Source organism: Lutra lutra, chromosome 6 (genome assembly GCF_902655055.1).
Source record: "Lutra lutra chromosome 6, mLutLut1.2, whole genome shotgun sequence".
In the NCBI taxonomy this organism is placed as follows: Eukaryota; Metazoa; Chordata; class Mammalia; order Carnivora; family Mustelidae; genus Lutra; species Lutra lutra.
The window spans coordinates 129,609,425-129,748,453 of NC_062283.1; the positions used below are offsets into that span (position 1 = coordinate 129,609,425).

Sequence of the window (139,029 nt, forward strand, 5' to 3'; positions counted from 1 at the left end):
TACCGGAACCAGGTTGGAAACTACAGGGAAATAGTCTGAAGCTGCTCTTTAGGGAAACTGCTCCCATTTCTATTATCTATTGTTACCATTTTCCAGATTTTAAAGTGTAAACCTCAGGTGTTCAGAAAGATAAAGGAACACAGCTCCCTTTGCACATGCAGCCTGACAGGTTAATGCTGAAACACCTGGTGCAGAAGAGAGTGGACAGTCCTTCCCATACTCACCTTTAATTTGTGGCAGCCAGATCACAGGGACCTCTAACAGCTGTCGCCTCTGCTGGACGTCCCAGCAAGCAGTCCCTAGCACTTCAACCTCTACCTGCCCCACTTCCACTCCATGAACATCTGCTTAGAACTCCTCCCTCATTTCTTAACCCCATCATGAAACCTACTCAGTTCCATCTTAGTGTCACTTTGCTCCCAGGGACTACAGTTGGGCTAGACAGAGTGAATGCCAGCTCCCAGCAGAGTAACATCACATTGTGAATTCAAGTAGTGAGTGCCAAAGGTGCAAACCTTCATTTTAGCTTAAGTGCCACCCTATTTATACCTAAAAGCAATGTATCCAAATGTTTCGACCATGCACTGAAATCGGAAAAAAAATTATAATGCACCAATAAATGTATTTATTTACGAATTATAGAAGTGTACAATTGTACATTATGTACATTATAAAACACACAAAAATAGAAATTTAAAAGGATGAGAGTAAATACAAATAACCATTTTCCCATTTTCCCCCACGCACTGATTATCTGCGTACCCCAGGGATAGAACACACTCCCACCTGAAACCAGTCCTAAAGCACGCCAATGATCGCTGTATTTGGATTTTTAGCTCCGTTTACAGAAAAATGTACAAGATCACAGCTCTTTAAAGTTTTGCAAAATAGCCCCAGTATCTAGTTTAAATGTGTGAACATGTTTGATGCTAACTTAAGACCTATTTGGACTAATCACAACACAGCTAGTGAAATATTACTTTATGGTTCACTGATAGCAGTTCCATTTTAAGGCAAACTAAATAGGGGATTTCATGGAGTTGAGTAGGAATAGTTGGAGAGAAAAATGCTTTAAAGAAATACTTAAACATAAAGGAGGAGGGTTGCTTATTAAAAAAAAATAAAGAGCCAATAGCTAGCTTCTAAAATAAAAAAAAAAAAAAATCCTCACCTACAGTGGAAAAGACTTAAAAGAAAAAAAAAGAAAAAAGCATTCCAAACAATGGCGTTTAGCTAATGCAGATGGATTAGAATGGCTTGCCACACTTCTGCCTGTCCTAATACCAGTGAGTCCTTAAGAACATGGATTCTCTTATGTTTATAGCCCCAGTATCCAATCACAGACCCAGGCACATAGAAACTCAGTGAATATTTGACGAATGTTGAACAACTGGTCAAAAAATATGTAGAGTGCTGAATCACATTTTGAAATAATTGTTGCTAAAGAACACTCCAGCATCTGGTTTTGATTTGTTGAAACAAATAACTAGATAAACGTCATGGTCAGTGATGCACTCAGAGAGCTTCATTACATTCCTCAACATCGTTCCGCCCCCCTCCCCGTCCCCATCAGTCCTCCGGCAACCCCCTATCCCGGATGCTTGCACTGAGGTCTGAGCTTCCTGCCAGGCAGTGGAGGGCCGTGGGCAGTCTCCTCCTCTACCCCTCAGTGCAAGCTGGGAGAACTAGAAGAGTATTGTCTTCTACAGAGAACCTTGCTCGAAGTGTTTAGTTTTTAAAAATATTCATGAAAACCTAACAACTTTTAGATAGGACACGAACATCTGACTTTTGATACTGAGATACACACATAACCAACAACTGCTAGAACTTCCACCGTGGCCTCCTCAGGGAAGAGTTATCTTTTAATAGGTTCTTCTCCAATTTAAAGAGATTAGAATATTATACAATTTAAGTAACTTGATTTCATTAATAACCAGTTTCACTTTGGGTACACACTGAATGTTTTCGCCTACGTATTCATTTATTCTGTTGACAAAAATGTCGGTTTCTTGATGAAAACAAAACTAAAGCTACACTGAATTTCCATTAGATTAAAGCAAACCAGGGTTGGTTATCAAGTCTTGGTCAAAAGAAGGGATATGGAGTTCAGAGATGTGCTGGAGGCGCGCGAGCCGTAACTGAAGGCTCAGTGCTTTCACTATCGCAGTGTGGAAAGAGTTTTTTTAACCTAAAGTACTAATTAGAGGATAACGTACTTACGTGGTTGGGAAGTACGTCTGTACCACCCAAAGGGAAAGGAAAACAGACTGGTGGGATCCTCTAAGGTCAAGGTGATGCTGGTCTTTTCTAAGTACTGTGCTGAGTGACTAGGTTGTGAAATCACCCTCTGGAGTCTTGAACACAGAACGCCAGCTGCTTGGAAGAATAAAACCTCAGACAGAATAGCCACTAGAATGGAAACACTTTTCTTGAGTATTATCTTTCAGGAAAACCAGAACATGGGCATTACACATGGTTCGCTCCCAATTCCCAGCACCCCCTTTTGCTTGTTGCTACAGGCTGGCCTCCCGTCTCTCGCGCTTCAGTGACCAGCCCATCTCGCCTGACGCTGCAGCCCCCCAGAAATACCGGCCTCAACAAGTGAACCCACCCCCTACCTGTAAAATGAAACAAACACTCAGGGGCACTACGGCCCCAAAAGGAAGGGTCTCGCTAACACCTTTAAAAACAAAACAAAACAGGGGCGCCTGGGTGGCTCAGTGGGTTAAGCCGCTGCCTTCGGCTCAGGTCATGATCCCAGGTCCTGGGTTCGAGCCCCACATCGGGCTTTCTGCTCAGCAGGGAGCCTGCTTCCTCCTCTCTCTCTGCCTGCCTCTCTGCTTACTTGTGATTTCTCTCTGTCAAATAAATAAATAAAATCTTTAAAAAAAAAAAAAAAAAAAAAAAAAAAAAAAAAAAAAACAAAACAAAACAAAAAAACTAGTGATGGAATTTCCAGTGAAGAAACTGCTTTGAGAATGCAGTAGAAATTGTATCCTAAAACCATTCATGTTTTTGGTAGTTTTCAAATTTTATTTCCAACTACTGCAGTAACAAAATACCAGTGATAATTCTGCATGGAATGTGGCAACCTTTTAAATCAATAAGGTCACAAATTAGTATTCCAACAGCACTTTGGCCTACGGAGATTTTGATAGGGGAGGATTATTACAATCAGTCCTGTAATATTACAGACATATGCTTCTTCAGTATCTAGTGATAAAAATATTCATCTTACCTCAATGTTTCATCATGTATACATTTCTACTCTTTATAAGCACTTATCCTTCTGGGCTGCAATGGGTAAGGGGGAAATTCCTTCCACACGTGGGTTTCTCTATACCATACAGAAATAGCGATCACTTCTGCAGTAATGTACATTATTAAATTTTTTGTTGAAAATGAAAGAGTGATTTATCCTATTATATCCTTTCCCTGGAAGTAAAAAGACACACACCATTACAAACGTAAAATGAGTCAAACTTCTATTTTATTGACAGGAGTCCAAAATGAATACAAAAAGATGCCTCCTTTGCATGTTATGTTTTTTTTTTTTCCTTAAAAGTCTTCTGAGTCAGGTAGATTAAAAGCTAAGAATGTATTTCAGCTTTTATAGTGAACCTCTTAAAAAAGGTTTAATAAATGAGTCACCAACATCAGAGAACATATGGTCCCACAATCGTTTTTAGACCTATAGCTTATAAAAAGAATTAGATCCTGCACTGATCTGCTAAAATAGAGGCTTAAAAATGTTTTAAGCCATTAAAAGCCATGTTTATAATCTGATAACTTTGGGCAATTAAGAAAAGGAAAATCCCCAATGTAGCCCTCTATATTATGTGGAATGTGACAGAATGCCAACTTATGACCAAGACAGGGTAAAAATAAAAAGTTTAAAGCTATGAATGGAGCTGTTATAAATAGTCTTGTATCACTGTAAAATGTCAATAAATGAATGACAGAGCTGATTTATCAAAAGATTAAAACTTGAGCAGATGTTACTTAAAATATTTGTGTGGTGTTTATCACACTTTAATGTTTGCTGAAAACTAAAGCTAAACAAAGAAAAACTGCTCACTTATAGACTGGTTTTCATGTACCTTTACTTTTACTGGGACCATAAATTGATCAGATAATACACAGCCCACACTCTGGACAGTTATAACAAAGGGTTTATTATCGTTTGCCGATGAAATAAATGCACCATCCCATACCTGAAAGGCTTTAACAAGCCTGAAGCGTTTTTCAGACTGTACCAAGGCTTCCCCACGGCCTAGTTATATTATGCACCCATTTCTAGTAAAGAACTAACACCTCCCTCAACATCAGTTCTGCACTGTTTCTGGTTTTTTATACACTTCTGAAACAGCAAAGAGTTGCAAATACTGTGGTCCATTCAGAGCACGGCTTAGTCATCATCTTCCTCCTCCTCTTCCTCCTCCTCAAAGCTATCTTCAAAGCCCTCGCTGTCCTCCTGGTCTTCATCCCCCTCTATTGCTGTATCCCACTGCGGGTGATTTTCTGGTACAGGTTTAGCCTCATGAACTTCCAACTACAAAGAAGAATTAAATGCAGACATCAGAAATTTGGGGAAATATCTGATAAAGGTTTTCTTTGACCACAGCAATTATAAAGAAATAGACCATAAATGGTTGTTAACTCCAAATTTAACATATTTATTTAAAATAGATATTCGTCCCAGAAATAAAAAGGTAATCTACTAACATATGAATATAGTCAAATTTCTAATACGGTTTGACATTTTAATTCTATAGAAGCTATACTATTAATTCTGTACAATGAAAGATTAATTGTGATTCTTGAGCAAGAACACTGAGTTATGTCTTAGTGTGTCTGGTGTCTTAAGTCTGCTGAGAGAAGAAAAACTCAAGTATGACTTTCAAAAAGGTATTTTGCAGCCTCCATACTCATAAAGTAAAATTCTATAAGCAATGGAAAGAAATACGGTACCCTTGTGGGAAAACACAAGCCTGCCTCTTCCCAGCTCCCTTTACTCTGGGACTCCAGTGTACCATACAGTAATACTCCAACACAGTGTTTACACAACAGAAGGCCTTTTATGGTTTCAAGTGAAACTGGTAAACACTGACAGGAACATGCTTCAGATAATACTTAAACAAAGTATAAGATGATTATAAACAAACTAATCTCAGAAATTAATAAACACTCCAACAGAATCTGTGGGAAAAGATGTGTACTTTTCTAAAAAACAAACATACAAAAAAAACCAAAAACAAAAACCCAAAACCCAGTTGATGGAAGCCCTGTAAAGTCACAGCATACTAGAGGATATTAGGAGTATCAATTAAGTAATCTATATTTAATATTCTAAATCAGTCTAATAATTTATACTCAAGGTTCTAAAGCATTATGCTCCTTTAACTCAACAAGTTTAGTTTATTTAAAGAGTAGACCACTGAGTGTATCATATACAAAGTATGAGAGGACATCTTTTTCCCTCTATTATTCTACATTTCAGATCCAGAAATGCTTTCTTAGTATATTAAGCATGCATTCAAACAGGCAACCATTTTTATTGAAGAGTCACTATTCTTACCTTCAAGGGTTTAATCTGATCCAAACCCATATAGGAGTCTGATCTCAGAAACACTGTATACTGATAATTTCCAGGCTTGCCTGGTGCAGGAAACTTCAGTTCTACCTAGAAGAAAAAAAAAATAGCACTTAAAATCCATATTTTGAGAAATGGAAGAAAGAACATCATCTAGGTCTTTTATTATATTCTTTAATAATAAACTAGTAAATGTGTTTCCCTGAGTTCTATGAGCCATTCTAGCAAATTATCAGACTCAAAGAGGGGGTCACGGAAACCCCAATTCGTAGCCAGCTGGTCAGAAGTACAGACAACTTGAGACTTGCAACTGGCATTCTGAAGCACGTGGTGAGGGGTTGGGGGGTGGAGTCTTAAGGAACTGAGCCCTTACCCTGTGGGGTCTGATGCTAACTCCAGATATATAGTGCCAGCATTGAGCTAAGATGCAGGATACTCAGCTAGTATGAGAGACAACTGCTTGGTGTGGGGAAAAACCCACACACCTGGTGTCAAAAGCGTTGTGTGACAGTAGTGTGAGTAAATGAGAAACACACAGTAATGAGTTTTTCCTTTACAAATGCCCAGTGCTGGAAATAACCACATGATTTCACTCATATGTGGAATCTAAAAACAAAACAAATGAATAAACAAACAAGAACCAGAATCTGATATATAAATACAGAGAAGAAACTGATGGTTGAGAGAGGGAATGTTGGGGGGATGAGGGGATGAGCAAAATGGGTGAAGGGGAATGGGAAATACAGGCTTCCTGTTATGGAATTAATAAGTCATGTAACCAAAAGGTACAGAATAGAAAACAGAGTCAATAATATTGTAATAGCACTGTATGGTGACAGACAGTAGCTATAGCTATACTCATTGTGAACATAGTATAATAGAGAAGCTGAATCACTGTTATATACCTGAAATTAATGTAACATTGTATGTCAACTATACTCAAATGAAAGAAATTTTTAAAAATGTGCCTAGTGCCTTAAAATGCCAAGAAGATACTTATTTCCTTTTAAATCATAAGCTTCATACACAAAGAGTTACAACTCTTAAAAATTTCAATTCCAGGGAAAGAAGATGGTAAGGAAGTAGGAGAACCCTAGGCTCACAACATCCCATGAACACAACTAGATACCATCTAATCATTCTAAATACCGCGGCAATCAAAGAGCTAAGGGCTGTGAGAGAGAGAAGAGGCCATGTCGAAGATTAGGTAGGAAGTATAGAGACACGGTTTGGAATAGAAATGGATCATGGCCACTGTAGTAGGGAGGGAGCGGCAGTTGGAGAGAAGGGCATGAGACTACCTAGCACACAGGGGAGTGCATGGTGAAAAGGAATTCCCATAGCAATGGGCTTAGAGAGCAAGAGAGCAAATTTCGTGAATTCTTGAATTTCGTGAATTCAGCAGGGCTTAAAGCCTGGAGCTTTATTTATTCCTTTTATAAAGATTTTTATTTATTTATTTGATAGAGAGAGAGAGAGTACAAGCAGGGGGAGCAACAGGGAGAGGGGAAGCAGGCTCCTGCTGAGCAGAAAGCAGGACGTGGGGTTCAATCCCAGGACTCTGGGATCATGACCTGAGCTGAAGGCAGACAATTAACCGACTGAGCCATCCAGGCGCCCCAAGCCTGGAGTTTTAAAGGTCAGCATGCTTGGCTCTGGGAGAGCTCAGAGGGCACTGGGGCTGCTCTCAGAGAAAAGGCAGGGCAAACAGTCCATGGACATACAGCATGGAAACAGCGACCTGAAAAGCGCATGGGGCACACAGTGGGGAGGTATTCACTCATTTCAGAGGGCACCACAGAGACCCCCCCTCTGGGGCCATTACCCCTACCCTCACCCCTCAGCACAAGAGAGGGCCACCTGCAGGAAACAGCGATGGGCCGATACTCACTACCTAACTTGCTTACACCAAGCCCCCCAACACCTGTACTCCAGGGAACCACCCCTCCCAGTCACACTTGCCTCAGTCCCAGCACAGTGGGCCCCAAGTTTGGCAGGGCCTCAGTTCCTACGGTGATGGCAACAGGACTTTCACAAGCAGACCAGAACACACCTAGTTAAAACTTGCCACATTCAGGCCAGGGACCAAACATTGCCCACCAAGAGGCAAAGGGACCCTCTGCAGACAACTGGCCTGAAAAATAAAGCAGCCAGAACACAAAAGCAAAGCCCACACAGCACACATTGGAGACACCAGGCCCTAGGGAACAAGGGACACTACGCTATAGAGCACTACAGGACTTCCTCTAAGTAAAGCCATTACTCTCAAGAACAGGAGACATAGCTGACTTTCCTACACAGAGAAACAAGCACAGAGACACAGACAAAATGAGAAGACAGAGGAATCTCTCCTAAAAGAAAGAAAAGGACGAGGCCATGGCAGAAGATCTAAGCAAAAGAGATGTAGGAACATGCCTGGTAGAGAACCTAAAGCAATGATCATAAGGATACTCACTGGGCTTGAGTGAAGGGTGGAAGACTTCAGAGAGACCATTAACACAGAGATAAGGAATAACATAGCAGAGATAAGGAGCTCAATAAAAAAATTAGACACACTTGATGGAATGAATGGCAGGGTGGAAGCAGCAAAGGAACAAATTAATGACCCAGAAGACTAAAGAAAACAATAAACAGATCAATGAAACGAAGAGTTGGTCCTTAAAAAACAAACAAACAATAAAACTGATAAATCTCTACCCAGTTATCAAGAAAGAGAAAAGACCCAAATACATAAAATTGCAAATGAAGAAGGAGAAATTAACAACCACCACCACAGAAATACAATTATAAGAGATTATTATGAAAAACTATGTACCAACAAACTGGACAACCTAGAAAAAATGGATGAATTCCTAGAGCCATATAGCCCACCAAAACTAAAACAGGAAGAAATAGGAAAAGTTGAACAGAATGACAACCAGCAAAGAAATTGAATCAGTAATCAAAAAACAAGTCCAGGACCAGATTTCTACTAAACATAAAGAAGAGTTATTACCTATTCTCAAACAATTCCAAAAACAGAAAAGGATGGGAAACTTCCAAATTCATTCTAGGACAGCATTACCCTCATACCAAAACCAAATGAAAATAACACAAAAAAAGAGAACTACAGGCCAATACTTCTAATGAAAACAAGCAAAAATCCTCAATAAAATACTAGCAAAATGAATCCAACAATACACTAAAAAATCATTCACCCATGAAGAAGTGGGATTTTTTCCTTGGGTTGCAAGGTTGGTTCAATATTCTCAAGCCAATGTGATACAGCACATTAATAAGATAAAGGATAAAAGCTATATGATCATTCCAATAGACACAGAAATAGCATCTGACAAAGTAAAACATCCATTCATGATAAAAACCCTCAACAAGGGGCACCAGAGTGGCTCAGTCAGTTAAATGTTTGACTCCTGATCTCAGTTCAGGGTCATGAGTTCAAGCCCTGCATTGGGCTCTGTGCTGGGTGGGGAGCCTACTTAAAAACAAAACAACACAAAACCAAAAAAACCCTCAATAAAGTAGGTGTAGAGGGAACATACCTCAACATAATAAAGGCCAGCCATATATGCAAAACCCCAAATCTAGCACCATCCTCAATGGAGTAAAACTGAGAGCCTTGCTCCTAACATGAAGAAGACAAGGATGTCTACTCTCATCACTTTTATTCAACATAGTACCGGAAGTCCTAGCTACAGCAATCAGACAACAGAAAGAAATAAAAGGCATCCAAATTGGTAAGAAAGAAAGAAATCTTTCAGTATATGCCAATGACATCATACTATACATAGAAAACCCAAAAGACTCCATCAAAAAACTGCTAGAACTGATAAAGTTGCAGACTGCAAAATCAATGTACAGAAATCTGCTGCATTTCTATACACCAAAAATGAAGCAGCAGAAAGAGAAATTAAGGAATCAATCCCATTTACAACTGTATCAAAAGCAGTAAAATACCCAGTAATAAATCTAACCAAGGATGTTTATTCCTATATTCTGAAAACTATAAAACACTGACGAAAGAAACTGAAGACACAAAGAAATGGAAAGACATTCTAGGCTCCTGGATTGGAAGAACAAATATTGTTACAATGTCTATACTAAAGCAATCTACACATTCAATGCAATCCCTACCAAAATACCAACAGCATTTTTCCAGAACCAGAACAAATAATCCTAAAATTTATATGGAACCACAAAGACCCTGAATAGCCAAAGTAATATTGAAAAAGAAAAGCAAAGCTGGAGGCATCACAATTCCAGAGTCCAAGTTATATTACAAAGCTGAAGTGATCAAAACAGTATGGTACTGGCACAAAAACAGACACAAAGATCAATGGAACAGAACAGAAAATCTCTAAATTAAACCCACAATTATATGGTCAATTCATCTTGAACAAAGCAGGAAAGAGTATCTGGTGGGAAAAAGTCTCTTCAACAAATGGTTTTGGACAGCAATGTGCCCAAAGAACCTGGACCACTTTCTTACCCTACATATAAAAATAAATTCAAATGGATTAAAGACCTAAATGTGACACTTGAAACCACAAGAATCCTGGAAGAGAAGACAGGCAGTATCTTCTTTGACATTGGCCATAGCAACTCTTTTCTAGATAGGTCTCCTGAGGCAAGGAAAACAAAAGCAAAAATAAACTACTGGGACATCATCACAATAAAAAAGCTTCTGTATAGCAAACAATCAACAAAAACCTACGGAATGGGAGAAAATATTTGCAAATGGTTTATCTGATAAAGGGCTAGTAACCAGTGGGGCACCTGGATGGTTCAGCTGATTAAGTGTCCAACTCTTGATTTGGGCTCAGGTCATGATCTCAGGATCATGGGACTGAGCTCTGTGTCAGGCTCCTCACTCAGTCAGCAGTCTGCTTCTCTCCCTGCTCCTCCTCCTGCTCTCTCTCCCTCTTCTCTCAAATAAGTAAATCTTAAAAAAAGGGGGGGGGAGGACTAATATCCAAATATATAAAGAACTTATAAAACTCAATATACAAAAAACAAGTATTCCAATTAAAATGGACAAAAGAGAAGGTTCCATGTGCACTTGAGAGGAATGAGTATTCTGTTGTTTTAGGGTGGAATGTTCTGTATATATCTATGAGGTCCATCTGGTCCAATGTGTCATTCAATGCTCTTGTTTCTTTATTGATTTTCTGCTTGGATGATCTATTACTGAGAGAAGCGTGTTAAGATCTCCTACTATTAATGTATTCATATCAATATGACTCTTTATCTTGATTAATAGTTTTCTTATGTAATTGGCTGCTCCCATATTGGGGGCATAGATATTTACAATTGTTAGATCTTCTTGGTGGATGGTCCCTTTAAGAATTATGTAGTGTCCTTCTGTATCTCTGACTACAGTCTTTAGTTTAAAATCTAATTTATCTGATATGAGAATCGCTACCCTGGCCTTCTTTTGAGGCCCACTGGCATTTAAGATGCTTCTCCATCCCTTCACTTTCAGTCTGGGTGTATCTTTAGGTTCGAAATGGGTCTCTTGTAGACAACATATGGATGAGTCCTGTCGTTTTATCCAATCTGCAATCCTGTGTCGTTTTATGGGCGCATTTAGGCCATTCACATTCAGAGTGATTATTGATAGATACGTTTTTATTGACATCGTGTTACCTTTGAAGTCTTTCTTTCTGTATATTGTCTCCATATTTCTGTTCAATGATATTCTTAGGATTTTTCCTCTTTTATAGAACCCCCCTTAATATTTCCTGCAGTGTCAGCTTGGTGGTCACATACTCTTTTAAGCCTTGCCGATCTTGGAAACTCTTTATCTCTCCATCCATTTTGAATGTCAGTCTTGCTGGATAAAGTATTCTTGGCTGCATGTTCTTCTCATTTAGTGCCCTGAATATATCTTGCCAGCTCTTTCTGGCTTGCCAGGTTTCTGTGGACAGGTCTGACGTTATTCTGATGGGCTTTCCTTTATATGTAAGGAGCTTCTTTGTCCTCGCTGCCTTCAAGAGAGCCTGTCTACAATTATGATTCCTCATTTTTACTATCAGGTGTCTCGAGGACTTTCAAGATTCTATAATCTCGGAGGGAGACCGTTCTGCCTCTAGTACATGAATGCTGGTTCCATTTGCGAGATTGGGAAAATTTTCATGGAGGATTTGTTCCACTATATCTTCTAGACTTCTTTCTTTCTCCTCCCCTTCAGGGATTCCAATAATTATGACGTTGGAACATTTCATGGCATCATTTATTTCCCTAATTCTGTTTTCGTGGCTTCTAAGCTGTTTGTTCCAGGCTTCCTCCTGATCCTTTCTGTTTGTCCTCCAGATCACTAATTCTATCTTCTGTCTCAGTTACCCTAGCTTTTAGAGAATTTAGATTAGATTGGAACTCATTGAAAACACTGTGAACATCATCCCTGGTGGCTTTCAGTTCTGCAGTAATCAATTCCATTTTGTCATCCATGGCTTTCTCCAACCTAGCTATTGCCTGGGTAATTGTTAGCCTGAATTCCCTTCCTGACATATTGTCTATGTCGACAGCCATTAGCTCTGTTGCAAAAGGCCCAGCCTCTGAATTTTTCTTCTGTTGGGCATTCCTCCTCCTAGTCATTTTGGTGAGAGATGGCTCAGCGGATATAGCTGGATGTATCGACTGTGGTGCAGTCATGAACATTGCTTCAAAAAAGCCATACAGATGGCCAACAGACCTATGAACAGATGCTCAACATGAATTATCAGGGACACACTGGTCAAAACTACAATGAGATATCACCTCACACCTGTGAGAATGACTAAAATCAAAAACATATGAAACAATTGGTATTGCCAAGGATATGAAGAAAACAGAACCCTCTTGCATTGTTGGTGGGCTACAAACGGGTGCAGCCACTGTGAAAAACACCACTGAGGTTCTTCAAAAAGTTAAAAACAGAAGCACCCTACAATCTAGCAATCATATTACTGGGTATTTACCCCAAAAGTACAAAAACACTAATTCAGGGGCACCTGGGTGGCTAGTCAGCTGAGCATCTGACTTGGTTTCGGCTCAGGTCATGGTCTCAGGGTCATGGAACAAGCCCCATGTTGGGCTCTGTGCTCAGCAGAGAGTCTGCCTGGGATTCTCTCTCCCTCTCCCTATGCCCCTCCCCTTGCTCTTGCTCTCTCTCTCTCTCTCTAAAATAAATAAATCTTAAAAAAAAAAACCACTAACTCAAGGAGATACATGCACCCCTGTATTTACAGCAGCATTTACAACAGCCAAATTATGGAAGCAGACCAAATATCTATCAACTGATGAATGGATAAAGATGGGGTATACACATACATACAATGCACTATTACTCAGCCACAAAAAAAGAATGAAATCTTGCCATTTGCAATGACATGGATAGAGCTAGAGCGTATAATGCTAAGTGAAATAAGTCAGTCAGAGAGAGAGAACACCATAAGACTTCACTCATATGTGAAATTTAAGGAGCAAAATAAATGAGCAAAGGGAGTAAAAAAGAGAGAAAGACAAACCAGGAAACAGACTCTCCACTACAGAGAACCAATGGTTATCAGAGAAGAGGTGGGCAGGGAATGGGTGAAAAGGTGATGGGGATTAAGAAGTGCACTTGTGACGAGCACCAGGTGATTAAAATAAAAACTTAAGGAAAAAATTTCGTTTCCACTCATACAAAGGAAGAATAAGTTATTAAGATGGCATTTGGATGTTCTGGTGATCTGTCTCCAATCTCCAAAATCCAAATTTTGTAGGCAAGGTTATATATTAAAAAAACCAACTAGGAAAAATGAACTAAAAAATTCATGGGAATATTATTTTTTAACATTAATCTCACAATTTTTTTTTTTTTTTTAAAGATTCCATCCATCTATTTGACAGAGAGAGACCACAAGTAGACGGAGAGGCAGGCAGAGAGAGAGAGAGAGAGAGGGAAGCAGGCTCCCTGCTGAGCAGAGAGCCCGATGCGGGACTCGATCCCAGGACCCCGAGATCATGACCTGAGCCGAAGGCAGCGGCTTAACTCACTGAGCCACCCAGGCGCCCTAATCTCACAATTTGACTTTCTAAATATACCACAAAACCCAGAAATTGTAAAAGAAAAAATTACTAAATCACACTACCAAAAACACCCAAATAAATAATGTTTGTACTTTTGCTTGGTAAAAACAACTGCAATAGTAAAACAAACCAGGGAGAAGTATTTGCAACAAATATCACAAAGGGATGTAACATTTAAAACAATTCCCCAAACCAATTAAAAGACCAATAATTCAACAAAAATGAACAATGGTCAAAAACAGACATAAAAATAAGTACAACTCAAATACACTGGAAGACGTTCAGTTTCACTCCTGAGATACAAAATTTATACTTACACTGAGTATAAGTAGCATAGTAAATAGTGATTAAGGCAAGAATCATCAATGTATATTAAATTGAGCAAATAAAAGACTAGTAGAGAATATTAACATAGTGCCCAAGTATTACCTGAAAGATTAGAGGAAAAAAATACCTTTTATAGTAGAGAAAAGCCTTAATTAAATGTCTAACCATTGTATCACCAGTGTGGGGCAAAATGATATAATGTGCCCCATAAGAAGGTTATATCGCTTATGTAGTATTTTTGCCAAAAATATTTAAGATGAATATAATCATGAGTAACCAATGAGACAAATTAAACTGATGGATATTCTACAAAATATTTTGCCTGGATTCTTCAAAAATTTTGATGGCATGAAAAATTTAAAAAAACAAAACACCAAGAGTTCTAGAATAAAGAAGATTGACAACCAAATGCAATGCATGATCCTTGAACGGATCCTGAATTTTGAAAACAAAACAAAAACTATAACAGACATTAGTGAAATAATTAAGGAAATCTGAATATGGACTGCACATTAGATAAATACCATATCAATGTTAAATTTCCTGAATATAGTAATTTTATTGGGCTTATGTAGGAGATGGCCTTTGTTTTTAGGAGATACATGGTTAAGTATTTAGGGTTACAATGTCATGATGTCTACAGGCACACATGCAGAGGAAGATATTAAACTATCTTAAATATAAGGCAAAATGTTAACTGATGAGTAGAGGTGAAGGATATGGGAGTTCATAATAGTATGCTTGCAACATTTCTATAGGTTTGAAACTTTTTAAAATAAAAGATCAGAGAGAAAAAGGTAAGGTGTATGCTATTTTGTATGCAATACTGGAGAAAATACATATGTGTATTTCCTTGTAATTTATACACAGTATTACATGAGGAATACACAAAAATTCTGTTTACATCATTGGCCTCCAGGAAGGAAAATGGGTGACTGAGAGGGATGTTTCAATGGATGCACTTTTGTGTATCTTATGAAATATTAACTAGGTGAATTTATTATCTGCTCAAAAATAGGTAAAACTTAAATTTAAAAAATAGTAATAAAACTGCTCCATCCAAGAAATATCCTTTAAGTTAACACTAACTCTAAGTGTCAAATAAACAACAACAAACTACTTCATACATTTACTACTTGGTTATAAAAGGGGAAAAATACTTTTGGATTAAAAATCAGTATCACAGAACTATCTTGAAATTCTAAAAAACCTTGCTCTTTCTAGAGAAGTAGCATGAAACAATGAAGAAAAACAAGATAAACAAATAAAACATGCTCATGATACAGTAGTGATGACATTACCAATGAATAACACCACATAATCAAAAATTCCACTCTCAAAATCTAATTACCAGTTCTTAAATTTGTTTTTAAGACCAAAGATATTTATCTTAGCACTAATCCAATGAGGATAAAAATCATAAATTTTTGTAAAATACAACTAAGTTCTGGACAGGAGAACAAAAGGCCTATGTTCTCAGACACTAACAGTGAAAACTCCCAAAAATAAGTTGAAAACAAGTTTTGAACACTAATCAAGTTGCCTACCTCTAACAACACTGTATAAATTTCTAATCGGCTACTCCCAAAAGACACTAGAGAACAGTTATAAAATGTGCCTTAACAAATAAAATACAATAAGCCATATATGATAAGCTGACTTCTAAGAAAGACTTTATGAAGAAGCATGATGGTGAGATGCCAGGTGTTTGTAAAAACTGAAAAATAATGGTGTTGGATAATTACCTCTTCTGTATCTTTTAGTGTACACACATGATATGGCATAGATATTAATGTCTGTTCCTTCCTATCTGCAATATAAAGCCACCACCATTCTTGTTTTTCCTGCAAAGAAAAAAAAAGTTTATATTATCAGAAAGAACTAGAGAAATAACTGTTCTGCCTCGTCTCCTCTTAGACGTATTGTTCTGGTTTTATCACTGCAGTATTTCCAGCATAGATACAGTGCCTGGTACAAAGTAGATATTTAATATTTACTGAATGAATAAATCATTCTTAACCATTTGTAGATCTGCTGTCCAAAAGAATTCTGCATGTAATTTGGGGGTTTCAAATGGCCTCTTAAAAAGCCCTAATGATGGCCCTCTGTATTAAAAACCCCTGTATTAGCCTTAAATGACAAAAGACAGCCTAAAAAATAAAACATTATAAACCACACTACAATATCATCTAGCAAATAATCTTGGTAATCTTACCTAGTAAGAAGCAAGAGCCAGAAAGTAGGAGTGGAAGGGACTTGGGCAACCAAATCAGAAATCATTAAAATATATCACTCATAATAGAGCATCTCAGATTTAAAAGTCTATCTATACTCTTCACTGCACATGATTTTATTAAGTGCAGCATTTTTAGTAGAACCTCATAAAAGATTAGGAATAGAAAAAGAGGTCAGTAAAGAAATTGCCACAGAAGTCCACACAGTCTGGAAGCACCAAGCTTCAATGTGCTCAGTGAGTACTGCTATGCGGGACACGTCGGTAACTGCTTAGTCATCTCTTGGTATCCGCTGCTTAAGAACTGGTCAGGGAAGACAGCTTTCTAAAATGGCTTAAAGAAAATGTTTTGGAGCTAAAGAATAAACAAACTCTATTCTATTGTAAATACTCAACCAAAACAACACTAGACAGTTCTAAATTTTCAACTATCCAAAAGTTAAAAAAAAAAACTTTTTACTGAAAACAGTATCATAGGGAAAATGTCTTTTTAAGCCAAAATCACTCGCACTTTCTATTTTATTTTATCCACAAGACATTAAAATTTGATATCCTTCTAAGAATGCTACACTAAGGTCAACTAAAAACTCCTGTAAACTTTAAAGCACTACAACATTAATAAGCAGAATAAGTAAGTCAGAAGTACATGTTTAATCTAACTTCTGCTTAACCCGAGGGGGACTACCACAATAGATATATGTGTATATATGTGTGTTTGTCTCCATGTGTTGCACACACAAAGTGGGTAAAAACATAATGGACTCAAAGCAGGCCAGAGTCTGAGTCACAAGTACTCAACTCGGCCACAGTAACACGAACACAATGAGTGTGACTGTGCTCCAATAAAACGTCATTCATAAAACAGGCAGGGAGGCTGACTTGTCTGCAGGCTGTTGTTTAGCCAATGCCTGTTTCAAAGCCACACATACCTGGACTATTTCACTTCGCTAAATGTCACTTTTCTTCTCTGTTAAATGATGAGTGCCTAACTCGGGACGTGTTGTGAGGATGAGCTGAGATAATACCAGCAATGTTAGAATGTCTAGAACACTGATCATGACAAATAATAATCATGGGGGCGCCTGGGCAGCTCAGTCCTTAAGCATCTGCCTTTGGCTCAGGTCATGATCCCACGGTCCTGGGATTGAGCACCGCATCATCCTGTCGTGGGCTCCCTGCTCAGCCGGGAGCCTGGTTCTCTGCCCCTCCCGCGGCTTGTGTGCACAAGCCCACTCTGTCAATTAAATAAAAAAATCTTCTAAAAAAAATGATAATCATGATTAGTAATGAAATGAGGTAGACACCTGAATCATTTTAGTTCTGACATTTCATTGTCTGAAATCTCATTACCAGAACGTATATGTAATATAAGAAGCACTCAAGAATGTGCAATTCTTCTTTACCTCTTCACTAAGAGAATGTCTTTCCCTCTGATCTCCCAGGTTACTTGATTAAAATGAGATTCATTCAAGAATAGTTATTAAGAAGCTAGTGAATATCACTCCATGGCATTGTACTTATGCACAGACTCTCTGATGCACATAGTAAAAGTGGAAAATACGTTGTCACATGAGTTATTTGCATCTTCGATGTAACAGTTTTTCTGCTGGGTGAGATTCCTCCCCATTGAATGAGTTTCAGTAACATGTAAGTCAATTATAATCATAAAACTTAAAGCAGTTTAAGTGGGTAGTGAGGCTGTTAGGGCAGTCTGGTAGGTACATGGAAGGTAGACAGGTAGATGTTAGGAAAATCCTAAATAAATATTATCTGATAAATGGTACTTTGAGATGTGTACAGTGCAGTTGTAGCTTAAATTAGAAAAAGGCATTTTCAAGGCTAAATGTTCTAAGGCAGTGAATGAACGTTTTGCTTATTAACTAAGCACAGTCTAAAATGAACGGTCTGTTATAAGGGTACAAATTATGCAGCTTATAACATCCCATGGCACTTTTAAAGCCAATCAATGAGTGGAATTCACTTGCTTGACTTCGGGAGCCTTGGGGTTGGCAGGCTACTACTGCAATGGGCAAAATGCCTTCAACAGATGGGCTAAAGCTCAGGACACGCCAGAAGATCAGCAAGCGCGTTAATGTGGAATCCTGGGCTGACTTCTTTCCAAGTCAAAACAACAGTCTGTGCAGAGCCATTCATTTATTATTAGGAAAGCCAAATTACTTGGGAATTTTGCCTTCGGCACCCCCCAGCAACTCTGGATTGACATTCTAAAGCAGAAAGCAGATTTATACATGAAATCACCTGCCAAACATGAGTGCTGAGCAGAAGGTTCTATGGCAAAGCTGTGAAGCAGTCTGTGGAACAGCTTCCCTGAACTAAGAGACAACCAGTTCTTGACCTCTGGCCATAGACAGAACCGTGGCAAAAGCAAAACCTCATGCAATTCCCAAATTCATTGGAAAGACAAAAAACTCAACATCCACAGTTGAGCAGGACAAAAGCACAAACGAAATAAGGACAAGAGAACAAAGATCACTGATCAATCTGTCCTAAGCTTGGGGCTCAGCCACTCTCAACTCTTACAAACTTAGCTGGTCTCACAGCCATTGGCTATTCCCACGGACTGGGGCAATTACAAGGGCCAGAGCAACTGTAATGGCTCCAGGTGGCCAGTATAGGACCATCAGAGAAAACCCATGAGAAAAATATTTAAGAACTTTTTTCTTCCCACCCAAAACTTGACAGGCGTGAGGGATTCACAAAACCCATGTAGTCCTACGATGAGGACAAAATACACACTTGTCGGAAAGACTGCCTAAACTGCTAAAGAGAAATCATCAGCACAACCTTTAGTCATCCAGGCACAGAAGAGAAGCCCAGGAAACCGCAGAAGTACTTACAGAGTTAACAATCCCATTAAACGACACATTCACTAAATCTGATTCGCACTGAAAGGTATCCTTCAAAATGTGGCCTATAAAGAATGGATCATCTTTAGCACATTTGAGCCAGTATACACCATAGAGGGATAACAAGCAACTGAAAAATACCTGAAGAGAAAGTAAATGAAGTAAGGAAAACATGAATAACTCACCTCAGGAAAGTAAAGACTATAAACAGGATGTGTTATCTTTGATTTGGTCTCCAGGAGAGCTCTCTCCTTTCGCTGTATACTTTGTTGTAATTCTTGCCACTCCTAGTAAAGTAAAAATCAAACACTTGAAATCAAGCATGTTTTCAATTATTCTCACTGAAGAGTTTCCATCCTTCTTCCAGCTATTATTTCTGACAATGCTAACTACCACCGAGTTCAGTCCCACAGACCTGATCATTTCCCTGCTCAAAACTGTTACAACATATCATTTCATAAATCAAATCTAAGCCCTTTAGCATGAACTACACAGTCATGATCTGACCTGGGCCAATCTCTTCAGTCTCCTGTCACTGCCTGTCTCTTTGCACTTTCTATTCTTTTTTTATTATCATCATTATTATTATTTATTTTGCACTTTCTATTCTTGTCACTTCAAACTACCTTGACTTCTCACCAAGCTGTTTCACTCCTCCTAAACCATGTTTGGATTTTTGTTTTCTTTTCTCTAACCTGGCAAATTCCTACTATTATTTCTTCGGGAGCTGCTAAAACCTAAACCAGGAGCTCCTGAATACCAGAAATTTCCCTCAACTGAGTTGATCATTCCCTCCTTTGTGTTATCACTGTACCTTGCACAAACTGTGCATAATCTCTTTTGTACCCTAATGTTTACTTACATGTCTGCCTTCCGCACTAGCCTACTATCATTCAAGGGCAGAAACTGTTTTACATTTGGCTTGCATTCCTCTCTCATCAAACAAAGTGCTTGCCGTGTGACAGATAATGAATAACTGTTTGGATAATTATTTGACAACTGAATGAATGTATTTTTGGTATCTAAAGAAACTAGTTTGTCACCTCTCCTAATCCTAATACTATACTCAGAAAGGAGTATGTCAACTCTTTCTCAAAGCACGCCTGGAGAAATAATTCCCTTAATAGGCTTTAATTTCTTGGCAATCAATTTAATTCCCAAAGTACAAAAACAGTCAAGGGCCAGCAACTGCTAAAAAGTCATCCTTGTTTTCCCCCACCACTCCCAATGGCAAACTCCCCACCACATTACAGCATACCTTCCTTAATTGTACTTTGCACATCTGCGTGCTTTGCAGATATTGTGGTTTTCACAAGGTGAAGGTTTGTGGCAACCCTGTGTTGAGCAAGTCTATTGCTGCCATTTCTCCAACCGCACCCATTTGCTCACTTTGAGTCTCTGTGTTACATTTTGGTAATTCTTGCAATATTTTAAGCCTTTTTATTATATTTGCTATGATAATCGTGATCACTGATCTTTGATGTACTACAGTAACTGTCTGGGACAACACGAACCATGTTTACATAAGATGGCAAACTTAGTCAATAAATGTGTGTGTTCTGACTGCAACAACAATGGGTTGTTCCCCATCTCTCCCCCTTCTCCTTGGGCCTCCCTGAGACACAATATTGAAATTAGGCCCATTAAGAACCCTACAATAGCCTCTGAGTGTTCAACTGAAAGGAAGAGCTGAGAGTCTCTCACTTTAAATCAAAAGCTAGAAATGATTAAGCTTCGTGAAGTGAAGAAGGCAAGTTGAAAGTCGAGATAAACTGAAAGCTAGGCCTCTTGTGCCAAACAGTTAGCCAAGCTGTGAATGCACAGGAAAAATTCTGGAAGGGAATTAAAAGTGCCACTCCAGGGAAGACACGAGAGATAAGAAAGCGAAACAACCTTAGTGCACGTATGGAGAAAGTTTTAGGGGTCTGGACAGAAGATCAAACTAGCCACAATATTTCTTTAAGCCAAATCTTAATCCAAAGCAAGGACCTGTCCCTTCAACTCTATCAAGACTAAGAGAGGTGAGGAAGCTGGAAAAGGAAAAATTTGCAGCTAGCAAAGGTTGGTTCATGAGGCTTAAGGAAAGAAAGCGTCTCCGTAACAGGAAAGGACAAGGCGAGGCAGCAAGCACGGGTGTAGAAGCTGCAGCAAGTTCTGCACAGGATCCTGCTCGGAGAATCCAAGGTGGCTACACTACAGGACAGACTTTCAATACTGAAGAACAGCCTTATACGGGAAGAAGATCCCATCTAGGACTTTCAGAGCTAGAGAGAAGTCAATGCCTGGCTTCAAAAGACAGGCTGACTCTCCTGTTAGGAGCTAATGCAGCTGGTGATGTTCAGTGAAGGCCACTACTCACCAACCTTTCTGAAAATCCTAGGGCCCTTAAGAAATATGCAGAATCTCCTCTGCAAGTGCTCTCTAAATGGAACAACCAAGCCTGAAGGACAGCACATTTGTCTACAACATGGTTTACTATTTTAAGCCCACTGTTGAGACCAACTACTAAAAATTGCAAAGTATTATTGCTCATTGACAATGCACCTGGTCATCCAAGAGCTCTGATGGAGACACAGTAAGATTGATGATGTGTTCACGCCTGCAGACACAACATCCATTCTGCAGTGAATGGACCAAAGAATAACTACCACTTTCAGGTCTTACTAGTTTAGAAATACTTTTTTTTAAGGTGATAGCTGCCACACACAGTGAGTGACTCCTCTGGTGGATCTGGGCAAAGTATAATGAAAATCTTCTCATTCGGCCTTTTACATGCCATCAAGAACATTTATGATTCATTGGAAGAGGTCAAAATATCAGTATTCACAGGAGTTTGGAAGAAGCTGATTCCAACCCTCACGGATGACCTGGGGGGCGGTTTAAGACTCCAGTGGGAGAAGTAACTGCAGATGTGGTAGAAACAGCAAGAGGTCTGCAATTAGAGGTGGTGCCTGCAGGTGGGCCTGCACTGCTGCCATCTCATGAGAAAAGGTTACTCTCATGAGGAGCTGCTTCTGGTGGCTGAGCACAGACAGCGGCTTCCTGAGATGGAATCTACTCCTGGTGCAGACGCTGTCAAGACTGCTGCAATGCCAACAAAAGATTCAGAATATGACAGAAACTTAGCTGATAAAGCAGCATCGGGATTTGAGAGGTCTGACTCCAATTCTGGAAGTTCTACTGTGGATAAAATGCTATCCAACAGCATCTCATGCTACAGAGAAATCATTTGTGAAAGGAACAGTCAATGCAGCAAACTTTATTGTCATCTTATTTAAAAAACTGCCTTCAGAAAGCACCACTGAAGAGTTAGCAGCCATCAACACTTAGGCAAGAGTTTCCACCAGCAAAAAGTTTACAACTCGCTGAAAGCTCAGATGATGGTTAGCATTTTTTAACAATAAAGAATGTTTTAATTAAAGCATGTATGTTGTTAAGGCATGTATGTTAGACTACACTACAAAATAGTATAAACATAACTTTTATATCCAATAGGAAACCAAAAAATTCATTTGATTTTCTTTACTGCAATGTTGGTGTCATTGTGGTGGTCTGGAACTAAGCCTGTAGTATCTCCAAGGCATGCCTGCAATTCCTTATACTTTTATCCTTTGCCCTTTACTTTTTTATCCTCTTTTTCACCTCTACCTGTGCCTCACAGGCTAGTCAGGGAATCCCCTTTTCTCTCCTAATCCACAAGGGTAACTTTTAGCCCAGTCAGAAAAAACAGAACAACACAAACAAAGGAATGGTTGATCAGTTTACAGATAATTTGCAGTAAGTCTCTAAGGACCCATTATTTGTCCACCAAACCCTCTTTTCTACAGCCCATCCAAAAATCAGGTGCAACTTAATGCCACACCATGAGATTTTTTTTTTTTTTCTATTCTCTCTACCCTCACAATCTTAGTAAGTCCCTTAGAGACTCCTCCTTTTCTTAATGTCTTATATACCGCTTGAAATAAGGTGGCATTCTGTAAATGTTAGTCTTCTCCTTAACCAACCTCTTGACATTAGAGTCCACAATAATGTTTCTTTACTTTTAAACACTACCTGGAACTTTTGAAAGACTCTTCTAAGTAATTGCTTAGACCATAACCCACCTTTCCTAATTGATTTGCAGACTCAGCTCCAATGGTGAAAATTACTGTAAGACACAAAACTGACTTCACCTCAGATCTGCATCCTATACTAACAGCAATTTAAGATTTAAGAAAATTAAGAGAGCCAATCCTTATTAGAAACTACTCTTCTTTATAATTCTGGCCACCATCCCACAAACATATTCTTGCAAAATAAGAGAAGATTATAAAATATACTGGTATTGTTTAAGACAAACATACAAACAAGTACACAAATGAAAAACCACAAAAAACCTATCAGAGGTATATCATTCTAATTATTTAAACCTATAAGTCTTACTGCTTCATCATCTTTGTTCTGTTTTTCATCTTGCTCTCTATCAGAGTCTCTGTCACTACCATCATCTTTTTCACTTTGGGATTCTCTATTGGTTTCTTCTTCTTCAGAATCACTGCCTTTGTCAGAAACTTCTTCTTCGTCTTCCTTTACTGCAGCTTCCTGAAAGAAAAAAGCAACCACAGAAGTTCTGAATATCTCAGCGAATTCTGAGTCCCTGAAGCTAACTTAATGTCATTATAATTAGCTCAAGATTATAATTCCACTATTCATACAGAATTTTAAAGAATTATAAACACACGTATTTATAAATATGTGGTAATCAGACTAAAGACTTTAACATTTGGCTTATTTGTCTATTGTTAGTTATTTTATTTATTTTCCATGTTTGTAAATAAAAAATAAAATAAAAATATTTTAAAATAAAATAAAAATTTGTAAAATAAAAAATATTTGTATTTGTTTGTAAAATAAAAAATATTTTATCTTTAAAGCATAAAGTATACTACCCACCACAATGGCAACATGGCTCATCTTTCTTTTTTTTTTTTTTTTTTAAAGATTTTATTTATTTATTTGACAGAGAGAGATCACAAGTAGATGGAGAGGCAGGCAGAGAGAGAGAGGGAAGCAGGATCTCTGCCGAGCAGAGAACCCGATGCGGGACTCGATCCCAGGACGCTGAGATCATGACCTGAGCCGAAGGCAGCGGCTTAACCCACTGAGCCACCCAGGCGCCCCAACATGGTTCATCTTTCAAAACATCAAATATATAATACATATTTTTTTAATTAAAGATTTATTTATTCATTTGAGAGAGTGAGCACGCGCATGTGGCACGAGCAAGGGGGAGGGGAAAAGGTAAAGAGAATCTCAAGCAGACTCCCTGTTGAGTGTGGAGCCTGAGGATACAGAGCTCCATCTCATGACCCTGAGATCACGATCTGAGCAGAAACAAGAGTCAGATACTCAACCAACTGAGCCACCCAGGCACCCCACTTATACAATGTATTTTATTTGAAATGAGGAAATGGAAAGCTCATAGAAAAGTACTGCTTTGAGAATTTAATATTATCTTCTATAGCTGATACAGCATAATGTAGTAAGGAAAGCCAATATCCCAGACAAAATATTTACTAATCCATTTCAAGAAGAAAAAAGAGAGCAAATTAAATACAAAAAAACTCAAAATAAATAAAACAGACCTGAAATCAATTTAAGAGAAGGCAGATATGCAAAGGGAAATCTAAACAAAACCAAAAGTTGGTTCTTTGAAAAGATTAATAAAACTGAGAGAAGACTTATTAGGCAAGACTGATCAAAGGAAAAAGAGAATATAATAATAGGAATAAAAGAGACATTACTATAGATCCAAAAGAAATTACAAAGAGAGGACATTATCAATTACTCTGTCAATAAACTTGATAACTTAGAAGAAATGGACAAATTCCTTGGGAAGTGTAATTTACTAAAATTGATATAAGGAAAAAAGTAGAATTTGTTAAAGAAATGGACTCTAGGGGTGCCTGGGTGGCTCGGTCGTTAAGTGTCTGCCTTTAGCTCAGGTCATGATCCCAGGGTCCTAGGATCAAGCCCCATACTGGGTTCCCTGCTTGGCAGGAAGCCTGCTTCTCCCTCTCCCTCTGCTACTCCTGCTTGTGTTCCCTCTCTCCCTGTGTCTCTCTCTGTCAAGAAGATGAATAAAATCTTAAAAAAAAAAAAAAAAGAAGAAGAAGAAAAAAAAGAAAAAGAAGTGTACTCTAAAACTAAAATCCCTTTTTAAAAACTCTAAGCCCAGATGGCTTCTCTAGATAGTTCTTCCAAATATGAGACAAACCCAATCTTATACAGACTCTTCCAGGAAAAAGAGAAAGAAAGAATACTTCCTAACTTGTTTAATGAGGTAAGTATAAACCTGATACAAAACCTGGCAAGGGTATTTACAAGAAAGGAAAACAATATTCTCTCATAAAAATAGATGTAGGAAAAAAATAAAATAGATGTAGGAATCCTAAACAAATATAATGAAATCTAGATAAATATGAAAAAGGATAATACGTTGTATTTGTTCCAGGAATGCAAAGACAGTTTAAAATTTCTAAATGCTTCAACATAATTCACTATATTACAGAAAGGAGAAAAATCACACCATCACCTCAACAAATGGAGAGATGACATGTAATAAAATTCAGTATTGCTCAAGATAAAAATTCTCAGCAAATCTGATAAAGAATATCTACAAAAACCCTGTAGCCAACATCACGCTTAGTAGTTTGTTCCCTTTCTCCTGGAGATAAACAAGAAGACAAGGGTGAGCACCGTCCTCACGCCTAACCAACATTACACTGAAAGTTTCAGCCAATACAGTAAGAAAGGAAGAAAAAGCAAAAAGATTAAAGAAAAAAGTAAAACTGTCTTTATTCCCAGACGGCATGACTGTGTACACAGAAAATCTAAAAGTATCTACTAATGGTCAGAATCACAGGCACACCCTGGATATATTCCAGGTTCGGTTCCAGACCATTGTGGTAAAGAGATTATCGCAATAAAGTCAAAATGACTTTTTTTGTTTCCTACTACATATAAAAGTTATATTCACATTATACTATAGTCTGTTAAGTATGCAAACAGTATTCTGTCTAAAAAAACACAATTAAAAAATACTTTACTGCTAAAAAATGCTAACCATCATATGAGCTTTCAGCGAGCTGTGATCTCTGATCACAGATCACCATAACAAATACAATAATACAAAGTTTGAAATTATTGAGGGAATTACCAAAATGTGACAGAAACACAAAGTGAGCAAATGTTGCTGGAAAAATGATGCTGACAGATTTGCTCAACACAGGGTTGCCATGAACCTTCAATATGTAAAAAATGCAGTATCTGCCAAGTGCAAGAAACTGACGCACAATAAAACACGGTACACCCATATTGTCAGTTCAAAACTCCCTGATACAAGGTCAATATTTAGAAGACAGCTGTAACTTTATGCACCAGCAATAAACACTGAAGAATGGGTTCCTTTTAATGTTTTTTTGCAACAGCACCAGAAAGTATCAAATATAAAAGGGTAAATCTTATGAAAGATGTGTCATACCTCTGCCACTGGGAATTACAAAACACTGCTGAGAAAAAATTAAGGAAGATCCAAGTTAATAAAGATAAAGCATGATTATGAATAAAAAGATTCAATACTGTGGGGCACCTCGGTGGCTCAGTCAATTAGGCATCTGCCTTGGGTTCAGGTCATGACCTGAGGGTTGTAGGATAGAGCCCTATATTGGGCTCCCTGCTCAGCAGGGAGCTTGCTTTCTTCTCCCTCTCCCACTCCCTCTGCTTGTGCTCACTCGCTCTCTCTCTCTCAAATAAATAAATATTAAAATCGTTGATAGGCAAAAATGTCAACAGGACTCAAAAGCACTAACCATAAAATCAATGAAAGACTTCCTTAAAATTAAGTACCATCAAAAGTTTCCATTAAGAGGGTAAAAAGGGACTCATATCCAGAATATATCAAGGAATCCTATAAATCCATAAGACAACCCAATAGATAAAGAGGATATTCAAATGGCTGGTTAAGTATATGAAAAGATGCTCAATATCATTAGTTATCAGGTAAATAAAAACCACACACAGAGATACCACTACAGATCCCACTGTAGTGGTTATAATAAAAAAGAATGATAAAACCAAGCACTAGTGAGGATACGGAACAACTGAACTCATGTTTTGCTAGTAGGAATATAGAATAGCACAACTTTGGAAAACAAGCTCTTTCAGTGTGCTACCACACACTTACTTTATGACCCAGCTATTCCACCGCTAGGTACATACCCAAGAAAATGAAATGTCCACAAAATGACATGTACATAAAGCACGGCATTTTTATTCAATAACAGGCAATATCTAGAAACAACCCAAATGTCCACCAGCTACAGAACAGATAGAAAAACTAGTGTATTCAGAAGATGGAGTATCACATACACACAAAGAATGGACAGCTGCTACACACAACACACATGAGTGTCATGGACATAATGCTGAATGAAAGCAAGACAAACATATTTCCACTTAAATGAAGTTTAAGAATAAAAAAAAGTAATCTATGGTAATAACAGCCAGAACTGGAAGGTATGGAGGTAGATGGAGGGGTCACTGACTGAGAAGGGACACAGGTGAGCTTTCTAGGGTGCTAAAGTTTTCTGTCTTAATCTGGGTATCACAGGTACACACATATGTAAAATTTGAGAAGCTAAACACATAGGATTTGAACATTTTAGTGTATAACTCAAAGATAATGATGATAACAGTAATAAACTTACACTCCCAACAACTCCATTTGCCTGTTTTTGTTTCTGTTGCTTCGACTGTGGTAAGGACACAGGTGTAGGTTTTTTTTTTAAGGGTTTCTTTTTTTTTGATTTAGCAGTTTTCTTGGGTCCTTTGCTCTTCTGTTGCCATCCTCCTTTTGTCCTGTTCTTATTAGTATCACCCTGCTATAAATCACAACACACATACACACTCAGAAGTTATAGCAATAGTTTCATTTGGGAGTCAGAGTAATTTTTAGATAAAAATGGCTAAACTAAATGCTTTCACAAACTGAATTACTCTCCCACAACAATAAAAATCAATCAGAGAACCTAACAAAACACTTCAAAGCTTCACCAGGAAAGAGAAGTAAGAAAAATCAAGTTTTACCCCATCTTCTGCTGGCTGTTCCTCTGCAGCACAAATAGATTGCTCCTTTTCAAATACTTCCTAGGAGGAAAAATATGAAGTCTATCAACCTATATTTATCTTTCAGATAAAGTAATCTTTCAAAATAGATGACCAATAAGTTTTTTAACTTGTGACAACTGGTAAGGGGAGGGAGAAGATCAGCTTTTTAGCAATTACTAAATGATGCGTGCAAACTCAGCAATTACTAAATGACACTTCAAAAGTTACCTTCAGAAATATCTCACATCGGTCTTGAATACATTTTGAAAAGTACATTCTACTTGAATTTACAAATGCAATGACTTAAGATACATAAACTCACTATAAATTCAAGAATATTTCATTGTTTAAAATAACTATGGAAGTGCACATGGCTGGCTCAGTTGGTAGAGTGTGAGACTCTTGATCTCAGAGTTTTGAGTTCAAGCCCCTTACTAGAGGTAGAGTTTACTTAAGAAAAACAAAATTTTTTAAATTTTTTTAAAATTAATTACATATATAAATAAAATACATAAGGGGTGAAACACTGAGAAAACCCATATAATGGAAAAACATACCCACTATATAATCCACTTAGGATCAGAATAAAAGGCATAAATTTAGGATTTAAATTCCAGTAACATTTCAGTGAGAATCTATACTAGAAGATCATAAGGGATGTTGGTTGTGTTTAATAAACGTCCTGGAATTACTAAAGCTAACAAATAAAAATAATGATAACTTAGGCTTTAAACTGTTAGCCTAATTCAGGGGTCGACAAACTATGGCCCACTGCCCGGTTTTCAAATAAAAGTTTTACTGGAACTCAACCATGCCCATTTGTGAATTCGATAGTTGCCACAGAAACCAAGTGGCCCATAAAACCTAAAAATTTATTAATTGGACCTCTATAGAAAAAGTGTGCCAATCCCTAGTCTAATTCTACCATCTCTGCTTCATTTCTTCATTTATTAGCTGGGCTCTAATACTTAATTACTCTGAGGTTCGGTTCATACAAGAACTTGAAGATAAATATTTGATTCTTTCCCTTCTCCAAGGCAATTTTTTTCTTCCCTACCAATTATCCCAGAAGTGTCAACAGCCTAAGACCAATTTTTACTCATTTTCAGACTGGGAATTCCAAAGCATGTAGGTTATATAAATTTGGATTCTATGCCCAATTCTAGCCACTGGCTTTAAGGTTTCCTCTTCTCCCACTTCTCATCCAGCGCCCATAACACAAATGCTTCCTTACCACTTGTTACCATAAAATCAACATCTTTGATTTGATATATCCTACTAAAGTATGCTTTTCTGACCAGAGATCTTAGAGATGGGGTTTAAAGGCAGAGTATGTTAGATATTCACAGGCTCCAGAGTAGAACAGGCTAAAATCTCCCACTAGTTGAATATGCAGAGTTAAAAATAGTACATTCAATTAAAAGAGTTACAACTATAGTTCTAACTTGGGAGGTAAGAGTTGACTTGGGAGGTAATATAAATATGTAACAGAAACTAAGAAAAACAAGATGTACAGGAAACATATACAATGTGATTGAATTTAATGAAAGGAAATCAGAAAAGTACCAGGGTGTATTTATATATACATAAAGTGTAAAGGCCCAGGCAGTAAATATGAGCTCAGAGAAAGAGATGAAAGGATACACACAAGACTCAATTCTGGTCCTCTCGGACTGACAAGGGGTTTCCTGAGGGAGGTGGGTGAGAGAAAGAATCCATGATAGTGAAAGCATCATTTAACCCCACAGGTACTCATGCATTAGGATATCTTAGGTGATGAGCTTCAAGATCAATCATCTCAGAGTGGCAGGACTTTAGGTGATTTTAATCTCTTCCTATACTTTTCTGCATTACCTGATGTTTTTTCCCCAGCCAGCATGACTTTTTCAGATAAGTAGAAAAAAAATTTTTTCACTATAATTTAAAAAATTAAGAGTAAATTCAGAGTCGACCAAGAAGGAATAGGTAAAGAAATTTCCAACAATAATCAATAATTAATCCTTATACAGTACTTTAAATACTATACTCACATTACCTTATTATTACAATGTTTTATAGGGAATTAACAAATCATCGCATAAAGAATTAATCTATTATCAAGGGTTTTTTGTATGTAAAAACTAATGTGAAAAACTATGAATATTAATTTAAAATATCAAAACTAAGAGGACTTGCAAAATTAGATTTTACTACTGTAATAGTTTTGACTTTGAGAATATGTGACTTAAAATGAGAAAACACATATTAGAACTTTAACACATAACTTTTTTTCCCTTTTTTTTTTATTGAAGTATAGTTGACACACAGTGTTAAACATTAGTTTCAGGAGTACAACATAGTGATTCAAGAACTCCATATGTTACACTATGTAACCATACCACACTATTATAATACCCTTGTGCTATACTCTGAATCCCATGACTTACTTATTCAATAATCAGAAGTCTGTATCTCCTTTCCCCTTCACCTCTCAACACGTAACTCTTTTTTTTTAAAAAGATTTTATTTATTTATTTGACAGAGAGAGATCACAAGTAGACAGAGAGGCAGGCAGAGAGAGAGAGAGAAGGAAGCAGGCTCCCTGCTGGGCAGAGAGCCCGATGCGGGACTCGATCCCAGGACCCTGAGATCATGACCTGAGCCGAAGGCAGCAGCTTAACCCACTGAGCCACCCAGGTGCCCCAACACATAACTTTTTTAAACACATAACTGTTAAAGCATAAAAATAAAAAGAGATTACTTACTGCCATTGTTTGCCTTGTCAATTTAACCAACACTGTAACTAGGGATCCTACTGTGATGTTGTTGCTATCTTCATCATCCAATACTACAAGACGACAGTAAAAAATCACAGTAAACAATAAAATTCCATTTGGCATTTCAGTATTTCAAATATATTTTAAACTTCGTAACAAATATTTTGACTGTCTACACTATATAAAACACTCCACTAGATGCCTTCAACAATGCACTCATTTAATTTTTAAAATAGCTCTCTGAAGATTATTTCTACTTTAAAGAAAGGGAGGTTCAAAACTAAAGTAAAATGCCTGAGGTCACATCATGGCTATAGTGGCACTGCCAAACTTCAAACCCTGGTCTTTTTTTTTTTTTTTTTTTTAAGATTTTATTTATTTATTTGACAGATAGAGATCACAAGTAGGCATAGAGGCAGGCAGAGAAGAGAGAGGAGGAAGCAGGCTCCCTGCCAAGCAGAGAGCCCAATATGGGGATCGATCCCAGAACCCCGGGATCAGGACCTGAGCTGAAGGCAGAGGCTTTAACCCACTGACCCACCCAGGCGCCCCAAATCCTGGTCTTTTAAAACAAAGTATACTGTAAGGACAACTGTACCACAACTTTCTTTCTTAATGATATAAAAATCTGTCACTCTATTAAATTGTGCAAACCTTGTATTCACAAGATTTTACCTATATGATCAATGCTGGTCTGCCTGTCAAAAATAAAATAATAGTATTCCAAGTCACATTAAATTTATTTCTTAAGGCAAGAACTTAAGAGTTTTGTTTACAGTAAAAACAAAAGCTTAAAAAGCTTTTGCAATTTAATTTTTTTGAAACCACATTTGCTACACATACTGCTAAAAGCTATTGAAATAAACTTAACATTAAAATTAATAAACAGGGGCGCCTGGGTGGCTCAGTGGGTTAAGCCGCTGCCTTCGGCTCAGGTCATGATCTCAGGGTCCTGGGATCAAGCCCCGCATCGGGCTCTCTGCTCAGCAGGGAGCCTGCTTCCTCCTCTTTCTCTGCCTGCCTCTCTGCCTGCTTGTGATCTCTCTCTGTCAAATAAATAAATCTTTAAAAAAATAATAATAAAATAAAATTAATAAACATTAAAATAAACATTAATGTTAAGATTAATAAATAAAATAAATTATCCTATCTTATTCAAATTCATTTTTCCTCCAAATTTTATCTGTAAGAGTTTTCTTCACTTTGTATTTCTCCCTACAGATTTTTCTAAGTTGGTTATGTTTATTTTACACAGATTTAGATTAGCATACTCTGTTCTGGCCTACATTAACACACCACCTGTTGGAAAATAACAGCCTCCAAGAAACTGTAACTGCTTTCTCCTCCATTACTGGCTGTGAGGTGCAACAGCTGGGCATCAAGAACAATACAATATCCTGGGGCACCTGGGTGGCTCAATCTATAAAGCATCCGTCTCTTGATCTTGGCTCAGGCCACAATCTCAGGGTATGGAGATCAAGCCCTGAGTCAGTTCCAAGCTGAGTATGGAGCCTGCTTAAGATTCTCTCTCCCTCTCCTCCTCCCCAACTCCCTCTCTGCCATCTCCCCGCAACCCCCCAGCCCCTGCCTCACACTCTAAAAAAGAAAAAATAATAATTATTATTTAAAAAGAAGGATAAAATATCCTTTCTTCAATCTGGAAGTCTCCATTATCTCATATCAAATCTGGGCTACACATTTGTCAACACTGCACAACAACTCAGAGTTGCATGAGCACCACATGCGAAAAACAGCTTTAACAATATTCACCTGCCATTTGAGGCTTTCAAGTGGAGAAAAAGCCTACAGGAGAGTCTATACAGCCTCTAAGCAATGTGGGAAAGTGATCCACCATCTCTAGCACTGGATCTTGAAGATGCCCCTTTCCTGCTTCTAAAATTCTTCTACTCTCCCTCCATTAACTATATTACTCATATTACACATTTGGACAGCATTGTGAAAATATAGTAAATTGTCTATGCAAAATGCTATGGAATGAAATACATCATGAAGTTTCCCAGTGAGATCACAAGGAAATCCAAACTCCCCACAGTCCCAGTTTTCATTACATGTATCCTACACTCCAGCCAAAATGAAACCAGATTGCAGTTTACTTTACCTCTCAAACACCCCAGTCTTTGAAAGCCATTTTTTTCTTTTCAATTCCATTAGAATGATTCAATTCAATTAGAATGCAAACCCAATAAGGCAGAAGCTTTGTCTTACTAGTATTTCCCAAAAACCCAAAAAAATGAGTGGCACTCAACAGTTGTTGAATGAACAGAGAGCACAATGTCTGTGTCATTCACTTAACACTTGCCTTATGTTTCTTTGTTTTTAATCCTACGTCTACGTCCTATTTCCTCAACTACACTATAAACTGTTTAAAGACAGATACCATTCCTAATACATCCCTGTATTCTTGGTCCCACAAGATTGTTCTCACAACAGGAACTTAATAAATGTCAAAATGCAGAATAATGTTACAATGAAGGCATGGAGCAACAATCTCTAATTCTGTCACCACCATAAGATACTATTATTCAGCTATTAAAATGGGCACTCATAGGACAATTGTGTAGGTAGAAAAATCAATTTTTCACCCCAGCAGACGCAGAGACATGTTGAGAAAAACACATGAAATGTGGCACTGAACATGGCAATTTCCAAGGCTTACTAAAGTAAACTGGACTTTTTAAAATTAATTTTAGAACTAAGCAGCTATTTCTTTTACACTAACAATATACACTTCAAGTATTTTTCAGTGCACCTGAAAATCTTTCATTCTTTGAAAAGTTAAGATATTCCTAAAACTTGAACTACAAATGTCCTCAGGCTTAATCCCATTCTGAGGAAGATAAAAGTAAGGTTCTGTGGGATTCTATCAGTGTTCTCAAAACTATTAAGCATATATCATATTCCATTACAGCCAATCTGACAGGTAAACTACAGTTCTGGGAAGTCTAATTACACATTATGGTATCAAATGTTTTGAGAACTTCAACCCACATAAACAAAAGCCAATCTATCAAAAGGGACAAAATGGTCAACAGGGAAACCTCCCACTTACCCTGTGATTTTATATCCATAGTCACATATGGGAAACTACCAAGGACAGCCATAACCTCTTCATATTTTTCATCTTCGAGGAAGTGCAGTAGATTGTGACGATCTGATTCTTTTAAACTCACCAAATCCTGAATAGTCTTAATTTTGTACTGAATTTCAAAAGAGAGAGAGAGAGAAAGAAAATAAATTCCAAAGTCATAGAATTTTTCACAAAAAGAAAATTAGCATGTTTCACTAAAACAAAATCCAGAAACTTTTAGAAAAATGCTAAGATTATACTGGGTCCCAAACTTGCAATGGTTCTGCTTACAATCTTTCAACTTTACAATGCTGAGAAAGCAATGCGCTCAGTAGAAACTGTACTCTGAATTTTGATCTTTTCCAGTTCTAATGATATTGGATACCACACTATCGTTACGCTGGGGAGCAGCAACGAACTGCAGCTTCCAGTCAGCCACGCGATCACAATTGTAAACAATCCATACAATCATTCTGTTTTTCACTTCCAGTACAGTATTCAATAAATGACAAGAGACAGATATTCAACACTTTATTATAAAACAGGCTTTGTGTTAGATGATTTTGCCCAACAGTAGGTTAATGTAAGTGTTCTGCGCATGTTTAAGGTAGGCTAAGCTAAGCTATGATGTTTGGTAGGCTAGGTGTATTAAATGCATTTTCGACTTAGGATATTTTCAACTTACGATCGATGGCTTTATGAGGATGTAACCCCACTGTAAGCTGAGGAAGATCTGCATACACATTTCAAAGCAAAAAATACAACTTTATAGCATTTCATGGCCTTTTATCCAAAGAAATTCAAATTTAGGATTTTTCTTTAATTACAAAGTTAATACAGGGTAATTTTTTTCATTTAGAAAAAATAAAGTTAGGGGGAAAAACAGTAATATTCATAGAATCTTGACCCAACCAAGAACAACTGTCATTTGATATGTTCAGTTTGCTGACCCATATTTTCAATTATAATGATAAAAACCTGTAAGAGTATGAACTTATCTTCAAGTACAACTACACCTTTAACATTTTACTATACAATATTCTCATTTTTGTTATTTTCTAAATACAGCTGTCTGTTACCGCAGTAATACCCATTTAGGCTTAAGGGATACTTAGAAGAGTATTAATTTCCAGGCATTTGGTATTAGTTATTAATATTTTACTTTCACAGACAGGGCTTAGATCATGAGGAATGGAGAATGCCCACTTTTGGATTACACAGTTTTCAATTAAAAATGTGAACAAATTTATAAGGGCAATACAATTACCTGAAAGGACAGAGAACCCATATGTGAATCTCTAATACACATTAGTTCTACCTTAATATGCTACCAAATCCAATGTCTATCTTCCACCCACTTTGTCTAATGTATACAAAGTAATGTTCAAAATCTCCTATCAGAATTATAATTTGCTCTTTCTTGTATTTCCTCAAGTTTTTTCATTTATACATATTTTTGCCATATCTTAAGATCTTTACTATAGATTATATTACCTAAACTAGAAGCATCTTTATTTGATCTACTTATGTTTTGAGAACTTAATTTTTTTTTATTCCTATTCAACCAATAAACCATTGCCCAACCTTAAAGCCAGGCATGAAACGACTGGAAAGCACACAGTGCATTTTTACTTTGTACGTTTATTTCTGATACCATAATATAAAGTCTTAATTGCTAAAATGCACTGACCCCCACCAAAGTAGTAAAATCACTTATAGCAGGTAAATAGTATAAAACACCTAATTAAGAAAATGCTAACAGAACCACTTTAGGGATACCTGTAGAGTGTTTAAGACATTCTAAATCTAAGAAATTCACAGTAAACCCTTCTAGAACGCTTTTCATTCATGTTGCCTTTAAGTAACATGACAAACTGTTTAAAGCAGATCTTAAAGTGGCAAAGAATTACCTTTTTATGATTAGAAACTCTCCTAAGATTGTCCTCTTCAATGTGAGGGAGCTGTAGAAGGGGAGACTTAAACTGCTGAAGGCCCTGCACAGCCATCTGGGAAAGCTTCATGCAGTTTTCTAGGGATGCCAAAGTTGGAGCACGAAACTCCCTTTCTTAGAAAGAATAGGAGTAAAAGAAAAAACAAGGCTGGACTTTTTATATGTTCCAGAGTATACAATTCATCACAAAAACATGACTCATATGAATATCATTAACACCTCAAATTTTAAGATCATAGTGTTGATTTTCCTTTAGAAGTTGTAAGATCCAGTATGGAAGTTCCTCAGAAAGTTAAAACTCAGAAAGTTAAAACTCAGAAAGTTAAAACTACAACTACTCTATGACCCAGCAACTGCACTACTAAGTATTTACCCAAAGGATACAAAATACAGATTCGAAGGGAGAATGTACCCTAATGTTTATAGTGGTATTATCAACAATAGCCAAACTATAGAGAGAGCCCAAATGTCCATCAACCAATGAATGGGTAAAGATGTGGTGTGCATATATATAAAATGGGAGTATTACTCAGTTATCAAAAAGCATGAAATCTTGCCATTTGCAACAATGTGGACAGAGCCAGAGTGTATTATGCTAAGTGAAAAAAGTCAGATAAAGATTAAATACCACATGATCTCATTCATATGTGGAATCTTAGGAAAGAAAAGATGAACATATAGGAAGTGGCGGGGGGGGGGGGGAGGAGAGAGAAGCCCTAAGACACTCTTAATGACAGAGAATAAACTGAGGGTTGATGGAACAAGGTGGGTGAGGGATGGGTTAAATGGTGATGGGTATTAAAGAAGGCACTTGTTGTGATAAGCACTGGGTGTTGTATGTAAGTGATGACCACTGAATTCTACTCCAGAAACCAATGCTGCACTGTATGTTACTTCCTAAAATTTAATTTTAAATAAAAGTTGTAAGATACCAAAAACATATAAACCTGTTCAAATGCAACAATAATTATCCAACAAGCATTGGTTAATGCTAGAATAATTCTCTGCATCACCTCCCAAAACAGTAAATTATCAGCATCAATAATATACTGATACCATGCCAAGAACTGATATCAGCCATAACAAACCACAACCATTATCTCCTTTCTTAAGGGTCTCCCTTTCCATTACTGACCACAAACTTCCTCATTCTTTTTTCTTTCTCCTCAGTCTTTTTTCCCTTCATGCGAAAAATACTACATGTCAGATGAGTCATCATCACTTATTATTTCAAACTCATTGTTAAAATACAGAAAAACCTAACTCTAAAAGTATTCAAAAAAAAGGAAAAGGTATCTTAAATCTTTACAAATAAGTGACAACAAACAATAAGACAATAAGTAAATTCAAAAACATGAGTGTGATAAAGACTTTGCATAATGGAAAATATAGGAAAGAAGTAAGAAAAACCATGAACCAGAAGTTGGAAAGCCGATTCAACTTCTCTACAGGCAGAATTACTGTTGGTGTTCATAAATCCTGAAACTATGAAGTATACTCTGCAGAAGCTTGCAAGAAAAAGGACAACATAATTAATTACATTCCCACCTCACCTTCACGGCTCCGAGCCATTATTATTAGCTGGCAGATAACATTAACCATTTCTTGAAGCAGGGCAGGGCATTTTTTCAACATAAATTGCTGATCTGCAAAGCAATAGAAAACCTGAAACAAATCATTCCACTTTTATAGTTAAAACATCTTTATCATCTATAGTCCTAGACTAATACTAAATTTAAGCTGTCCCACAAATATTTCACATGACCTCAGAATTTTACAGGTTGAACACAACAGTTTACCCTAAGCAGCACTGGCAAAAATCAGTCAGAGAACCCTAGCTCAGATTAGATGTTCTGAAGGCAAATTTTTAGTATTATGGTGGTGTGCTTTGTAAGTTACCTCCCTTTTCTAGAAGAAGAGTTTTAAACTTAATTCTAATCTTACTATATTTAAGAACCTTAAGAATCTTCTTGTGTACCTAGTTTCTACAACTATGAATAAGTCCAAAGGCTAAGACTGAGAATAAAAGTTAACTCAATGCAGAAAGAGAAGGGGGAGGAAGGGGAAAGAGACAGACTCATTTTTACTGCATGTAACAGTTAACTATTAAGATCATCCATTGGGGTTAGTACTCAACCTAAAAAAGTATTTGTTCCCTGTTTCTTAGATAATTGATAAGAAATGGAGATGGATTCACATTTGTACAGAATATTAGGAAAATCAGAATTACTAATTTGCAATTTCCAACAATGCCTAAATAGCAATCCTTCATTCCATCACAAGTATCCTATCTTATCACCAATTACTGAGCATCAACAAGCCTTGTTTTCAGAAGCATTTGATTATATTTTTGGCTTCAAAAAAGGGACAGATGAAGAGGAGCTTTATTCAGAAAGAACATTTATTCCCTAGGAATAATAATTTTCTCTTGAAACTTCAAATGAAGTAATGCCAAGTAAAGAAGAAATGACAAATTCATGACACCCCTGGAAACAGCACTGTCCTATCCACTGCTTTTCTTTTACATAGAGAGGAGGCTTCAAGCAATTTAGGAAGCTTTCAATAAAGATTAAACCCTTATCAGGAATCACTGCTGGAGGTGATGGTAATAGTGGTGGTTGACTAAGATATTTGTTGTGAAATCCATTTTTCTTCCCCAAACAGCTTGAAAAGCTTATAAAATCTTTTTTAAAAAGTCACTAGAAATTACTATATAATCTGCAACTGAATAAACATTTCTCAGAGTATTCTCTCACCTTGAAATACTAAATTTTAACATTTATCAAAATATCTTACTTTAGACCTTCAAAATATTTGTGAATTATGCAGCATAAAGATTTCTTTTTAAAAGGTCCTTGAGCAATTATTTGAGGAAAAAAGAACAGGACCAAAACACTGCACCACGAGGTCTAATTAAATGCACTGCTTTTGTACCATTAAAACCCTGCAGAGGGGCACCTGGGTGGCTCAGTCAGTTAAGCACCCGACTCAGGTCATGATCTCAGGTTCGTGAGATGGAGCCCCACCCCAGGCTCCATCCTCAGCTTCAAGTCGGCTTGAGAGCCTTTCCCCTTCTTTATCCCTTCCCCAGCTCATGTGTGCTCTCTAAAATAAAAAAAATCTTAAAAAAACAAAAAACCCTGCAGATATTAGAATCATACCTTCTTCAAGGGTCTCAGGAATTTTCATTCTAGCAAGATGAGATAGTAAAAGAACTCTGGCTTTCAGGCTATATGGGCAGGTAAGCGGAGGTTCATTCTTCTTTAAATTAATGCTGCCAATTTCTCTGATTAGCTAGAGTAAATAAAATAATTATTAAAAATATACCTAAAAAAGCATTAACCTTAATACCTAAATGCTTATATCAAGGAATCTGGGCAATAGGCCTAACCTGAGGTATTAAAATATTATCTGTTGGTCTGCTTGTGGCATCTTTATTATACTGAGGATCAAATTCAGAGGCTCCAGCCAAAACCATGATAAGACCTAAGAAAACAAAAGTAACATGAAGGTAAATAAATACATTTGCTTACCTAATAATTTCCTCTCCTATGATATTTCATTAATCCTACACTAAGGCAATTTTCCACTTGCTCGTAAAGCTAAAAATCATCTGCACTCCACTAACAAGTATTCATTTTTCCCATAAAAAACATTTCACTTTTTAAAACACGTACAGTATTACCTATCACAAGTAAATAGAAATATACATCAAATTAAGGGCCCCGAAGCACTGGATGCATGGAAATCAGTTCAAACAGCATTTGTTTCTAGACTTAAGCATATATTCCACTGAAACTTTCTATAGAGTGATTATTAAGTAATTATTAACTAATTATAGAGTAATTATTATTAAATTATTAATAATAAGTAATTATTAAGTAATTATTGATAACTATTATGTGAAAAAGAGGGGACTCCATAGTTAAGCAAGGCTGAGAAACAAGGAGTTAAAAAGAGTTTTTAGGTGTCTTTACTTTATGACTTCTCAAAGTCTTAAGTAAACTGAAATACTCTGTAATTTACAGAAATTTTTATTATGGAATTCTGGAGGGTTTGTGGGAAGTGTTCTTTGATGTACACATGATTTGCAGCCACATATACTATTAGCATTACTTGTTAGCCTGTACAAGCTCTTTAAAGACTGGCACTACAGTCATCAATCTTACCTTCTGGCAGAAAATACATACAATGTATTCACAAAAAGCAGGACAGTACAGAGGTTAACAGCATAGACCCTAGAGTTTCACTCCCTAACTAAATGACCTAGGACAATGTTCTTCACCTCTCTATGGGCCTCACTTTCTAAGGACATGCCTGACACACAGCAGGCACAGTGTATGTGTATGCCAATCACTACCCTCATATGTTTCATGAAACAACTCCTAAAACAGCTATACAATAAATGACGCCAACACTGAAGTAATCTAGGATACATAGCCAAGCCCACCAGCAGCTAAACAATGCTTTTCAGGCAGAACTGTGTAAGGAAAAGTGTCACGATCAGAAATAGAAATCATGATCACTGATGCAAAAAACACATTAAAACACATTATAAACATGAAGCACTTTCATAAGGGGGTTTCTGTATTGATACTTCAATTCAACATAAGGAAAAGTGATATATGTGTGCAAAACGGAAAGTAACAGCCACTTATTCCTCAGAAGTAAAAGCCTTGATATTCCAAAAATAAAAGATCTGTTCACATAATCATAGGATTCTGAGAAGTCTCTTTTCTGAGAAGTCTTTTTCTATCAAAAAAAATTAATAAAACTGGCAAATCAAAACTACAGAAAACTCCATTTAGGTTTTGGAACAAAATTTTTTTAAACTTTGTATCTTCCTTTTTTTTTTCCCTAAGGAGGGGAAGGAGGGCTTGTCTATATGTCTATAAGTTCTGCAGAGCAGTGATTCTGAAAGGCAATACTATATGCTCCAAGGATTAAATTTATAATGTTAGCTTTATGGAATCAAAGAAAGTATTTTAGATGGAACTTTTTTTTTTTCCATAAAGAAATTCTGAAATAAGACTCTGGGAATGAAACACTCTGGCAATTTTCTTTCAACATATCCAAAACCTCTACTTATTTTATTGAAACTAATACAGTATAATGCACTGATTTAGGGCCTGGAAACCAGACTGCTTGAGTTCAATCCTAATTCTACCACTTACTGTATGCATCCTTAAGCTCAGTTTCCCCATCTACAAAATGTGCTTAAAAACAGTAACTTACTTATGGGAGCAAAATAAAGATTAAATGAGTTAACACATACATATTCCCTAGCAATGCCTGGTATACAACAAAATACTCAAGAAATATTAGCTAGTATTATTACAAAATTAACCACATGAAGCTTTACCATAAAATTTCTAGGGGAAAAAAAAATATATATATATAGCTGAGTAAATGGTAATAATAGAAATACAGTACATGTGGACAAAGAGTGTTAGCATTCTCTTCCAGCTTTAGTTATATGAACAGAATACAAAACTGAAATGAAATGTCTCCAGTTGAATATGTATCACATAAATGATTCAGAAAATAAAATCATAGCTACTTAAATTTACTTACGTTTCATATCCATATTTCGGGTTTTATAAACAAAATATGTATAAATCTGTGTTGTGCGTATCAGGATCTGGTCTCCACTATAGCGTATTGAGCGATACCACCAAGAGCCCTAAAATGCAAATAAAATTAAACAATAAATAAAGCATCAAAATCACAATAAATATTAGGTTTGATGCAGAGTATGTTTCTGGTCAAATTTCCTAACTGTTCATAACAATACCTGAACTTAAGAACAAATGCTTTGTTACAAATTTCAAATTATTCAGCTAGTATTTATACTGCCCAACACCTAAACATCAACCTACCTCACTACATATGTAGGATTAAAACATTTATGGTTCAGTTAGAAGCTGAAGACAAAACAGAAACAAAACAACCCACTGCATAAAAGGGACAAGCTGGTTCCTGACACAGTTTGTATTTAATAAATATTTGGTAAGTTATAGTACAGGAGCAATTTTATAGTTGATATGCTATTTCATTCACATGATTCCATATAGCTGGATCCTCACACAACAAACCTATGAAGAAGGCAAGACAAGTTAATTATCAAGCTTACTATGGGGACTCAGAGGAACTATAAGCCCAGAAAGAAAACCACCAGTCACAAAAGAAACAGTAAAATCATAAACTTTATGTTATCTCCATATCGAGTATTATGAAATAGTTTTTAAAAATGAAGTTGCTCTGTATGTTATAGCTCCAATATAGGAAGCAAAAAAGTCACAGAACAATACATACAGTAAGATGACATATTTTTTTTAAAGTGTGTATGTATCTACAATCTATAGAAAGCTATCTGAAAGGGGTGTCTGGGTGCCTCAGCTGGTTAAGCATCCAACTCTTAATTTCTGTTCAGGTCATGATCTCAGGGTCCTGGGAACCCGCCCTGCACTGGGCTCCATGCTCAGCAGAGAGTCTGCTTGAGATTCTCTCTCTCCTTCTCCCCTCTGCCCCTCCCCCCTCACAAATAAATAATTTTTTTTTTTTTAAATCTCAAAGGGAGAATACCAATCTTATTGGTGATTCTCCTAACAAAGAAATGAAGCTGAAGTTGATGAAGGTGATAAAGGAAGACATTCTAAACTCTAAATACACCTGTATTATTTCAGTTGTGTGTAACTTTTGTATCAGGAGGAAATATACTTTAACATACTCAAATGGTATCACCTTTAGAAGACCTTTAAAGTTTAGCTGAATATAAGATTCTTAAAATTCAAGGATCCATGTATTAAATTCTAATACAAATTGCAATCTTATAGGGAGACTCCAAAGCATGCCATCAATTCCCTTTCCAAAAATTGTTAATAAAGAGTTAGAACTTACTACAACAACTGGAAGGATAACCATGAATGCTAATCCATATACAAGTAAAACCTAGAATTGAAAAGAAAATAATTATGGTTTTCACACATCAATTGTAACATTTAAGAACACTTATTTTTTAGGCCTACATGGGGGATGCACTCTCAAAAGCACTCCTCACATATTATTTCATTTAATCCTTATTTTCAAACTCAGTGAGAAAGGTACCGTTATTATCTCCCTTTTGCAAATAGAGAACTTGCAGCACACACAGGTTACATGACTTGTCGCAGGTTACATAGCCACTAAGTGGTGGAGCCAGAAGTGGAATCCAGACATTTCGACTCTAAAAATGTATGCTTTCATCCACTATAATAAATTATCTTTTAATCTGCTGAGTAGATAACACCATCAAACCAGCTTTATAAATGATATTGTCCATCCAGTCAGATACTTACAGATGCACACCTTAGCAAGTAGTTAGTGTCTTAGAAATAAATAATAGAAGCCCGGTTCCCATCAAGGAGCAACTTCATAATGTTCTGTTGACAAGTAATTTCTATCTATTGGTCTTAGATTTTTCTACTACTTGATCCCAAATCAGTTCGCTAACTATCTTTCTCTTCTCCAGTATTCCCACAGTAATTCTAAGCATGACAGACTCTTTTATATATAAAACCATTTATCCCTGAAGATGATGAATGCTCGTCAGCCATGAAATAACATTAAACAGCCATTTTTTCTAAACAAATTACAGACTATATGAATTTTGTTTTTTATTGCTTCAAAGACAGCCCCTAATTGTTTTTAAGAAATGTGAAATAGGGAAACATCTATTCTTAGTTCATCTTAGTTTAAGATGTTTTAGAGTTATAGCATTATCACTGATTAAAATCTGATAGCCTGGGGTGCCTGGGTGCCTCAGCTGGTTGAGTCTGCTTCAGATTCTTTCTCCCTCCCCCTCTGCCCCACCTCTCTCTCTCTCCCACGTAAATAAAATCTTAAAAAAAAAAGAAACTCTGACATCCTACTGCCTCCCTAAGTACCATAGGGGATATATACAGCATTAATTTAGTGTATGTTAACATTATAATTTAGCTTGGATAAATGTGAAATGAAGGATAATTTAAATTTTGAGTACTATTTAGGATACCACATAAAACCATAGTTCTCCAAACCAAGGATAAGACCTGACCTGAAACTGCTCCAAAAGAAATCACAACTAAGGTTTTAAAACTACATTTAAAACACACTGCCCGTACAGCAACCGAATGAGAACCAATTCTTTTTTCTATCACGTAAAAAGTTTTCACAGTACAGTTACATTAAAAACAGCACATCAGTATTTTGTTATAGCTCTCTTTATATTACTAAGATATATCTAACACATGATAATGTGTCTTATTTACATGCACTCACCAAAATTGAGTTTTTCTGGTCGACAATCCAAGCTGGTAAGGCAATTCCAAAGCTTGTGGCTAAAATAGAAAGAGTTATTTCAGAAGAATCTCCACTTTCAGTTTTATTATTTAGTTATATCCTGAAATTCTGCCTCCCAACTCCCTCCACCCCAAAAAAAGCTTTGAGAAAGATTATATAATGTGTGTTCCCATTACATAAAAGTTCATGGATTTTTCGGGGAGGGGGAGAGAGAATCAACCAAAGTACATGAATTCCTCCTTAGTAAATCTAAATTCCTGGGTATGCAAACACTATGAATATACAAGAAAATGTTTAAAGTCAATAAAGAAAAACAGATTGTTTTCAGCCAACTTTTATCAACTGCTAGCTGGAAATTCTGAATAATTACAGTGATTACTCGTCTCATCAATCCAATCTAAGTTCTATCTTTCAAACTGGTTGCTAGAAAGAAAAATAAAAATTAGCTAAAGAGAACTCATTTACATATCTATTTAACTCCTTGAGTTATAATTTTCTTTTTCACAAACTAAAAAGATCAAAATATTCCTTTCAATCTATTAATATTTTCATTTTATACATATATATACACATACACACACATAAACACACACACACACGCCATATCACCAGTAATTTTTAATTATTATTTACCACACCTTGAGGGCCATCTGGATTTCCAAACTCTTCCCAATTTTTCCGCGACTCTTCATCAGTTAAACTATCATTAAAAGAATAAAATTGCAAAATTAGAAAGCCATATCTGAAAAGTACTCATATATACAAACTCTATTAGCTAACCAACTCATTTCTTATAGATATTAATTTTAGAAAATCAAGAAAAGCCTCTCTGAAATCAGCAAAAAAAGAGAGGAAAGCAAGGAGTTCTACATTTAAGCAAATAAGAACTACTGAGCCTTCATAGAAATTCCTAGTTGGCCCATGGGTTCTCAAGTTTTGCCAGTTCAAGCTGGAAGATAAAACTTTAAAGGTTACTACATTTTTCTGAGAAGGCAGGGAGGATTATAGGTATATATATTATATACCTATAATATATATTATATTATTATAATATATATTATATATATATAATATATATTATATCCTTATATATTTTCCAAAATTTCTTCAGTGACCATTATTTATACTTTAATAATATGTACCTACTTATAAACTTAATAGAAATTGATAATAATCCCTCCAAAACTGGTACCACATTCTCAAAGGAAAAAATGAACACCTATAAAATTCCATTGCTATAGAAAAGGTCATTTGCATTATACTGAAGTCACAATTTTCTCCTAAAACAAATGCCAGAAGGACTTGGAAAATACCTGCTAAAGCAAGAGTTTCCTAACCCAGCAATATAAAAATGACAGAATGATTTTTCGAACACGTAAAAAGAAATATAACTCTTGATCTGGGCCATGACCAAGGCACAGAATGAAAGTGGTTTTATTCCAGGTCCCAAAATAGATGTTAAAAACACACTAAAAGAAAATTTCAGTTCCTTCAAAAACTTTACAATGTTGTTAAGCAGACAAGGCAGACACACACAAAATGACGAGTAACATCATTAGAAAGGCATTTTTTGAAGACCAAGTGGCAAAAAATTATGTTTATGTCCAAATCAAATTTTAACCTTTCCAGAACATACACACATAGGATAGAATATAGTTTTCTATTCAACAAGAGAGAAAATACAGAAGTACCTTTAAAAAAATAGCAAAAATTTTCAGTGACTTCAATTTTTATTCTCTAAACCATAATTTCTATTTTTTATTTTTTTTTTTTAAGTAAGCTCTATACCCAACATGGGGCTTGCACACTCTACCGTCTCAGCCAGCCAGGTGCCCCTAATTTTTTTTTTTTTTAAGATTTTATTTATTTATTTGACAGACAGAGATCACAAGTAGGCAGAGGAGCAGGCAGAGAGAGACAGGAGGAAGCAGACTCTCTGCTGAGCAGAGAGCCCGATGCGGGCTCTATCCCAGGACCCTGGGATCATGACCTGAGCCAAAGGCAGAGGCTTTAACCCACTGAGCCACCTAGGCGCCCCCTAATTTTTTTTTATTTGAAGTAGAATTAACACACAATACTGCATTAGTTTCAGACGTACAAAATAGAGATTGACAAATTTAACAGATATGCTATGTTTACAAGTATGGCTACCATCTTTCGCTACACAATGCCATTATGATACCACTGACTATGTTCCCTATGACTTATTTTTAAAAATCCCCTTTTATTCCCATGACTTATTTTTTCTGTAAATCTGTATCTCCTACTCCCCTTTACCCAATTTGCCTATCCCCCCATCCCTGCCCCTTCTGGCAACCTCAGTTTGTTCTCTGTATTAATGGGTCTGTTTCTGCTCTTCAGTTATTTGTTTTGTTTTCTAAGTTCCACATATAAGTGAAATCATACAGTATGTCATTCTCTGCCTTATTTCATTTAGCATAATACCCTCTAGGTACATCCATGTTGTTACAAATGGCACAATCACATCCTTTTTTATGGATGAATAATAGTCGTGTGTGTGTGTGTGTGTGTGTGTGTGTGTGTGTGTGTGTGTGTGCGTATACCACATCTTCCTTATCCACTCATCCATCAATGGACACTTGGGTTGTTTCCATATCTTGGCTATTATAATTAATACAGAAATAAACACAGGGATGCATGTATCTTCTTCAATCAATGTCTTTGCTTTCTTTAGGTAAAAACTCAACAGTGGAATTATTGGCTCATACGGTATTTCTATTTTTTTTTTTTGACTTTATAAATTTTATTTCTTAAGATTTTAATTAAAATAATTTAAAGAAATATACCACATAGAAATGTTAGAGAAATACAAAAGAATTATAGGCAAACAATGGATAATGAGAATTCTTTTTAAAAGAGATACACAATGATAAGAAAAAAAGAGAGAGAGATACACAATAGGGAAGAAAAATAAACAGTTTTTATATACTATTCATACATCAATTATAAACCATAGCAGTAAAAGCTTTCCGAACATTGGCAAGAAAAGCCGAGAAATTGTTGGTCTTCCTTACATTCTCTTGGAATTCTGTCAGGCACTCAAGATGAGGAGAACTATCTGACACTTCATACTCCCTGGCTTCATTTAGGTGGAGGGAAAACATAAATGGGTTCTCAGGATGCTTAGGGTCAATGTTAGTGAATATAAACTGTAGTTTATCACCATAAATTTTACGAATTTCTAGTCCAAGTCGATCTTTATATAAATCTGCAGATTTCTGTAGTCTTTTCAACCTCTCTTCATTAGCTTTGTTAGCAGCAGAAATAGTTTCCTTCTTCTTAGCATATTCCTCCTTAAGATCCTGAATATTTGAGGTCAGTACTTCCAGTTCCTGCTTTTTGTCTTTTATTCTAGCAATCAACCTTAACAAGTTATCTTTTTTTTCTTGAATGACGTTATTCTGCCTACAGATTTGATTTTGATACTCCAAAAACATCTCAACCATTCGTTCTTCTTCCTTTAATTTCACAGACAGCTTTTCTGCACATGCTTTGATGGAGTCTTTGTAGGTATCTCTCAGTCCCACCATCTGACAGGAAGTGTCACTGACACTGCTTTTGAATTTATTCCAAAACTCATTTATGCTTTTATCAAACAGTGCGAGTTCGTCCTCTATCATTTTGGGAGAAAATGCCACAAAAGACCTTAACCAATTCGAGAAAAACAGAGTTCCCAGAACCAAGACCTGCAGCCGCCCGGTATTTCTATTTTTAATGTTTTGCGGAACCTCCACACTATTTTCCATGGTGGCTATACCAATTTACATTTCCACCAACAGTGCATAGAAACTGCTACATCCTTCCCAACACTTATTTTTCTTTTTGATTATAGCCATTTTGACAGATGAAAGGTGATAACTCGTTGTGATTTTGATTTGCTTTTCCCTGATTAGTGCTATTGAGCATCTTTTCATGTGTTTATTGACCATCTATATATCTTCTTTAGAAAAATGTCTATTAAGGTCTTTTGCCCTTCTTTTAATTGTATTGTTGGTTTTCTGGTGTTGCATTATGTAAATTCTTTATATATTTTGTACATTAACCCCTTATTGAATATATCTTTGCAAACCTCTCCTATTCAGCAGGTTGCCTTTTTGTTTTACTGGTTTCCTCCACTGTGCAAAAGCTTTTTATTTTGGTGTAGTCACAAAAGTTAATTTTTGCTTTTGTTTCCCTTGCCTTACAATCTTCTTTTAAATCTTTTTAAGTAGGCTCCACGCCCAATGTGGGGCTTTAACTCACAACCCTGAGATCAAGAGCTGCATGCTCTATTGACTGACTGAGCCCACCAGGCACCCCTGCCTTATGATTTTTATCTAGAAAAATGCCGCTATGGCGGATCTCAAAGAAATTACTGCCTATGTTCTTCTAGGTGTTTTATGGTTTCAGGTCTCATAACTAGGTCTTTATAATCTATTTTGAGTTTATTTTTGTGTATGATGTAAGAAAGTGGTCCAGTTCAATTCTTTTGCATGTAACTGTCCCAGCATCATTTTTGAAGAGACTGACTATCCCCATTATATATTTTTGCCTCCTTTGTAATAGATTAATTGACCATATAAATGCAGATTTATTTCTGGGCTCTCTATTCTGTTCCACTGATCTGTGTTCTATTTTTGTTCTATTTTATACAGTTTAGTTACTATAACTTTGTAGTATATCTTAAAACCTGGAACTGTTATACTTCCAGCTTTTTCTTCAAGATTGCTTTGGCTATTTGAGGTCTCTTGTGGTTCCATATAATTTTAGAATTATTCTAGTTCTGTGAAAAATGCTATTGGTATTTTGATAGGGGTTATATGGGATTCGCAGATTGCTCTGGGTAATACAGACATTTTAAGAATATTAATTCTTCAATCCATGAGCACTGAATATCTTTCCATTTATTTGTATCATCTTTAATTTCTTTCATAAGTGTTTTATACAGAGTACAGAGGTCTTTCACCTCCTTAAGTTTATTTCTAGGTATTTTATTCTTTTTAATGCAATTATAAATGAAATTGTTTTTTCTTAAATTCTCCTTCTGCTATTTCATTATTAGTGCATAAAAATGCAACCAATTTCTAGGTATTAATATTGTATTCTACAACTTTAGTGAATCTATTTATTACTTTTAGAAGTTTTTTGGTGGTCTTTAGGGTTTTCTGTGTATAGTATCATGCCATCTGCAAAAGGTCACAGTCTAACTCTTTCCTTACCAGTATGGGTGTCTTTTACTTATTTATTTTTTCTTGTCTGACTGCTTTGGCTAGCACTTCCAGTACTATATTGAATAGACGTGGTCAGAGTGGACATCCTTGTCTTAGCTCAGTTTTTCACCACTGAATATGATGTCAGCTGTGGGTTTTTCATATATGGCCTTTATTATGTTGAGGTATATTCCCTCTAAGAGTTTAGGGAGAGTTTTATCATAAAACAGATGTTGAATTTTACAAAATGTTTTTTCTGAACCTATTGAGATGATCATCTGATTTTTATTCCTCCTTCTATTAATGTGGTGTATCACCCTGACTGATTTTGCAAATATTGAGACATCCTTGCATCTTGAGAATAAATCCTACTTAATTGTGGTGAATGATCCTTTTGATGTATTATTGAATGTGACTTGGTAATATTTTGTTGAGGATTTCTGCACCTATGTTCATCAGGGATTGAAAATATTTTAAACTTACAATTTGGTCATTTATGAAAACAAGTACATTGATATCTTCAGTCCCCTTTTAACTTTTTTTTTTTTTTTTAAAGATTTTATTTATTTATTTGACAGAGAGATCACAAGCAGGCAGAGAGGCAGACAGAGAGAGAGGAGGAAGCAGGCTCCCTGCTGAGCAGAGAGCCCGATGCGGGGCTCGATCCCAGGACTCTGAGATCATGACCCGAGCCGAAGGCAGTGGCTTAACCCACTGAGCCACCCAGGCGCCCCAATCCCCTTTTAACTTTAACTCCACTTATACCATTTGACCTAAGTCCACAGAAAAATACGGAAGCCAACAAAAAGCACTGTAGAGAGGTTGCAAGTTTGTAAGAAGGGGTGCTTATAGTGGTTCTTTTTTGCTAAGGGAGGGATATTTCTCAAAAAATTTTGCTTCGGTTTCCCTGTACAACTGTCCACTTACCCAGGGCTTTTGCTATTATTTTTCTTCTAATCAGATTCTTTTCCGAAAAATAATTATCTGCTCTACCTTTCTGATGATGGCAGCATAATAAACTGCTCTGTTCTTCATACCAGGCCCTCAGATTTTGCAAAATAAAGTATAGCTCACATCATAAAAGCACTTGATTTTTTTCAAACTGCACACACAGCTAATTGCCATTCCAATAATTCACTCATTAAGCTAATTTTGTACAACTGTTGTGTGACAGGCACCATGCTCCATACTCAATCAAATTAAAGGAACTATATCATAAACTTTTTTAAGAAAGCAACATTTTTGGCTACTCATTAGTGCTTCAGTATAACACCATTCCTAAAACCTAAAGTACTTAGAAGTCATGTAATTCTAGGGGCGCCTGGGAGGCTCAGATGGTTAAGCATCTGCCTTTGCTCAGGTCATGATCTCTAGATCCTGGGATCAAGCCCCCTGTAGGGCTCCCTGCTCAGTGGGGAGTCTGCCTCTCCCTCTGCCTCTCTCCTTGTTTGTGCTGGCTCTCTTGCTCCCTATCCCTCAAATGAATAAATAAAAAATCTTTTAAAAAAGTCATGTCATTTCGGGGCGCCTGGGTGGCTCAGTGGTTGAAGCCTCTGCCTTCGGCTCGGGTCATGGTCTCAGGGTCCCGCATCGGGCTCTCTGCTCAGTAGGGAGCCTGCCTCCTCCTCCTGTCTCTCTCTGCCTGCCTCTCTGCCTACTTGTGGTCTGTCTGTCAAATAAATAAAAAGAATCTTTAAAAAAAAAAAAAAGTCATGTCATTTTAGTATAATTCATATATAATAAGCTTAAACAAGACCAATGATGTTAACAAAATTTTTAAAAATTCAATTGAGTATAAAGTTTCCTAAACGTGATTATATCCCTTAACTTTGCAGGTGGGAGGTTGTGTCATAGATTCTATTAGAAATCTGACAAAAATCTCTAACCCTTCTGGCCCTGGAAAATTGCATAGTTACAAATACACATAAATTCTGTATATAGTTTCAGGGACCCCAGATTTTATATCCTGATCTAGAGAATGTTTTCGCTAAATTATAGGTGAATGACCCCGAGCTCACTACATAAACCTAAGTTACGTATTCATGCATAGGAACACATGAAAACATATGTTTAAAAAAACTGAGCTTTAAAGTAACATATACATTTTCCACTTGTTATAAAGTAGCTTAAACATGGGCTTTTTACCCAATACCAAAACCCAACTATATCCAAAAGAAACCAGAAACTATGAACCAGAAAATCCAACAGTTTGTCTAACTCTTCAAAAATAACCAGACCTCCTTTCCTTTAAGTTAGAAACCGGTATGAAGCAATAGGAATGACCCAGCTTGTTATTATAATGGGCAAATAAGGGAAGAGAAAATATCCTGAATAGCCAAAGCAAATTCTAAAAAAACTGTGCAGTTCAAAGCCTGTAAATGCATTCCAAAGGCTGCCTGAGTTATACTTAGGCTGCTAGGGCTATGCATAAAATGGGAACTTCAATCAGCGAGAACTTATATTTATCTAATCCATTTATACCTACACAAGTTACAAGATCTCAAAGTTCTGGGTCCCATAATCATTTTACTCCTTCATGTGTCTGATGGACCATCAACTATTTAATACATTTTACTTAAAAAACATTGATTTGACGGGGAGAGACAGCGAGAGAGGGAACACAAGCAGGGGGAGTGGGAGAGGGAGAAGCAGACTTCCCACTGAGCAAGAAGCCCGACACAGGGCTCCATCCCAGGACCCTCAAATCATGACCTGAGCTGAAGGCAGACGCTTAATGACTGAGCCACCTAGGCGCCCCTACTTAAAAAAACATTCTAAAGCTTGATCATACAATTAAGTTAAAACCAAAGGCCATATATTATTCTTTTGTACTTTTTAGGATAGAGACCATACAAGATAAAGAGTCAGATTTCCAGTAACCCGAGAACAAAATCATGAACTTAAGAACATTACAATACCTGAAAACTGAGAGGGGGGATAAAAAAATCAAAGGCACTAAAATTAAAACTACCAATTAAACAATCTTAGCTATCTTCAGTTTTTCTCAAATTACCTGAAGACAGCAACTAAAGCACTGAAACACTTGTGCAATGAAAGTAAATGCTTGGAGAAGACACAATGAAAAAAGGGGGAGACACCAACTGAAAGACAGCAATCTGGAGAACATCTGCTATGCAGAAAACAAAATGTAGTACATGCTTCAGGAAGTTCCTGAAGACACTGCTTTATCACAGAAAAATATATATATAACAAGCAACTCACAAAAGAGAGGAAAGGAGACACAGTCAATATACTTTCATTAAGCACAAAATGAGCATTTCCCAAACTTCTGTAAGTCATACACCACTTGCACTTGCTATCACATCTAAGTATCCTATTTACTTCTTTTTTTTTCTTTTAAGATTTTATTTATTGATTTGACAGAGAGACAGAGACCATGCAGAAGCAGGGGAAGTGACAGGCAAAGGAAGAGGGTGAAGCAGGCTCCCTCTTGATCCCAGGACCATGCAATCATGATCTGAGCCAAAGACAGATGCTTAACCTACTGAGCCACCCAGGCGCCCTTCCTATTATTTACTTTTATTTTTAAAATCAGCACAAAATTATACATCACTGAGTCCTCTAAAAATAGGCAACATCTTGTCTGTATTTTACTCTTTAATTTAACATAGGAGCTGAATGGGGACATGCCTATGAGTCTTGAAGAATCCAGCTAACGTTTATCTCTTGTAATATTAACACTCAAGGAAAAACTACCTCTAATTTTATATACTCTACCTTGTTTCCCAAAAATTAAACTAGTCTGCAGATAACTTAATAAGACAAGCTACTTTTCCAAAATAAGAGAAATAGAGCTTGTCTAAAAAAAGGCTTGAAATGAAAACAAGGTATAAATATATCCTCTTCTAATCAGAATGCTTTGAAAATTAATTAACATTATCATGTACTACTTAGGTACTCTCATTGTACCTAATACTTAGGTAATAATGTTAATTAATTTTCTAAGCATATACTTAATTTAACCAACTTCACAGGGCAAAAGCACTACTCTAAGATACTTAGAATTCAAGTTTAGTTAAATTAGCAGTTTAGGGTTGTCAGGCAGTTCCATAAATAACAGACTCAACATATAAGGTCAGTATTTAAAAGCATATGACAACTATTTTTTTTTTACCACTCCTAAAAATGTGTAATGGGTCCTATGATACTTACGCTGCATAAGCTTTTGCTATCCTCATGAACATAACTTCATCACCTCCTTTATCTGGATGATATTTAAGTGACAGCAAACGATACTGTTTCTTAATCTCTGCTACTGTTGCCCCCTAAAAAGAAAGCTTTGTTTCAGTAAAAATAAGCATAATGCTGTAAAAACATAATTCATCCCATTCTGAACTTTAAACATAAACTATTCAACATTTTCAGAAAGAGAAAATGTTTTCTTCCTATATGCTGTCCCATGTTTCATACCATGTATTTTTTAAATAAAAATATACTTATTTTGTCTAATGTTTATTTTATTGAGCACCCACTAGGTGTTGTGTGGTATACTAGGCACCAATGACTTAAGAATAAAACCACACAATGTCATATTAAAATAAAATAAAAGGATAGTAGCATTTAAATGATCATAGTAAATTAAGTCTGTCAAGAAATTCTCAAATCAAAGGTTAACTTCTTTTCTAAGAAATAATCAGAAGAAAATCTGGTTTCATTTGTTTACAAATATTTTAATATTAAACACTCAAGAAGTTTACCTTAGCTGTTTCCTAATTAGACTCGATTTCTATTAATAAATTTTTCATATTGATTTTTATGGCATTAAATTGCCCCCCAAATCTTTTAATCTTAAAAAAATCTCTCTTGATGGCCATAATCATCACAAAAAGAAAAATCAGATGATATGATGCAAATTCAGCTTTTACAAAACAGAAAACTAGAAGACATGTTTTGTATTGGTATTACATGAATACCTGGATATCTACTGAGCAAATACTAGAAGTAAAGAAAGTGGTTTGGGGAAAAAATGGAAAGAGCACTAGATTCAGTTTGACTCCAGACAAGACACAAATTTTCCAGCCTCATTTTCTCCACTGGAAAAAAAGGCTAGATGGTCTCCAGCATTCATTTCAGTTCTAACTTTCCACTGATAAAAGACTAATTTTCTATTGGGACCCATCTCAATCAAGTTCAATCAAGAGATTACCTAGGGAGTATATCCAAGGTTAACCTCAATTTCCACTAACAATGAAACCAGTTCTTTGTAAGACATAAAGACTTAACCCACTACTTTAGTGTCAACTAACACAGGATCATGAGATTTTTACCCTCCAACTAACATAAATGAACCTCCTGGTTTTAACTTTGCATTAAACCAATCTTATAAAAGTCGTTTAAAAATACCCTAACTTCTCATCTCATCTTCCAATATTCTTATATTTAGCAATTTAAAACCAAGCCTTATAGGATGGAAATTAACATCTGTAGCTTAAAAAACATATATACATTAGAATAACAATGGATTACATATCCAAAGTCTGATTTCTTTAGGCATAACCCAATTCCTTTTAGGATATGGGCTTACAGTATTTTCACAGGGTCAATAAACTATTGTGCATTATATAAAAATACTACTTACAGGATCCAAATTTAATACTTCATAAGGATTGTATTCTTGATATTCTCTGTCTGTTTTGGAAACTTTGTATGCAAGGAATAAGAACAATGCCCATCCTGCAAGCAGAACTATTTTCCTGTTTGGGAAAAAGATAGGTAAAGTATAAATAAATATACCTATATGGTTTTCCTTTAAGAGTCTATAAAGACATTATGACCAAACAAGGCTATAAAACAATCTAAAGTGTCTTACATCGCTATGATATTGATTCAGTTCCATAATCTCTGAGTTGTAAATTCCTGTCACAACCTGACTTTTTACTCTGAATTCTCTAGAATCTAGCAGTCTGCATCTAGAATCTTGCATGTAATATTCCTTCATTACTATTTGCAGAATTTTATGTATAGAACTTAATTCAATTTATTAACTTATTGGTCTCATATTAGATCAAAATATACTAAGTATTCAGTAAACCATTTATGTAATAAAAAAAAAAACAAAAGCTGTTCTTAACCTAATAATTAGACTTTAAGTAAGATAAACTGCAAAAAATAATGGGTCAATTGTGCAATGAAGAATGAATAGACTTGTTTATAACAGTAAAACTTAAGAAACAAATTAAATATCCATTTATATGGAACTAATTAAATAAACCATTTATAGGAGACTAATAAACCAAGACACAGCCAAATCATTAGCCCATACAGATATAAAAAGATGTAAACAGTAGGATAAAAAGGGATATAACCAAATACAGAAGTTGAAAAAAAAAAAACCTAACTCCTTCTCTCCAGTATGTTCTGTTTAGTAAAAATATTTAAAAGACTGATATTATTAATGTTGGAGAGGCTGAAAAAAAGGAACACTCACCCTTTACACTCTGAAGGACTATCTGGCAATAAGGTATCAAAACCCTAAAGAAGTATACAAACCCTTTTAACTATTTCAAGAAATTTAGAAGGAAATAAACTAGAATTAAGCATATAAAGTATAAAAAGCTGATTACAGATATAGAACAGAAATAATACACTGAATACACAGAAATAATAACAAAACACACCAGAGATGCCCATCAATAGAGTAGTAAACAAATAAATTAATGGTATAGTAATAAAGTGAAATACCACCTAGCCAATAAAATTATATCTGCTGTGGAAGATTATCTACCTTGTTAAATTAAAACAAGAAAATCAGCTTTCAAAGATATATGTATAATATGCTATTTTTAATAAATAAAAGTTTATTAAAAATATTAAAGGAAAATGATCTTAATAGTGGCTGTATTTCAGTGATGAAATTGAGTAATTTTTATTTTTTTATACTCTTATATCACAATTTGTTATGCTAAGGAGGAATTGTTAAACAAACACAGAAAATGAATCCTATGAGCCTAATCAAACAAAACTGGAGAGACCTTTTTTCAAAGACAGAAAATGTTACATGTGTTTAAGCTCATTTGGTCAAAATCTAGTTTAAATATGTTTATTTGGAATGAGCCTTCAGGATCAAGTTCCAATCCACCTACTGACCTTTATCACCCAAATTAAAAAAACAAAAACCAAAAAACCCACTCCCAAAGTTCCCTAAGCTTTTCCTACCAACATGCTGTTGCTCTTCAATCTTTCCACCTAGAATTCCCATTCCCCATTTCTGCTTACCCAAACTATTCATCCTTTAAGACTCACCTCAAAGCAATCCTTACCCTTGTCAAAGTGATCAATGGGGAAACCAGAGTTACTCACAAAGAAGCAAAAACTATGACTTTTCTCCTCCAACTCACTGCAAGCTCCTTGAGCACGTGGACAGGATCTTACTGAATTTTTGACTAACTTACTGAAATTCTGACTAACTGCTTAAACAAAGTTGGCATTCAGATACAAATTTCTTTCCATCTGGCCAAAATAACGTTCTAATCCTTATTAAGTACCTAATACTGCAAACTGCTTTCCATACTACCTATATCCCCAAAGGGAAAAGAATCCCTACCTAGAACACTCTCGCTTTTACCTAGCTATCTAGGGAGAGGTACTTAAGAACATAGTCTCTGGAACAAATCTACCTGAGGTCAAATCCCAGCTTCATCACTTATTAACTTAGAGATCTTCGGAAGTTGCTTTGTCCTTTACAATTCAGTTTCTAATTTTTAGGATGGGTTTAAGAATTAAAAGAGACTAGGTATGTAAAGCTCCTAGAAGGTACCTCACAGATAGTAAACAATCGATTCCTGTTAGCTGTTCTGTAAGCCCCTCATTGGGCCCCTACCTCACTCAGAGAAGCTTCCTGTCCCAAGACAGAAAGCCCTTCCTCTGCTCTGTCATGGCACCCCCACCCCCTCTGCCAGAGCCCTTACTAAACTCTATTATCATTACTTGTTTACTTGCCGGTTTCTCCCTCAACTGTTAAGTTGTTGAACCACATCTATTTATCAGTTCCTGGTATAATAGGCACACAATGACTACTTATTGAATGAATAATGAAAATAATTTACATGGTAATTTTTAACTCAAACCCAAAGTCTGCCATACCCTCGATATGCTACAGAACATGTGAATATCAATAAGTTAATAATTCCACATTTTGTTTTGCCAGTGCCCCAAAGGCTAAAAAAGCTCAGAAAACAAAGATAAAAGTAAAACTGAAAATCACTAAAACAAGACTTAAAAGCAAACAAGGGTAGAAGGGAGAGGAAATCAAAACACCTAGGATGGGGAACCCTCCTACACTGTTGGTGGGAATGCAAGCTGGTGCAACCACTCTGGAAAACAGCATGGAGGTTCCTCAAAATGTTGAAAATAGAACTACCCTATGACCCAGCAATTGCACTACTGGGTATTTACCCTAAAGATACAAACGTAGTGATCCGAAGGGGCAGGTGCACCCGAATGTTTACAGCAGCAATGTCTACAATAGCCAAACTATGGAAAGAACCTAGATGTCCATCAACAGACGAATGGATAAAGAAGACGTGGTATATATACACAATGGAATACTATGCAGCCATCAAAAGAAATGAAATCTTGCCATTTGCGACGACGTGGATGGAACTCGAGGGTATCATGCTTAGCGAAATAAGTCAATCGGAGAAAGACAACTATCATATGATCTCCCTGATATGAGGGAGAGGAGATGCAACATGGGGGGTCGAGGGGGTAGGAGAAGAGTAAATGAAACAAAATGGGATTGGGAAGGAGACAAACCATAAGTGACTCTTAATCTCACAAAACAAACTGAGGGTTGATGGGGGGAAGGGGGGTTGGGGGGGTGGGGTTATGGACATTGGGGAGGGTATGTGCTATGCTATGTGCTGTGAAGTGTGTAAACCTGGCGATTCACAGACCTTGTACCCCTGGAGATAAAAATATATGATATGTTTATAAAAAATAAAAATTAAAAAAAATATATATAAAAACAGAACAAAACAAAACAAAAAAAAACACCTAGGATGAACTATAACCCATGAGAGATGCTCCACATGTTGCACCTGGCTCTCTGAGAAGAAGGAAGGGAGGATTAGAGAAGCTCATACCAGAAGCCCCCAGGCTGATAAAAACTAACCACCAATAAAATCACACTTTAATTTCCTGAAAGCTAAAGCAAAGGTGTAAACAGAATGGATTTCATCATGATCTACACCCAATTTTTTAAAAACATATTTAGGTCCTGTGAAAAGATAAGCATTTTTCTCTACATAAAGTGTCAGTGATCAACTTTGTGAAGTCTTGCGCTTTTTCTTTAAAAGTCAACTTCCAGGGGTGCCTGGGTGGCTCAATGGGCTAAAGCCTCTGCCTTCAGCTCAGGTCATGATCCCAGGGTCCTGGGATCAAGCCCCTCATCGGGCTCTCTGCTCAGCAGGGAGCCTGCTTCCCTTCCTCTCTCTCTGCCTGCCTCTTTGCCTACTTGTGATCTCTATCAAATAAATAAATAAAACCTTTAAAAAAAAAAAAAAGTCAACTTCCAGAAATTAGAGCATTACACCATGACTGCTTAATTGTGAAACAATGCTTTAAGATTAAGTAGCACAAAGGTTTTGATGTTTCCGACCTTATCTAAATTGTTACCCAGTTATCTATTTAATTCTTCCTCACTTACAAACATCCCTTAATCTGTGCTTCCATTTAAGTAAAGCAATTTACTAATCACTGAACAGAACTTCAGAGTTGGGTTTTTTCCATGAAAAACTGGGGTTCAGATACCCACAAAGTATTGATCAAAACCCAAAAAGGAAGAGATTGGGAGGCCAAAAATATTTGCCTTGCTACCTCCTGAAACTATAATTTAAAATGAGAAGCAAAAACTACGAATAAACACTGAACATAAAATACTCTTCTAAAAACTAATTTTGCCTTTTAGTTTCACACCAATGAAGAACTCTTAACACCAAAGCTAAAATTTCCCTCCCTCTGCAGAGGAACTAAACTAAGCAAAGTAAAACCTTACAAAGAAAAACCATTTAAACCCCTTGAAGTTACACAGATAAGTTGACATTATCATCATGTAAGCCCAGATTAAAAAATAAATGGTTCTACTTCTACTAATTTCCTCTGCTAGTTCTTCCCCCTCTACTGGATGGACAGATACAAGTAATTCATAAGATACAATCCTCCAAAAATGGCAACTCTTTCACCTATCAGATTCACCTGTTCCTGCAAAATTGATGACTCAGGGTGAAAACCCAAAGCCTAGGCTCTAAACCAGTATACCCCATAGCCTTATAAAGTCAAACAGGCCTGCTCTAATTAAACATGCTAATGGCCTGTTTAATCAAACTGGCCTGCCAAAATAAAAGGTCCTGCTCTACCAATTCTAGCTCCAGGACCCTGGTCAAGTTACCTCATCTTCCTTTTAATTTCTTCATCTGACAAAACAGCAAAACATCTACTCTGAAGTTAATCATAAAATTATGAGATAACACACAAAGCCCCAGCACAGCATCTAGCACACAGTATGTGCTCAATAAACTTTAAATATCACTACAAAAAATGCAAACTTGATTATGTCACCTCCCTGCTTTTGATAATCTTTTAAAGATTCCCCCATAGTCTTTAAGGCAAAATCCAAATTCTGACAAGATGCACAGGTCTTCCTTCAAGGTTTGACTTCTCCTTCTCCCTTCCTTCCCAAGTCAGTACATTCTCTCTCCTTTGAACTTCTAAATCACTCTGTTTAGAAAGCTCCCAAATTCACACCTTACCCCCACCTAATGCTACAATTTCTTTAAACATGTTTTATTCATCACCATATCCATATTTTATGTGTTACCTAGCAAAGAATAAGCACTGTGTACTTTTTTTTATTGAAACCAATTACTTACTTTACTGTAGGAATAATATTTGGCTGAGGTTTTAATAACCGTAAACGATACCACATACATCTTCCATACACTTTTCTGATATTCTTTAATCGAATTTGCTCTGTCAAAAAAAAAAAAAAGAAATAAGGTGGTAAGTTAAAGCATTTGTCACACTGAAGGCAAAACCACTTAATACCATACTAACCTTTATTACCATGCTAAAATTTTACTGGAGTATAAAATACTACCTACTCAAATAATCTTTAAGAAAAACTGACAATATTGGTTAATTTTTCTGCCACTCAAAACAAATGATCAATCTGGAAAATGTTGTTCAACTACCAGGCAACCATTTTCACGCATGACTTAAATAATTTCTAATTAAAAAATGCAAAAACTGAATTGAACCCAAAATATTTAGTCACATAATCAGCAATTTCTGAGAAATGCTCCCTTCCTTTCCCTTTTACTACAGAAGGCACAAAAAGTATAAAATAGTTGAAACATGCAGCTTATTAAGGAAGCTAAAGAGAAATAGTATTGTTCAATTATGAGAATAATTATGTTAAATGAGAGAAGTCACCCAAAGCCATAAGAAGTTAAATTAGGTTCATATAGGAGTTAAAGAAACAGCATTATTTTAGTAGCCAGGAAAAATCTTCAATTCAATTAAAGAGACATTAAACCAAAGCCAAAATATCATGTATTGTTTTACTAAACTCACTATCATCACTTGAATAACTTTCCCAAGTTTAAAAAAATTAAGTTTTAAAATAAAATGTACCTTTTCATGAAGATGGCATACAGAAAAGCAAAGGAAAAAACCCTCCCCCTCCTAAAGCTGAAGCCAAAATAAAGGCTTGGAAGGCCAAGAAGGCAATGCTGAAAGGCAACCACAGCCACCAAAAAAAAAAAAAAAAAAAAAAAAAAGAAAGAAAGAAAAAAGAAAGAAATCTGTGTGTCACCCACCTTCTGGTAGCCCAAGACACTCCAAAGGCAGCCCAAATATTTTCCTTGGAAGAGCAAGAAGCTTGACCACTATGCCATCAAGTTCCCCCTAAGCAATGAGTCAGCCATGAAGATGATAGAAGACAACAATAATTGTTGTGTTCACTATGGATGTCAAGGCCAACAAGCACCAGATCAAACAGATTATGAAGAACCTCTATGACATTGTCAAGGGCCAAGGTCAACACCCTGATCAGGCCTGATGGGAGAAAAAGACATGTGGTCCACTGGCTCCTGACTATAATGCTTTGGTTGTTGCCAACAAAACTGAGATCGTCTACACTGAATCCAGCTGGCTAATACTAAATGGAAATTTTTCCACAATACTAGAAACTACAAAACTGGAGTCCTTAAATGAGATGATAAGTAAAAGAACTTTGCATATAACAGAATGCTCCAAAGCCACATGCAGGAAGTCCAACTACCCTGTTACCACCATGCTTTGAGGAAAGCATCCACATAGGAGAGGTATGTGGCAGGAGGTATCAGAAGCAGTTGTGAAGTGGGATCCATAAATGGGAAGGGGTGGCAACAGCAAAGGAGACCGGTATTACACAGGGGGACTGATCAAATAAATTAACACATAAAAGATAACTGGAGTCAAGTTTTTCACCATCAGAGAAGGGAGTTACACATATGAAAAAATCAAAAATAAGAATAAATCATGGGGTACTGAATAGGAACTAAAGATATCAGTATGAACTAATATCTTTCAATACAGAAATACAGATGTATTCTATACATATATATTCCCTAACACTATTAAGGGAGCCTAGGAGCAGTGGGTAAGATCAAGAGCAGTGAGCATATTAATATCCAGATCTAGTTTCTAAATACCATTCTCCAATAATAGGAACAAGGGGTCCAAGTGTCTTTCCACAAAATACTATAAAAGGGAAAGGAATAACTTTACAGTGGGAAAATATGGTAGGCTGAACAACTGTCACCCAAAACGTCCACATCCTAATACCTTGAACCAGTGAATACATTATCTTACATAGCAAAAAAGACTTTACAAAGCCAACTAAATTAAGATGACATGGGGAGATGTATCCTACATTAACTGGATGGGCACAATATAATCACAGGGGTCCTTATAAGGAGGAGGCAGGAAGGTTAAAGACAAAGGTGATACGACAATGGGAGCAGATGTTGGAGTGATGTCCTCTGAAGATGGAGGGAGGAGTCATAAGCCAATAACACAGGCTGTCTCTAGAAGCTAGAAAAGGCAAGAAAACAGACTCAACTCTAGAGCCTCCAGGAAGAACCAGTTCTACCAACCCCATGACTAGCACAGTGAAAGCGATTTTGGACTTCCAGCCTCCTGAACTGTAAGAGAATAAATCTGTGTTGCAATAAGTCATTAAGGTAGAAATTTGTTACAGAAGCAATAGGAAACTAATACAGAAAGCCTGGCAGATGTTATCTTAATCAGATGATCAGTGAACATCAACAGCATTGGGACAAAATGCAATCATATACCATCTGAGAGAATGTAGTAAGAGACACACAGAATCAGTTTTGTAAAATTCCTGCCTAAGATATATAATCATGAATTTCTTTTTTTTTTTTTTTAAAGATTTTATTTATTTATTTGTCATAGAGAAGCGAGAGTGAGCACAGGCAGACAGAGTGGCAGGCAGAGGCAGAGGGAGAAGCAGGCTCGCTGCCAAGCAAGGAGCCCAATGTGGGACTCGATCCCAGGACGCTGGGATCACGACCTAAGCTGAAGGCAGCTGCTTAACCAACTGAGCCACCCAGGCGTCCCTAATCATGAATTTCTAATTCATGATTTCTAATCATGAAAAAACACCAGACAACCCAAATTCAGGTTCATTCTACAAAATAATTGGCCTATAATCTTCAAAGTCAAAAAGCTGAAGAACTGTTCCAGACTGAAGGAGATTAAAGAAAGATGTTAATTAAATGTCATGTGTAATTCTGAACTGGATCTTCTGCTATAAAGAACTTCACTGAGACAAAACTTAAATAGGGTCTGAGAATGAAGTGGCAACGTTAATGTTTTTATTTTCATGGTTAAATTATGGACACTTTTGAAAATATCACTGGTGACTTTTTAATCTGTATTTCATTAAATTAAGCCTCCACAGTCTCCCATTTCAACTATAAAACCAAGGAAATGTTTGAAAAGGTTATAAAAACAATGCTGAATTTTCCATCAACCAGATGGCTTGATCGATTCAAAGGGATGATATTCTCCCAATGTCTCTGGCCCAAAAAAAGTACACATGATTTTCAGCCCCATAGTTTTTCACAGCGCGTACATGTACATTCTATGCCTTGCTCTTCCAGTCCAAAATGTAAAAGATCTTAATTTTTTAGGATAACACTGAAATCAATCAATAAGTACTACAAGCTATGGTTTACACAGTAACACAATGACATTTAGATTTCCAGCACAACTGAATATTCAAGGCACACATTCCAAATCTCTACATGAATGACCTCAAGTCAAATATCACAAGTGAAGTCCTTCCAGTACGTTTTTTACAAGATATTTAGAATGTTAAAAAAAAAAAAAAGTTCATTTATAAACTTCTAGTTGTCATGGCTAGTAAAAATTATATTAATAACACCATTAACTTATAGTTTTTAAAGAAATCATCCACATTTATAGAAAAGGGAAACTACAAAGTCATAAAACAACTCTGTGGTTTAAAAAACAATGTAACAACATATGATTGCTCTCAGCAGCTGAACATAAAGTTTTTATGTCTGTGGAAACAGTACAGGTTTGGGGGAAGGTTATTATGGTGGTGCTTCATAAGCTATACAATGTCTTAGCTAAAAGAGTCACAGCCATCTGTCCATGCCAGAATGATCTGACAGGGTGTAGTATATCTCAGTGAACTCTTAGCACCATATTCCTAGATCCCAAAGAGCTGAAAGAATGCTAGCCAGAACTGAAGTTTTCAAACCTGTTTGCCTGGTTATCAAAAAGAATTTTTAAAAATCATATTATCTACTTGTAGATTTCCAATTTGGCATCTCAAATTTTTTATAAGAAGTCTGAAGAGTTGCAAAAGATGGCATTTTTGACATGGAGTTAACATTTTAAAATAGAATAGTTCCATAACTTTTAAACACACCAATGCAATTTAAATACCTCAGCAATTTCATAGCCACCATCATACATTCACAAAATTTCATGAACAAACCAACCCTTTATTCTACTTCCCCCACATAATTCTATCCTAATGTAGCATATTTTTATTCTGATAAGTCATTTCTTATAATACTGACAAATACCTCTTAAAATTAATTTTTTCTTCCCGTGACTATTTTTTCCTAACATTTTATTTTGAAAATCTTCAAACCTTCAGAACAGTTGAAAGAATATTACAATGAACAATACCCTTCACCTAAATTCACCAAATGTTAACATTTTGCAACTCTCGGCCTTACCTCTAGTTTTTCTCCTCCCACTCTTTTTTATCTGAACTATCTTCCTGTAAACTGCAAACATAAATAGGCTTCACCTCTAAATGCTTTAGCACATAGTGCCAAAGAACATAGTTAAGTTTATCATACTCAGGTTTGACATCTATAAACTTTTAGATGTTAATTTGATGCTACTTTTTTGGTGCTATCAAGACAGCACAAATATTATAAGTTGATAAATTATTAAAATTAGATTAAAATATCTGCTATGCTGTCACTTATAAGCTTATAAATATCCCATAAATACCAAAACTTATTTTTAAAAGTGAAAAGTACATTTTGCCAATATTAGACAAAATAGCTTTATCTTCTAATTTAAGTATATTTTGTTAAAACTTGGAAGCTGCAGATTACCTTGAATCATTCAATTTACAGAAAATATCCCCTATATAACTAAATCGGCAAAGGCAGCCCTCACTGTTAAATCAATTAGACAAATCAAACTTGGTAAAAAAAAAAAAAAAAGTATGACTCCATTTTTTTCAGTTCAAATAAATATACAAATACATTGATATTTTGAAAATTTTAAAAATCACTGAGAAATAAATTTTAGAACATACTTTATAATACAGATGACCTAAATTAAAAAAGCTAAATGATATAGAGAGGACATCATTTATTTAAAAGAAAAAAGTACATTTCTCTTTCCAAAATTCAGTGGCTATTAAAACTATTCCTAAATCCCTCAGGGGTCAAAGAAAATAGTACCAAGAGTCAAAAGGTTATATTCAATAATCCAAAAAGTCTAAAAGACATTATACGTCAGTTTTCTAGCTGCCCAAAGTCTTTCTGCAGTTGGTTTAGAATATATTACCTCACCATGATGATACTGGCTCACTCACCATTGGGACAATTTTGTTTTATTAATTTTAAAAAATAGGAAAACACATTTTACTATAATAGTGTGGCTTGGTTCCCAGAATGCTGCAAAGAGGAAGGCATGAAAATGATAATTTGTTAGTGAAAAACTGGTAATCACTGCTCTAGACCACCAAAACCATAGCTTCCCTAAATCATCCTAATCTCAAATTACACTAAGAGAAACTAAAGCTGCTGTTATGATCTTAACTTGATTCTGAACAGGTAGCCAAAATGTGTCATTCTCAAGGCGAGGTCAGAACCAACCATCTGGATTTGGGACAGAGAGAGGGACTGACTAAACACGACTCACCACTGCCAGCACACACAATCACAGGTTACCTAAATTGAAAGGTTTCAGAAACTTGGGTTCATCTGCCACCTACACCAGAGAAAGAAACCTAGATAATTTATCAAATGCTGTACTGAAAGTAGAAAAAAAAAAAAGAATGTGTGTATGGTATGGAATGGTTGCTTACCCTCACGATCACAGAGCCAAGGGGGGCTCTGGTTCACTGCTGCCACATATCATCAGAGTACTGTACCACATATTATCAGCCCAGAAAAAGACCAAATTCAATATTCGAAGCACAGTTTCCACTGTGTGTATCAATTTCACATTTGATAGTCCAAAAATTTTAAGTTGAACCATTATAACCTGGGACAAATGTATGCTATTTTATAGTATGTGACTTTTTAAATATGCAAATAAAAATTTTTAATTAAACATTTTAAGTAGAAAAGACATCGTCTGTAAAAGGATACATAAGCAAAGTGACCAAAAAACTATTTTCATCTCATTAAGAAATAGGAGAATATTGAGTCAAGATCTTGTCACTTCTCTGCTTAAAAACCTTCAATAGCTCCCACTGAACTTTAAATAAACTCCAAGCTTCTCACCCTGGCTTACAGACATGCTTTGCATTCCAGCTCCCTCTCTGACTTTATCCCAGATTATTCTCCTGACGTGGCAAACTCCTACCACTCTGGTCTTCTCTGTTCATGGAATATGCCCAACTTGTTTTTGCCTTAAAGGTTCTTGTACACACACAACTGTTCATCCATAGCAATAGGCCAAAAGAACAATTCAGATTTCTGAATGACTGGCTTCCTTACGTCACTTGGCTTGAAGGAACATTCTCAGGAAGACTTTCTCTGAAAATCCTACTTCTCTACACAGTATATAGCACTATCTAGTATTTTATTGTTTATATGTTGCATGTCAATCATCTCCCCCACACCAGGATGTAAGCTTCAAGAGAATAGAGATCCCATCTACACTGTTTACCCCACATTCCACTACCTAACAACTGGCAAATAGTAGGTGCCTAATAAATATTTGTTAAATACATGAATTTTCTCATTCAGACATTCCAATAGCCCTGGGGATATGTATGTATGTATTATACTTTAAAAAAGAATTGAGGCTCAGAGAGGTTAAGTAACTTGCCTACAGTTACAAAGGGTACAAAGGAATAACAAATAACCATTAAAGAAGACATAGAGGACAAGAAAAACATAGAGGACAAGAAAAACAAAACTGAAAATAAACTATTGGGACTACACCAAAATAAAAAGCTTTTACACAGCAAAGAAAACCAACAAAAAGGAAATGCAACCTACTGAATGGAAGAAGACCTCTGCAGATGATATATCCAACAAGGGGTTATCATCCAAAATATAAAGAATTTACATAACTCAACACTTAAACTGTAATTCCCTTACAAAAAAATATAGGGATAAATTTTCATGACCTTGGATTCACCAATAGATTCTTAGATATGACAAAAAAAGCAATAAAAGATAAAATAACTTGGACTTCATCAAAGTTAAAAACTTTTGTGCATCAAAGGACATAATCAAGAAAATGAAAAGACAGAAGATGTATATATATACAATGGAATACTATGCAGCCATCAAAAGAAATGAAATCTTGCCATTTGCGATGACGTGGATGGAACTAAAGGGTATTATGCTTAGCGAAATAAGTCAATCGGAGAAAGACAACTGTCATATGATCTCCCTGATATGAGGAAGTGGAGATGCAACATGGGGGGTTTGGGGGTGGGAAAAGAATAAATGAAACAAGATGGGATCAGGAGGGAGACAAACCATAAGAGACTCTTAATCTCACAAAACAAACTAAGGGTTGCGGGGGGGGGGGGGGGGGGGGGGGGGGAGGGAGAGGGTGGTGGGGTTATGGACATTGGGAAGGTATGTGCTATGGTGAATGCTGTGAAGTGTGTAAACCTGGTGATTCACAGACCTGTACCCCTGTGGCTAATAATACATTATATGTTAATAAAAAAAAAAATAATAACTAAAGTTAAATTAAAAAAAAAAAGAAAGTGAAAAGACAATCTACAGAATGGAAGAAAATATTTGCAAACCATGTATCTAATAAGGGATCATATCCAGAATATATGAAGAACACCTACAAGTCAACAAAAATAGATTAACAACTCTATTTAAAAATGGGCAAAGGATTTCAATGGACATTTCTCCAAAGAACATACACAAATGGCCAACAGACAAAAGTAATGATTACTCAACATCATTAGCCTCTAGGAAATGCAAATCAAAACCATAGTGAAATACCACTTCATCATATCTATTACAATGGCTATAATTCTTTAAAAATGAAAAATAAGTATTGAAGAGGATATGCAGAAATTGGAACCCATGTATATATGCTGGTAGAAATGTAAATGTTGCAGCTACTGTGGCAAACAGTTCAAAAAGCTAAGGACCATATAACCTGCCAATTCTGCTCCTAGGAATATACCCAAAAGAACTGAAAACAAGGACTTAAACAGATACTATTGCAATGTTCACTACAGCATTATTCACAATAGACAAAGAAGGGAAACAATCCAAGTGTTCATCAACAGGTGAATAAAATGTGGCATAGTCATACAATGGAATATTATTCAGCCATAAAAATGAAGTTCGGATACATACTACAACATGGATGACTCCTGAAAACATTATGCCAAATGCAATAAGCTAGACACAAAAGGACAAGTATTATATGATTCCACTTATATAAAATACCTGGAATAGGCAAATGTATAAAGAATAGGAGTTTTTCAGGGGCTGGAGGAAAGAAAGAATGGGGAGTTACAGGGCGCCTGGGTGGCTCAGTTGTTAAGCATATGCCTTCCACTCAGGTCATGATCCCAGAGTCCTGGAATCGAGCCCGGTGTCAAGCTCCCTGCTCAGCTCCCTCTCACTATCCTCTCTGTCAAATAAACAAAATCTTTAAAAAAAAATTTTTTTAGATTTAAAAAAAAAGGGGGGGGGTTATTGCTCAATAGGTAGAGTTTGTTTGGGGTGATGAAAAACACTGTAAATAGCAGTGATGGTTGCACAACATTGTAAATGTAATTGTTATTGAATTGTTCATCTAAAATGGCTAAAACTGGGGCGCCTGGGTGGCTCAGTGGGTTAAGCCTCTGCCTTCGGCTCAGGTCGTGATCCTGGGGTCCTGGGATCGAGCCCCGCGTGGGGTTCTCTGCTCAGCAGGGAGCCTGCTTTCCTTCCTCTCTCTGCCTGCCTCTGCCTACTTGTGATCTCTCTGTCAAATAAATAAAAATCTTTAAAAAAATAAAAAAATAAAAAATAAAATAAAATGGCTAAAACTATAAACTTTACATTATATATACTTTACCAACATAATTTAAAAAAAAAAGATTCCACATCAGTAATATCTCAAGTATGTCACTTATCTTCCTATTGCCACCATGACTGCTCAAACCCTCATTATCTCCTTTTTTTTTTTTTTAAGATTTTATTTATTTACTTGAGAGAGAGAGTGACCACGAGAGGGGGAAGGTCAGAAGGAGAAGCAGACCCCCTGCTGAGCAGGAAGCCCGACGAGGGACTCCATCCTGGGACCCCAGGATCATGACCTCTGTTCTTTCTCATTCTATGAGATGCTATTACATTAATTCGTATACAACACAACTGTTAAAATATGTTCTAAAACGTCCAAAAATGACATACTGTCAACCAAATCACACACTCTTCAGCTAGGCATATAAGATTCTCCACCACCTGACTTAAATCAACTTTTCTAACCTTTTCTCACTCACTGAATGAATTCTGCTTCAGCAGATCTGTACTTTGAATATATTCCATGCTTTCCAGTCTCTGTACTTTTCTTCATGTGACTTTTTTTAATTAAAGATTTTATTTTTAAGTAATCTCTACACCTAACGTGGGCTTCAAACTCATGACCCCGAGATCAAGAGTCACAGCTCCACCAACTAAGCCAGCCTGGTGCTCCCCTCATGTGATTTCTTCACACTACCCATCCCCACCATTCCACCCATTAAATCTTTCTTATCCTTTAACTATTTAGACAAAATACCTCTAGATCCCCAATATCATTCCCAACTAGACACAAATACTTTATCTAGCTAATGTGAACAGCACTTGTTTTCACTTTTCTTACATTTCCTTTGTTGTGCTCTGGATATAATAATTCATGTATTTGTCTAATCCTAATCCTCCCGCCCTACCTAGATTACAAACTCTATCAAAACAAAAAGTCTTGGGTGCCTGGGTGGCTCAGTGGGTTGAGCCTCTGCCTTCCGCTCAGGTCGTGATCTCAGGGTCCTGGGATCGAGTCCCGCATTGGGCTTTCCGCTCAGCAGAGAACCTGCTTCCTCTCTCTCTTTCTCTGCCTACTTGTGATCTCAGTCAAATAAATAAATAAAATCTTAAAAAAAAAAGGTCTTGTAAACAAGATTTACACTGCATTCATATTCCTATCTTCTGCCCTCCTAGTATAGGCAAACAATGAAGGCTCAATTAATAACTATTAGATTTAACTAAACAAGCAAAAAACCTAAAGCCAAAAAAATCTGGAATCTATGAGAAAATCCCTTCCATCCACACTGACACAAATGCGATTCTCAAAATGTAAGGACCTTTTTAAGAGAATGAATAACCAACAACACTTTTCAAAGAAAACAGTGTGATGATGAGATGGTGCAACATTTCTTACCGATAATCTCATGATAGGAAACATTCTTAAAAGGAAGTCCAAGTACAATATAGATATATTTGTTGTGACCTCCTCTATGTCTAAATAAAAAGTATGAGTAAGAGAACAAACATCTGAGAAAATGAAAATAAGCCTATCTTTGTTTTTTCAGGTTCTTCCAAAGTTAAGCAAGTATGCAAAATGACCTTTAAGGGGTGCCTGCAGTGCTCAGGTCATGATCTCAGGGTCCTGGGATGGAGCCCCTCATCAGGCTCTCTGCTCAGCAGGGAGCCTTCTCCCCCGCCCACCCTCTACTGGTGATCTCTGTCAATAAATAAATAAAATCTTAAAAAAAAAAAGACTTAAATAAAAACAATTTTACACAATGCATTTACTAATCCAGTGTTTGTCACCACACCTACAAAGCCTAAATGTACCATAATTCATACTGCCAAGGTGCCTGCGGGTCCCCTCTACTGTGTAGGACATAAGCGCATATATAGTACATGTCTGATACCCCTTTCTGTCAGGGTAGAACACAGAGGAGAATGACTTTATTTTAAAATGACTCAACTGGGGCACCCGGGTGGCTCAGGTGGTTAAGTGTCTGCCCTCCCCTTAGGTCATGATCCCAGGGTCATGGGATGGAGCCCCTACGTCTCCTTCTCCCACCCCTCCACCCCCACCCCCATTCGTACTCTCTCTTTCTCTCTCTCTCAAATTAAAAAAAAAACCTTAAAAATTTTTTTAAGGGACGCCTGGGTGGCTCAGTTGGTTAAGCGGCTGCCTTTGGCTCAGGTCATGATCCCAGGGTTCTGGGATCGAGTCCCGCGTCCGGCTCCTTGCTTCGCGGGGAGCCTGCTTCTCCCTCTACCACTCTGTCTGCCTGTGCTCACTCTCTCTCTCTCTCTGACAAATAAATAAATAAAATCTTAAAAAAAAAAAAAAAAGAGAAGACAGCTTCATGGCAAATATATATATATGAAAATCTTTAAAAAAAATTTTTTTTTAAATTACTCAAACTTCTCAGATCTCTAGTATCTAGTCTTATGAAGATCTAGTCTTATGATCTAGTCTTATGAAGAATATATGCTCTAAATAAAATATGGACATTCATAAAGTATACTCCTGTGAACACAACGCTGATACTAGCCAGTTCTTTTCTGTTCAAATACACTCAATAAGAGCTTGAGATAATCAACTCTATTGTAATTAGAAACCTAGATAAATCAATAGATAAGGCCAATATTTTATTTTAAATAAAATGATCATCCCCCCCCCATGCTTTTCCATGCACTCAATCCCAAAACTGATAAAAGTAGGTTATTATTGGGCCAATCACCAAACAGCTTTTAAGAGAGACAGAAATAAGCAAAGACAGAAGAAAGTGAAAATTTTAAATCTGTACTCCACTCTCTCATTCCCTCCAAGGTACTTTTATATTCTATACAAATAGTCCAAACTGTCTTAGAATTTTCTAATCTGCCCATTCCCCTACATTTCAACAGACTAATAAGCCTCTGAAAAGGAGTCCTCCTTCTCCATCTAGTTTTTCCCTACCCAGCAACCACCACCTCCCACAAATCACTCTCCACATAATGTTCCACAAAAGCAAAACTAACCAAGTCATTACCATACTTTAAAAACTCCACTGTTTACCCAATATCTTACGAGATAAAATATAAGCTTCCTAAAAGGCAAAGCTGACCATATCAATAACTACTTAGAACCTTCCATTGTTTACCCAATAACTTACAAAACAAAGTATAAATTTCCTAAAATGGCCGATTTACTTTTAAGTGCATATTCAATCTTTACCATTTATTGAACATCTCCATGCTTTTCCATATACTTTCTCCTACATAAGGAATATACTTCCCCACTTACCTTTTATGACCTATCGCAAATCATCTTCTTTGCATGAAACACCAAATCCCCAAACAAAATTATTCATGCCTTGCCATAGCACTTTCCACTTACCATTTTAATACTTACTATAATGTGTTATATTAATTATAGGAGGCAGTATAAGAGTAATAGTTAAGAAGAAAAACTCTAGCATTAAGACCGGTTTGGATCCAACACCCAATCTTCCAATTAAAGGCTATATGGCTTTAGGTAAATTGGTTACCTTCTCTAGGACTTAAGTCTTCTCATTAATAAAATTGGGTAATACCTGGGTCTAGCTCAAAGTGCTATTTTGAGTGCTTTCAGCATACCCACCTTGGGGCTAGCAAATATTCAAACGGACAGCGGTAGAGCTGAGATGAGGAGAATCATAATTATCTGTCTCAAGCTGGAGGTGGGGTGTAGGGCCTTACCCACCAAGAGGAAGGACCATGTCTAAAGTCATCCCCACAGGATGAAAAAAAGAGAGGTGCACACACTAAAATGTTTCATTACCTCTGAGTGATGGGATTACAAGTAGTGTTTGTTCTGTTTTGTGTGTGTGTGTGTGTGTGTGTGCTTTTCTGTACTGTGTATACACAACTTATTAGGAAAAATGTTATATGCACTGAAAAGTCTGATCCATCACGTAGAAGCAGCATCTAGCACAAAATTCATGCTGTATAAACATCTACTAAATGAAGGAATTTCTACAGTGTGTTTGATTTTGCAAGCTTTTTTTTTTTTTAAAGATTTTATTTATTTATTTGACAGACAGAGATCACAAGTAGGCAGAGAAACAGGCAGAGTGGGGGGGAAGCAGGCTCCATGCCGAGCGGAGCCTGATGCGGGGCTCGATCCCAGGACCCTGGGATCATGACCTGAGCTGAAGGCAGAGGCTTTAACCCACTGAGCCACCCAGGCGCCCCTGCAAGCACGTTTAGATAACATTTATTGCTTTGCTTCTCATATCACTTCTTATAAGCCATATCATTATTATTACTATTTGTAGAAAATGAGACTGAATTTAGAAATAACAAAATAGGGACTAGGCTGGAACTTAAAACCAAAACTTCTGACTCCCAAATTCAGAGTTTTCTTACCACACTACTAAGCACTAAAAGTGGACTCCTACTCACATTCCCCAGTCAAGGAGCTGAATCACTGAGAGGGGGACAGCTGAATCAATGTTTGAGAGGGGAACAAGCAAAGAATAAAGAAATGTAACTTTTTTTTTTAAGTTTCATAAATTCTTTCAAACCATGGGGAAAAAAACCTGAGTATAGTATATCTATTTGTTTAATCCTCATTTTAATTCTATTAAACAAATAACCCATTGTCTCTATTTTATAGATGAGTAAACCAAAAACACAGAAGTTAAATAACCCACCTAAGATCACACTGTTAGTAAAGCAGCACATCCAGACAGGTTTCAAAACCAGGCAGTTTTGAAAAAGTAAAATAAGGGGTAAGGTCAAAGAAGTTTAAAAAAAAATAAGGTTAAGGAGTTAAAAAAACAAAAAGTTGGAAAGAGTAATGATATAATTTATCTCAATTCAAAGGATCAATAGACCTTCAGCTATGGAACAAATAAAAGCATGTTCTTGATTATTTGAAATTCTAATAATTACAAGCAGTTTTCTCTTGTCCAATACCAGTGTAAACTTACATTATTAACGTTGTTTTAACAAATATATTTGGCTTTCAACTACAAGAACTTTAGAGAACTGTTCTACAATAAGTGCTTCTTAACTATATAAAACAAAAAGGCTAAGGCATTAGTGATTTTTGTTTTTAGGAAAGAGCACATATAAAAATTCACCATCTCCCAAAATGACAACTCCAGCAAAAGACCACTACCAAGGGAGTTATCTTTGCTAGCTACAATCTAGAATCACATAGGTACCTTTTAAAAAACCAATACATGGGGACACCTGGATGGCTCCGTGGGTTAAGCCCCTGCCTTCGGCTCAGGTCATGATCCCAGGGTCCTGGGATCAAGCCCCACATCAGGCTCTCTGCTCAGCAGGGAGCCTGCTTCTCCCTCTCTATCTGCCTGCCTCTCTGCCTACTTCTGCCTACTTGTGATTTCTCTGTCAAATAAATAAATAAATAATCTTAAAAAAAAAAAAAAATACATGGCACCCACTCCAGACCAAATAAATCAGAATATCTGGGGGGTGGGTAAAAGCGTTTCTAAAAGCTCCCCGAGTGATTCTAATGTGGAGCCAGGGTTGAGAACCAGTTTTAAAGAAATCTAAACCCTCTGTTTTTACTTCATCCAGAGCTTTTGTCCATAATGGTCTGAAAAAGTATTCAGTCAACTTATCCAGCCAATTTGCAAACAACCAGGAGAGTAAGATAAATAGGGCCCCTCAACTACTAAAAGGGGTATTAATTTTAAGTGCACTTGGCCAGGTAGATTAGACAAAAATCTAGGCAAAATGATTCCATTAGTGTTCGGGATAATAGAGTAACTTCAATTAACATATCAAATATGCCAATGACCAAGCTACTTCTCTTTCTCAAACCCTAGATTTTACCACCTGTGAAATGGTGCCATGCTTTCTATCGGACTCAAGAGCCCAATAATTCTAGAAGAGCAACACTGAAATAACTAAACCTTGAAACTAAAAGACCCACATGAGGAGCACCTGCCTGGGTGGCTGAGTCGTTAAGCTTCTGCCTTGGGCTCAGGTCATGATTCCAGGGCCCTGGGACTGAGCACCCTATGGAGCCCTACATAGAGCCCCACATCAAGCCCCGTATTGGGCTTCCTGCTCAGTGAGAAGCCTGCTTCTCTCTCTCATTCCCCCTGCTTGTGTTCCCTCTCTTGCTGTGTCTTTGTCAAATAAATAAATAAAATCTAAAAAGAAGAAAAAAAAACCCCACATGTATCACCATTTTAAAAAACTAAACAAAGATTGCTTACACTGAACTTTAAAAATGTATACTTACTAGCAAAAAACCCTTTTCGTGCTTTCCCTGCAGAGAGTATCTCTAAAAAGTCAAGATTGCCATAAGAACTCTGAAATTCAAACTCCTATGCCTACATTTTTGTATTTGGTTACAGTTTCACAGGAAAATGAAATAAAATAAGCTTCAAATCAAATATTAAAATATCCCATTGTGTTAATCAAAAACACTACTATAGATCCACATCCTTTATTCAATACCCTTGAGGAAATATTTTAGAATTTTTAAGATTTCAGAAAGACATTACAATGTCTCCACCTTTACAAGTCCTTGAGGGTCTAAAACAGCATCAATAATCAAACAAATTAATATTCCAAATTAACAGCCATATTAATAACTATTTTCTAAGTGAGAAGAATCAAGATTATAAGTAGCCTCCTGTTGATACAAGTCACTATATGATTTTGCTGCAAACACCTGAAAAAAATAATTTCTTTTTCAGAGCTTGGGGTGAACGTATTAAGATTTCTCTCTGATATTCAAGACATTGCAAACTGAACTTCAGAAAGAAGTCATTATGACAAAAAAATCCTTTTAATAGCACTGTAATCCTAAAAAAACAACTCATTTATGGTAGATACACAAAAATAGTCCAAGTGGTGTCCACCAATTTTCATGATGATTAGAATAGCATTTAAGTGTCCACCTTAATTTTCACAGCGCAATTGTGAGCAAGACCAAACAAATACAACACGTACACATTTACTAAGGCAAGCCTGAAGCCAGATGTAAAGTAGGGGCAAATCAGCACCTTTCTATCTAGCAACAAGGATACAACACAAGACCTTAAAGCTAAGCAGATCAGGCTCCCCCACAAAGGAGAAAGTTAGAGAATGCTCTCTAAACTCGAGTTTCTTCACATAAGGATAGAGATAATAATAGTACCTACTTCGGTGTGTTTTAAGAGGATTAAATAAAGTGATATTTGAAGGCTATAACTTATAGTCACTATTAATTCCCTACAACTTTTCCAAAAATGGACTATATGCTGAAGGAGCTCAAGTATAACTTGCCGGTAAGTTATCAGGCAAATTTTATAATACAAAACCCACTACAAAAATAGAACTTTCAAAGTTCAAAATCCCAGTGTCGGTTAAAATGACTAATTTCTGAAATGGCTTCTAGAAACACATTCTAACAAAACCTACCTGCTCTCCCAATACCCTTCTGTCTTCCACACAACCAGACGCACACACAAAGGGTTAAGTGCAAATAAACTACTTTACTGAAAAGTACATTTTTAACTCAAAATTACTAGAATGGCCTAGGTTTGGCAGATAAGGGAAACCATTACAATATTAAGACTTAATCATCTATCTACAACCACTGTCCAAAGAAACCAGACAATTTAAATGCACTTAGGAAAAGAAGGCACAAGAGTCCAAAATCCAATTTTCATAAACTATCCACTGAATAAGAAAACTGGCAACTTTGGGCAGATTTCTGCACCTACTGGATATTTAAACTTACAATCGAATGTACTTAAAAAAAAAAAAAAAAGGAATCCTTTGTTACTTTTCCTAAATTCAATTTAATTCCATTATGTAACTCAAGAATTTTACAGCATTTTTGAGCCAGTCTTAAAGCATATGCCTTTCAATGCCTCCCTGTTAACAATCTCCCCAAACAGTATATGACCTGGACAACCTAGACTTCCACCACACCCAACTTCAAAGATGATGTTTAATCAAGTTAGCATACCTCCTGTGAAACAGAAAGCTTTCCCTAAATGTTAACACTCAAAACCTCCTGGTTACTGTTAAATAAGCTATTAGGGCCTGGCAGTTCCCTTAGATTTAAGAATATCACTTGTCATATATACTAGTACAGCGCAACATAAAATGCCTCGAATAGAATCTATGTTATTTGGTGCTCTAATCCCATGTGTTTAATGTGAAAAGATTTAGAACTAAAAGCGAATGGACCAGCTACCTCACAACTACCTACTCGACTTAATCCTTCATACTTGCACTTTTTCCGCCATAAACAGGAAACTCCAAAGAAAAGGAAATAGAGAACAGCCTATTTTTGCTAAGGGGAATAACGGCACTGCTTCCAACCCCACAGTGTTAGTGAACAAATGAAAAAGCAACAGGGGACAGGGACGGGGGAGGGGCGGCTGGTGAGCTCAGCTGGGAGTCCGAAGCATGCCACCCGGCTCAGACGGTGCCCAAACATCTGTAACGACAGCTGCAACAGGGAAACGGGGTTGTGAGGAAAGAGGACCGCGGCTAAGGGGCTCACAGTTGCGCCTGCACGTTCGGCTTTCTCCTTTGCCAACTCTTCTCTCACCTCCCAATCCCCATCCTCCCCATCCCATCCTGCTCCCTCTATATAGAAAAATAACCAATAAAATCAGAGGCAGAGAAGACAAAGAGGCAGGAGGAGGCTGCAAGGAGCGCCCAGAACAATGGGTGAGAGGGAGCGAAGCGAAACTCCTGAAAAGACAATGAAACGGGGATAAAGAGGGGCCCTGAGAGGAACCGAGGGAAACACCGCCGAGCCCGGGCCCCGCCAGCGGCGGACGCCTCGGACGCTAAGCTCGGCCGGGCTGGCTGGATCACCCCTACGCTGGGGGGCTGGGTTGGGCTGGGCGGGGGCGGCGCGGCCCAGAGGGGCTGGCGGGGCCTGCACTGGTCCGCGGGCAGCTGCCGGCAGGACTCACCGGCATTCTGGTCTCGGGGCCAGAGGTAGTATGTGGCCGGGATCACGATGAGCCCCACGAAGGAGGTGAGGAAGTAGAAGAAGGTGTTCCCGCTGTCATCGTACTGGAACTGCTGTCCCGCCATGGCACCCCCCCCTCCGCCTCTCTCCTCTTACCACCGCCGCCACGACCCCGCTCTGCGCTCCAGCACCCAGCACCCCGACCCTGTGTGGCGTAGCTCGGACGCTGCTGCCGCCTCTCCTCCCCGCCCCCACGCTACTCTCACAGACACGCCGCCGCCACCACCGCTGCCGTCGCCAGCTCTCGCGAGAAGAGACAGTTCCCGCCCCGCTCGATTTTTCCCTCCCTCTGCCTCTCCCCAACACTCCGCTAAGGCAGACGTGGCTCGCGCAGCCGTGGAACTCGGCGAGGTCCCGCCCTTGATCCCGCCCCCAAGCTATAGCCCCTCCCCCTCGCACTCCTGTAGATCCTCCCCCTAGAGCCCCGCCCCTAGCCACAGCGTTCTCCGGTTCTCCCCGCCTTTTCTCTTCCCCCTCCTTTCCCAGAGTCCCAATAGGGGTTTCGGGGCTTCATTTTAGGGGGTCCCAGCAAAGACGCGCGGAACAGTGGGTGCGCGTGGTTCACCTGAATGCTCCTGGAGCCGCAGCTTTTCCGAGCAGAGCTGAGGCTGCGTTGTCTTTCCCTTCTCTCATCCTTACCTCACCCTTTCCGCCCTCTCGCTTATAAATTCCCTCGTTGATAATAACATTTCTTTAGGTTCCAGATCCGTTCTTCCAGTTCCCACATTTTGAAAACAAGGGTCATTCAGAATTGGGCGGCACAGGGAGTTGGTGGGGGGGTTGTTGTGGTTTGTTTGCAAAGTAGTGTTTGCTACTAGACTGCGATCTACGCTGCGCCCATTTTGCAGATGCAGATTCAGCAATCGGATAGAGATGGTGATCTACCCCGTCCCAGATCACCAGCGTTTTCTTCGACCCAGGCCGTAGGCGAAGACCTTTATTGCTTTATTATCATTTAATCGTCAGTAAACTCCTTGGAATAAATCAAAGCATGCTCTCTCTCCAGATGAGGAAATTGAGGCTCAGAGAGGTTGGCTAAAGTCATGCACAGTAAAGAAAGGTCTGGGGATTCCAACTCAGATCACTCAGATGCCACAAAGCCAGTGCCCTTAGCCATCACCTCCTCATGGACCTTAACATTTCCCGCAGAGCAGCTGGCTCTCCTTGCAAGGTGTGGGTATGATCGGTGCTCTGAAAAAGATGGCTTGGGAAGCAGGAACCTCTCACTTGGCTGCTTCTGAGGTCCCAAGGGACAGAGTCAGGTGAACTGGGAGAGAGAGAACTGGTGCCCTAATCTGGGAATGACCCTCATGGTCCACTGCAGCCCTGCCTGACGTCTATCCCCGTGTCTCCATCTCCCCCCTCTGGATCAAAAGGAAAGACCCACCCGACCTAACTCACAGAGTGGTTGTGAAGATTAAAGGGAATTATAGTGAAAATGCTTAGAAAAATGTAATAAGCCAATACCACACATTACACTATTTTTTAAAACATGTTTTAAGACTACAGTCTATTTACTAACTTCCTTTCAATATGCCTTCCGTTGTTGGAAGAGAAATCTGGTCACGTGTCATTTATTTTGTGTCCTCAAAACTAGCATTTATCATAATCGGTAAAGCTTTTCTTCATAATGGATTATTTTCACATGTATTGTCTCTTCACTTTCAAGTGTCCTACCGATTTTGAGAGAAAATTTTTAAAAATCGTCTTCTCTGCATTTCCCTCCTTACTTTCTTCTAATGTGAAGTTTTCAAAAGCTGTATTAGAGGTGAAAAAATAAGAGAGAAGTGAGGGGAAGAGGCTTGAACTATGAAGTCAGCATGGCAGTCTGATTACCCAAACGCAGATATGCAGAGAACAATTTGCCTTGTTCCAGAAACAAATTAGCCATAAAATTGGCTCAGCTGAAGTGGGTAGGTTCCTGAAGTTTCTTTTGTTTATGCTGAATTTGTTATTAAGTTGTCCCAGGTTTTAACAATGCTGAACAGGTTATTTTTTATTACTCTGATTATACATTTACTCAGCATTTGTGCAAAGATAATACATCAGTTTTATAACCTTGTGACAATATAAATTATTGATGATAAATATTCTTCTGACTTTTTTCCTGCAGGAATAATCTTTTCACTGCAGCTTTGGGATCATGCATAAGAGGGGCTTATGAACCATGAAATATTTTGAACAAATCATATTTATTTGCTAAATTCTGAAGCAATCTAAAACATTTTTTAAGCAGATTAAAGAATGTGAAAGGAAAAAATTTAAAAAAAAAAGAATGTGAAAGGAGCTGTCGGAAAGATATTAGGGCTTGATTAGGCTCAACTCTGAAATCATGAAAATAAATTTAAAGAGGGATTGAGGGCTATAGTTTGTCCTTTCGTATTGGGAGCAGGTCTGTATTTTGGCTCCTCTCTTTTCATAGGTATCTTCTATTTTTAAGAATAGAAAGACATTTTATCCTAGAACTTAATGTTACTGCACATAAATAAACTCGGATCACCCAAATATTCTCAAAGCAAATCTGAACCATACCTTTAATTAATCACAATTTCTGATTTAGTGATATTTTTAAATTAACACAATAGTTTCTTTCAAGAGATCCTTTTAATGAAATATTTAGTAATAGTAAGTGAATATGGTAGAACTAGATCTACAAACACATTTTGTTCTTAATCTAACAACATGTCTTAAAGGACATTTTTGTATTGTCTATGTGTCTTTAAATTAATGTTTTAATCATCTTCATTACAGTTGCTAGGTAGATCATTCCTCTCAAGTATAGAAAGCCTGACTGTTTTTAGGTTCTTCTTAATAACTTACTCTTTCTTTAGAGCAAATCTGTCCTTCATTCCAAATCATCCCCATACTGCTGGTGTTGACTTACATTTATACATCGCAAAATACATTTGTGTGGCCATAATCTATGTTATTTAATTTCCTGGTTAATGGAATTAGCCTCAAAGAGACTGGAAAGACCCAAATTAATTAGGCAGGGACATGCAATTATTTCTAGTCTTTTCTTCCTCCCCCCACCCTACAATAACCTTCACTGCCAAAGCCTCGAAAATCATCCTTAATATTAAACCCCTTATTACTTCATTTCAGACTTAAGATTTTCCTTCATAAGAGCTAAATCTCAGGTGCCTAAGTGGCTCAGTCTGTTAAGTGTCTCACTCTTGATTTCAGCTCATGATTTCAGGCTCACGATCTCAGGGTCATGAGATTGAGCCCCAAATGGGGCTCGATGCTCAGTGGAGAGTCTGCTTCAGATTCTCTCCCTCTGCCCCTCCCCCTGCACACATGCTCTCTCTCTAAAACAAATAAAAAATTTTAAAAGAGCTAAATCTCTTCTAAGACAAATTAACCAATTCTTTTTTATTTGTCCTTAACAGAGATGAAGAGTTCCCCCCATAGTAATGACATATCAATAAACATTACATTAAACTTTGTAATCAACAAAGTAAAATCTGTACAAGACTTATGATTTACAAAAAGCTTCCATGACATTATTACAGTTAAAATTTCAGATCATGACCTACATGTTGGAACTTTGACTAGATAAAAGACATCAAACCATTTTAATTCTTTCATTCCCTACCCCTGTAAGAACCTCAGGATGCAATGAAACCCCAGTCTTACACTTGGAGAGAATATGAAGGGAGGTATGGGTTGGAAAGATGTTGGGACTTGATTATGCTCAACTCCAGAACCATGAAAACAAATTTTGAAAAAGATTTTATTTATTTATTGAGGGAGAGAAAGCATGAGTGAGAGAGAGCATGAGCAATAGAGAGGGGCAGAGGGAGAAGCACACTCCGCACTGAGGAGGGAGCCAGACCTGGGGCTTGATCCCAGGACTCCAGGACCATGACCTGAGCCGAAGGCAGATGCTTAACCCACTGAGCCACCCAGGTGCCCCATGAAAACAATTTTAAAAGAGGAATTGAGGGCAGTGGCCTTTCATAAGTATTGGGAGTAAGTCTGTATTTCGGTTCTTTTTTCATGAGTATGTTGGACTTGTCAACATTGTCCTTATTCCATCCCTACTTTTGTGATTACAAAACTGAGAATTTATTTTACTAAAACCAGTTGTCAATGATATCTCAAGAAACTCGGGTTATTCTTTTGTGAATTAATTACCAACATACCCAAATTTGCATTATTTAAAAAAATAATAATAATGATTGACATTGCCCTCTAAGGCATAAAACAGTTCTTGATGAGATTTCCCACCGAGATGGAAATACAGCTTGGAAGAATGGCCATACATAAACAGAAGAGTTCACTTTGGGCAAATTTCAAATGTATGTATTTGATTAAGAAGGAAAAATATTCTCAATAGAGATTAGAACTTCAGGAAAAACTTAAATCATCTTGTTGAAAAACAAATATTTGTGGGTCCTAAAGCATATAAAATGGGGGGAGACCCTAATTAGGAAAAAGAATAAAAAATTATGATTATAAAATTAGGTACAAAAGTTAATATTTACTATGGACTTTGGGCGATAACGATGTGTCAATCAATGTAGGGTCATCCATTGTGACAAAGGTACCACTCTATGGGGGATACTGATAATGGGAGAGGCTATGCATGAGTGGGGGCAGAAATTATATGAGAAATCTCTGTATCTTCCATTCCATTATGTTGTGAACCTAAATCTGATCTAAAAGAAAATAACAAAGTCTACTAAAAATAGTTAATATTTATAATAATTATAATTGCTATACGTTTGTGTACTACAAATGGAAGAATTCTGATAAATTCTAGTTGCATGATTTCCATCAGGATTTTCTAAGACTATATGGTACATTTATAATTGTATACATTGCATATTGAATATATTCCTACCAAGAGAGATTTTGCTTTTTGATAAGGCTTAATGAGAACCAAATCCTCTGCCTACAATTTTAACACCTACTGAGTGGAAGAATTTTCCATAGAGTAGTTTCTGGCTCTGTATATTTCAAACTATGTTTCCCCACTATTACCTATGTACTTCAGGTGCCAGGCCTCCTGGAATATACTGATATCTCTAATCAAGATGTATCACTCTTTCATGTTACAATAGGACATGACTTTGCCCAGAGGGTGAGGTAGAAGAAGGGATATTCCTGAAGGTGGTAACAATTATACACAGAAGTAACTATACACTACGTAAAAATATCTCTCTAAATCCAAAATGAATATACCCTCTAACCTTCAAATATGCAGATTCTTATAAAGAAGAAATTCAGGGATGTTCCTAGGTGGCTCAGTTGGTTAAGCCTTCTGCTCAGGTCATGATCTCAGGGTCCTGGGATCAGTGAGGAGTCTACTTCTGCCGCCTCCCCCCTGCTCATGCTCACTCTCCTCTCTCTCTCTCTCTCTCTCTCTCTCTCTCTCAAATAAATAAATAAACAAAACCTTTAAAAAAAAAGAAGAAGAAGAAATTCAACAATCTAAAAACTAACTGTGATGAAAGATAAGATTGAAAGAAGATATGAAAAAATCAAACCAGTTTCATTCACTGGACTAACCAAAAAAAATAATCATTGATTTTATTTTTACTTATCTAATATATATTGTATAATAATAAATGCAACTAATTAACATGGAAAAAAAAAAAGAAATTCAGTCATTCAATGTTTAACGTCCAGAGAGCTGGACTGTTAGCCAATGCAGAGAATATAAGTGTTGGGAGTTTAAGACAGTCTATGACCTCTGGAAATTCACCTACAATTTAATGAAGAGGACATACTATCTCAATAAGTAGCAAAAACCCAAGGAAGGAACTGACAAACGCTGCAAGAAGTATACTGATAAAAAATATTTGCTGAGTTCACAGGAAAGAGGCATTTCTCTTGTCAGAAAACATCAGAGGGCTTCAAGGAAGAGATGACATTGAGTTAGGCCTCAAAACTTAAATAGAAATTGAATTTTAAAATCCAGATGGGAGTCAGCTCAAAGAACATTTGGAGAATAGCATAAAGTCCAGTCTGTCTGTGAATGGGACTAACAGTTAAAAAATGCTTTTAAGTCTATTCCAGGTCTAAGTCCAAGCTACATATTAGCAACTTTGCTTTTAAAATGAACTTTGTTAAAGGAGTGAATGAGTGGGAGACATTGCGGTCCCTTTGGTCTACCTTAAAGAAAGAGAAAAAAAGGAATGGTTTGAACTAGCATGGTTTAAGGATAGTCCTGCAGGAAACAAGAGGGTGAACTAGGTCACCATTTCTATTATTTTCTTCTTTCTTCTCTACCCAGAATATAGTTTGCACTCTGATATCAATCAAACCTTCTTAAGATCGAATACAAAAGTTATGTCCCCAAAAAGACTTCTTTGACATACCTTACCTCACTTGGTTGGCTCTTCTGTTTCACATCCTGTTCCCCCTCTCCTTCCAGTCTTGCTGCCCACCTCTCTTAGGCCTCACATCTGTTCTCTACATAGTAGTCAGGGATCCTTTTTTTCCCTCCTTTCAACTTTCGATTTTGAAATAATTATAGATTCACAAGAAGTTGCAAAAATAGTAGAGAGCAGTCCATGTACCTTTCACTAAGCCTTCTCCAACGGCAACATCTTATGTAACTAAAATACAATATCAGAATCAGAAAATTGACATTGGTACCATCTATAAATCTTATTCAGATTTCCCCAGGTTTATATACACACACATCTGGGTGTGTGTACATGTAAGATTCTTCAAAGCCCTGTAAGATCACTTAAAATCCTCCTTTCCTCAAAATCCTCCTCAGTCTTCCTATCTCACTAGAATGAAAACCCAAGGTTTGGGTCTGCAAGGTCCTAAGTCATCTGCCCTATGCCCCACCTCTCTGGGTCCATGACCACCACTGCCTCCTCATTAACTAACTCCAGCCTCCTTGTTGTCCTCAGGGCCTTTGCAAATAGTGAGTTTTTCTGCCTGGAATATTCTTCCCCCAGCTTCACAAGCGGTCCCCTTTGAAGTCCTCATCATTCAGGTCTCTGATCAAATATTGCTTCTTCAAAGAAGCCTTTCCTGATCTCCTTATAAAATAGTATCTGAGGTGCCTGGGTGGCTCAGTTGGTTAGGCAACTGACTCTTCAGCTCTGGTCTTGATCTCAGGGTCATGAGGTCAAGCCCTGAGTTGGGCTCCACATTGGGAGTGGAGCCTACTTAATAAAAAAAATAAAGTAACATTCTCCATCATTTTCTATCTCCTTATTTGCTTTATTTTTCTTTAGGGCATTTATCACCAAGTAATATATCTATATTGATTTCTTTGTTTATTGAATTTCTTCCCCCGCTATTTGATAAAATTATTTTTATTTTTATTTTTAGTTTAGATTTTATTATTAAGTAATCTCTACTCCCACAGTGGAGTGCAAACCCACAACCTTGAGACCAAAAGTCATTTGCTTCTTGGTCTGAGGCACCTGAGACAGCCAGGTGCCCCTAAAATTGTTTTTGTTTATTCTATATGTTCTATCTCTTACCTGTTATGTAAATTCATGTTAAATGTTACAATCTCAGAAACTTTTCTGCTTAAACTTGAGCAAAAGCTGATCAAAATCTTCCATTTAAAACAAGCTTCAGGGATGCATGGGGGCTTAGTCGGTTAAATGTTTGCCTTTGGCTTAGATACCGAGATCTGGGATTGAGCCCCACACAGGGCTTCCCCACTCAGCTGGAAACCTGCTTCTCCCTCTCCCTCTGCCACTCCCCCTGCTTGTGATCTCCCTATCTCTCTCTCTCTACCAAAAAAATAAATAAAATCTAAAAAGTAATAAAGTAATAAAAGTAATAATAATTAAATAAGCTTCACTGGGATGGCTGAGTGGCTCAGTGGGTTAAGTGTCTGCCTTCAACTCAGGTCATGATCCCAGAGTCCTGGGATGGAGCCCCACATCAGGCTCCTTGCTCAGTTGTGGGGGTTTGTTTCTCCCTCTCCCTCTGCTGCTGCCCCTCCTTATACTCTCTCTGACAAATAAATAAATAATTTTAAAAAATAAATAAAGCAAGCTTCACTGATTCTTTTTTCCCTTTTTGTCCTTTCCTGTTTCTCCCCACTTTATTTGGTTCACACTGTGGAACAGCAGAAATAGGAAGGAGTGTGTTGAGGGATTTTTGTGTTTGTATAGAGTGGAGGCTTAAGCCATACAGTTGTGCGTAATGGGTGGGTCTGGGTCACAGCCGTGCTGCAGTTGCCGGGGAGACAGGAAAAGTGAGCATTTGGTGAGATGAGAAAGTGAGTATCTTCTATGGTGAGATGGAGGTTCTGCCTCATGAGGTGGGAGATTCTCAACCTTTGGGAGGGCTGCGGAAAGTGGGCAATTAAATGGTGAGATCCTTTAGCCATTACTTCCTGGGCTTCAGTTGGCATCTGGCTGAGACCCTTAATTGAAATAAGAAGATACTGGAAGTTCCAATTGCCTGGGTTGCTAAGGTTGGCAACCTTTGCCTGGCAGCCTAAGACCAGGGCAAGCAGCTGGATTGGGAGCCTGCTCTGTTGTTGGGTTACGGAGGGGTGAAGGTTATGGACACTCTGGGGTCTGCTCTCATGGCTCACTCAGACTAGCACAGACTCAGAGTAGCCACCCTTGAGCTGAATGACCATGAACCAAGATATTTCCACATCAGTGGGCGTTTTCAGTCCACGGAAAGCACATTTCCCTGAGTCATCCCTGGCAACTACTAACTGCTCAGATGGAGGGAAACTTGGACTTATAAGCTGCCTAGATTCAACCCTCATTTTCACTTCCAATTCACTGGACAAGTTGGCAAGAGACCCTAAGTGTTGAATCAATGAATAAACTTGCCCTACAGGTTAAGTCTTTGCCTTGTTTTGATAGGTAAGGAGACCTCTGTGACAGTAGAACTCTAACACATAAACTTTACAGCAACCAGTTCAGGAAATCAAAACACAGTTTCTGGGTGCCTGGGTGGCTCAGTGGGTTAAGCCGCTGCCTTCGGCTCAGGTCATGATCTCAGGGTCCTGGGATCGAGTCCCGCATCGGGTTCTCTGCTCGGCAGAGATCCTGCTTCCCTCTCTCTCTCTCTGCCTGCCTCTCCATCTACTTGTGATCTCTCTCTGTCAAATAAATAAATAAAATCTTTTAAAAAAAAAAAACACAGTTTCTTCAGCAACCAGGAGTAGTGCAAAAACTGCCAGCTTCCAAGGTTTTTTTGTGCCCCATTTTCGAATCAGGATCAACCAGCCAAATACGCTGCCTAAGCCAATCACACAGGATGACCCGCTCTGAGTTGGGCTGTCTCCAGCTTCTCCAAACCCACAACCTCTAATCAGAGCATACACGAAGTCTTCCCTTCTTTGCACTATAGTTTCCCCATTCCCCTGGCTTTAAGTCTCTGCCAAACCCAAGTGATGGTGGCAGAGTCCCTTGCTATGGCAAACTCTGAATAAACAGCCTCCGTTTGTTCTCAGTTGGATGATCTTCATTCATTTCCACATCAGGTAAATGCTAAATGAATTGCTTTTAACAGTTGTTAGTTTCAGTAGTGCACACAAACTAGTAGCCTAGCACACATGTCTTAATCATCTGTCGATGCCTACATCTCCTCTCGCCAACACCCAGACACTCTGGGAAAAACAATTGACCAACCTGGGAAGGCAGCTTGCAGCTTGAAATTGGAGGCAGGACCACAGAAATAAAAAGCCTTTTTAGAACGTGAGGAATGTTCTTTCTTTGCAGGGATTACTGATTTGATCCTTATAATGAGCCCTTCTGCCTACTTATCTTACATGACACTCTCCATCCACATGCATAAGAACTGCCAAATCTTGTACCATATACAGCTGTGCTTTTCAAACTGCTTTTGACCATTATTCATAGCAAGAAATATATTTTACATTACAGCTCAGCATATTACCGGGAAAAAGGTCAAAAAAGAGCTCATCCTGAGCAGGAGAGCTGTGATATTTTTCTGTCTTATCCTATAAAACTATTCAGATTAAATATAAACAAATTATGCATAAATGTAAGCAAATTATGCAAAATATGCATAATTTGTTTATAAAGTGCTTTCTTAAAGATATTCTCAACTACGGTGTGGAAGCTTCCTGAAGATGCATAGGGATACTTGATCCCAGAATACAGCTAAAGTCCCCTTTGACAGCAAGTGTGTCCTTGGACATCCTTTGTCTCGTTGTGGTGGGGAATGTGTCCTATAAAGAACTCTGGTGTAGTAGTTCTTAAACTTTAGTTGTAAGAGAATCACCTGGGAGGCTTGTTAAAACACGGATTTTACTATCATTTTACTGAGTGATATGACTATCACTCAGAGTCTCTGATTCGGGCTGTACAGTGTGGCCTGAAAATTTGCATTTCTCGCGCATTCCCAGGTGATGCTGATTCTGCTTAGTCTGGGAACCATACTGCTCTAATGAGTTATCTGTAAATCAAATCACCCTTTTGTGCAGTGAATAACCACTTCCTAATTTATCTATTTGTCATATGTCAAGTTTACGGAAGTAAACTTCCTGACTCAAAAGTTAGTCTGCTTGTTGGTTCCTTCTCCTGGGACTCTGGTGTTCCTTTGTGGAGTTATTTTACCACTCATAAATTTATTTAACAAATATTTGAGACCCTGTGCCAAGACCTGTGCTAAGCTCTAGACTACAGTCAGCCTGAGCATTTTATAAGAAAACATTTCCCTTTAGACAACTGTAGAGTGATGCCAAGACCATTTTTCTACACTTTTAAACCCAAGGAGCTGCTAATGGGCAAAGATCAGGTGCTCTTCCAGAAATAAGAAAACTATAAAAGCAGGGAACTGCTACAGGTTTTAGAGCTTCTAATCCACTGGTCTTTGGAAACGGTATCCTCCAAATCTCCTCTGTGAGGGGGAGAACAGCACCTAAGGGCTGGCTAAAACTACAGCTCCCAGACCCCTAGGGATTCTGACTCAGTGAGGTGGGAATAAGGCCTGATTATTATATTTTCAGCAATTTCTCCAGGTGAGTCTTAAAATCAAATATAGGAAACTCTGTGTTACCTTTGAATATAACATAGACCCTAGAATTATGTTAACTGGAAGAAGGTATTCACAGTAGGTCAGTGGTCTCAAACTTTGCTGCATATAAGAACCACTTGGGGAACTTAAGAAATTTCCAATGTGTATTCTGTTGCTTTGGGATGAAATACAAACATAGTGATCCGAAGGGGCACATGCACCCGAATGTTTATAGCAGCAATGTCTACAATAGCCAAACTATGGAAAGAACCTAGATGTCCATCTACAGACGAATGGATAAAGAAGATGTGGTATATATACACAATGGAATACTATGCAGCCATCAAAAGAAAGGAAATCTTGCCATTTGCGACGACGTGGATGGAACTAGAGGGTATCATGCTTAGCGAAATAAGTCAATCGGAGAAAGACAACCATCATATGATCTCCCTGATATGAGGGAGAGGAGATGCAACATGGGGGGTTGAGAGGGTAGGAGAAGAGTAATTGAAACAAGATGGGATTGGGAGGGAGACAAACCATAAGTGACTCTTAATCTCACAAAACAAACTGAGGGTTGATGGGGGGAGGGGGTTGGGAGAGGGGGTGGGGTTATGGATATTGGGGAGGGTATGTGCTATGGTGAGTGTTGTGAAGTGTGTAAACCTGGCGATTCGCAGACCTGTACCCCTGGGGATAAAAATATATGTTTATAAAGCTGTAAAAAAAAAAAAAAAAGAAAGGAAGAAAGGATGAATCCCCAAGTTTTGTAGCAACATGGATGGGACTGGAAGAGATTATGCTGAGTGAAATAAGTCAAGCAGAGAGAGTCAATTATCATATGGTTTCACTTATTTGTGGAGCATAACAAATAGCATGGAGGACAAGGGGAGATGGAGAGGAGAAGGGAGTTGAGGGAAATTGGAAGGGGAGGTGAACCATGAGAGACTATGGACTCTGAAAAACGATCTGAGAATTTTGAAGGGGTGGGGGGTGGGAGGTTGGGGGCACCAGGTGGTGGGTATTGTAGAGGGCACAGATTGCATGGAGCACTGGGTGTGGTGCAAAAATAATGAATACTGTTATGCTGAAAAAATAAAAAAATTAAAAAAAAAAAAAGAAATTTCCAATGCCCAGGCCATTCTCTATACCAGTTACATCAGAATTGCTCTCCCCACCTCCCACTCTAATTCCAGTTGGCAGCCATATTTTAGAATGACTACTGTCCTTTATAAAAGGTAAGCTCCTCTTCATGTTGAAGCATCTTTCACAATCTTTTACCATGGGAATTGCCTACAATCACCGTGAAAACCTACAGCTTGCTTAAGTGTTGGAGTAGGTGATACCCCATCAAATGATTTTGAGGGTTCTTGATCTGCTTTAGAAAGCTCTGTACTGAATCAGGAGCTACCCCCAAAGTTAGGTGGCTTCAGGGATTCTGCTCAAAGCTATAGACTAGTGCGTCTCAAAATCTGGTGTGCATATGAATCCCCTGGGGACTTTATTAAAATGATGGTTCTAATTCAGTAAGTTTGGAGTGGCATCTATGATTCTTCATTTCTTTTTTTTTTTAATTTAAAAAAATGTTATTTATTTATTTGAGAGAGAAAAAGAGAGAGAACAAGTGGGGGAAGAATAGAGGGAGAAGAAGAAATAGACTTTTCATTGAGCAGGGAACACAGTGGGGCTCGATCCCAAGACCCTGAAATCATGACCTGAGCCAAGGTCAGACACTTAACTGACTAAGCCACCCAGGCACCTCTGTGATTCCTCATTTCTAACAAACTCTGGCCATGCTTATGTGGCTGGACCATGAACTACACTTTGAGTAGCAAAGCTGTAGATTTTCCCCCAAATCTACTGTCAGTAGATAAAAGCTGCAGAAGTATATAGTGATAGCTAGAAGAGAAGGGACTGGTGACTATGACTCCCATGTAGGCAAGGCACTATATGCCTACTGAACCTCAAAAAAGCAGTACTTTAGGAAACAAAGGTCAGAAGAACTGTAAACCAAACTGATGAGATAGATTTGAGACAGAGTGTGTGAGCAATACTGGAAGATATGGCTGGAAGTATAGATAGAGAAAAGCAGACTAGCATAGAAAGGAAGGGTTTGGGCTTCTGAATCAGCTTACAGTTCAAAACCCGGCTCTACTACTTTCTACCCATGTGATCTTAGGCAAATGGCTTAACTTCATCTGTAAAATGGGAATAACTTTTTCATGTATGCTTGGAAAATGAAAGCGCTTGGCAACAGTAGGTCCTCAATAAATGATTGCTACTAGTGTATAAATGTAGCCTAGGGGTCTAGAGCTTCCCCAGATTTAGGTTCATTGTCCCAGTTTTGATGGGTCTCCATCCCTGCTTGGCAGGCTGTGGGAAATCCAGCCTCATACAGAAGTTGCACAAATGACCAGGGGAGCTCTCTCATGTGCCCATTTTGAACTTGCAAATTGCTCTCCGCCATGGCCAAGTAGGTTACAACCCTAGAGGCTCAGACTACAGTGGAATCCAGAGAGGGCATTGCCCAGCCTTCACCATCATTGTTGTTACTGCTTAAGTGCTAGAGCCTTTGCATCTGATTGTTAAAGTCCATGTCATTGCCCTTGCAAAAAGAATATGCCCCAGTATCACTATGTTGCTTGGTGATGGCAGCAGAGTGTTCTTTGAAGTTGGGGGTGGGGAATAGAAGACCCAATGGAGAAGTCCATAGGAAGGATTCTTGAGTGCCAAGAAATCGCAGAACCTTCAGTTCATAGACAAAGACATTTTCTCCCCGGAGCATACAAATGAAGAGCAGTTCCAAGGTCAGTCTCCACTCTCTCCAGAACCGCTCCTATAAACTCCTTGATGCTAAAGCCTTATTGATGATAACAGGGATATTTGCTGAATACTTTACATACATTAGTTCATTTCATTCCCAAACAACTCTGTAAAGTAGGTACTAGAACAGCACCCACTTTTAACACAAGGAACAGGAGGCTTAGAGAGATAAAGAAATGTGCCCAGGGACACACATGTGGGAAGCAGTGGAGGTGAGTTTGGAATCCAGGCAGTCGGAATCCAGGGCAGAGATGTTCCTCTGTGCTTCTGCTCCCTACCCTGCTCCTGGCACCAAGATTCCCTTTATTTACCAATGTGCTCTCTCAGCTTCCACCTGGGACCTCCAGTCAATCAGACTTGTCTATACATGTCTTCACCCCAGTTGTGGACGGGGTTCCAGTGTTTTACCGAGGTCTCCTCAGTTCTGATACATGTAAATGCAAATAGTTATAAAGTAAAGAAATTCATCAGGCTCCACTCGCCTAGGGCATCTGAATCTTAGATATGTTCTGGCAAAGTCACCTGGTTATGGGATTAAGATGATACTGGTGAAGCCAGTTGGTAAAGGGCTTGGAAGATCAGAATAAGGAATCTGGACTTCATAGTCAAATTCTAAGACTATATCATTAATATAATGTCAGGGGGTACAGAGGATTTTTAGAAAGGGCAAAAGGAAGAAAAAAATCTCAGTTTCATTTGTTCAGGTTGTCAATGACTCAGATTTGGGTTCCAAAACTAAGATGAGGGCAGCCCCAGTGCTTCAGATGGAAAGTTCCATCCCCAATAAATGAATAGCTGTTGGGCTGCCTTATTAACAGTCATACATCCTGTGCTATAGCTGCGGAGACCCACCCCTCACCTGCAGGTATCAGATGAAGGTGTGCTGAACTGGAATCAGGCAGGAAGAGAGAACAAAGAGAAGAGAGGAGATTGAAGCACACCCCCAAACTCTTGATATGTTAACTGGAATGTAAATCTCTAAGATGAAGGATAAGATGTGAGGTTTCCCTAAGTATTTGGCCATTTCCCCCCTTTTAAAAAAGGGGCAAAGGGGCACCTGGGTGGCTCAGTGGGTTAAGCCACTGCCTTCGGCTCAGGTCATGATCTCAGGGTCCTGGGATCGAGTCCCACATCGGGCTCTCTGCTTAGCAGGGAGCCTGCTTCCCTCTCTCTCTCTCTCTCTCTCTGCTGCCTCTCCGTCTACTTGTGATCTCTCTCTGTCAAATAAATGAATAAAATCTTTAAAAAATAAAATTAAATTAAAAAGGGGCATAACAAGGGTCTTTGGAAATGCATTCTGGGAAATGTTGATTTAGTAGGTACTGCAAGATGGCTGCCCCTGCTGGATGCCTTTAGGAAGAGCAATTTCATGGAATAGTTGGGGTGGGGGAAGCCAGGGTGTAGGATATAGAAGGGAAAGGAGAGACAGGGATGAGTGTAGGTGCTCCGCAGCTGGAATATTCTGTCAGGAAGAGAAGGAACAGGAATGAGAGCTGGAAGAAGGGGCACAGGAGGGAGGTATGTGCAATGTCAAGAGAGAAGTGATGGTTGCATTTTTTTCTTTCTTTCTAAAGATAGATGACTTTGCCATGTTCATATAACATGCTCTCAGCCCTTCTATTTTCTTTCCCTCATAGGATGCACCTAGCTGCTTTTCCAGGTGAAAGATAATAGAAATTACTCCTGCTGCCCTCCTCTGGGGCAGGGCCCCTCCTGGTCAGCCATGACGTTCCTAGGCCCACTCGGAAGGGGTCTGAGTCCTCAGTTTTAGATACAGCCTTATCTTTGATCCCTACAGAAGGCTTAAGCAATAATTTATCCAAAGGTTCAGAAAAGAGGTCCAGAACAAAACGTTACAGAGGATGGGAAATGGGGAGGAAGTTGGTCAAGGTGAGTATCGTCAGGCCCCTAACCAGACACTTAGCTTCAAGGCACCATTCACAGAAAAAAATCCCTGGGGTGGGGTTTCTGAAATCCTACAGTCTCAAAGCCTCTGGTTTTGGTCCTCAATAGCCAGGGGAAGGGCCCATCTCTGGTCCCTTGGATGAAGCAAAGAATAAATGCTACTATCTGTTCTCAACAGCCCTAACATTCAAGGATGTTGTCAATTCCCTCTGGCCTAGAGCTTCTAAAATCAAGCACGTATGATCACTTTGAAGAGTAATTTTCAAACCCCATATAGTCACCTTAAGAAATCCATATTTCTCTTACTAAGTGCACTCTGATTCTCTATCTTGAGAGCTCATCACTGGGTCTCATTCAGTTGAGACAGAAAGTGCCTCTTCCCTGTGGTAATTAACAGACATGCGATGGCTTCTTTCTAATTCCGGAGTCTGTATGTGAGCGTGTCAGTGTCTGGAAACGTTAGGGAATGGGAAAAGATAGGGAGAAAGAAGGACCCTGTAGAGTGAGTGGAGTCAAAGATACAGAAGAAAAGATCATCTGAAGACTTACTTAGGACTGCTAAACTGTTTTTCACTCTAATAATTAGTATAGTTTTATAAGTAGGCTTGGCAAGAAAAATGCAGGGAATTTATTACCCCAGAGACAAAAATACAAAACTTTAAAAACAGGTGCTAGTTCTGATGATACCATTAACTAACTTGGTGACCTTGGGCAAGTCACTTTACTTTGCACTTCACAGCTGTGTGTGTTTGTTTTTGTCTAAGAATGATCTAACATTACACACCTTATCTCCCTCCCAGGGATGCCATGGAGGTCAAACCAGATTACATTAAAATAGTCATAATTACTTGCATTTGCATAGTGCTTTATCATCCACAAAGCACTTCTGCATACATTATTCCATTTGCATGAAAGAGCTTTGAAGAGTTATAAAGTGCTTATAAAAGGACAAACCTGGGTATGAACACCAGCTCCATCTTGCTCTACTTCAATCTTCTCATCAGTAAAATGGGAATACAGTAGTATCTAACCTATAGAGGTTTTTATTTTTAAGATTTTATCTATCTATCTATCTATCTATCTATCTATCTATCTAATCAAAGAGAGAGCACACAAGCAGGGGGAATGGCAGGCAGAGCAGGCAGAGGGAGCAGCAGGCTCTCTGCTGAGCAAGGGACCTGATGCAGGACTGAATCCCAGGACCTGGGATCATGACCGGAGCCAAAAGCAGCCACCCAACCAACTGAGCCACCAGGTACCCCTACCCTATAGGTTGTTAAGAGGATCAAATAACATGCACATCTAAGCTCAGTGCCGCATAGGAGAAATACTGACAAAATTCACATTATTCAGGTCTCTGTGCATGTGTCACTCCCTAAAGACCTCTTCCCAGGCCTCTCATCTACAATAGCATCTTCCTCTCTCATCCCTTTCTAGCTCCCACTCCTCTTTCTTTTCCTGAGTAACACTTAGCACCATCTGAGATCACATTGACTTATTTGCTTACTGCCTATCTCCCCATTAGAATAGAACCTCCACGAAGACAGAGATTTTGTCTGTTTCTCTGTATCCCCAGCATCTGGACCATGATAGGTCCTCAACAACTACTTGTTAAGTGAATGAAGTGAGGGGTTATAATTGTTATTGTTGTCATTCCCTAAGGCCCCCTCACTTTGCCCTTTCTGATAAAATTTCATGGATAGGACAACTCTGCTTCACGAATATGATTCCCACCCCCATGCACCCCCTTTTGGAGCAACAGCTTTCTTGAAATATAATTCTCATACCATAAAATTCATCCTACTAAAGTATACAATTTCAGAGGTTTTCACATAATCATGGACCTGTGCAACCATCCTCACTATCTAATTTCAGAACTCACCATCACCCCAAAAAGAAATCTTGTATCCAAGAACAGCCACTTCATCTCCCCCCAGCCTGTGGCAACCACTATAACCTCCTTTCTGTCTCTGTGAATTTGCCTACCCTGAATACTTCAAATAAATACAATTGCCAATGCGGTCTTTTATGACTGGCTTCTATCAAATTGTACAGTGTTTTCAAGGTTCATCCACATTGTGGCCTGCATCAGAGCTTCATTCCTTTTTATGGCTGAATAATATTCCAGAATATGGCCATTCCACATTTTGTTTATCCAGTCATTGGCTGACAGACATTTGGGTTGTTATGAATAATATGGCTATGAGCACTCAGGGACAGGTTGTCTGTGAGGAGGCGTGCGTTCCATTTCCTTGAGTTTGTACCTAGGAGCTGAACCTACATAGCTGAGCTAGGTCATCAGTAACTATGTTTAACATTTTGAGGAACTGCCAAACTGTTTTCCAAAGTGGCTGCCCCATTAAAAATCCCACCAGCATTGGACGGTGGTGATCTGGTATGAGGGTTACAATTTCTTCACATCCTCACCAACATTTGTTATTGTTTTTTTTTAAGATTTTATTAATTTATTTGACACAGAGAGAGAAAGAGATCACATGTAGGCAAAGCAGCAGGCCGAGAGAGAGGAGAAAGCAGGCTCCCTGCTGAGCAGAGAACCCGATGGGGGGCTTGATCCCAGGACCCTGAGATCATGACCTGAGCCGAAGGCAGAGGCTTAACCCACTGAGCCACCCAGGCGCCCCTATCGTCTTTTTTGTTTTAGCCATCCTAGTGGACTTGAGTGGTATGAAACTGTAGTTTTGACTTGCATGTCCCTGATGACTGATGATGTGGGTCATCTCGTCATAGGCTTATTGGCCATTTGTCTGTCCTCTTTAGAGAGGTGTCTATCCAAAACCTTTGTCCTTTTAAAAATCAGGTTATGGGGCCCCTGGGTGGCTCAGTTAGTTAAGCATCTGTCTTCAGCTCAGATCATGATCCCAGGGTTCTGGGATGGAGTCTTGCGATAGATTCCCTGCTCAGTGGGGAAACTGCTTCTCCCTCACTCTCTGCTTATTTCCCTATCCCTCCCCCCACCCGTTGTGCTCTCTGGCTCCCTCTCTCTGTCGAATAAATAAATTAAATCTTCAAAAATCGAGTTGTCTTTTTATTGTTGAGTTGAAAAAGTTCTTTATACACTCTGACGAAAGTCCAATATTAGATAGGAGAGTTAAAAGTATTTTCTCCCATTCCGTGGGTTGTCTTTTCATTTTTTTATTGGTGTCCTCGGAAGTACAAATGCTTATAACTCCGATGAAGTCCAATTTATCTATTTTAAATTCACTTTTGGAATTTCTTCTTTTTAAGACTAGAGATGATTAGTCTTTGCCCTATTGCTTCAAGAGCTGGCAAGGATTCATTCTTCCTAAGGATCATGGCACCAGCTCTGGAACTTTCAATCAGCCTCTTTCTCATGTTCTATGCCACAGAATCATGTGCTTTTTCCTTCTCGGAATTCCATCTCTGCCCCATCTCTGCTGCTTAGCCAAGTCTTTATTGTCCTTCAAAACTTCGCTCAAATATTTCCTCCTCCTCTTTGGGAGTAACTGCTCTTCACCACAGATGGGGACAGCTCCTGTGTTCTCATGGAAGCCTCTGGAAGCAGAAGTTTTGTTTTATTGTCTTTGTTATTGGCGAACAGAGTCTAAACTGATTTGCATTTGAGTTTCAGCTTCATATTTAGCTGCACAAACATGAGCAATGCAGTATTTCTGATCCCTGGTCATTTTTATAAAATGGAAATAATTTGGAAACATAGGGTTGTTATAAGTTTAGAGATATAGTAATAAAGATAAACTATTTAACTTGCTGGATTCTCAATAAATCCAGCTGTTGTTTTCAGCATTATGGCTTTTTTGTTTTGGGTTTTCTTTCTTTCTTTCTTTTTAATGTGGGAGCTGTTTACTTATTACTTACCAAGAACTTAACATGTGCTCATGTTAAGTTCTCCAGGAATGTTAGTTTTCTTATTTTCTAATTCCAACTCAATTATACTCCTTTCAAAGTTTCCAGGGGTCTGTGTTTCTTGAACCAGAGCCATCTTTGAGCATCTCATGAAAATAGTGAGGCATCTCCCCAGAAAACTCACATTAATTACCCAATAGCTTGTGTGTGAATTTGGCAGGATTCCTGAACACCTGAACCCCACCGCGGGCTCAGGGACCAAAGGTTAAAAAAAGCATTCTTGTTGTAGATGTTCATGGCCAACTCTGCCCACTTAGTCCTTTAAAGACGAGCATGTTTTACCATACTAGCCAGCAATTGCACTCCCTGGATATTTACCTAAATAAGTTGAAAACGTATGTCCGCACAAAAATCTGTACACGAATGCCTAAAGCAGCTTTATTCATAAGTATCAAAACTTGGAAGTCATCAAGATGTCTTTCGGGCAGGTGGACAGGTAAAATGTGCTACACCCAGACAATAGAATATTATTTAATGCTGAAAGGAAATGAGCTACCAAGCCATGAAAAGACAAGGTAGAAATTTACATGCATATTACTAACTGCAGGAAGTCAATCTGAAAAGGCTATGTTCCGTATTATTCCAACTATATGACATTCTAGAAAAGGCAAAACTATGGAGACCATAAAAAGATCCGTGGTTGCCAGGGGTTAGGGAGGGATGAATAGGCAGAGCACAGAGGATTTTTAGGGCGGTGAAACTATTCTGTATGATACTATAACGTTTGTCAAAAATCATGGGATAGACAACACAAAGAGTGAACCCTGATGTAAATTATGGTCTCTGGGTAATAATGAGGTGTGAGCGCAGGTTCATCAACCCTAACAAATGGCCCATTCTGGTGCCAGATGTTTGTAGGGGGACCTGTGCATGTGTGGGTGCCAGGGATATATGGGAAATCTCCGTACTCCCTATTCAATTTGCTGTGAACTTAAAACTGCTCTAAAAAATAAAATGTATTCTTTTAAAAAACGAATGAGCAACTGGCCCTACAGAGTGATTCCTAGTCTCTGGGCAAGCATCTTCCCAGGAAACAACTACACCTGGAATGTTTCTGAGAGACATGTTTTCTGGAACTTCGGCGTGGCTCTCTGGTGTCATCATGGTCTTTGTGGGACAGTAAAAGTGTTGTTCTCTGTAACAAGGCAAGAACTACTAAAATCAAGCAACAACCGAGTTGTGGGAATCTTCCCGGACATTTTTATTTTCCAATATGGAAGACCACCAGCAGATGGCAATCAAAGAATACAAAACCCAAGCTAATCTTCAAGAAGGCCTTGATAGATTGAAGACTGAGAAAATGGTAAGTCAAAGGTAAGCAGACCTCTTGGATACCAGTTCTCCATAGAGTCAGAATTTCCTGTGTTCCAAACGAACAAGTCTTCTTCCACCATTCAATGAAATAAATGTCTAGCTGTCTAGCCTCAAAAAAAAAAAAAAAAAAAAAAAATGACCAGGGACAAATTCTGAAATTCTTTAGTTGATCCAATGAGAACTTCAGTTACTCTTTGTGAAAATGAATTCAAAGAATTTGTTGTTTTTATTTCGACATTATATCTCCTTTATATTTTGGGCTTACATTATGAGCGGGGATAACCGCTCACTGGTATGTAAAAATGGCTATTTGTGTAAAAAATTTTCCAATGATAAAAGACATCCAGCTGTAGTAGGACAGAACTACAAAATCAGAAGGAATTTGCTTGAAACAATCCAATGTCCCTGGGGGTGGGGGGCAGGAGGTGGTGGAAGGATGTGGAATGAGCCTGGGGGCGGGAAGTGCTCTTACCAGAGGATTGTAGGACTGGTTGTACAGCAACAGGAATTTCTTCTTTCCTCCTATTTGCTATTTGCTTCTGGGGATGTACTAGTGAATGGATTCTCAATAAAACCAAACATTCTCAATAATGTGACTATCAAGCACAGGTGACTTTGTCCTTGTGGTAAATTCTGACATGTACGCTTTTCATTTTCTAAAATCACCATGAGTCCACAGAGAGAGTCCATAGAGCCTACAAAATATGAATGTTGTTTATTTGTCTTTTAAGGCAAAGAAAAGTTTATAGTTTACAGTTCAGGCATATTGGATGGCATAACAAAACCCCTTTATACACGGCTATACATTGTAGAAAATGATTAACCTGGAACACCTGGGTGGCTTACTTAGTTAAGCAGCTGCCTTCGGCTCAGGTCACGATCCCAGGGGCCCTGGGTTCAAGTCCTACATCGGGCTCCTTGCTCACAGGGAGCCTACTTCTCTCTCTGCCTCTACCTGCCACTCTGCCTGCTTGTGCTCTCTCTCTCTGAGAAATAAATAGAATCTTAAAAAAAAAAAAAAAAGAAAATGATTAGCCTGTTTCGTTTTGTTTATTGACAATACGTCCATGAAAAAAGTCTCACAGAGCATGTAAAAAAGAAACATTAGACCTTCGATGTTTAAGAAGATGCCATGAGCAGGAAATAATACTTTTTGGACTCTTACTATGTGTTAAGCAGTATTATTTCAAGACAGATAAATTAGCCTCATATTTACAGGTGGGGGAACTAAAGTTCAGAGGCTTTCATCATTTGCCAAGCTAACACATCTAGTGAGTAGACGAGCTGGGATTCGAACCCAGGCCTCTGGGTAAATGTAAGCACTTCCCTACACAGTAATCATTGGTCATATTCTAAAAGGTGATGTTATACATTGAACCCTCCTATCATATTCAGAAATTTAACCAATTCACCTAAAGAACTTGTTGAAGATTCAGAGTCCAGGCCATACCCTCTAGAGATTCTAATTCAGAAGATGAAGGGTAGAGGCCTTTTTTAACTTTTTAACAGACACCCTGCAGTGTTTCTGCTGCAGGTGATCTGACTTCAAACACAGAAAATACAGGGCCAAACCAGTATGCTTTAACTTTCATGAGCAAAGAACCCTTTGAGAATCTGATGAAAGCCCTGAACCGTTGTTTTTTCAGAAAAATACACATTTCACACTCTAAATTTCTCATGCGACTTTAAGGGGTTCACGGACACTCTGAGGCCATGAACACTCATTTTCCAACATGTCCCAGCAAAAAGCTGTCTAATTAAAATCCCTTCCTTCTCTCCACCAAGAGATGTCACTCTTCAGCCTCAAACAGCCTCCCCCAAACCTCCAGTTTTTTTCCTTTTTCCTTTCTCCTCAACTACAAAGGGAAGAGTTTCCCAGGAAAATGAGTTTGCTGTTTGGGAAGAAGCTTCCCCCCTTGAAAATAGAGCAGACTGGTGCGAGCATCAAACAAACCTGCAAAGATAGCAGGTTAGTATTGTCTACAATCACAACGAAAGCCGATCTGGAAATATAGGTGTGATTAAAACCTACCAGTAGGGACCATAGATTAATATAGTCACAACCAGTTTTGTGCCTATTACATGGGTCATGTAATATATTTTCCCAAAAGTCCCTTCTCTAAATTCTTCTCAATCCCCAGGTTTTCTCATAGGTCTCCATGTTGAAGCTAGCCTTTGCATCTTTGAATAAGTCAAGACTTATGGAGCCATCGTGCTGACGTATTCTTTCTGGGGAGAGAGTCCCTGTCTTTCATCAAATTCTTAAAGAAATCTTTGACTAAAATTGAAAAAGCCATCACTTATGGAAGAACCTTATTTCGCAAGGGCTGGACATGTAAACAGGGTGAGCAGAGTCCTGTGGCTCAGCCTTGGTGAGCATCTTATTCAGACATAAAGGGGTAGACAACCTTGTGGCATATGTTGGATATACGTCGTGTGGACACAAGTGTGTCAGAATGTATATTCTAATTATGGTTTAGATTTGGGGCCCCCTGCTAGAAGGTCTACTCATCCAGAAATGTCTTCCTTGATATGAAGCCAGGAGCAGGTGTTTTGGATCAGGAAGACCTGAATCAGTGACCAAGCAGATTATACTCACCTCTCTGACTCCTAATGTATTTGTAAGTCAGGGATGATCATTTGTGATTTGTCAGGTTATTGGGAGACAGGCGTGAAATAATATACATAAAGCCCACAGGTTTGTCTTTGTTCCTCTTCCTCACCACCACACTAAGATCCACCAACCTCCCACCACCCTGAACAAGGATGTTGAGCACAAATTATGTGCTGCTTACCTGGGGCTGCATCCATCAGATTGATTAGAGTCTGGTCAGGCAAACCGGAAGGAAAACCAGTTTCCTTTAGGAATTCCCACTTTCCAGTCTCCCCTCCATCTCTGTTGCAAAGGTAAACAAGGACTTCAGGCACAGAACCAGTCTGAGGATCACAGGGAGTCGCAAGGGATGAAAAGACATCATCCCTGTCCTTGGAGTTGCCGGACCCTAATAGGGAAGACATGACCCAAAATAAGTTAGCAGGAGCCATAGGGCACGAGACACTGAAAACATACCACTAAGCGCAAATATTTTACACACCTGAAAACAGGTTATGCCAGAAAGGACAAAGCCACTTGGGGTTGATTTAGGAAACAGCCATGAAGAAAATGATTATTAAGCCGTATGTTTTTTCAGTGCGGGAAGGGATATGATATGGCCGAACGAAAGAGAGCAGCTAAGAAAAGAGAGAGTGCCACAGGCCCTAGCTGAGGGGGGAGGTGGGCATGGCGCAGATTTCCAGGGCAGCAGGGGAAGCCATGCTGGAGGGACTATGGATAGATGACAGCAGCTAGGTGTGGGGGAAGGGAGGCAGCTAATTGGTAGAGACCCTTGAGACCCATGATTAGGAGTTTTAATTTAATTCAAGAGGCAATTGGAGCTATTGTAGGCTTCTAAGAAGGGGAGTGATATGATCAAAATGATGCTTGAGGACAATGGTTCTTGCTGCTGTGAGCAGGGTGGATTAGATGAAGGAGACCCTCGGGCAGGGAGGCTGATCTGAGGCTTTTTCGGGAAGCCAGGGTTATAGGGGCATGGCCTAGAACAGGGCTCTGGGCATGGGATGGAAGGAGCAGACGTGCAATATGTTATGCAGGATAAATATTTGTTCTTTTTAGAACCAAACACTGGGGTAGGTGCTGGGACACCATGGGGAATAGGCACAGCAGTTGGGATGGGGAGAGATGGTTAATAATACGGTGAGATAAATCCTATAATCACTGAAGCAAAGAAATATGAGAGTGCTTGGCAGGAACAGCACTGGAGTTGTGGGGAAGGGACATAAGTGGTCAGGAAAGCCTTCCCTAAAGAAGTGGTATTTAAACTGGGAGCTTAATGAAGAATCGGGCATTAACTGAGTGAAAAATCACTGGAAGAAGTGTTCCAGGCAGGAAGCCCCAGGATGAAAGAGTAGGAGCCAGGAGGGAAAGGTAAGAATGGTTTCCCAAAAGATTCAAGAGAGCAAGCAGGGTGGGACCGGACCCAGAAGGCCTTGAGTCTTCAATATGGACTGTGAGCTTTATCCTAAGGGTAGTGAGAGGCCAGAAGAGAGGCATGGTTTGTGTTTTGTTTCAGAAAAATCTCTCTGGCTATGTTGTGGGAGAAAAGGACTAGGTGTGGTGGTAGTTAGGAGGAGAGACTTGTCATAGTCTAAAGGGAGAGAAGATTAGGAAGTAGTGATGAGACAGGTAAATATTTAGGATGTAGAACTTATGGGATGTAGGGTGCCTGGGTGGCCCAGTCAGTTAAGCCTCCAACTCCTGATTTCAGCTCAGGTCATCATCTCAGGATCATGAGCCCAATGTAGGGCTCCGCACTAGGCATGGAGCCTACTGGAGATTCCTTTTCTCCCTCTTCTTCTGTCCTTCCTGCTCACAGCATTTGTAGAATCCTCAAAAGAGTATTGCCTTAACCATGGAAAATGATTATTACCCCTGAACTAAACACTATTCTAGTTTATTCCATAACTTCTTAAAAGCAAGGCCCAAAAAGATCAAATTATTTCAGTGTATTCAGAACAACGTTGATGAATATTTATAAAAATTTAAAAATATCCATCACCCAACAAGGTAAAGTTCACAATGTCAGCCATCCAAACACGACCACGTACACAAAAAAGCAAGAAAATATGTATCATTGTGCAGCGACAACAATCAACTAATTGAAGCCAATCCAGACCTGGTATAGATGTTGGAATTAGCAGACAGTATGAAAATGGTATTTTCCATATGTTCAAAATGTTAAGTAGAAACAAGGAAGATTTTTTTTTTTCACCAGCCGCTGCAAAAGGCTTTGTTGTTTCCATTTGGTCCATGGCTTGGGAGAGGGCTCCAGGGTGGTTAAAAATGTCTAGTAGCTGCAGGGAGAGGCTCAGGCAGAAGCGCTGGCACCAGGGAGATGCCTGAGGATCCCCTCAAAGGCTGCTGTGCTCCAGAGGCTCTTAGTTGTGCTTGAGGGAGAGCCTTTCAAAGAGATACTGATCTAGCCCAGCCTGGGGGCCAGCCACACAACAAAGGTTAGACAGGTGGTTGACCATCTTCTTGTCGAATTTCACCTCCTCACCCAGGAAGTCATTTTCTAAGAAGTCACAGAGATGGGGGTCTGTGTTGGCAGACCCCAGAGCATACAGCTCTAAAAGGGCCTGGTTCAGGTTCTTCTCCAGAACTGGGGCAGCTTCCATGACATCCAGGGTTTTACCCAACTCATCTTAGGATGGCTTCTACACATCCTGGAAGAGGGCACTGCCACCCCCACCATTTTGCATCTTCAAGAGATGCTCAGTGTCCTCTTGCTTCTTCTCAGCCAACTTGTAGAAGAAGGAGCCCACGCCTTCCAGAGCCACATCTTCACAGTTAAAATAGAAGCCCAGAGAGAGGTAAGTATAGGAGGCCCACATATGCACATTGACCAGGTGGCTGACAGCAGCCTCCACCTCAGTGGAATAATTCTGACAAATCTGGGAGCTCATGGTTGATCTGTAATAAGAAGCTAAGCTCAAAATAGGGTATTGGCTGGACCTGGAGGCAGACAGTGGCTGAAAAGATGGCTCCAAAAGTTGCAACTAGAAAAAAGTTTGGAGGGTGTTTGGAAGCTGGTGGAAGGAGCATTCCTGGATCTGTTCCATCCAAATACTGTTGAAGCAAGAGACAGATCCCTGGGACTGCTGGGTGCACTGCCAGAAAATATTTTTTAAAACACAAATCTAGAGATTAAACCTATACTGTCTGAGATAAAATATACGCTGGATGAGATAATAGCAAATTCAACTTTGCAAATTAGTGAGACTGAAGAAAATATTCAAAATGAAATACAGAGAAAAAAGAAATGTAAAATTAAACAGTGCCTCAGTGATCTGTGGAACAACTCAAAGCAGCTTTGTATACATATTATATTATTATCACAATAATATAATAATATAATATAGACATATTTACATTATATGAATATATTATATTTATATTACATATTGATATGATGATTAACATATAACAATTTGAGCCTCCAAAAAAAGGGAAGGGGAACAGAAAAACACTTGGAGAAATAATGGCTGAAAATTTTTCAAAATTTGTTGAAAACTAAGAACTCAGGTCCAAGGAATTTATAAACCCCAAGCACAAGAAACATGAAAAAAACTACTCCAAGGCACATGATAATCAAATTGCTTTCAATACCTTAGAAGCAGGAAAGAAAAAAATACACATTATATGTAGAGAGGAACAATTAAAATGAGAACAGACTTTTCATTGGCAGTAAAATAGCGGAATAACACTTTAAAAAAGCAAAAACCTGTCAGCCCACAATTCCATACCCAGCAAAAATATCTTTCAGAAAACAAAACAAAATAAAATGCTTTTAGATCGAGAAAAGCTGAAAGAATTCATCACCAGAAGAACTGCATGGTAGAGGACCCTTTACTCTAGAACTAAGTTAAGCCTGATACAAGAGCAAGTACTTTATCTAATATGAGGCCTCTATTCTGGCTGGCAGAAATGTAAACTACTCTCATCCCTGCATGAACTTTGAGCATTTTATTATCCTACTGTGTTTAGAGTGGTTTATTTCCAGGCCTTGGGGAGTTTCCTCTTATATATGCTCAGATCAGTACTCAGCCAAAGACTCAAAGGAGCTCCTCTGTAGCTCTCTGGAGTTCACCTCCCTTGACTTTTGTATTCTACACCTCAGATTCCCCAAACTCAGATCTCTGCCTTTCAACTCAGCAAGATCAACAGGCTATGTTTAGTTTTTTCTTCTTGCCCTACAGCCTAGAATTTGCCTCCAGACAATGAGCTATAGTACTGGTAAGTCTTCCCTTGTTTCTTTACCTTTTCTCAGGGATTACAATCTCACATGACCTGTTGCCCAATGTCTGACACTGTTGTTTCAAATATGTTATCCGGTTTTCTAGTAGTTTATGGTAGAAGGGACATTCCTGTAGCATTTAATCCTTCACAGACTGAAACAAAAATCTTTCAGTTTGATTTTAACTCTCCCAATTGTCACTGTGCCCATTGCCTTTGGGACCCAGTCCTTGCCAAGTAAAATGCAACTCCAATGTACATTATATGGGAAACTTGAGAGAAAAGATATTTACTCTACCAGGAGTGGGACCTGCATGAATGAAGGCCGGGAGAAAAGAGGAGAACTAAGTCAAGATGTTACTTACCCAGTTTTCTGACTTGGGTGTTGAAGAGATAGTGGTGCCGTTTAAAAAGCCTGAGTAATATTGGGGCATGTTGACTTTGAAGATTTGATAGACAATGCTTAAATCTTGGATGAAAAATCTGGGCTGGGCTGGAAAACCACATTCCACTGTTATCATCATACAGGAAACAGTTCAAGCTTGGAAATACATGCAATTGAGAAAAGAGATTGTCTAAAGGAAAAGATAAAGAGGCCAGGGGGAGAATTGTGAGTAATGGCAATATTTTGGAAGATAAGATAAAAACAAAGAGGCTCACAGGAAAGAGACTGAAAAACTTACGGAGAAATGGAAGAAAATTTGAAAGAGAGAGAAAAAAGAATGATCAGGCCTGTGGATGAAACAAAGATAGTACTGAAAATTGATCTTTTGTCCTGGCAGTTAGGAGTTCAGCAGACTTTGCAAGAGAAATGTCAGTAGATGATGTCAGGCTAGAGCAAGCTTAGGAGTGAAAAGACAGAGAAAGTGAAGACAATGAAGGTAGGTGACTATGAAAACCGGGTGAGAAGCGAAGGAAGAAGGTATAGTCACAGCTGTGGGAGATGGAGGATATCAGAGAGATAAACATAGTTTTTCTTTTTTCTCTGTAATTAAAGAAAACTGGAATTGTTCATGGCATGAGGGAGAAGTTTGAAGGAATTGGAGAGAATGAGGATGCATGATAAAAGGAACCAAAGAGACCAAAGGAGAAAGGAATCAAGCACTCAGGGAGCCTGGTGATGACTGCTTCCCGTACAGTGAAATAATATTTGTAAGAAAAGTAATCATGGATATTTTCCCTTCCCTCTCCTTCCTGTAATACTTTTCCTACTCTCCAAAAAACAAAAAAATGCTCATGCTTTATATACTCTATAAGTTTGGATGGTTACACATCAGGTTTCCTTGAGGCAGAATGGCTTCTACATTCAAGTGCAGGACCCAGCACTCCCATGGTGTCCCTTTGAGGTTGTTGGCTAGGTTGGACATGGGATAAAAATCTAGTTATCTGTTGTGAGTCAAGAAGTGTTCTGAGACCTGTTCGCATGTAATGTATTCTGCCAAAGGAAGTCTCATGAGCTCAGTCATTCACAGATCATTCACTGGGCACTGGACACTGCTATTGAGAAGAAAGTTCCTGTCCTTGAGGAGTCCACAGCCCAGGTATGGAGGAGACAGACACCCTCAAAACACTAAACTGATGACCGTAACCATGGGTGCTGAACAGCACATAGTATGGACGCTCTGGACGGAAGAGGATCTTGAAAAGCGTCGGTGGGTTGGGAAAGTCTCAGAGAGGCAGGGCTTGAGCTGGTCCCTGGAAAGGGCTTTACAGACCAGGAATTCATATAAACAAATGCACAGAGTTTGCATTCTGTTTTGTGTTAAATGCGGTGCATTTAAAAGGCAGCCCTGCATCCTGTCAGACCATGGCTGAGGGTCCAGAAGTGGGAAGAAGTCAAGCTGGAACCATGGTTGGGCCATTTCTCAAGAAGATGCAGAAGGCCAGGCTGACATCAGTGACTAAAAGCCCTATTCTCCTGACACCAATAGCAAAAAACCATGAATTGTGTAAGTGTTGTCCAGCGCCTATTGGAAAGAAACCACTAGGGGAGGTTTTTCTAAATTTATCTCAATTTGCTCACGGAGGCAAGAATTGGGGTTTAAGGAAAATGAAATCCTTTAAAAATGGACATTTTAGAGCCTTTTACTTTTTGTGTCAAATTGCCGCTAGGATGAAAAAATTGGGGGGAATGACAGAAGTGCTTTCTGTCTTGATTGTGGTGTTTATATAGGAGAAAACATTTGTCCAAACCCATTGAATTGCACCCTTAAATGGGTGTGTTTTATTGTGTGTGAAGTATACCTCAAAAAATTATTTTTAAAAAGCACATTGCACAATAAAAAACATCAGAGTGAATCTATAAACACAGACATACATATAATCCATACATGCAAATATTCATCTCTGCCCTTGGACTCCCTTCCTTTCAGCTAAGCAATACCATTTTGGAAACAGTTTAGGACCATCAGGAAGTAAGCAGGAAAAAAAAAAGATTTTGAGTTACAAAGTGAGTGGAAACAAAATTTTCCAATTAACTATTATGGTTATTAACCAGCCAGCATGGGTTTCCGTAATTAATGATCCCAGAGGTTTTTATGACTTTCATTTTTCTTTTGCCCTTAAACATGTTCTTCTGGAAGCCAATCATGGAAATGCACCGTAGGGAGTGAGAGGCATAACTTACTGGGTATAATTACCTCCCTAGGTGTTGTATTAGGGGCACAGATACACTAAAACTGGTATTTTAGAATCTCTCTTTTCCAGCCTGTAAGTGCATGTGTTTGCTGTATTATTTAAGAATATCTGGGGCCTGTGTGGCTCAGTCATTAGGCATCTGCCTTTGGCTCAGGTCACGATCCCAGGGTCTTGGAATTGAGCACCGCCTTGGGCTCTCTGCTCAGCGGGAAGCCTGCTTCTCCCTCACCCACTCCCCCTGCTTGTGTTCCTTCTCTCACTGTGTCTCTCTCTGTCAAATAAATAAGTAAAATCTTAAAAAAAAAAAAAAAAAGAATATCCAATCTGGGACACCTGGGTGGCTCAGTCCATTAAGCATCTACTCATGTCATGATTCCAGAATTCTGGAATCGAGTTCTGTGTCAGGTTCCCTGCCTTGCAGGGAGTCTGCTTCTCCCTCTCTCTCTCTCTGCCACTCCCCTCAACCCCCCACTCATGCTTGCTCTCTCTCTATCTCTCTCACATTCTCGCTTTCTCTCAAATAAATAAATAATATCTTTTAAAAAAGAATATCCAATTCTGCTATAAAAGAAAGCAAAACAGCTAAGAGGATAAAACTCATGAGAATGGATCCACATAGATAGAAAGTAAACGAGTAGCTTATGAGAGCTAGAACTCCCAGCATCTGTTAAATGTAGATGAGTGAGCAAAGAGACTATGAAACATAGCTAGAATTCATAAGATGTGCTCAGGGTTAGGTAGTAAATGAATTGGTAACCTGGAAAATATGCTATATGTTTAAAAGGACAGAACAACAAGAGTGTTACTTATAGACAGGAAAGGATGGAAAGACATGTCATGGAGCATGGGTTATGTTACATGAAGCCTGACAGTTACAAAATCAACCACCTGCCAGTGATCTTGGTTTTATTCTTTATGGCATCATGGATGCTCTGCCCCAGAAATGCAAATAAAATCCAGAGCTGTGGCGCACCCCGGGGGGCTCAATCTTTAAGCATCTGCCTTTGGCTCAGGTCATGATCCCAGGGTCCTGGGATCAAGCCCCGCATTGGGCTACCTGCTCAGCGGGAAGCCTGCTTCTCCTTCTCCCACGCTTTTGTTCCCTCTCTCGCTGTGTCTCTCTCAGTCAAATAAATTTTAAAAATCTAAAACAAACAAACAAACAAAAACCAGAAGCTTTTGATCTTGATGAAGTCCCAAAAGTTCATTTTCACTTTTGTTTCCTTTGCCTTTGGAGATGTATCTTGAAAGAAATTGCTGTGGCTCATATCGAAGAGGTTACTGCCTAAGTTCTCCTCTAGGATTCTGATGGATTCCTATCTCACATTGAGGTCTTTTATCCATTTCGAGTTTATCTTTGTGTACAGTGTAAGAGAATGGTCAAGTTTCATTCTTCTACATATAGCTGTCCAATTTCCCCAGCACCGTTTATTGAAGAGACTGTCTTTTTTCCACTGTATATTTTTTCCTGTTTTGTCAAAGATTATTTGACCATAGAGTTGAGGGTCCATATCTGGGCTCTCTACTCCGTTCCACTGGTCTATGTGTCTGTTTTTATGCCAGTACCATGCTGTCTTGGTGATCACAACTTTGTAGTAAAGCTTGAAATCAGGTAACGTGATGCCCCCAGTTTTGTTTTTCTTTTTCAACATTTCCTTAGCAATTCGGGGTCTCTTCTGATTCCATACAAATTTTAGGATTATTTGCTCCAGCTCTTTGAAAAATACCAGTAGAATTTTGATCGGAATGGCATTAAAAGTATAGATTGCTCTAGGCAGTATAGACATTTTAACACTGTTTATTCTTCCAATCCAAGAGCATGGAATGGTCTTCCATCTTTTTGTGTCTTCTTCAATTTCTTTCATGAGTGTTCTGTAGTTCCTCAAGCACAGATCCTTTACCTCTTTGGTTAGATTTATTCCCAGGTAAATTATGGTTCTTGCTATAGTAAATGGAATCGATTCTCTAATTTCCCTTTCTGTGTTTTCATTGTTAGTGTATAAGAAAGCAATTGATTTCTGTACATTGACTTTGTATCCTGCCACATTACTGAATTGCTGTATGAGTTCTAGTAGTTTGGCAGTGGAGTCTTTTGGGTTTTCCATATAAAGTATCATGTCATATGTGAAGAGAGAGAGTTTGACTTCTTCATTGCCAATTTGGATACCTTTTATTTCTCTTTGTTTTCTGATTGCTGTTGCTAGGACTTCTAATTCTATGTTGAACAAGAGTGGTGAGAGTGGGCATCCTTGTCGTGTTCCTGATCTCAACGGGAAGGCTGTGAGCTTTTTCCCATTGAGGATAATATTTGCTGTGGGATTTTCATAAATAGATTTTATGAAGTTCAGGAATGTTCCCTCTATCCCTATACTTTGAAGTGTTTTAATCAGGAACGGATACTGGATTTTGTAAAATGCTTTTTCTGCATTTGAGAGGACCATGTGGTTCTTCTCTCTTCTCTTATTGATTTGTTCTATCACATTGATTGATTTGCGAATGTTGAACCATCCTGTAACACAGGAATGAATCCCACCTCGTCGTGGTGGATAGTCTTTTTAATGTGCTGTTGTGCTGTTAAAGATTCTATTTGCTAGGATCTTGTTGAGAATCTTAGCATCCATATTCATCAGTGATATTGGTCTGAAATTCTCCTTTTTGGTGGGGTCTTTGCCTGGTTTGGGGATCAGGGTAATGTTGGCTTCATAAAAAGAGTCTGGAAGTTTTCCTTCTGCTTCAATTTTTGGAAACAGCTTCAGGAGAATAGGTGTTATTTCTTCTTTGAAAGTTTGGTAGAATTCCCCAGGGAATCCGTCAGGTCCTGGGCTCTTGTTTTTTGGGAGGTTTTTGATCACTGCTTCAATCTCGTTACTAGATATCAGCCTATTCAGTTGTCAATTTCTTCCTGGTTCAATTTGGGGAGTTTATAGTTTTCCAAGAATGCACCCATTTCATCTAGGTTGCTTAACTTATTGGCATATAACTGTTGATAATAACTTCTGATGATTATTTCTATTTCCTTGATGTTAGTTGTGATCTCTCCCTTTTCATTCATAATTTTATTAATTTGAGCTTTCTCTCTTTTCTTTTGGATTAGTGTGGCCAATGGTTTATTGATCTTATTGATTCTTTCAAAAAACAAGCTTCTAGTTTCATTGATACATTCTACTGTATCTCTAGTTTCTCTCTCATTGATCTCTGCTCTAATCTTGATTATTTCCCTTCTTGTGTGTGGAGTTCGCTTAATTTGTTGTTGATTCTCCAGTTCTTTAAGGTGTAGAGACAGCTGGTGTATTCTGGATTTTTCAATTTTTTTGAGGGAGGCTTGGATGGCTATGTATTTCCCCCTTAGGACTGCCTTTGCTGTATCCCATAGGTTTTGGGCCAAAGTATCTTCATTCTCATTGGTTTCCATGAATTGTTTAAGTTCTTCTTTGATTTCCTGGTTGATCCAAGCATTCTTAAGCAAAGTGGTCTTTAGCTTCCAGGTGTTTGAGTTCCTTCCAAACTTTTCCTTGTGATTGAGCTCCAGTTTCAAAGCATTGTGATCTGAGAATATGCAGGGAATAATCTCAGTCTTTTGGTATTGGTTGAGCCCTGATTTGTGACCCAGTATGTGGTCTATTCTGGAGAAGTTTCCATGTGCACTTGAGAAGAATGAGTATTCTGTTGTTTTAGGGTGGAATGTTCTGTGTATATCTATGAGGTCCATCTGGTCTAATGTGTCATTCAATGCTCTTGTTTCTTTATTGATTTCCTGCTTGGATGATCTGTCTATTACTGAGAGAGGCATGTTAAGATCTCCTACTATTAATGTATTCATATCAATATGACTCTTTATCTTGATTAATAGTTTTCTTATGTAATTGGCTGCTCCCATATTGGGGGCATAAATATTTACAACTGTTAGATCTTCTTGGTGGATAGTCCCTTTAAGAATTATGTAGTGTCCTTCTGAATCTCTGACTACAGTCTTTAGTTTAAAATCTAATTCATCTGATATGAGAATCGCTGCCCCGGCCTTCTTTTGAGGCCCATTCGCATGAAAGATGCTTCTCCATCCCTTCACTTTCAGTCTGGGTGTGTCCTTAGGTTCGAAATGGGTCTCTTGTAGACAACATATGGATGGTTCCTGTCGTTTTATCCAATCTGCAACCCTGTGTCGTTTTATGGGCGCATTTAGGCCATTCACATTCAGAGTGATTATTGATAGATATGTTTTTATTGACATCGTGTTACCTTTGAAGTCTTTCTTTCTGTAGATTGTCTCCATATATTTCTGTTCAATGATATTGTGGCTATCAGACACATGAAAAAATGTTCATCATCACTAGCTTTCAGGGAGATTCAAATTAAAACTGCATTGAGATACCACCTTACACCAGTTAGAATGGCCAAAATTAGCAAGACAGGAAACAGTGTGTGTTGGAGAGGATGTGGAGAAAGGGGAACCCTCTTACACTGTTGGTGGGAATGCAAGTTGGTGCCGCCACTTTGGAGAATAGTGTGGAGATTCCTTAAGAAATTAAAAATAGAGCTTCCCTATGACCCCGCAATTGCACTACTGGGTATTTACCCCAAAGATACAGATGTAGTGAAAAGAAGGGCCATCTGTACCCAAATGTTTATAGCAGCAATGGCCATGGTCACCAGACTGTGGAAAGAACCAAGATGTTCTTCAATGGATGAATGGATAAGGAAGATGTGGTCCATATACACTATGGAGTATTATGCCTCCATCAGAAAGGATGAATACCCAACTTTTGTAGCAACATGGTCGGGACTGGAAGAGATTATGCTGAGTGAAATAAGTTAAGCAGAGAGTCAATTATCATATGGTTTCACTTATTTGTGGAGCATAACAAATAACATGAAGGACATGGGGAGATGGAGAGGAGAAGGGAGTTGAGGGAAATTGGAAGGGGAGGTGAACCATCAGAGACTATGGACTCTGAAAAACAATCTGAGGGTTTTGAAGGGGGAGGGGGTGGGAGGTTGGAGGAGCCAGGTGGTGGGTATTATGGAGGGCATGTATTGCATGGAGCACTGGGTGTGGTGCATAAACAATGAATTCTGTTATGCTGAAAAGAAAAAACAAACAAACAAAACATAGCTATTCAGCATGCTAATTGGCAAGCTAAGAGTCTGTGCAGATCTGCTTGCCATGGGTCTTTCCCATAAGGGAAGCGTGCCTTATGTAGTTCCAGGCACCTTCTTTCTGCTGCCCCACCCCACCTTGTGCAACCCCAACCCTGGTCCTCCTAAGGACAATGTAAACAGAGAGAGAAAGATAATCTTCCTTCCATGCTGCTTGCCCCCTACCAAAAGAGTGTTAACTCACCCCATCTCTGTCCACCTGCTTCCCATCTTGTGTTTTAAATAGATTCAGTACATCTTTTTATTTAATTGGGTCCATGAGTCTTTCTATTCCAAGACCTGTGAGAGTTCCCTGGGAGTGAACTTGAAAGCTGTCATTCCTTGCAACACAGCCTAATTTGGGGGAGAGTTAAAGCAGTCCTAAGTGCATACTTAAGTGCAAATGAAATTTTATTCCTGCCTTTCCCAACCAAATCAGTGCTTATTCATCAAGTCCCTTCATCCCAGCCCTGCCAGGTGGCACGAATGGTCATGCGGTTACAGGCTGCGGGGAGGAACCCAAACATTTTGTGCAAGGACAGGGGTGGAGATGGAGAGATTTAAGGGAGAGGCACATCCCTCTATGATTCTTGTTCATTCACTGGGTTAGTAAACAATTAATGAAGCCCCACCTCTTTTCACTTACTGCCTGCAGTAGGTTGGAGGGATAAACATGGTAGGGTCCCCCCTCTGGGAGCATGCTTTCTCCAGGAGGCCCCAGATGCAGGAAATCTGAATAAGCAAGCCAAGTGCCACGGAAATAATAATAAAGAGCCATGGGAAAGACAGCTGGGCGTGGACGCACCTGCTCAGGGTTATGTGAGTGTGTGCGTGCATGTGCCTGTGTGCAAGCAGACCTCACAGAAGATGCGTCATTTTAGAGGTCTTCAAGAAGGAGTAGGAGTTTGCCTGGTGGACAGATGTCCACATTTTGGCTGCCTAGTAGGAGGGATTAGCATGAAAAAAGACCCAGGCATCTAAAAGAATGTGAGGGCAGAGTGGGAATAGAGCACAGAACACCGAAAGAGGGAGGCAGGGGACACCACGTAGAGGTGGGCCAAAGAGAGTCCTAGAATGGAAAGCCCATTGTCTTCATCCTAAGCCATGCTTCCAGTAACTTAAAATAAATAATAACATTTTAAAACTTGCAGTCCCCTTTGATTCCTCTCCGCCTGTCCCTCTCTCTCTCCATCCATGCATACCACCAGCAAATCCTCCTTTCGGCTCTACCTTCAGAAACATCCAGTGCAGCCTCTTCCCACCACCTGCAGGATCCACCTTGGTCCAAGTAGCCACCATCTCTCGGTCAGATGGTGGCATAAGCCTCTCACCAGGTGTCCCTACCTCTGTCTGTACCCAGCGCTCCCCAGTATTCCACACAACAGGGCAGCCTGGGGGAGCTTGTAGAAACTGAAGTTAAATCAGGGGGTGTGTGGATGGCTCAGTTGGTTAAGCATCTGGCTTCTGCTCAGGTCAAGATGTCTCAGGCTCCTGGGCTCAAGCCCCAAATCCGATTTCCCGCTCCACGGGGCGCCTGATTCTCCCCCTCCCCGCTGCTCATGCTCTCTCTTTGGCTATCTCTCTCTCAAATAAATAAAATCTTAAAAAAAAAAAATAAAACCACAATACAAGTTAAATCAAAGCCCTCTGCTGAAAATCCTTCAAAGCTCTCCTTCTCACTCAGATTAAAACCCAAAGTCCCCAAAATGCCCCCAAGGTCCAACATTATCTACCCGCCCTCCTACTTGAGCCTTTCTGTTCAACCACACTGGCATGCCCCTTCCCACCAGATGACCTCCTTCCCTGTGTTCCCTAGGCCTGGAGAGCTCTCCCCTGAGGTTCCCACTTGGCTTGCTCCCTCCCTTCGCCAGGCCCCCTCTCCGAGTCACCTTCCTGCAGAAGCCTTTCCTGACTGACCCAGGATAGCGCCTTCCCATCTCTCATTCCTGTCCGTCCCTCTTTCTCCTTCTCCTGTAGCACTTGTCACCATTTGACATGTGGTATTCTTGTTCGGTATTGTGATTCTTCCCACCAGAGTGTGAGTTCCCCAAGTGCAGGATTTCGGAGGGTTTGTTCACTGCTGAACTCCCAGCTCCCAGTGCAGCGCATGGCACATGGTGCATGCTCTGTAAGTGTCTGGGGGGGATGAATGACCCAAGGAAGACCAGTGGAAGGACTGAGAGCAGAGGAGTGATGGTATGCATGTCTTAGAAAGCTCCATCTCGGGGTGCCTGAGTGGCTCAGTGGGTTAAGCCTCTGCCTTCGGCTCAGGTCATGATCTCAGAGTCCTGGGATCGAGCCCCGCATCGGGCTCTCTGCTCTGCGGGGAGCCTACTTCCCCCTCTCTTTCTACTTACTTGTGATCTTTCTCTTTCTGTCAAATAAATAAATAAAATCTTAAAAGAAAGAAAGAAAGCTAGCTCCATCTCAAGGAGGCTGAGACCGAAACAGGGAGACGAGAAGAGGTATGTGAGTCTTGCCACAGAAAAGGACTAGATTCTAGAGGCGGTTATAAAAACAACAGAGATCAAAAGAGCATTTACAGACCGACAGACTGAGATGAGAGCAAGCAGTAAAGAATAAATTCAATCAGACCCAGCAAATAGTAAGTATTTTCTTTAGGCAAGGGATCACAGGAGGGAGGATAAGGATAAGGGCATAAATGGGACAGACTGTGTGCCAAGGGGGTGACGGTCAGTGAGTCAAGGGCATGAGACAAGTTTGGTGCACGTGCTGGGAACGCAGAAGAGGAAAATATTTGGTTTCCGTCAGTGAAGGATATTGGAGATGTCACGGAGGAGGAAGTATTTAAATTGGGTCTTGGAAAATCAGTGGAGGCTCAAAGGCAAAGACTGGGAAAAGGCAGTGATAGGGTAAGGGTAAGTGTGGGATTTCTCTGTTTCTACCACCATGTAACTTTGGATGGAGTTGCTAATGACTTGAAAAATAGTTCTTTTTAAACCCAAGGTAACATTTTCAACAAGAGGACACAGAAAAGAAGGAAGGAAGACTCAGAATAATTTACCACCCAGATACCTTGGTCCACAACAAGTGAACCATAACAACAAGTTTTCAAGAAAACATAGACGAAATCACTTCCCTGTTCAGAAGTGTCGCAAAGGGAAGAACAACAAAAAAATCACCCAAGCGAGGAACCCTGCTGACTCCGAAGCTTGGACCCGAGGAGATCAATTTTCGGCCGGGGGTGACATGGTTTCACAGGCACGTTAAGACCCTTCGTAAGCGGGATTCCTCCGTGAGGACTGACGGTCATGGCGGCTTGTACACCTTGCCTACATCTTTAATAAAACTGTCAGCTTAAGCCATGCCTGGCTGCAGCATGTTATTAATACGAATTCTTAACTGTCAATTAGTTGATGGGCCAGTAAAAAGAACCTGGTTTATAAGATTGTTGCTAATGAATACAACGCTTTGTTCTCTAGCAAAACATCTGCTGTGGATATGTAATTAGAAGAAGGGCCCCCTTCCTCCCTCCCCATAGGAAGAACATGTGCGGCTGAATAAAGGAGCTTATTATACCTGTGAGGGGTCAAAGTCTGTGGGTCTGTGGCTTATGGTATTATGACAGATTACAAAACCACTCCATTATGCCAGTCAATCTGTTTCTAAGCACCTAGCAGGGAGCTGGCCGGGCCCTAGCTGCTCTGAAACAAGGTTCTCATTGGTTTTCTTCCTAAGGTCTTATGACAGATCAGCTGTTGTTGACATCACCCGACAGCTCACGTGTCAGAACCTCTCTTTCTGACTTCTGCCTCCATCCCTGCCAGGCTCTCCTCTGAGAGTCAGCCTGTGCCTCGGGCCACCACCAGCTCCCAAGAAGAGCTTAAGTGGATTTGAAAGCCATGGGTCGCCCCATTACTTGGGCTAACGAAAGAGAAAAGGAAGCCGAACCCTTAAGCCCCAATGTGTCCTTTGTTTCTGACTCTCCCTATCTCCTCTCCTCCCTCTTCATATCTCCTCATTTTCTCTTCCACTGTTTCCCAGTTCCTCATCCCCACCCCTACCCGCTTCCTCTGTTGGCATATGCCTTTTTAGAAGCATGTTTAGAAAGGAGAGCGGCTTGTTAGAGACCTGTTTCCTCTAAAAGCCCTTGTTTTGAAGTCTGTTGTCACACATACCTGCAAAACTAGTTCGGACTCAAGAGGCTGAAAGACAATTTAGTATTTGCCAGATGCTCCAAGGGGGTTTTAAGGAAATTCAATTTTATTTCCTCAGCAGAATAGTAATTACTCTTACAAGTTTTCCTCCCTGTGCTTATACGTTCTCAGCAGTGCCCTGCCCGTGGCCCGATGGTACTGGCGTGGGGAGGAGAGAGGGAGTGACTGTCTTCATTCCCACCAACTCCAACCTCCCTGCCTATTTCTGCACCTGTCCAAACAGCTCAGAGTTTGCAAAGGGGAAACTCGCTGGGGGATGTGACATGCAAATCATAATATTTATGAGACTTAATGAGCAGGAGTAAAAACACAATTTTTCCAAGTAAATTATGAAAATCATATCCACGGGGTCTGGGAGGAGTAGAATCACATCCCTGAAGTGGAGAAGAGTTTGGCTTCACCAGGAAACAAGCACTCAGTACTTGCCCATTCATTGGGGGAAGTCACACCCCTTGGAAGATACAGCTACTTTTCATCAGTGAATACTTTCTGGGTAACTGTTAAGGACCAAAAATACCTATGCTAAGGCAAGAGATGAGAAGAATCTGGACAGACCTAGGGGATACATGGTGTCACTCTGAAAGGTTCTGTGGTTACAAAAGGGGAGGCAGAAGCTGAGCCCATTATAGGTCTTGTGTCTGTCACATCTGCAATGGATTATTTAGTGTCATTTTTACCCCATGTCTTCTAGGTAGCCTTAGAACTCCTACAGCCTTCTCTAATGGTTCTATCAGTACAATGCACCACTGGACTGCATCCTTTTTGTAAAAAGACGGACTGGGTCTATGAGATTGTGACCTGGTATGTATTAAGATGTTCTTTGACATGAGCAGAGAAGGGAAATTGGAAAGAGGTCCAGGGTCGGTGAAAAGTGGGGGAACTGCATCCTGCAATATTTGAAACAAGAGCCTCTGGCGAAGCACAGGGAACCTGGGCTCTGGCATTAGAAACACCTGGATGTGATTCATGACCTTGAACAAGATACTGAATTTTCCTGAGTTTCAGTGTCATCGTAGGTAAAAATGAGTATAATAACATTGGAATTACCTTGGGAGAAAAAGTGTAAAAAAAATGCCCAGGGCAAGGTCTAGCATATAATAGGAGCTCAGTAGTGGGTAGGTTTAAAAAAAAAATCATAATTGGTTTTGAAACACTGGACACATTAGCGGAATCTAAAGTGTCCTAGGCTTGAAAAGGTGACGGATTCAGGAAACTTTTCAACACCTTGTATCATGGTACAGCACTGTTAAGACTGCTTCATGTGTTAATGAAACTCCCACGGTCTAGGCCATTTACAAACAAAGCCCCTCATGTCTTCCCCCTGTTAGACTACAAGATCTTTCAGGAAAGGGATGGAGCCTGCCTCATCTCTGTGTCCTCAGAACCTATCATGAATAGGTGCATCACACCACCCGATACAGCTTGGGCTTTTTTCTGATTGAGGAATTTAAACTGATATGTGATAGAAGCAGTACAAAGAGCCATCAGGGTACAGCCCAGGTTTAGACAAAGTTCCAGTTAGAAGCAGGCTTAGGCTGAGGAGTCTACGTGTTTTACTTCCCACATGGATGTCCTTGGAGGTTTGGATGCTGGCAGGCAATTCTGAGTCTGGCTGACATTGTAATTGCACAGCCCATTGTTCTCTGAACAATAATCCACAATCCTCCATCTCGTTGGATTCATTAATTCAGATATTCAACAAATACTCGTCAAGTGTCTACAACATGCCAGGTGCTATCCGAGATGCTGGGGACACTCGGGGTGAATGAGACAAGCAGATTCTTATGGAGCTTACCTTCTTGGGAGAGGGGAATGGCACAGACAACAAACAGTTAAAAATTAAGTCAATAATTTCAGATCATGAAATCAATTTCAGGTAGGTGCTATGAGGGAAACAATAGGACAATGGGCTGGAAATGGACTGAATAGAGGCGGTGCCGCCTGCAGGTTAAGTGCTTCAGAAAGGCTTCCTCTGGGGATGAGGAGCCACTCCTGGGAAGGGAGAGCATCCTAGGTCAAGGGCACAGGGGAGGGCAGCACCAGGGCCTCCAGGCAGAGAAGAGCAGGTGGAATTCAAGGAGTAGAGTGGAAAAACAGCTGGGCCAGAGCATGGTGAATGAGAGGACAGTGGTCCGCCAGGAGCCTAGCAGAAGCAGATGAGGTCAAGGCATGAGGGCCATGCAGGCTAAACAAAGGGAGGGGTTTAGATTGACCACGTGGTTCTCAAGATTCTCTCATAGAATGTTTGGGGGATACTTCCCATTTGTATACACGCTGGCTCTTCTGCAGGGTACTAAGAGGGCACTATGGGTCTCTACAAACCCCGTTATAACTGTGAGCAATGACTCTCCAGCCAGTCTCTGTCAACCCCTTTGAGCCATAGGTCCTACGTTCTGAAGTTATACCTAAAGACCGAATTGGAAGCAGCCCTCCCTAGGAATATTTCTATTGAGTATATTCTATTTGATCTTTCATTTTTGTGTCAACTTTCATTTTTATAGCATACCTAAACAAAGAGACACTGGAATGGGTACCTTTCAAACACCTGAGAATGTAGAAGAAGAAAAAGAGTGAACCAAATCCGTGAAAAGAAAGTAAAGAAACAAGTAGGCATGAAAGAGAGTTCTAAGCCTCTTGAATTAATTCATCCGGGGCTGAGGGTGCCCACTGCTCAATAGAGTGTGATTAGGAGGACATTATTAGAGCCTCGTCCTTAAGGAATATGGGGCAGCTAATTAGTTAACTGGAGAAACAAGTCAGAAAGTCTTTTTTTGGATTTTTTTATTATTTATTTGACAGACAGAGATCACAAGTAGGCAGAGAGGCAGGCAGAGAGAGGAAGGGAAGCAGGCTCCCTGCCGAGCAGAGAGCCCGATGTGGGACTCGATCCCAGGACCCTGGGATCATGACCTGAGCCGAAGGCAGAGGCTTTAACCCACTGAGCCACCCAGGCGCCCATAAACAAGACAGAAATCTAATGATAAATTTATATCTGAAGTATTTTTATTTTCTAGTTTAATTGGGATTTCTCTTTTATTCTTTTACATGGGTATAGCTCTTTAACTCAGAAAATTAATATTTTTGAAAGCACAAATGCATATGTGATATTGTTATTGTTTTTTTCCAAATAAAAGAGACTTTTTTTTTTTCCCTCTGCAAGCACTGGAGTCTTCTTTCTCCTTGTTATTCTCTGAGAGAGGCAAGGCAGCATTACACAGGAGGAAGAATTTAGGGCCATGGGTCAAAGACCTGCTTTCCAACTGCTGTGGGCAAACCATTTCAACTCTCTGAGCCTCAGTTTTCCCTCCAGGGGTTATTAAACCAGATACTGGGGAGTATCCTGACCTTCTAGCTCTATGAGTCTGTGATTTTAGAAAGCAAGGAAATGATTTTGAGAAAAGATGAAGGAAATATTTAAAAGATGAGAAAGGCAAGAAGAGACAGACTGTAGGAAAAACTAAGGTTCAAGAAAACAAGAATCTGGACATGTCCTGTAGTCATCCTCGTTAAATATCTGCAAGGCTGAATTAGTTTTCTGGGCTTTTTTTCTTTTCTCTAACGCATCTGCTGATATAAGTACAAATAGGTACTATAGTACATTGGAGAAAGGCAGGAGCTGGACGAACAGGAATGATCATTAGCATAATTAGCCCACAGCCCACCCAGATGTGAAGGTAGCTTTTCCCCCTCACATGACCGTTGTTGTTGTTGTGCATTTGTTTTGTTTTTAATTGAAATATAACTGGCACATACATAACGTTCCAGTTTTTCAGGTGTGCAACATGATTCAGGATTTGTATTATTGTGAAACTTACCACAATAAATCTAGTTAACATCTGTCCCCACAAACAGTTACAAAATTATTTTTCTTGTGATGACAACTTTGAAGATCTACTCTTAGCACCTTCCAAACATACAATGCCATATTATTAACTATAATCATCATGCTGTACATTACATCCCCAGGACTTATGTACGGGTTGTCACTTTTTTTTTTTAAAGATTTTATTTATTTATTTGAGAGAGAGACAGTGAGAGAGAGCATGAGCGAGGAGAAGATCAGAGAGAGAAGCGGACTCCCCATGGAGCTGGGAGCCCGATGCGGGACTCGATCCCGGGACTCCCAGGATCATGACCTGAGCCGAAGGCAGTCGTCCAACCAACTGAGCCACCCAGGCGTCCCCGGGTTGTCATTTTTTAATGAAGAATTACCTACTCTGCCTATGGATAAGGCTAGTTGGGGCATAATAACCACATTTTTGGAGATGAGCACAGGATCCAGGAGGAAGTGTTCTTAAAAATATTTTTCTTTTGGTTCTGGTGCCAGGAACATGAGATTTGGTAGAGAATTTCCCCTGAGTTACTCCTGAGTACATCTTGATCCAAAAGTCTGTGTCACCCACAATGGCTGATGAGAAAGTGACCACCACTCCCTTCCCAAAGGGCCACCTCACCTCCGAACCCATCCACCTTGAGTCCGGGAACAGCTCAAGCTTCCAAAAAGCTGCTCTGGAAAAGGAGCTGGAAAAGGAGCTCAGTTCATCTCAAAACCAGGGAGAAGAAAGAGAAGCAGGGATTGGTAGAATTTCATATTCACAAAGGAGAACAAGGAAGAGAAAGAGACTGTACTGTGTCTGAAGCCAAAGTTTTCTGATCTGAGTCTCAAAACCTCACTCTCCTCCAGTTATCCAAGCCCAGTGGCTCCAAACCCATCCTGTGGAGCACCTTGCAAAAAAATCACCATCTTCAGTTCAAAAGAATTTGGACATAAAAAGTTCTTCATAATTTTTTTCTGCACATATGAATACCCTCCATTCACTTAGCATTTTTTAAATTTAATTTAATTTTTTCAGTGTTCCAAGATTCATTGTTTATGCACCACACCCAGTGCTCCATGCGATACGTGCCCTGCTCAGTCCCCACCATCAGGCCCTCTCAACCCCTCACGCTCCTCCCCTCCAAAACCCTCAGTTGATTTCTCAGAGTCCACAGTCTTTCATGGTTCGTCCCCTTAGCATTTAAAAATTTTGAATGGGGCTCCTGGCTGTCTCAGTTGGCAGACCATGTGACTCTTGACTTTGGGGCTGTGAGTTTGAGCCCCAGGTCGGGCATAGAGATTACTTAAACAAACAAACAAATAAAATGACTCAAAACTTAAAAAAAAAAAAAAAAGAATGTTTTGAGTTATACCACCAGCTCTGAAAAAGCTGTTTATTGGTCTCCACTTATTTTACTGAAGTTAGAATATGCAGGTATCAAGCAAACTTGGTTATGGTTATATTATCTACAAGATCAGTTAATCCAGAGGGAAATCATCATGCTCTTATAGTGAATTTTGCTTTTCATATAAAATTAAACCAGCCAAAGAAACAATAACCAACCTATTAAAAAGGTTATACAATTTTAAATCTTAAAAAATTGCAATTGCCTATTTTCAGTTAAGGTCAAGTCTCCACTATCTTTAAGTTAGTAATTCCTGGTTTTCTCACCTGGGACCTGCCTAGTTCCTGGCCTGGGCACTAGACCACCTCACTGACATTGTCATTAGATCAGAAAGTCTGTGAGGTCAGGCCCATATCCCTCGGGGTCACTGCTGGAGCCCCAGTTCCTGGCTCATTGACTGTCTCTCTTATGGAGCCAGAAATATCTCTTCAATGAATAAATGCGTGGACAAAATCCAGCACCAGGCCTTTAGGATAAACTGGATCTGGTTGGATTATTTCTGAAGTGCTGGAAGGAGATAAAATTTAAGGAGTAAATGTGAATCAAAGCAGAGGGAAGGAAGCCAACATCAGAGGGGTATCGAATGTACTTTGTTTTGGCTTTCCCCTGACGGATTTTTATGAGGCCAAAAACAAGAGATAAAAGGAAAGTTCAAGCCAGGGAGATCAGGAATTTCTCAGAAACTCAGGTTGTGAACGGGGCAAAGAAAAAAGCAGGGGTCCCAGATGTCCTTCTTGTTGGTGCTGGCCGGTATGGGCAGGTCCCCCAGCTTAAAGATTAGGCTTGGTCCCCAAAGAAATTTTCTTGAAACCAGACTCTTCCTGGGATGAACTTAAGCCTGGGCTGGCTTAAAAATTTCAAAATAATTTGATAACAAAAACCTTTACAGGGAATTATACTGTAGTTAGAGACACCTTAGCTCAAGACCGCATTCCCCAAAATATCGTTTTAAATTTTTCTTAATCCTCTCTCTCTGCCTGCCTCTCTGCCTATTTGTGATTTCTCTCTGTCAAATAAATAAATAAAATCTTTAAAAAAAATTTTTTTTCTTAAAAACTTACATGGGGGACTAATAAGGTTTTGTGGAAGGAGAAAAAAGGGTGAGTAAAACAAATGTTAAGCAGATATCTTTCTTGTCGCAATTCTCAGAGCCTTTAATGTGTTAATGTACATTAGAAGTCTCCAAAAGAGAGACTAATCTTAAAACTAATCTCTTAAGATTAGAATTCTGCAGGGTGCTTTTGGAAAATACTGACTTAGTGAGTCATCCCACCTTCCTGTTAAACACTCATCTGCTAGAAGAAATTCCCCATCAATGTCAACACCTTTCTCTTTGGAGATCTTCATTTACTTTTTGTACAGCATGGCAAAAGCCCAAATGAAAGCTTAAAGACCTGAAATACCTATTTTTCAGTAAGAAAGAAATAGTTTTCCTCCTAAGTTTTGGTGTTCTGCCTATTAGAGCCAGAATTGGTGTTACTCCTTTTTTATGAATAAACTAGCCCTTTAGGGACCATCATAAACAGAAAAATGTGACAAAACTGTTTTGGGAAAGAACACCAAGTTAGAAACACAATTTACAAAAATATAACTTTAAAAAATGCTTTTAAAATAAGACAACCACAAAAAAACTGAGATATAATGTGGTTTCATCATACATCTGAAAGTAGAATTACTCATTATCTTCATAATCCCTAAGAGTACCATTTTATAATTTGCCTGATGATTTGATTTTATGTCCTAGTGGCCCCAAAGGTGGTAATAAGTGCTTATAAAAGCCTTGACCAGAAAGTGCAGGCTGCTGACTTTTTTCCAGACATTTTCTCAAGAAAACTAGATTGTACCCCAGGTGGGCAGTGTCACTGAATCAATCACTTGTGCTTCCTGGAGGCTTTTATGATCAGAATTTACCTTTTCCTTCTCTTTGCAATACCAATTTTTTTCTTAGCCAATGACTAGAAAATATGCTCTGAAAGAAAACTAAAAATTGTAGAATTTTTCCTTCTTAAACAGTCAAAAGACAGTAGATTACCAATGTATTTATTCTTCATTTCACGCCAAATGTTTTCTCACCTCTCTTGCTTCCTTTTAATAGAAAATTTGTGAATAATATGAGATAAACACAACTAAGAGTGGAACGGGCCTTGTCATGTGTCGTTTAAGAAGTGTTTACCTACTGGGGTGCCTGGGTAGCACAGTGGGTTAGGTGTCCAACTCTTGGTTTCAGCTCAGGGCCCTGATCTTAGGGTCGTGAGATTGAGCCCTGCATCTGGCTCTAAGCTTCCCACTGAGTCCCTTGAAAGTCTCTCTCCTTCTCCCTCTGCCCCTGCCCTCCCTTTAGCAAGCACTCACTCACTCACTCACTCTCGCTCAAATAAATAAATAAATAAATAATCTTTAAAAAGAAGAAGAAGAAGTGTCCACTACCACAGTTTGAAACAAACTTTTGGTTCCTATTGAAAAAATATTCATAGATTTTTCAAAAAATAAATGACCACACTAGGCCCAAATAAGAAATAGATGTTAATCCTTGAAACAGCTTCTTATTGACTGTCATCTACTTCTACACTCTGACAGGAGCTTCTCCTCCCTCTTGCGTGAAGGAATTCAGCAATGAAGGCTGAGAGTGTGCTAAAGGCTGGTTGGAGAGGCCACACTGAGGAAGAGAAGATACTGGGCCTGCGAGATGAACTTGCCCACACCGCCCAGCAGATTGCCTTCTGCAGGGCTATCCTTGCAAAGCAGCATAAGTGAGTGAGGGGTACTGAGCTCTGAGAGCTGCCCTTGATCCTGTGGGACTTGTTCCTAGAATTGCCCAGAGAGGCCATTTTTCATCAAAGTCTGAATGATGGCTGGATTACAGAGCTGTTGTAGCTCAGAGAGGGGATGTGCTGGTTATCATTTCTCTGCTTGCCTTCAAGATTCATTGAAAGGCTCCCCCTGGGCATGAGGAGCCAGTCCACCTCATTCTCCATCCTTCCCTGCCCTGCTCCGTGCCCAAGGAGATGGATCCCCTCAGATGAGAGGGTGAGAGGAGAGAGTGATAAGGCCTTATTGTCTGCCCTCCCTGCTTAGGAGCCGTGTCTCTGTTGGCAGCCATGAAGTTCCACACCTATGTCTCCCCTCGGATGGCCCATCTCTCATGCTCTAGCTTTCACCAGGCTCCAATACCTTTTCCTCCCCTTACCCCTCCCGCCCTGGGGAAAATAATGGCTTCCTTCGAGTGTCAGACTCAAAATCCCTTATTCATTTCCTCAACCCTGGCTGCACCTCTCAAGGTAGCCCCTTTGTTCCGGTCTCTTCATCGAGCTATCCGGGGGTGAATTCTGTTTCCTGTGGGGAACCTGACTGATAAACCAACTGGCACTCATTTGCACAATGAAGCTGTTAAAAGAGATCTTGAGTTAATAAAACTTATTTTCTTCACAGCTTCAGAGTATTGCTTAGGAGTATGGGTTCCGAAGTCAGGCGGATCCATTCTTATTGTGTGATTCTATAAATGCTTCCCCTTCCTAAATGTCAGTTTTCTTATCAAGAAAATGGAGATAAAACAGTAGTTAGCACATCAGATTGTTGTTAGATTGACATAATGCTTGTAAAATACTTAGCACAGTGCTTAAAACATCAAAGACTGTCAATAAGTTGGAGCTCTCCTTTTTATCTTTATTAAGTATATTTCCATTTTCAAACTATCTGAGAATGCATCTTTATCTCTCTATTAATTGCTTAGCATTTCTTATTTATGAGATAAAGAGCCAAACACAGTATAGAACACTATTATTATCTTGCCATTTCGGACATTGGATTCTCAAGGGATTTGTACCTGTAGATTAAGGACCAATAGCAGAGGAAAAAAGGAGTTCCAAGCCTTGCCCTTTGTTACTTTTAGGAAGTAACATTGCTCCTACCAAGTCCCCCAAAACACATACCTAGTTTTTCACACCAGGCTACCACATATTCACCCCATCCTGGACGAGCAATATAATGCATTATCTTGTCCCTTAGCGCAAAACAGAATTTCTCTTTTCATCTGTTCACTTGAAATATACTGAATCAGTTGGTGTTGGTTTAACTGTGAATGACCCCAAACTCAGAATAATAGTAGTCTAAGCAAGATGAAAGCTTATTCTTCCTTCACATAAAATCTGAGTGGGCAGTCCTGAGGTGGTAGGGGGCCCCATGGTGTCAAGGACTCAGGCTCATTGCTCTGCTCTGCACAACCCTTGTCCTTTCTTTCAAGATGGCGCTCTAGCCATTACAGCCATATTCCAAGCAGCAGGATGGTGGGAAAGGGGAAAGATAAAGGACTTTGTGAAATAATAATAGTAAATACATATATTGGTCTCTGCTTCCTATTTCCTGGCACAGAGCTCCTAGAACTCTTTTAATTTCCTAAGTAATAAGAGCACTAGGAGCATCTTTTGTTCTAATGTTTGGCCTTTGACTGTAGTTCGGACACAAAATTGCTTGGAATTTCCTGGGTGTGTCTTTTGTTCTAATGAAATAACTCTTGGTGGTCTCCAGAATAGCTTCAGGATGGGAGCCGGTCACCAGAAAGATCAAACCATAATTACAAGCTTGGCATTTTCAATCCCACCCCCTCTTCTCTGGGAAGTTTTGGGAAGGGGCTAGAGATTGAGTTAGTAATTGCTCATACCTGCATGATGAAGCCTTCATAAAAATCTCCAAAGTACAGGGGATTCAGAGAGTTTCTGGGTTGGTAAACACACCAACATGTGGGGAGGGTGATGTACCCCAACCACACAGGCTGCACTTAAGACCCTGTACCTCTCCCATGTATCTCTTTATCTGACTGTTCATCTGTATTCTATATCATATTCTTAATTACATAATAAACTGATAAATATGTGTTTCCCTGAGTGAAGTCATTGTAGCAAATTATCAAACCCGAAAAGAAGGTTGGGAAAACCCCGGTTATATAGTCGGTCAGTCTGAAGTACAGGGAATAACACCAGACTTGTGATTGGCATCTGAAGTGAGAGATGGAGGGCAGTTTTGTGGAACAAAGCCCTTAACCTTTGGGACCTGACACTAACTCCAGGTAGTATGAAATCAAAAAGAAACCAGAAAGCTGTACTATCTCTTATTTTGCCCCACCTCAAGCTCTACTCAGATCACAACTTCCAAACCTGAGCAATCAGTAGATCTTGACTATTGAGATTCCCCGTCAAGAAGACTTTTGAGTAATGTGCAAATAAGATCAGAATACAAGAGTATTAACCTGGTAATGTGTTAAGTGGTCAGGAAAGAGAGAGAAGGGAGTTGACAACCAGTGAGCAGATACTGCAGCGCTAATGACAAGTGAGGTATACAGCGGGAATGGGAAGCAGGTGACAGGTTGAGATCTACTCCAAAGAACTCTGAAGTAGATTGCTTTCAGGGTACACAGTGGGAAGGGGTTTAAAGTCGGAATCTACCAATTTGTCATTCCAGGTAATTGCCTTCCAATGTTGTCTTTGTAGATACTCGTTCCTCTGCCACTCCATAGGATTTTGGCAAGGCTGCCAAGTTGCAGGACTCTGCCTTTGGAACAGATGAGCAAGGACATGAGTGTGTGCGTTAGTGATCAGGGCCACCAAGCGTAGACCCTTAGGTCCAATGATAGTACTTCATTCTCTTAGGTACAGTGATTGATCCCCAGGGATGGGCAACGTGTGACCCAGTCTGGGCCAGTTTGAGCCATTTTCTGAGACTTTTCAATTTGGAGCTGGAGGAGAAGGAGTGTAACTTTTTGGAAGTATGTGAATGAGGACCACCAGCAAGCTTTTTTTTTTTTTTTTTTTTTTTTTTAACTTCATGGAGAGCACCTGTCTGTAGTGGGAAAGAATGATGGCAACATAGATAAGTGGACAAAGGGTGCATAGGGCAACCAGTTGAGTTCCTCAGTCCAGTCAAACTGGAAGTGACATCACTTCCTGGACTTTCCTGCTATGGAGTCCAATAAATCTCTTATGTGTAAGCTAATTTGAGTTGGGTTCTGCCACTTGTAATCAAAACGAGTGTGAAGGAAGGAAGGAAAGAAAGGAAAAAAGAAAGGAAGGAAGGAAGAAAGAAGGAAAGAAAGAAAGAAAGAGTATGCTCTTCCTATTAGAAATAGACTTAATAAACACTTAAGAGTTCACAGCAAATTCAATGAAATGAATGCTTAAGCACATTAGTGTCTAAGAAATATTTATTAGCGAACAATGGACAAATCAAAGGCGTTAGGAGAATGTCCAAGAAACCAGTTTTGGTCGTTTTTGTTTTTTTCCATTCTGACACTGGTAGTTTTTGCTTTTGAAATTTTAAGAGGAAGAAAAACAGATGTGTCAGTCAAGAGAGAAGGAATTGATTGAGAGGCAGTAAAAGGAAGTATGGGAACAGAGTGATGCAAAAGGAAATGTGGAGAGATGGCACGGTGTAGCCCTGGCTATAGTCTGGGAGTCAGGGGACATGGGTCCCAGCCCTGGCTTTGCCACTATAGTTCCATCTACTTGGGTAAGCCACTTTGACTAGTTGTAATTTCTACATCTGAAAAATAAGGAAGCCTGGAATAAAGGATGATGAAGGCCCCCTGGGTTCTAACAGTTTAACATTCTAGTATAGCCCTTATTTCTGCCAGAAAAATGAAGGAAGCAGGGGAATAGGGTACTCCACTATTGGATTCACAGCTGTCCAGAGAATGACCTCAGGTTTCCCAAGAAGTCCAGCTTGGATGTCAGCTGTGCTGACACACTCACAACAGTCTCAGATCATCCCATGGGCAATTGAGGCTCTGGCTTTCCCTTGGAGGGGACAAAACATGGTCAACAATTATTGGGCTTGGGGTGGAAGTAGATCCAAGGCAGGGGGCCCTGTTTATAATTCATTAAATAATTCATCTAATTCCTTAGGCAGAGAGGGCAGGACCAACCTAGTCTCCCTCTTCTCTCCCCACCCTCTTCCTACCCACTGAGGAATCCTGACCCACACTAAATCCTATCCAGAGGAGCAAACCTGGAATCCATCCAACCTAGGAAGTGCAACCTGCTTGGCAGGGACCTGAGCAAACCAGTTTCACACAGGAAAATTCAATAGCCTGCTATTATCACAGCGAGGGAGGCAGTGGGAGGGGCTGTCCATCCCATCTATCACAGCGGTTTGAGGGGAGAAGGAGAAATAAGAATGGGCAGAAGAGGTAAATAAGCAAACAGGGAAAGGAAGCATTATAGGAGGTGCTTCTGTCCAAAAAATTGGGGCTGAAGGGTACTCTGTGAGAAGAAAGGAGTTTTCTTCTAATTCTTTTAAACTGTTTTCTCCATCTCCACCAAAATGGTCAGGAAGATGTCTCTCAGTTCTTAGGGTTCTGAAAGGACTTGGTACACAGTAGGCACTTAATAAATACTGAGTGGAAAAAAAAATCAATGAATAGATGGACAAATCTGTTTGTCTCCATGTTCACTCTCTGCAATATGCTCCATGGAAGAGAAGACATGAGAAGGACAGGGGACCCTTGAAGGCTCGGCTGGGGCTGGTAGTCCCCACTGTGGATATCCAGGCAGAGTCATAATGGGTCACATCACACAGAGGGTGTTTCCTTCAATCAATGAGCAATTGTTAAAAAAACATGCCCCTTTGGGCCCAGGCCCACGTAGATGCTAGTCTTGAACTTCTCCTAACCAAAGGGACAGTGTTAGCCTGTATAGAACAATGATAAGAACCATATAAATTGATAAATAGCCTTATGTAGGGAGAACTATAATTGCAATTAAACATCAAGAGAGATGAGTGGGGGCTGGAACAGCCTAGAAAAACTCCACTGAAGTGGGATTTGACCTTGATGCAGAGAACAGGTGAATGTTCATTGACTTGGGAGGAACTTGGATTAACATTCTGAACTCTGATCCCATCTGAGTCATCACAGTGTTATTTTCCAGATGCACGGCCAAGCCCCCTTTCAATTTGCCTACCATAGTCTGCGTGGCAGGCGAGATTTCCATCACCATTGGAGCAGAGGGGGGCCTCACAAAGAGCAGTGCAATTTGAGTGCTGATGAGGCCAACAGGTTTGATTCTGAAGTTTATTATTGCTGCCAGCCTCTAACCTAGACATATAAATTTGCTGCTTCAAATGTTCCATCAGGAGAATCGGCTGGGGAGCACTAATCCTAAGTGAAACCATCTTGATTACAAAGGAAGAAACGACAACACCATATCGTTTAACTGCTGAACTTTACAATGAAACACAAAGCGGCATTAAAGTTCTCTGCCTGTAATGCCATGGTTTAAGCAGTTAATCTTATTTTAGCTGAATGGCATGTTCATTACAGCAAATAAGTAGGTAATATGTGGGATTACTGAAAGGAAAGATAAATTAAGCCAGTTATGGGCATCATGTTGATTTTTTTTTTTTTAACTGTCTGGTTTAACTTGGTATTTTTCAACAGTCAGATCTAATATATACTCATCTAGCAGAGACTAAGTAGATGGGACCCTTGCCCAGAAAAGGTATTATATACAACTTAAGATGCTAGTTTTAAGGGCAGCAATCCATGATACTCAGAACTGCCTCCAGCCTAGAATCTTCAGGGCTTAACCTAGAAGTTTCCTGAATGGTACAATAGCAGTTCTCTCTTTCCATTAAATATGTTTTCACCATTTATGCTTCTCCAGGGCAGCTGAAGGACTTTTCTTTAAGGTCTCAAATATCCTTCTGGGTAGAACTGCTACGAAGACATCTTCCAACATAACGTATAGTGCAGAAATGCATTTCATCTCATTTATATGTGTTTTCCTCAAGCAAGTATTACTCTTCCTCCAAATACCATTCACTGAACTAGGAGGACGAGAGGAAAGGGAGATATATAGTCCCGGAACTGGGGAAGATTACAGTTGAGTCAGGAGAGGAGGGATAATAGTCACCAATATAAGGCCCCTAGGAAACCATGGGAGAGGGTGTTCAATTGAGTGCCAGTTGCACAGCGCCATCCATAAGGGGAAAAAACGAGTGCCTACTGAATGATATGACGTACTGGATATTGGGCATTGGACTGTATTGGTATACTTACTCTCATTTAATTTGCACAATAATCTTGTGAGGGCAGTATTACTACCTCCCATTTTCACAGCCCTCCCAAAGTGAAGGCTCAGAGAAGAAAATTGCTTGCCCAAGTAAGGGGGAAAACGGGAGTTTAAGCCCAGGTCTGATTGATCCTAAAGCCCTTGCTTTTTCTTTCATGGCAAGCTGCTTAAGAAATATGAAGAGTCAAGAGCAGAAGAAAATCCTAAAAGATGGAATGAAAGGAATGGAATTGGAACCGAGTCAGAATGTGTCTTCAGTCCAACTTAAAAACCACAAAGTTCTTGACCAGTACCTAGTTGACAATCCATTCTACTTCCAGGAATGGCCTAAAGAAATAAACTTTTCAGATAATGCAAAGACCTTAAAATATTTTGACTCCAAAAATAATCCCCTCTTGAATTTTATGCTATTGTTCTGTTTTTATTCTATTCATTCTCTCATATAGATTAATGAATATATAGAGAGCATATATAGACATCCCAAAGAATATTTTTATTGTATGCAGTCATTATTATTTAAATTTATCCATATATTTTACCCTTTACATCAATCTTATCTTCCAATACCTCTGAGTTTCCATCTAGGTTCACTTTATTTCTGTCTGAAGAACTGTTTTTAGTATTTCCTTGAATATGTAGGCCTGCTTGTGAGAATTTTCTGTTCTTGTGTCCAGATGTGCCATTATTTTCCCTTTTAATTTTGAAGAACATTTTTGGCTGGGCATATAACTCTCAATTGTTAGTTACTTCCTTTTAGCACTTTGAAAATACTCTATTTGTCTTTCTGGCTTTATTTCTTTTGAGAAACAGGCAATAAGTTTAATTGTTGCTCTTTTAAGGGTAACTTACCTTTTCTCTAGCTGTTTTATAAGATTTTCTCTTTGGTTTTCATTTGCTATGAATGTGATTAGGTTTTTTTTGGTTTATTTTAAATTCTGTTCAGGCTTCTTAATTTGTTACATTTTTCACCAGTTTTGAAAATTCTCAGCTATTATCTTTTCAAAAATTGCTTCCATCCCATTTTCTTTCTCCTTTGCTTCAGGGAATCTTAATCACATTTATATTAAATCTTCTTAATGCATCCCTTATACCTCTTATCCACCCCCTACCCAATCTGTATTTCCAAACTTTTCTCTAAGTTTCCTTCTGGAGAAACTCTTCTAACTTACTTTGAATCAACTTTTTTACAATGCCTTATTTGCCATAAAACCCTTCTATTAAGTTAATTTCAGCTACCATATTTTTTTATTTGGGATTTGGTTCCTTTTTATTGCTTTTATAATTGTCGATCTTGTTTTTTGTTTTACCTCTTTAACTTTTGCTTTCTTGAAAACAAAACTATTTCATTAAAAAAAAAAGTAGGCTCTGAGAACAGAAGTTTAGTCCATTCAGGACCTCAGTGTCCTAGTGGTAATTCTGTCCTTCTCAATGATGTGGACAATGAATCTCATGCCTGACAGTGCATCCCGATCCATAGCATTAGCATGGTTTGTGAGATGGTTTCAAACAAGTGTTCTAGATCCATGTCAGGCCCCGAGAGATTCACACATCACATACATTTATTTGGAGCAGGCGCCACTGATCACAATGTTGTCAGCCACCGTGGGGCAGCAGATAAGGTCTGGAGAGCAAATGAGGCACTTCAGGTTCTTTAGGTCCAACCCAGTGATGTCTGGCTCTGTGTAGTAGGGGCCAATCCATCTCTCATACAAGACATTGGCCACCATGCCCAGGGAGGTATAAGACTTGATCTGCTGACCTTCCTTCAGTTCATACAGGTTTAGCTGGAACTTGAGGTGCTGGGCAACAGTCTGGACATTGGTGGTGAGCCTAGCCAGGCCTATGTACAGCCAATCACCTATGGGAAAGATCTTCTGGAAGTCCATGGTCACCACCTGTGATTAGATGCCAAAGCACCTTTCGGCAGCAATGACCACACAGTTCTTCCCTTTCATTGTCATGATGTCCCCTCCATTATAGGACATACTAGACATGATTGCAGTGTACTTGGACCTCCTATCGCCACAATTCCAGTCAACTGGCTAAGGCCCTCACTGCCTGTTTTACCTCTTTGGGTGTATTAAACTACTGAGCAATTTGCTGTCCAGTAAAATCTTAGAGTTGACAACAAAGAAGCAATCAATGAGTTCTAGCCCTACTTATGATACAGAAAGCCTTAAGCACTGCTCCTACAAACTGTTTTGCTTTGTGCAGAGTACAGGAGGAAGAGAAGCAGCCAGAAAAAGTAAGAAGGAAAAAACTGATATGTTAACAAAAGCTTAAAGCTTAAAGACAAAGTGTGAGTTAGTATGACGACTTGGACTCTCCAGGGGCCATGGATACAAGGGAGTTTGCCCCATTTGCCAGCACTTTCCATAGTCCTCCCTGGGTGTTTGTAAGAAAGACTGGGGGGCAGATCAAAAGGATTGAAAGAGCCTCCCTTTGGTGAGATGAGCAGATGACAACCGGATTATCACTAGGAGAGAGGCATACAAAGAAATTCTCCCATACAAAGAAAAAGCCATTTGCCACTAGAGGAGTGTACAAAACCTTCCTGTCCCCTGGTGCCAAGAAAAGTTTGGCTGTGGTGGAGGAGGAGTTAAAGAAAAAGCCATCAGATGCTGAAGGAAGGCAGGAAACCCACCTGTCCCCAGGATCCTTCACTGATACAGAGTAGAGGTCTGGTGCCAGTGAGACAGGGACAGAAAACTCATTCCCATTTAAGACCTCACCCCATTACAATGCAGAGTCTAATTGCCATGGAGAGAGAGAGAGGCTCACCCTAAAACTCAAGAGCCCAGGACCTGCATGAGACTGCCTGCCCCAACCATAAGCCTTGCACAAAGAAACCAGCAACAGAATTCTACAGCTGAGAGAGGGACATGACCATGGAGAGAGATCCCATTTGTTGCACATGTATGCAGTCTGCTGAAAGCTGAAGGTGAAGTAGGAACACCAAGAAAAACTCTCTGGCATTCCAGGCCACACACGAAACACAAAGTAGCAGCAGTCTACCACTGGAAGAATTTGAAGCCTATCATATACTGAAGGTAATGATATTAACCTATAAAACCTAAATCCAAATCAACTACTGGTAGGAGACATTCAGTTCACTCCATACTAAAAGTCTGATAGAAAGGTTTGCCTATGTGCAGGTATGAATACTTTTTATCTCAGTTTCTTTTTTTTTAATTTTTAAAGATTTTATTTATTTGTCAGAGATAGAGGACACAAGAAGGGAAAGCTCTAAGCAGAGGGAGAAGCAGGCTCCCTACTGAGCAAGGAGACCAATGTGGGACTCAATCCCAGGACCCTGGGATTATGACCTGAGCCAAAGGCAGACACTTAACTGACTGAGCCACTTAGGTGTTCCTTTATCTTAATTTTTACTGTTCTTTTCCATGCAATGTCTGGCATTTAACCAAAAATTATAAGACAAATTAAAAATCAAGAAGAAAATGACAATAATATTGTCAAGGGATAAAGTAGTCAACAGAACAAGATCCAGAGATGGCCCGGATATTGACACTATCCAACAGGAACTTTAAAATACTAAACAATCTGGGGCACCTTGGTGGCTCAGTCAGTTGAGCAGCCAGCTCTTGGTTTCAGCTCAGGTCATGATGTTAGGGTCCTGGGATCAAGCCCTGCATGGGGCTCCCTGCTCAGTGGGGAGTCTGCTTGAGGATTCTCTCTCTGCCCCTCCCCCCACTTGTGCTTGTGCTCTTTCTCTCAAATAAATACATCTTTAAAAACAAATAAAATACTGGGGTGCCTGTGTGCCAAATTGTCTTGGTGTCAGTTGAGCAACTGCCTCTTGACTTCAGCTCAGGTCATGATCTCAGAATCATGAAACTGAGCCCCATGTCAGGCTTCATGCTTAGCAGGGATTCTGCTTGAGATTCTTTCCCTCTCCCTCTCCTTCTGCCACTCCCCCGTTCATTTTCTCTCTCTCTCAAATAAATAAAATCTTAAAAAAAAAAAAAAAAAGGAATGATCTAAACTGAAATGCAAAGCAAAAGTCAGAGTGAATATAACAGAAGAGTGCATCCAATAAAGCTGCAAGACAATATCACATCACCTAACAAATCTAATTGGAATCCCAGAAGGCAATGAGAGAGAGAAGAGGGCAGAAGTATATTTGATAGTAGAATGGCTGAGAATTTTCCAAAATTAATGAAAGACAACAAAAAGATCTAAGAGGCTCAGATAATGCCAAGGAGAATACAGAGGAAAATATACCTAGACATATCATAGTAAAACTGCTAAAAATCCAAAATTAAGAGGAAATCTTGAAGGTAGCCAGAAAATAGTAAAAATATTATACATAGAAGAATAAATGTAAGAATTATAGCAGACCTCTCACTAGAAACTTTGCAGTCCTGAAGGCAGAGAACTGATTTCTTTAAAGTACTGGCAAACTTACACTTCACCACACTCCTATCAGGTCACTTGAATTTTTGTTGTTGGTGAAACTAATTGGGGCAAATAAAACTGGTGGCACTATGGAAACAAAAGTAGTTGATAGGGCTTAGATCCAAGGAGCTGGGTGGCCTTGAGAGCTAGAAGTGATATGGATATGCCTCATGAAATCAGGCCATCAATAAGCAAGGGTCCCACCCCCAAAAAGGGTTTTCCAGAGCCTGGCCAGGTCAGAGATTACATTCCCTAAATCACTTCCAGCATGGTGGGGTTGGTTACAAGAGAAATTTCTGTACCCATCCAAGCACCTATCCCTGGTGTTTTAAAGACACAGAATGAGTGGTGCAGATTTGGTGACAATAGCCAACCTACAAAGGATAGTTCCTGTGACTCCATTACTGGGTATTAGGAGACAGGGAAAAAAAGGAACAGAGAATCTCCAGATGAAGAGAACATAAACCTAGGAGGAACAGCCAAAGAAGCTAAACAACCATTTCATGCTGCTGCTGAGATGTGAGTTGATGCAAGAAGTCCTCAGAGGATGGTGAACTAAGTGTGCCAAGCCGTGTAATTTCAGTTTTAGCCCTCTGTGGATATGAATATCCATCCTTCATGGATATGAATGGGATATCTATTCCCACCTAATACTACCCACTGAATTTGCCATGCACATACAGTTTCAAGACAAGGGACTCCCAGTGCTCCTTTTCCATACAGCTTTCCATCCCTAGGTCCCTCCTGTATAAACATTTGAGAATCACAGGGTGAAGGTGCAAGGGGAGAGATTAAATCTGGAGATTCTACTTGCTCACTCACACTCTTTACATCCTGTGCTAGCTGTTTGCCCACACCACAGTTATCAATTCTCCAAACCCATAGGAGAAAAGCAATGAGAGAAAGCATGTGTATATGTGTCAGGGAGGGGCAGGGAGGGTAAGGTGGGAAATGCTGGCTTTGGGCTGGTAAGAGTTCCTGAGTTGTACAAAAAACACTGCCTTATTTAGTAAAGAACAGCCAAGATACGATGAGGATTTGGATTTTAAAAGGTCAAGGTCAAGCCCTTTATATGTCAGCTCCTATTACATTACTGGCAACAGCACTTCAAATGAATGTAGAAAATGAGGTACTAATAGCAGAGAGAAAAAGGAAGCTGTAACTTCCCCTCTGGAAACAGGGATCACCGTTGTGAGTGCCTGCCTCTGAAAATAACACATTCCCGTGACCAGAAAACCTCCAAACTTCTTCTGATTACTCTTCTGCTTCCGAAGTCAAAACAGGATAAGCTAATAATTTTCAATCCTATCTACATTCTAGTTGTCTACAATTATTCCAGATAATTGCTGAATTGTTTTTCACTTCCAACGCGTTGGGCAAATCTTTTGGATACCAATTCTGGCACTTAGGTAAGACACTGGAGGATTTGCTAAAATACCTGGCTAAAATGGGCTTATCATTCCTTTTAAAGGTTTGAAATATTTTTATTGCATTTGGATACCGGGATTTTTTTTTTTTAAATGCATTCGTTTATCACAGGAAAAGGCGATTTTAAAAATTATTACTGAAAACCTCCCTACTTTAAGCACAAGTCAGGTCATATTATCTTTTAAAAGCTCTCTTTAGTTTCAAGGAGACAAAGGAAATTTCTGGTTATTAAGTTTGTTACATGTATGACTAATATTTATTATGCCCAATGTAATAGTTTAAAACAAGCAAATTTTAGTGGAGTTGTAACTTTTATGTGCTAGATGTATAATTCAGCATAGGCTTAAGTCCTTTTTATAATCAATACAATCATTTTGGGGAATTTTTACAAGATAAGCCGAGTAGAAAAACATTTGATTAGGTATTTCAAATCTCAATTTTAAAACTATCAAACAATGGCTCAGTCATAAATAAGGAGCTCATGATGTTCTGCTTCCTTAGTTAAGAGAGAAAAAATAAATGATACACTTTTTAGAGGGAATCCATGCAGTGGACAGATTAAATCAAGTGATCTTTAGGGATCCATTTGGCTCTAGGAGTCTATGACCAGATGACCTCTAAGGTTTCTTCTAGCTCGGAAAACAATGTACTTGGAACGTAATTTTTTTCTATCTGCAACTGTTACAGAGGTTACTAGTGTAATTTTGCTTTCTTAATTCATTGCTGCTGATGTCTATTATTTATACCATGTCAAGTCTCTGGTCAGGAAAGCAACCCCAACTGTATATAATGTTCTGGGAAAACATTTCACTTTATAAGGAGTACACTGCAGTAGAATTAGAGCCCATCCATGAAACATCAGAAAATGCCGTCCCATTAGAAGTAACATTTACCAACTAATCTCTG

General features: G+C 38.9%; 2 protein-coding genes and 2 pseudogenes across 3 annotated transcripts; all 4 read right to left on the bottom strand.

Moving 5' to 3' along the window:
• Positions 1–3,476: 3,476 nt before the first annotated feature.
• On the bottom strand, positions 3,477–78,543 carry SEC63 (SEC63 homolog, protein translocation regulator). 2 transcript variants are annotated; one of them, XM_047733370.1, is made up of 21 exons: positions 78,258–78,543; positions 60,433–60,532; positions 55,143–55,257; positions 53,717–53,829; positions 44,972–45,033; positions 44,313–44,371; positions 42,915–42,965; positions 41,589–41,697; positions 39,406–39,500; positions 39,176–39,308; positions 37,568–37,660; positions 35,974–36,128; positions 34,046–34,193; positions 30,964–31,046; positions 28,199–28,258; positions 27,820–27,990; positions 23,495–23,653; positions 19,258–19,359; positions 15,718–15,816; positions 5,582–5,686; positions 3,477–4,555 (listed from the first exon to the last, which is right to left on the bottom strand). In XM_047733370.1, exons 1-21 carry the CDS (start codon positions 78,379–78,381, stop codon positions 4,412–4,414), a joined length of 2,280 nt encoding a protein of 759 aa, XP_047589326.1. In that variant the 5' UTR covers positions 78,382–78,543; the 3' UTR covers positions 3,477–4,411. The 2 variants fall into 2 exon arrangements, with proteins under 2 accessions (XP_047589326.1, XP_047589325.1); XM_047733369.1 differs by having other exon boundaries at positions 27,820–27,993; positions 78,258–78,541.
• LOC125102312 (kinetochore protein Spc25-like) lies at positions 47,126–48,108 on the bottom strand. Its single transcript, XM_047733371.1, has one exon. The coding sequence runs from the start codon at positions 48,098–48,100 to the stop codon at positions 47,294–47,296; it is 807 nt and encodes a 268-aa protein (XP_047589327.1). The 5' UTR covers positions 48,101–48,108; the 3' UTR covers positions 47,126–47,293.
• A 25,578-nt stretch (positions 78,544–104,121) lies between the features above and the next one.
• Positions 104,122–104,719, bottom strand: LOC125101670 (ferritin light chain-like; annotated as a pseudogene).
• A 28,939-nt stretch (positions 104,720–133,658) lies between these two features.
• Positions 133,659–134,322, bottom strand: LOC125103108 (proteasome subunit beta type-3-like; annotated as a pseudogene).
• Positions 134,323–139,029: the final 4,707 nt, after the last annotated feature.

What these genes read in the sequence shown, in the direction of transcription:
- SEC63 (XM_047733369.1), bottom strand. Translation starts at nt 78,381, where the DNA reads ATGGCGGGACAGCAGTTCCAGTACGATGACAGCGGGAACACCTTCTTC. An exon ending in ACCAGAAAAACTCAATTTTG is followed by an intron (nt 42,966 to 44,312) that starts GTGAGTGCATGT and finishes TTTCAATTCTAG; the next exon opens with GTTTTACTTGTATATGGATT. An exon ending in ATAATATTTTAATACCTCAG is followed by an intron (nt 39,309 to 39,405) that starts GTTAGGCCTATT and finishes TATTTACTCTAG; the next exon opens with CTAATCAGAGAAATTGGCAG.
- LOC125102312 (XM_047733371.1), bottom strand. Translation starts at nt 48,100, where the DNA reads ATGGAAAATAGTGTGGAGGTTCCGCAAAACATTAAAAATAGAAATACC.